The following is a 118383-nucleotide window of genomic DNA, read 5'->3' on the forward strand; positions in this document are numbered from 1 at the left end:
AACGTCGCCGGGTATCAGCTAGTCTTATATAAAAATTATTCGATGTACGAAAAAAAAAAGTTTTCGCTATTTTGCGACGAAGAGAAATGGTTGCCAAATAAGTTACTCTCTCGGTAGGAATTTTTTACAGTAACCCCACTTTCTCTCTCTCCTATAAGGAAAAACAAAAATTCCTCTTCTACGCTTTTGTGCATCAGGAAGAGCAACTTGTGACACCTTAAATAATGCAAGAGCGCTCTCCTGCTTGAATATCTGGCGTATTGAGTTTTCTTGGCGACAATTTGATGTTAAATTCTAATTTTATCGAATTACCTTATAGTTGTACTATGTGCGTTTTTTTAAGACTTTAAATGTGAATTTGATTAAATTTAATTGAATAAAGTTGAATATATCAATAATTCGTCGCTGAAATGCCCCCCCCCCCCCCCGAAACCGCGCCGTGGATGGCTCGAGGGATCTACAAATGTATTTCTAAAGTTCGTCGCTGAATTGACCCCTCGAAACCGTACCGCCGATCGCTCGGGGGATCTGTAAATGTATTTCTGAAGTTCCAGTGTAGTACCATCCCAATGGGTCATTAAATACCAAAACGGATATTTCAAAAAACAAGGAGAGTTTTGATTTTTCATAATTTTTTTGCGTGTTATTGAAGTATCGTTGTTAGGTAAAAATGTTGAAAAAATTATGACACAGATGTTAGTTCCCCCCCCCCCCCATTAATTTTTATATCCCCAAAAAAAATTGATTACTTAAAGATCTCTTAATCTATGATGTTGGTCTCACTCTCCGCTCGATGAATGAGTCGACCTGGGATTTCAAGGAATTCGCATTACTCTCTTAAGGAAGGTTGCGGGCTTTTTTTTTTTCATAGGACGCATTTTTCTGTATTACCGTTATGACGAGTATCGCGACTTGTTCGTTCGAAACGACGCGTTTTTACGGAATGCCGCAACCTATAGCCACTACAATAAGGGCACTACCCCGTATCCAGTCGCCTTACCGCAACCTAGGGCAGAATGCCTCCGCGCTATGACGTCATTGTGATGAGTCGTTCGCTGCCACTTCTATACGAGTGGGGGTTTCCATCGCGCGATGACGTTTACCAGACCAGACCTAAGACGCCTTCATATATGTATTAAAGAGTTCTAACCAGACCAGAATCGGAAGAAGTTTTTCCCCCATGCCCAGCTCAAAAGGAGGCTTAACGAAGATGACGTTTAACGAAAGCTAAAGTCAGGTTTTCCTAGAAGCAGGTTTCTACAGCGCGTGCAGCGTGAAAACTCTGATTGGTCAAAATAACCTGAATTTCCCGTTTTTAACCAATCAGCGTTTTTACGCTGCACACTGCGCAGATATTCTGCTCCTAGGAAAACCCGGCTTTAAATAGAAAATTTTGGATGGATAGTCCAGTGCAGTTATTTCTGTAATAGGCTGTATTTTATACAGTAAAATATAGACAATATGGTCTTTTGGTTTTTCTGATCAAGTTTTTGTTTCAATAAATGGCAACAAAAGATCATCTTCTGGCACCGACCGTCACAGTGGAGATTCCAGTTCTGCGCATGCGCCTTGAGCAATGTGTTGTTTCTTCATCAAGTAGCAAGTTCGCGCTAGAAAATCTCCGAGATCCTTGCGATTGGGGTCATCGCAAAAGTCAACTAGTGAACTGCTTTTGTGAAAAGTTGCCGTAAAGATGATTAAGTTTGTCGCAAAAGAACAGTCGTCAAAATGCTTTGATCTGAATTGGGAGGTTCGAAAGTTTAGCCAAATGAATACAAGCATTGGCGCCAAGGGTAGGAAAGAGGTATTCAGTTCTTATCATCCACCGGTGAAAATGTTGCTGTACTCTGGAGGTGATAAAAAAGCCCATGAGGATGTGACTGTTCTATTACTGGAAGTTGACGTTAAGCCGGGTTTTCCTAGGAGTAGAACTTTTGCGCCGTGTGCAGAGTGAAAATGCTGATTGATTGAAACCTAGAAATTCAGGTTTTTTGACCAATAAGCGTTTTCACGCTGCACGCACCATAGAGAACCTGCTCCTAGGAAAACCCGGCTTTAGCGAAGGAATGATGTTCAAGTGCAGTTCTGTTTTTGAAAATATCAATGGCGATGTTCTTATCGAGAGGCAAGAAAACTGGCGTTCCCTTCCATCATCGAAGTTGATTGCTGGTTGCATGTTAAGTCGCCAAGGGATTATACAGTATTATACACATAGCTTCAGGAGAATGAAAAAAATCTCATTTAATTTTTTTTCCACTCCTTCATTTTCTCACAACAGGACCGACCGTCACTTATACAGTTCACAGCCGACTCCGAACGGCTTTTTTATTTCTCACTGAGATGTTCGAACGCGTAACGTTTGTTGTACAGACTTTCTTAAATAGCAATTTGCTGTTTGATCATCATGGCGCTGTTTTTGCATGGCGCTGTTTTTCCCTTCTATTAGAAGAGGCACTGGCAAAGACAAAAGAGGGTATTGAACGCACAAAATCTCTGAGCATCTTGTGGCACAGTTTGCGAGTATCTTATCGACCAAGGCTACCATATTCCACTGCTATGTAATTGGTATTACACAAATATCCACGTTTGTTTAATCATGACAACTGATACACAGTATCACTGATCTCCTTTAATTATTCACATTAAAATTCATGAAATGCAAGCTCAATAGAACCAGAAAAGAGTAAAAACAAATGTTTGAAATCCGGGCCGGAACGGGGGGGAGGGGAGAGAAACTGCCCCGAGTGCCAAACTTTAGGGGGCGGCAAATATCAGGAAAGAACACCAGCACAAAATGATCAAAATTTGAAGTGGGGAAGGCAGTAAAATCTCTCATGTTTGCCTCTCCTCACAAAAAATCTTAGTTACGACCCTGGATGAAATGGTCATTTACAATAAACAGGGATGGGATTGCTGCGCCATTAGCAATTTTCGGATACGTACTGCGCCATAACATTGTGCCAATCTCGGGGTCTTCTCCCTCTTCAACTTTCGCTTTCGATGACGTCATTTGAATCATGCTGTGACATCAACCTCGGCGTTACTACTGTAACTCTATAGGAAACCTGAAATAGTGTCATGAAAAAATAATACAATCTAAAATTTTCTTAAATAAAAAAAAAATTTTTTTATACCCCCTATTCTCTATATAGTTGACTTTTCCCTATACCCCATAGGGTATGTAATGAAAATTGGAAGAAAGCCTACTTACTTCGTTGAAAAAGATATGGCATTTTGTGGGGGAGTATTAGCGATTTTTAATTGCCGTTTAAAGGGTTGATACTATGAAAAAAAAAAACACTAAACAGTAATATGAAGTTCATTATTATAATATAGGATTTTCACTAGGTTGTGACAAATCGAGCAAAATCTAGCTACCAACTAAATGTTTCACCACGGTGACCTGGTATTCATCGAGCTCTGACTTTTACTGAATCTAATTTGCCTAGTTATAATGGATAACAATACATTTCATCCTAAAAAAATCTAATTGTATGTCTTTAAAAATTTTCATTAATTTTTGAAACTGAAGTTTGAATAATTTTTTCCCCCTTTTTACAGGTTGACTGCATTCAAGTTCAATGCGGAACATTGGTCGGATTCGGAAGAATTTTCATACACTTTAAGAGACATTTTCATACACTTTGAAAGACATTTTCATACACTTTGAAAGACATTTTCATACACTTTGAAAGACATTTTCATACACTTTGAAAGACATTTTCATACACTTTGAAAGACATTTTTTACATGTAAACCATCAGTAATGTTATATTGAATAAATGTTGTATAATCTCTAAACTGTTCTGTATTTTTGTGAAGAGTGAAAATTTGTGTAAAAGATTTAAAATTTGCATATGTGCCCTCCCTCCCTTTTTTTTTTTTTTTTTTTTTTTGCTGTAAAACTTTTATAAGTTTGCCATAACTTCTCAAGACTTTAATTTCTATTTAGGAAATTTTGCATGAACCCTGAATTCTAACAATTTTTAGCCAAAACCTTTCAACAGTATGGCTGCAAGTTAACATTTAAACAATCAAATTAGCAGGTAGAATAGAGAATGTGTGTTTTATATATAAAGTAGGCAATACATCTTTCAAAAAAAAAATTTTTTTCCTTTTTTTGCCAAATCTTTCAATGCTAGTCAAAATTTAGAATTTATTAAACACCCTGCATATATTCTTGTTTCTTCAGAATTTTGAGTTTAGGTTAAAATTTTTTAACATTGAATTATAAAAAAGAAGGTAATGTAATCTATAAAAGAAATTTAAAGTGGTTTATGTTTCTTCAAAGGAAGCATACAAGTCAAACATCCCTCTTCATAGTATTTCATTTAATTGTGAATAAAATACTAAATATTTCGTGTCAATTGGTTAGTTTGTTCTTTCCATAATTAAAGAAAGAAAAAAAATACTGGAAAAAACACTTTGAACGTGATTTTCTCAGATCGCAGTTTTTAAGCTCATCCGTAAGATTTAAAGAAAACTACTGTCCCAAAAAAAAAATTCTGAATTTTTACAGGAAAGTTTAGTCAATATGTGTTAGTAGAATTTTATGAATTTTTAAAGTTTGAATGTGTGTGTGTGTGAATTTTTAAAAAATATATAAATTTCAAAAATCTAAATTCAAAATTTTTTAGAAAATACTTCCCATTAGTCAATTGCTAAATCCGAGGTCCATTCTATTAACACACATCGACTATTCTGAAAAATTCATAATTTTTTGGGCAGTAGTTTTCTTTAAATCTTACGGATGAGCTCAAAAACTGCAATCTGAGAAAATTGCATTCAAAGTGCTTTTTTCTAGTATACGTTTACACTATAATCCAGTATTTCTTTAATTATGAAAGAACAAACTAAATGATTGACACGTAACTTTTAGTATTTTATTTGCGATCAAATGAAATATTTTTTGAAATCATTTTTGAAAATTAGACTTTTTCAACTCGAAAGAGTAGTGAGACCTTTAGTGGCTCATGACACAATTCCAGAGCATTTAAGTAGCCAGTGACATTTTCAGATCACTCAAGTAGGCCTGTGGCACATTCATAGATTACTTAAGTGACCTATGGCAGTTCCAGAACACTTAAAGCAATCTGCGGCACATTTAGAGATCCCTTAAGCGACATGTGGCACAGTTTTAGAGAACTTAAGTGACACCCAGTTCAGTTCTACATCGCTCAAGTTACCTGCTGCCATTCCCAGATTACTTAAGTGATCCACGGTGTAATTAACAGATCACTTGAGTGATACGTGGCACAGTTCCAGAGCACTTAAGTGACCCAGACACATTTCCAGAGCACTTGAAGGATCAGTGAAACATTTAGAGATCACCAAAGCGGCTCTGCGGGAGACTTATCAGTAAGGAGAATGTTACTTCAGGTGCCCACAAACTATCAAAAGTTTTTTCTTGCTTTTGGCGCACCGAGTAAGATGCCATTAAGAATTTCGCATATTTTCATAAAGGGTGGTTGATGACGTAAGTAAGAATTATCCGAGACCCACCCACCCCCCCCCCCCCCTCGTAATCGAAAGTCAACAAATCAGAAACCCCCGTTGATGCTGACGTAATACTTGAATGACCCCAAAGCATTGGGACTTTTAAGGATATTTTTTTTTTTAAGTAGAAATATGCCTCCAAGATCAACGATTCGCCAGTAAAATGTGGCCTAAGGGGTTTCACTTACTACCTCGTTTATTTTAAGTATTGAAATCAATTTTTTTTTAAGGTAATTGTGATGCTTGGGACATATATATATACAGTATATATGACATCCATATTTTTAAGGGCATCTTTTTCTCAGCCACCTCGTTGGGCATTTTGCCTGTTGTGGATTTGTATTTGTAAATAGAAATGCACAATATATATTTTTTCCAATTTTTTTTTTTTCTAATTTATTCTTCTTTTTTTTTCTATTTTAAAAAAAAAAATTTACCTCGTATTCCTTTGGAGAGATCAAGATACTTAGGGTGACCATACGTCCCGTTTTTCCCGGGAGAGTCCCGGTATGTTCTGTTTTTTTGGTGGTCCCGATTTTTTGGCAAAAGTGTCCCGCATTTTCCCGTATTTTACACGAAGCCTACTTGAATTTTTATTCTTTACTGAAGTCAAAGAATGACATTATCCTTCAACTCATAAATTATTTTATGATAATTATAACTATATATGAGAATATTGAACGGGTTTTTTTCGTGGAATACGTTTTAATCCACTGCAATTTGCAGTAATGCGTCATTTCCCGCCATTGTGAGTTTTCCGCAATTGCAACAATATTTGGCAACTTTGGTTTTGTCGTCGTTTTTGGCGATAATTGGCAATGTCCCGTATTTTCCCGTATTTGGAATCCTAATATCCCGTATTTCCTCGAAGAAATATGGTCAGCCTAAAGATACATAACTTTAAAATTGAAATAATTCCTTATTTTTATATTGTTCATAAATTAATTTCACAGAGTTGTACTTATTTTATGTTTGTTTGTTTTTCGTTTTTGTTTTGTGTTTTTTTCGTAATACAATATAAACTAAATTTTATTTGTATTTGTATTTGTATTTGTAAATATTTATTGTAATACATGACTAAAATTATGAAATCTAAATAGTCCGCGATTCAAGAAAAAAAAATTGTTTTTGCAGTGTTTGTTGTATGTACTAGATGTCAGCACGTGTATCGATCTTGGATTTCAATTCGTTTATACATCTGTAGTAATATAATTACCTGATAGATGGCAGCAACTACCCGATGATGATGACGATAATCATTTTCTCTCCACGTTGAATTCAAGCAGGATGGAGATAAAAAGGCTCTGGTAAAAAAAAAATATTTTATCTCTTTCTCTTACTTTTTTTTTTCCTATTCCGTTAAATATGTCTTCGATCAGATTAAACACGAGCCGGATGAATATCTGATGGGAATGAGGCCATTATCCGGGATATTATTATTATTATTTCTTTCTCGGCGTTGTTATTGATCGCTTCGTCGTCGCCGTCGCCGCTGCGTTGGGGCTATCTGCTACAAAATCACGAGCGCAAAAGAAAAAAATGTAAATACAAAGGTGAAGATCTCGGAGAGTTGAAAATCCGCGGCGGCATTTCAAGCGAGCTCCCAATAGTAAGGGTCAAGCCGGTTCATTCCCACGCGTTTCTCTCTCTCTCTCTCTCTATCTGTTTTTTTTCGTTTGAAGAACTGTGCTGTCTTCCGAATTGTTCCTTAACCGAAAGAAAAACGAGTCTCCAACATGGTTTGCTTGGGCAGGCAGATCGAGTCTTCGGAACTGAGGTTCGACAAGTACCTCGAACTGACGGATGACAACTTCAAGGAGATCATCCTCGACTCGTTGCCGGCCGTGATGGGCGCCGAAGAGAGGAAGCGCTTCCTAGTCAAGAAAATACCCGTGCCAGCCGTCGGGGTGTTCGCCACCTTCGCCGCGAAGGTCTACGACGATGACATCTGTGATCCGGGTCTGGTCGGGAAACGAATGGACACGTCTCCGGTTGACGAGTGGTACTTGCTGACGGCGGCGCAGAACCGCGGTGGGTGGAACCAGTTCCTCGAGAAAGGGTTCGACGCCCTCACCAGCGGTTACTGCGGCGCGGCGTTCTGGAACCCCGCCACCCACCAAGTCATAGTCGCCCACAGGGGAACCAAGTCGATGTCGGACATCGTGGCGGACGTCAAGTGCGTGTACGCGAATCAGCGGTCTGTGCACATCGACTCCGCCGTCACATTCACCGACAGGATAGTGTCGGTGCTCAGGGAGGTCAACGACGAGAGGAAGACCAACATCCAGCTGTACTTCACGGGCCACTCCCTGGGCGGCTACGACGCCGCGATCACGACGTTCTCGGCGAAGTACTGCGAGCTTAAGAGCGACAAGGGCATATTCGTCGCTCTGAGCGACATCTCCAGGAGCTACGATTCCAGCGCGGTTTTATTCGATCCCCCCGGATCGAAGCAGATGATCGATCGCATCCAGGACAGCTTGATGGAACGGTCCAATAGAGCGTTGGTCGAATCGCTGGATGTCATCACGTACCTGTCGTCCCCGAACTGGATCAACATATGCCACAACCACGTCGGTGAGATGTACCGGCTCCCCATTGAGATCCCCGACAGTGACCGGAAGAAACTATACCAGAGCTTTCAGACCATGTGCTTGCAACATACTCTGCATTTCCACGACATCGTGAAAATCACGAAATGCGTCGATTCCATGGACGACCCCTGTCAATCCGACAGCAGTGTATCGAAAGGCCGCAGGATCCAAAGAATATTCGACTGGCCGAGACTGTGCAACGAGAAACCCCACTCGTCTCTGGTGGCGGCTTTCATCGCTTCGACGATGAGGGTGTTGCTGTACGGTTTCGGGAACTACATCAGGTATTTCTCTGGTGTTTTTCCGGAAGAACTCAGGGATTTTATGGACTGTCTCGAAGAGCACGAGGACTACCACGTCGAGGAAGACAAACTGCCCGAAAGGGCTGTGGAAGGGAGGAGCATTCGCTACAGGGCTGAAGATGTCGACGAAGACTACCAGAATAAACGCTTGCTCACGGCGTTCACCGATTCCGAGCTGCGATTCCTCAACAACTACGAATTCGTCAGGAATCAAGACAACAATCTCGCCGAATCTGTCTTCCAAGGGCTCGACCGCGACGTCAAGATCAAAGCCATGCAAATAATGAGTCGCTACAAGATCGTGGAGAAGACTGTCTATTCTTCTGATATGGCGACGTTCATTCCCTTCGTCAAAAACATCCTGCATTTCTTCCCGTCGGTCAAGAACAAATTGGATTCGCTGAATCTAACGAGAAACGCCGACTCGAACCACGAATTTAAGAGATCGAAAACGGATACCCCATCGGATGCGAACTCCCCAATGTTCGATACAGTTTGCTCGGTGGTGTCCAGAGCCCTAGTGATCATTTGCCTGATCACCTCCAGCTGTTCTTCGCTTTCCTACGGAATCCAGCAGTCGATGGGACTGGACCGAATCCAAAAGAATCTCACCAATAGGAATTGTTCTTTCCTAGATGTCGACCAGTCGTGGAACCTCACTTCGTTCATGGATTATTTCAAAGACATTGAATGTCTCGGCATGATGGACCTGCCGACTCTAATATCGATGAAATTCGACGAAATCCAAAAGATTATCTGCCAGGCCCTGATGACTGATGAGATGATCCAGATCAGTAGCTTGTCTTTCTTTTCCGAAAACGATCCACTCATGAAACAAGTGAGAGATTGTTTTCTACAAGGGATACTGAGTAATCTGGACATCAGCCTCGTCGAGAACGTGACTAGTGTTCTACAACAGCGATGTGTCAGCGCCTATGGTGAAAACACGGCTTTGGCGAAGCTTTTCGATGTTTCTGACTCATCAGATGTTTTGGCGCTTTGCAAAGCCGTCATGGAAATCCTAACTAACAAGTCGAAAGGAACTGAAAATACACGCCTCGGAGACGAAGTTCAAAATCCTTACGCTGATCAGAACTTGAACGAAACTGACGAAGACACACTGGATCCCATACCGAATCTACCACCTGAAACTGATTCAAATACGGAAGTTCTAGACGAAATGAGCGGTCGTTCTCTAATATGCTCAAGGAAGAATGAAGTGACTGCAGAATCCAGAGTGAGAAAACACGCGAAAAGAAACTGCAGGCATTCCGAATGTTATATAAGCGAGAAGAAGGGCGCAATCTCTTTGCCGATCTGTGAATTATCGTCATCCGTACTCAGTGAGAAATGCAAATTCAATTACTCCTGGAAAAACAGCAGCGGCTCTGTTAGGTTTGTGAAAATTCCCCTCATTACATACAATAACATCACCAACCGATTTAAAAGCAACTTCAATTATAAAATCAATTTCGTGCAAGACATTGATAACCTATTAGTCAAGCTGAGTCTCGGATCATCATTGCCCAAACTAAGCGATAATCCCTACTGCATTTCAGATTGTGATCCAAACCAATCTTCCATAAAATGTTTCATTATTCCAGTATGTGACTGTAAAGCTCGAATAGACCGTGCTTTCAAACTAGACCCCGAGAGTGAATTTTCGGAGTTTATTTGCTGGTTGCTATTATCTTCTGAATCACAACATGAACCAATCCTTGAATTTGATGAGTTCTTGCGAAAAGTAACGATTAATCATCCAGAATACGGATCAATCTGTAGCCTAGTCAATGTATTATTAGAGAAGGATCAGTCAATCAGCAAAATCAATCGACCTATAAACTATCAGAAACAAGTTTATTATCATACTTGGGCGCTGTGATAATTAACGTGGGAATTTTTCTTAAATAAGGAGATTTCACTTCTTTAATATTGGGAGAAAGTGTTATGTGTTCTCTCAGTGGGGGGGATGTATTTATAGTATTACTGTATCCACACATTGCGAAAAGAACAAGAGATTTCAAAGCATGGGAGAAATCTGGAAGATCTTTCCCATGCAGGGGAAGAGATCAGCTGAATTTTTTTTTTTTTTTTTTTTCATAAATATTGGCTGAACAAGCGAAAATTGTGTGTGTATGTGTCTATGTAGAGGGGTGTTGCGTCAGTGTTTCTCATTCTCCAAGTTTATGACTGGATATGATGAATCATGAAAACTGAATCATTCCTTGGAAGTTATAAACTTTTTGTTATTGAAGGGAAAAAAAGGGGGAAATATAAATCCAGTCACACACATCCTTCCTAAAGGATGTAGTATTTAAACTCCCTTTATTCCGTCGATATCTGAAGAATTCAAGCTCAAACTGATGTTGCGAAGAAATAACACGCAGTTAGACTCAAATACGCAGCTGTATTTACATATCTTAGCGATATTTCTTGCCGTGACTGACAAAATTATGAAGGAAATCTGTTATCACTGTGTATCCTTGATTACTTGTATTGCGCAGCTCAACTTATCATACATCCTACTTTTTTTGCCCGTCTTGTAAATAATATCTACAGTCGAACCCCGATATACCGCCACAACTTTTCTATCAGCAAATCTTCAACATATATATATATATATAGTGGCGCACGCCAGGACCTAACAACTCTGGAAAATATTTAGGCACCAGCAAAATTTCATAGGCGCCAAGCCTTTTTTTTTCCCCTCGACACTTAATTGATACAAAATAGTGTATTCTGTGACTTCTACGGGACTTAGGAACCCCTTTCCATTCTAACAGACAGGCTGACATAATTTCATAAAATTTTGTGGTCCCGAGAGACTTCAGTTATCAAAAGAAACTAGAAGCCAATCTCAATTTTTTATGCGACCTGATGCCTAGGATTTGTCCAGCCCTGGCATAAGCTGAATTAACCTTTGGAGGAGGCACAATGAATTTCTCCAGAGAATTCTCGGTTACCAACTTTTTTTTTTACACAAACTATAATAGAACAAATTATGATAGCATATTAATGTATTTCCATTTTATGATTTTCAAATGTTTTAATCATTTTACAAAGATATTCAGAATTATTTTTGATCGGGTTGAGGGGGGGGGGCATTCTCTGCGTACGCCTATACATATATATATATGTTTCAATTAATACCAGATATAACGCCAAACTAGTTATAGCGCCAGAATTCTGCGTAATGAATAGTGGCATTTACTTCGGGGTTCCACTGTATGAAGAAATATAATTTCTTCTTTTGCGAAAAACGAGAAATTTTCAATTCGAAATATTATTTATTTACTCTATTAAAGAAACATTTTGACCAATTTTAAAATGAAGAGTTGAGTCTTTTATTTGAAATATTACACGACTATTCATGGATGTGGCTAATACGGCTTTACCTGGAATTCCAGGTACTGATCTCTTTCTTCATTTTTAATCGAAATTCAGAAGAAAATCAAAGCCCGCAAAAACATTTCTGCTCTTCGCCTGAGATAATGACTCAATATTTCAAGCAGTTGCTCGTTTTTTTAATGGCCTTTAGTTCTTTTCCTTAAACTTAGTAACCTTTTTTTTAAATCTTGACAAGGCCGTCTCAGCGCGTGGGCCCACCCGGGAGCCTTTCGTGACAATGATATATGGCGACACTATTCACTATTTCAGAGATTATATATTCATATGAGGCTTTTTGAATAGACATTTTTTTTTTGGGGGGGGGGGGGGTTATTAGTTATACCGTGTATCAATGGCTAACTTGAATTGACTAAAAGTCACATTGCTACGGACATGGGCATCAGAAAAAAAAAGTGTTTCAGAAAGATCTATGGGTGCTCAGGTTGAGTTTTTTTTAGCTATAAATTCAATTCTGATTTAAAAAATTACCGTATTTTAACGTGTTGCAAGGTACAACCTTTTGCCAAAAATTTTGTCTCAAAAGCAGGGCTGTAACTAAGCTGGGGCAGCCGGGATACTGCCCCGTTCCCCGAGCAGAATGGGGGACCCCCCAAAAGTTTAAATTTGTTTTGCCTAATAATGAGCATTTCAAAAGGAGCCCCAAGGGAAAGTCTGCCCCGAGAAGGCACACTACGGCCCTGCAGAGGGTATTATAGACACTGTATTAACAAATTACTAAATTCCTTTCAATTTACGATGAGAGTGACTCAGATGATAATGACTGGTTGTTGTCTTGAAAGCATCATAGGCTCCAGGGCCAAATGATTTTTCTGAGGCCCTACCTGGTAAATTCCGGAAAATTTCAACCAGATTTCATTTTTGTGAGGCTCTTCTCTTGAGGGGGCCCCGGACCCATGAGTTAAGACGGCACTGGTTGATGTAGCTTATTGTTATGTGTATCAGATGAAAGTGGTGAGGAATTTGATGATTTCCATAATGAATAAAGAAATATATTTTTTAAAACTTAAATAAAAAATATATTTGATGAAAACTGTGTTTCTCTTCTAAATTTTAAGCCCAAAAAATCAGGGGGTTCCTTATGCACGTTAAAATGCGTTAATTCTCAGGGTGCTTTAGTTTTTTCTACAAAAACTGTAGTTGCTCATGTACCCCTAGCTCCGACGCCACTGGCTGTGAACGATTTTTAATTTCAAACCTACAAAAAAAATGCTATAATTATTGTTTCTCTGATTAAGGGCGTTGTTTAATTTATTTTTAGGATTTGAAACTTTTTTTCTCCCTCTTCTGATGTGTTTCGTTCTGAATCAAAAAAAAGTAGTAGACACAATCATTATCTCATTGTTCGGCCTTCGCTCAAGTGAGACAGAAAAAAAGGGCTGTTGCGTCATGTTTGGCCTTCGGAACACACCGCTTTGGATGTTTTTACCCTCGGTCTCTCTCTCTCTCTCTCCCTTTATATTCTTATTATAGTGGTGAAAGAGTGCGCCACTTGTATTTTGAACCCGAACGTCTCTTTTACCATTTCCTTTTTTTTTATTCACCAGAAAAAACAATTTAGTCCAAACTGTGAAAGTGTATAGGTGTTATCTTCAAATCTTGATCACGGGTTTAAAAATATTTAACCTAAATCAAAAAGGTCTCTCTCTCTCTCTGAATGGGAAGTTGAAAGTTTACGTATTACGTGCGATATAATGGTGATAATTTGATTCTAAGTCGTATCTGAGATTTGGATTCATTCACTTTATCGAGTCGTTGATGGTCAGAATCATAAAATGTGCTTTATATTCGTTAACTCTTCCAACCAAAAAATAGACATTAAAAATAATTTTGAATTCTGGACCAAAAAATAAACTGAAATTCGATTTTTCAAAAAAAGTTTCAATTTGTATTAATTAATGTTTTTCCTGCTGTCGTTAAAGTGGCTAGAGTAAGTGCCAGAATCTGGGGGTTCGAATAAATTTTGTGAAGGAGAGCTCCTAATATTTTATGAATATAATACGCACCTTTTTTTTTCCTGTGTACGCAGGAAAAAAAGGATACATTACAGAGGTAAAAAGGATTAGTTTTTTCATAGGGTTGCAACACAGTTTCGCGGTGATGGAGCGAGAGGAGTTTTCGCTGCAAATTATTATCAATCATCCATGTAATTTCCAATTAAATACAAACACAACGCCACAACAGGCAAAATGCCCGACGAGGTGGCTGAGAAAAAGGTGCCCATAAAAATATTCCATCAATATATAAAAATTAATATATATCAATATTAATATATCATCAATATATAAAATTATTACATTCATAGCTTGAATCTTTGAAAAAAAATGCCAAATTTTTTTCTGGTAATAATATATATTTTTTCCTTACCCATGATTTGGCGTTACCCCTGTACGATGCCCCATGTGGTCGCAAAACCCAAGAACCGCCCCTGCACGGAGGGTACAGAATGTGACGTAGCTTCGGCTGATCAAGTGACTATACAGTTGTGATCCTGTCCTCACCCTTAGCTAGTATAGGGCTTCAATAATAGCTTATTGAAGCTTAACAATATATATATAGTTTCCCAAGTATATAGTAACTAAAAAATATCAAGAGAAATAATTTTTTATGCAGTGTGAATGATCAAAAATGTGAGTATTGGGCAAGAATTTCGTTATTTTGAAATACCTCATCTAAGAACTGTACTGTTCTCTGACACTATCAATTATAGCCAGTAATTTTTATTGTAAATAAAAGGTTAATTTGAAAAACTCATTGAAGTAGACTGAAATGTATTTTCTTGTATTTATTACACAAATACACGCATATAATACAAACAAACACTTTGTGACCTGAAGGGACTGTAAAGTCCTTCCAGTAGGCCTAAAGGAATTAGTTATTAAATATTTTACATTGGAAGAGTGCAGGTGTAAGGTGGATATGATCGAAGTATTTAAAATTTTCAACGGGATGGATAGGATGGACCACATGAGTTATTAATACACCGTCAACCAACTGCTTCGACAAGGGGACACCAGTACGATTGGTAAGGGACAATTCTAGGTTGAGGTGTGTCGCAGGGATTTTTTTTTCCCTCTATATGGGGTTATGAATAAATGAAATAGCTTACCCCCGGGGGTCGTGAATTCTAACACAATTGGCACGTTTAAAAAGAAATATGGCAAACATATTGGGATAAATCGAGAAGCCATCTATATTTAGATAAGACAACCATAATTTTTTTATGAGCAGTATATTTATATTTTATCATAATTATTGGTTTTTTATTGCTCTTATTTGGTTGCTGTATTTTTGATATAATTTAAATATATAATCGAGACATGGCCCCCACGTCCTGGAACAGGGCCCTAGGCTGGAATCTTTTGTGGGCCCTCCGACCAGACTTTCACGGGCTTTCACTTTATGATGAATGTATAGCGTGAAAAGCAAAAAAATTGTCCCGGACTCCAGTGTTGGAGCCTTGTCAGCTCACCCCTTGTGGGGGGGGGGGCATGAATCGAGACGTTTATATTTTTTATGGGCATCTGTTTTCAACCACCTCGTTGGGCATTTGTATTCGAATTCCACACATAGAATCAAATAAAAAATCCCTTCAATATAGCCTAAAAATATTTTTTTCTTTCAAAAATTTTAGTAACTTAATTTTGTTGATCACAGAAAGCAATAATTTTCGTTCGTTTATCAATTCGAATGGTTATATCTTATATGATGTGAAAGTACGCAAATATATGAATACGTGCATTTTGGATATTTTGTGAACTTTAAATAAATAATACAGATTTCATTATTTAATGTCCATGAAGACTTTTTTTTTGCTTCAATTATATATAGTTTTGTATATAAATAAAATTCTAAAATGATGGTGATGATGAAATCGTGTTGAAACTGTCACAAAAAATCGTGTGAAGGCTCTTGAACGAAACTTTGAAAGTAGTGATAAGTAACCAATTGTGGTAATCCGTATTAGTAAATATTGCACCATGTTGTGCTTGACATAAGCATTTTATCGTAAGTAGTTGAACTTTACGATATTTTTCTCATATCATTTTTGATCTGAAGAGAATTGATATCGCAATCTTTTTCTTCGATTTCGAAAAGTAATAAAAAAATAATAATTTAAGCTTCATTAAAAAAATATGTATTGTTATCAGGAGGGCCAAAATTTTATTAAAATATAAAACTTCCACTGAAATACGGGTTATATGGTCAACAAACATTCAACAGATGGTTTTTGATTTTTATCGTAACTTTACGACTTTTTCATTTTATTTCCGTAGCTATCATATTTAGGGCAACCCTTCGGCTATTGCGCAATTCTCGCAATAATTCTTGCACAACTTGTGAAATAATAGGGAATGAATCAATATAAATACTAGCGCGCCGACGTATGAGATTAGAGTTGAAGTTTCGTTTCCACCCTCCGAATAACAACTCGCTTGGTGCATCTCGGAAGAGAACTTGTAAGTTCGTCTTTTTTACATAATTATATATTTTCAAAAAATTAAATTCATTCGGCTTTCTTTTAATCTGATGTTGTCAGTCCAACTTTACAAATTAATTTATACATATTGCTTTTCTTAAGAAAATTTTGTTAAACAAACAATTATACTATATGTCTCGATGTTCTTGGAGAAATTAAAATACTGGTAAAAAATGAAGAACCTGCAAAAAAATTTCCCCTTTTAGAAATTAAAATTGTTAAATTATGTTTTTATGTTCTTATTTTATTGCTAAAAGTTTTGAAAAAAAATTTGCAACCATTTTTTTTTTTCACGAGGTATTATTATCAACCCACGTTTGATCGTTCCTCCAATTCATGTTTCGTCATCTTCCCGAGGTTACATTTGCATGCATATATGGTGTTCTTTGTCTCCAGATAAATTTAAACAGGAATGTCATTTTAACGTTTGCGGAACGGCCGTTTGCGTTTCATGTTTGCGACCATCCGTTCTTTGATGACAATTGTTTGTATTGGTGTGTACTATCACCTGTTAAAGTTTTTTCCCATCTTTTCTGAATGACCCATATGCTACTGCCAAACACCGAAATCAGCCAATTTACGACAGGCCGGCCATTTTGCGAATTAACCAATTTTGTTAAATATTGACGGCCAATGTCTGGACATTAGCCGGCCAATTTGCGACGGGGCCGACCACTTCGCGAATTGACCAAGAGTTTTAGCCAAAGTCAGAATTGCAGAAATGGACTTTGGTCGGCCATTTCGCGAAGTAGTCGGAAATCCCCTAGCTTGATGTGCTGGTTGTAAGACGGACCGGTATATAGGAGCCAAATCCTTTTTTTTTTTTTAAATCTCCACCGTGTGATACATGTCTCTATATGTATATAGCAGTTGTATTGGATTAGCTTAGCTCCATGTGACAAGAGAAAAAAGTGAAATTTGAGAAAAAACTATAAAAATAATTATATAATCATATAGTTTTTCTGCCAAATATTTGAGGCGAATCATGTCTTTTGTTATCGGACTAGCCAGGGATTAACGGCCGCATCGCGAACTGGCCGGCCAACATCCAAATTTCGGACATCAACTACGTCAATATTTAATGAAACTAGCCAATTTCGGGCTTTAGCGGTAACATATATACATAGGCGTACGCAGAATTTCTCGAGGGGGGTTTTCAGATTTTTTTCCTTCTGAGGGTTTCATTTTTTTCCCCCTGCAAAATAACACTATAATCTTGGCTCGGGGGGGGGGGGGATTTAGACACCCCCCCCCCCCTTTTACGTACGCCAATGCACATGTATATGCGCCCTAGTCGGGCATGTGATCGATGTAAAAGGTACAAGCGAGATCAGGCAATACAGTAAATCAGTGTTTCTCAACTGGTACCCTATGAGCCCCCCTTGTGGGAATGCGATACTTTAAGGGGGGGGGGGGCACCAGTGAAAGTCAAATAGAAGGCGAGCCATGATGGGGGCTAAGGGTACCACAGAGAGCTGTGAAAAAAATATTCAAAAGTGAAAAATTTTAATATGGTGAGGGAAAAGGTGACTACTTTCAGAATTTAGCAGAAATGCTCATAGAACCAGGCTTATCTCAACGCATAACCTCACCCGACTCAGATGCATATCTGGCATCTTAAGATAATGAGATCTGATGCTATGATTTGTTAGTGAATTTAAATTGTGGAGCTGGTATTTCCAGTAGGGGAAGGAGGGAAGCTTGACTATCATTTTGCCTGTGTTGAGAGGAGCTCCCCCCCCCCCCATATTAAGGGTCCTCATGACCATAAAGGAGCTACATAATCTAGCTAATCTTATTAGCTGCTACTACCAGCTAAGTTAGAAAATTCTAGGGGGTGCCCCCCCTCAACATCACTTTGCCCGAGGTCATGATGTTGAGACTACATGACATAGAACACCCTCGAGACAACTCTAGCTTAGGGGGCCTGAGACTGACCTTATTTATGAAATGTTTGTAGTGAACCAAATACAGTAACTATAGAAATGAGGGGGGGGGGTCCCTGAATAAGATATCGATCTTTTCTTCTTTCAAACAGCACAACTCCGGTCTATCGCCATGGGCAATTTACTATCGAATGAGTTGTGCCGGAAGTGTGAGTGTGTGTAAATTAGTGCTGTCATCTATATTTCAAATTGTTAGTGAAATGTAGCAATTAGCGTTGTAGGGCTCTTGCTCTCTGCGCTTTGTGGTGAGATTCTTTTAACTGGGAGATCGGCTCGCATTCACGCTTCGAAGTTAGGAACCACAGAAAATCAACTTCGGCCGACGGCGACTGTGGGGTGCAAACCCGGGTCCTCGCGATGCGAGTCCTTCACTATGACCACTCGTCCACCACACTTGCCCCCACCCCCTCCTGTTAAGAAAACAAGGGAGCTACGAGATGAAAAAATGGTCTGAAGGGGGCCATGGGTGAAAAAGGGTTAAAAAAGAATGCGGTAGAGCCTCGATATGCAGAAGTGGTTGGGACAATATCAAGGCCTCAAGAGAAGAAGGGCCTCACGAAAATAAGATATAGTTGAAATTTTTGAGGAGCATACATGTAAATTTGCCTGATGGAGACAGAAAAATCATTTGGCCCATGGTGCGCTTAAGACGGTCCTGCTCTACGGAACTGGTCCCCCCCCCCCACACCCTTCACGTGCATAGCAAAGCCTGGGAGATATTTCAAAGTACAAAAAGTAAAATTTTCGCCATTTTGGTTTTTCATTTTTCTTCTGTGATGATCAGGGGCGTAGCCAGAAATTTCGTTCGGGGGGGGGGGGGGACCAAAGTGACAGAACAATGGATTTGGCCATCTTTTTCCCTTTTTTCGGTCATTTTCTCACATTTCGGGGGGGGGGCAGACCCCCAAGTCCCCCCCCCCTGGCTACGCCCTTGGTGATGATTCAATCATATTCTCACATAACCCTTGAACCAGGCACTCAGGCTGGAGTTTCTCCTCAGGGCCTTCTATGATAAACTTGTAAAAAAAAACTAAAAAAAACAATGGGGGCCCTCTTTCATGTGGTGACCATGACAATTATCTTATAAATTTAGTCTTTTTGAAAAAAAGTGATTCAATTGGTAGAATGTTCTCTTGCTCAGATAGCAAAAGGGTTGGAAGATTATCCCTGTTTGGTAATTGGACGAAAAGTAATAGTTTTGAAGGAGCGATTATTCTGATTATCCAATCATATAAACCAGGAGTCTTTGACCTTTCAGATATTGCGGGCCAAGTTAAAACTTTCCATAAAGCCTGCGCAAGTCGTAGCATAGTACTCCCTGTTGTTACCTTTAAATTTTAAACAGACAGACCATTAAATGACCTTTTTATTCGAAAAGAGAATTTAATCCCAAACCTTCCTTCCACAACATGCACTTACACCTCCTCACATACATTACTCACTTGTCCTTCCCTTCATCGGGGGTCCCCAAGGGGCCCCAGCCTGTTTGTTGGCTAATGGCCCGCTTTAAGGGCCAGTCACCATCGTATAATTTTGAGTCTGGCATGGTACTCCCTGTTGTTACCTAAACAGGGTTTCCCCAAATCATTGAACACATTTATTTAACACATTTTTATTTATTCTGAAATAATTTCTTTCATTGATTCCGATTTTTTTATGGTAATTATGAAATTTTTGCCAATAATTATCTGAGAAATTATTTTTTCATTATTTTAAATTGTCATTTTTAATTATGAAATTATTTCGCTTTCACAAATTCATTTTTTTTAATGAATTACTCTCATCGACTACTCCATTTATCGGGTCACTCCACTTGGGGGGGGGGAAGGGCCATATTATTGCTTTCCCTAGAGTGACCCCCGTAATGAGGTATATATATATACATGTATATCAGTGTTAAATGGTAGATCAGACTAAGTTTGCGACTTGCTACTGCTCTAGACCAATTGCTGTTTCTCAACTCTTTTCAGCCCATGGGCTCTTTTGGACAGTATTTTCTCGTGGCCCTCGTCTTATACATGGGCTCTCTTACCCGCATTCCGGAGCAAGTAACTTCGTTCTTATTGAATTGATTTTTTTTAAGTAAATGTATATATATATAATGAACAAAAAATAATGCGGACCTCTTATCCCATACAGTGTCGTCTCAACATCAGCCAAAGTAATGTTCTGGAGTCAAAAGTAAAAGCCGACATATTTGCGTATTTATTGTCGAAAACCTTACAAGTAGATCTATCTCAATATCGGATCTTGCGGAATATTTGCTTGCTTTCCTTCTTTCATCAGGGAATTCAGTTTTACATTCAAAATTTAACAAGATGAGGAAAGTGAACATGCAGAATCAACTCTTAAATTTTGGGGGGGGGGGGGGGGCTTAAAATTTGTAGGCCCTGGGCACATGCTTCTTTTGCCTATGCGAGAAACAAGCCCTGACTAGATGTTATGTTGAATGTAACTTATTAATCAGTCCATGCTTTATTTTTTATAGTGTGATTTTTGACATTTCCACTTTATATCAATTTTGCTTTCCCCCCTAATTAGTTTTCTTCTCCCTTTTTACTTAGGAATACAAAGAACATCTACAAACATGGCGAACGATTCAAATCTTGTGGAACCATGTAAAGGTTGGAGAGATGCATGTTCATTTTGTGACAAAAGATTCGGCAAATGGAAGGAAGTGGGTAATGACGACGATGATGAGGATAGAGGTGCAATTACCCTGACAAAACCATCTGCTTACATGTTTGCTTATCAAACTAAGCAAGGCAAAGAAGTTGTTTCAATTGGCATTCACAGTCCGGGAAAGAGACATAATGGTGTGGATGCAGTCTGGAAAGAATTGAGGAACAGAATTGCAAATAAATCGTACAAGGAAACAAAATCTACAATTCACTTTCGATCCTGTACTCTCAATCAACTTGACGGCAAGGATTCCTGTGTGTTATTTGCTCATTGGTTCAATTACAGTGTCCTTCCTCGACTAACCAGTCAATGGCCAGGAATAGACGTATTAGAGAAGTCTGAATTTCTGACACTTGCAACCACCGTTAACAAATGGATTTATCCATCAAAAAATCCAGTGTGGAAGGAACAAAAAACTAATCCATTGCCGAAAGCTGTCAAACAATGTAAAGGATGGAACAAGGTGTGTAATTTCTGTGATATGCATCTCTCGCCATGGATTACTGATGCTGAATGCATGGAAAAAAACATGGCACCTGATTCTCCCGGTTACCTGTTACTTTCTGGAAATGATGGCAGGAACAGAGAAACTGTCTATATTATCCACTGTTGTTCAATCAAGAGTTCAATGAAATATCGTGTATCGAATGTTAGGCAGCATCTTCATAGCGAATGCAGTTGCATTCCTGCTGACAAAAGTAAAACTGTTGAAGTTCGATGGATTCTTGAAGGGGACAAGAAAGTGGATACCTCTTATCTATTAGTTCTTGCGCATTGGCTGAATAATGGAACAGTACCGGTCATAATAAAGAAATGTTTACCATATGATAGGCCCTTCAGCGATGACTTACTTACAAAAGATAGTCGGTTCATATTCAGGGAAAAAGATAAGAAATGGTGTTATGTGCCCGAAGAAGAACAGCTTTCCAAATCCAAAAATTATGCTCCAAAACATAAGAACAGGAACAAACACCAGTTCAAGCTGGATGAGAGTGACATGTTCGAATGAAGTTTTCTTGTAAATTAAATATTAATAGACTCTATTCAGGATCTGTGATATTTTTTTTACTTTCTTCTGAAGTACAAATTCAATTCGCAACACATAAATGGTTTTGTTTTGTTTTTCATCTATCCATAAGAGACCGAATTAATTTATTTGTTGTTCTAATTTTTTTTCTCATTTCTTTGTGAAATTTCATGCAAGTTTATTCTGTACAGGATCACCAATCATAATCAGGGTTTTTTTTAAAATCAATTCCAACTATATGATGAGTCTCCTAGTCTTTCTTGGGTCCAATTTACTTATGTGATGTGATTGTAAGTAGAGTATACAACTTGTTTTATGTAACTTTGTAACTTGAAAGACTCCTTAGTGAAGGAGAGACGACTTATGTGCGTTTCATCTCAATTTTAAATGTTAAAGACAGAACAATCTGTATTCAATTTATGGGGAAATGTTATTTGATGTATCAAAGACGAGATAAATTTTTCTTGCACTCTTCAAGAATATTGCAGGGTTGGACAAATCGTTGCCATGAATAATTAATAATTTCATATTAAGTTTTTTTTGAGTCTGGGTACACAAAATTTTCTGAATTCATAGCAGTGTGTAGCTCTAAGTCACAGGAAAGTTTAAAAAGATGGCCAATGAAATAAATGTGTTTGGCTTCTAAGAAATTTGTCAATTCTTATATCTTGATATGAAAAATTTTTATGCTTATAAAATGCCACACATTTTTTTTTACACAGTACATGTGTTGAAGATTTTGAAATTATAATGCAGTTGTGTTTACATAAAAAAAAATAAATGACATTGATAGCTGTTTTTCATTTTCTTGTGTTTTCTGGTGAAGTAAGCAGTGTGTGTTTTTATATATTTTTATATTCATATATATATATTATTTTAAAAAAAAGGTAAAAAACAAACGAGTTTGCATGTCAAGTAGTTGACTCTACTCTGGTCGTGCATATCTCATCGACCGGTAGATTACAGGACTAGTTTTCTGACAGTTTATTACACAATAAAGAATTTATGAACATATAAATTATGACAGGGCTGGGCAAATTAGAAAAGTTCATTTACCAGCCTAATTTCTTAATAGCCAAACATAGTTTAGAAAAACAGTCCTATTTTTTTTTTTTCAAATTTTCTGGAACTTGGGCGACTCCTTTTCATGTTAGAAAGCACACCATTATAATTTCACAGTATTTTGTGCCATCCTTGGACACCAATTTAGTAAACACAGTGGAAACTTTCAATAACCACATCTCAGTCTATGGTGAACATTTTGAGGGAGAAAGCATACAAATTGTGCAGCGATTGATTAGCTCAAACTTTTTCTTAAAGGAACTATTCCACACTATAGAATAATAGAACCAGGTTGCTGTAGCACCTAAAATTTTCTTATTGGAGTCAGAACAACATAGCATTTTTGAATCATGTCCACATGCCTACTAATAGAAAATAGTCTTCTGAGAAATTTGGCTAGGGCTTTTTTTATTCTCCCTGGATAAAACTGTGTGTGTTTCAGAGATTTTTTAATTGAATCTCTGTGCAGATGTAATCTATAAATGTGTTTTACCTACAATTCTTGAGATGGTGAGAAATTTATAATTTTTGCTTGACTCATCGTTGAAGGTAACATCTAAAACGAATGTGCATTTTCTGCAATTGTCTATATCAGAAACATAACTGAAAGTATTACAGTAAAACCGCCATAACAGACTCTCTCCATTAGTAGGCAGCTCCCATTGACCCTTTAAGTAGCTTTTAAAATTTTCCTGATCCGCATAATAGCTGCCAAATTGGAAATTGTAAAACCTTCACAAATTGCCACCTATTTTCGAAAAGAATTTTTTCCAGATTGCAAGCCAATAACTGCTTCCCCCTCCCCAAACAAGAAAAATTATCTGCCCATCGCTTCTACTTCCCTCACTACAATACAAAAACACCTACTACGAGATGTGTGGCTTCCTCGGAAGAGAAATAACTTTTTTTTTAGAAAAAAAATCTTTTATTATTTATACTGGCCATATATTTCTATCCCTCTTCTTGTTCTCTTATCTAATCTTGAACAAAAGCTGATCCTGCTCACTGGCAGTCGATTGGTTGGAAGTGGTGAAAACATATTTTACAGTAAAAACAACTTCAATAAGTTTTTAGAAGATGAAATATTTCGGTGTGGCTGAAATAAAGCAGATCAAGTTTGGCAAGATATCTCAAGATAGCCACTGAAAGGGTTAACACTGCAAGTGCCGTTGGGGTCATTTCCACCCTTTTTCCAGTATCCCCTGTGTTATCTCAACACACAATGCAACGTTGAAACATATTTTCTGACTTTTATTAAAATACTTCAGGGAATACTGTGACAAATTTTCAAAATTCTATGTTAATTACTAAAATAATTATAGTAATACCTAGAACAGCCAACAGGGGTCATTTTGGTCCCCATGAGCAAAATGATTGATTTTGAAGTAAATATCTGTAGATGGTTCTAGAAACAAGTATTGGGGACCACCTGTGTTCAAAGAATGTCAACAATGTCACTCAATCAGTACCATGAAATCATGAGGTACCATAGACTTGACAGCTTAACGTCTGGCCACTAACAGATTTGCTCTTGCCTCAGACTTGGTACAAGCTGATGGGGACCATCCATTATCAGCACACAGTCCTCGACCAAAAATAACCTTGGATGAGCAATTGTTGCCATGTAAATAATGATGCAAATTTATCCAATACATGGCAAATAAGTTTGCCATCAAGTTCTGGTTAACAACTGTTGTGAAATCCACAAAATATGATCTGAATAGCTATCTGTATTTGGGCAAAGATAAAAAATGACCAATCAATGCACAACTTTGGGAGAGTGATATTACTGCAACCCATGGCCCCCAGATCCTTGAGCAGGGCCCTTAGGCTGCGATATTTTGCGGGTCCCACACCAGACATTCACGGGGCCCTTTATGATTACTTTATATCACGAAAAACAAAAATGATGAGTATTGTTCCGGGCCCCAGGGCTGGAGTCCTGTCAGCCCTACCCTTGTGGGGACCATGATGCAACCACATCTGAAGTCCAGACACACCGTCACAACTACTTTACTTCTGTGAAACTTGTAGATGAACCTTCTAGGAAGAAAAACAAAAATTGCATGTGATACTTAAATGCCACAATATTTTCCTGTTGCAATGAGAAATATAAGCACACTCACGATATGTACAAGAGCAAAAAGAATATCAAAATTCTTAGCACCTTGCACAGGAATGTGTCTGCAGATGACAGCGCAAAAAAAAGCCAAACAGTCACTTGTTACAATTGCATTAAATGTGGCATAGATGTAGCAGGTGAGATGCTGAGGAAATACACAAGATTCGGAACTCGCAGGTGACCTGTTCATGCATTTTACAATGTCCTTTCAGCATTGTCACATTCAATGCTTGCATAGTTTTCAAGGAATCCTCAGGCTCCAGTTTCACGCTGAGGATTTCTTCTTGTGCTGGTGCTTTGTGCAACAAGTGCCCTCCAATACTCCTACACACCAAAAAACGAAAAAAAATGTGCCTTTCATCTGTGCAAGAGACTGAATAAGGCCAACAGTGAGAAGGATGCTAGAAACCGTTATGTATCAAATGTGTGGCTGCCACTGTCAAGAGTGTGCATAGGCGTAAACTTCTATATGGCCCATGGGCCCGAGCCCCCCCAACATTTTTGAAGACGCGGCTCAGCCCCCCCCAAAAATTCGTATGAATATGGCTTATTCATTTTGCAATGATGAAAATTTTTTTTTAACCAAAAATTGTCCTAATTATGAATTAGTTAATGGAAACAATCTGCTCAAAATTTTAGTTCTTTTAAAAAATCTGGATGGTCTTTGGCTTTCTTGTTCCATGACAATACGTTTATCTCATTTCTTCCCTGCCGTTCAATCCCCAATTGCACCCTCCATCGGTTCCAATCCTTACTGCCAGAAGCCACGGCTGAGAGGAAGATTCTTTGAGGTGTTGAGGGGGCTCTTTCTTGTTTGCCTGTGGCAAAAACTGTGTGTCTCTTCTTTTGTTCACTGGGACCGGAGGACGGCCATGGCACCGACATGAAAATAAGCCCAAAGATGCATGGTGGGGGGGGGGGGGGGGGAGGTTGAAAATTGGGAAGCAATGATATTGAAACCGAAATAAATTGCACTCTATAAAGAATAGGTGCCAGAACCTAGAGGCTGAGGCCATTTGAGCCCCCCCGCAATAAATTTTGTAAGGGGACTGAGCCTCCCCAGTAATTACTGAAAAAAACCATTGTGCAATGCATTCTCCCTCTCCTTCGTACACGCTTGAGTCACGTATATGCGGGAGGACCAATAACTTTTAGGCCCCCCCCCCAATGTTTTTTTGAAAAATATTGGGGAAAAAAGCACATTCTAAATGCCCATTCATAACATATCTTGAGGACCGATGCCGAAACATTTTTCAAGCCCCTTTACAACAAAATTTGACTGGGGGTGGGGGTAGAACATAGAATCAAATAAACAACAAGTGAATTATAATATTGATTTCAAAAAAGGAAATGAAAACTAAATGATAATTTTTCAAAGGTCCAAGACCAAACCCTCGACCGGGCTTTATTGGCCCATTCGTTAAGTCACAACTACATTTTAACAATGAATACAAAATATTATCTTTATAACTAAGGGATTCCTGAACTATTTACGTTTGCAGCACTCATGGAAATTTTAAATGTTGCCCAACACCTCAGCCAACGTCTTCCTAAAGAGTGTAGTCAACACCATAACCCTTGTTTTGTGGAACAGATTTGCACCCTCCACTAATATAATTTGACTGGCTCTTCGTTTTCGTAAGAATGCTCATTTATGAAAGAAAATTAGAATTTTTTTTTTAATTTTTGAGTAGGAAAACTGAACATCCTAATCTAAATTGTGCATGTGTATCAATAAAAATTATACAAACTGTATAATTTTTATTGATGAGGTGACTGAAAAGGCAGTGACAGCAACGTCAATGAGGTATGTGATATCCCCGCCCCCTCAACGTTTTCTCCCCATCTGGTTGGGAATTTCGAAGATGAGAAACGAAACTAAAACTAATTCAATAAAAAGTTATCAATTAGGTCATTGCAAAGATGGCCTACTGCACATTATCGGTGGGGGGGGGGGGAGGGAGATAGCCTACAAGTTGGCTACAAGACTCATTCATTCATAAAAAAAATATCGCTCACAAATTGAAAATAATTTCTTCAATTTAAAAAGTAAAAATTAATCTTCAATTACCTAAGGAAGCAGGTTGGCCACCCCTTTATAAATAGTGAAATGCATGCACAATATCGGTATGTAAGTGCCGCAAAATGTATCTATTTAAAATTCAATAAATCATAAATAGTCAGTCATCGGTATAACGTCACTCGGGGACCAAATAAAAATGAACGGAAGCTGCGATAACTTGATAACGAGTAATCCCATTTCACTAATTTTGTTGGCAAGGACTATAAAAGAGATGTTATAGGCATCCCCTATCCTGCATCAGGGCCTTTGGTGGATATAGTGAATTTTTCGTGTGAAAAACAAAAAATGATAGAGGGGGGGGGATCGTCCCCCCGCACTGGAGCCCTGTTAGTCCAACACCTTCTAAAGCAGCTTGCTCTAGAAGGTGTTGGTTAGTCCCACCGTTGAGCGGGGGGGGGGGGGCATGTTTATAGTGCAATGTATGTCTGATGATGTTAATAGTTATGACTTTACAACGAGATCTTTGGACGAGAGATCTTTTCAAGACTCTCTCTCGGTCATCCGTTTATAAGATTTCAAATTGAAAATTAATTCAACAAAGAAAAAATTATACATTGATAGGTTTCCTTTCCATGTTTAGCGAGAAAATTCTTTTTCTATGAACACAGGACCATAGCGTGCCTTTTCGGGGCCCCCATGGCACACTTTTTCTGGGGGCCCTTGGAAAGGATTATTATTATGCAAAATAAATGTACATTATTTTGTGGCGCCCAATTAGGCATGTGGCCCTGGTGCAATGCCCCGGTTGCCCCAGCCTAGTTAGGGGGCCTGTATGACCATATAGTAGTTATTCCAGACAACCAGCTTTCGCGGGTAGATAGGACAAGGCAAATCGCTTTGGGACAAGATCAAAGAAAAGCGTTGGGTCGCAATAGGCAGGATTAACCATTGAGGACAACAAAGCACGTACTTCTGACACGGGCATCAGAAAAGAGCAATCACTAATTTATTTTTTCTTAGCTGACGATTGTTTACTGTCTCTGTAGATCGGCTGGCGACAGAAGTAGAAAATGCCATCAGTGAATCCTCTTGAATGCACTTCTGTACTATGCCTGTGACAAATACCCATTATGAGTTTAAATAAAAAAGGAGAAAACTGTTCAACAGAATACACCCCAACCCCCCCCCCACTTGTTAACTTGGGAACTGGTTGAAGGGTCTATATCGCTTCCTGTACGATCTCCTTCCTCATTGTTTGTACACCCCTCTGGAGGTAGCAATGTATATGATAGCAATAATGAGATGGATGTTGTAGTTTTCCTGTCAGCGGTGCTTTGACTATTTTTGTTCCACTGTAGAAATTTAGTAGCCTTTCTAGAATACAACTGCCCTGAAGCGAGGCGGAGCATACTCAAACACACACATATATATAGGCGAATTCCGAACAAAGACGCACACGAATGGGCAGCCAGATGTATTGGAAATTTTTCCCTGAGGAAGCGTGAGAACTTTCCCGAAATTTTCAGTCATGGATACCGCCATCTAACGGAATCATGTGTTTATAGGTGTTTAAGTAACACACATCTCTGTGTCCCTCCTTCAGGAAGCTAGCACAGTGTTACATTTTTATGTTGTCCAGATGTACTAACCATGAGAAAAAAACGAAGAATAAGACATCCGAAATGTTCACAATAGATGAATTCGGCTGGTCAATTGACCAGCCGAACTATAGTAGTTACAAAAGGTAATTGCCGACAAATGGTTGCGCACGAAGACTTGAGAAATTTTTCTGTACAGAGTTGACAATACCGAAAACAGGATTGTCATATTAACTATAGCATATAAGAAGAGGAAGAAATATCCAGTTGTTTTTGAATCCAAGTGTCATCGTTGAGTGTTCATGTTACAAATTTTCAAGTCAACGCTGATCGATCGTTGCATCCTTACTCATCCTTCATGATGAAGGAATCATCATCAAAGCCCGATTTGTAGCAGAGCAACAATAATCTTGGTAAGTACAACCTCATTAGCAGTTTCTCTAATTTTTTTGGAATTTTGCGATTGCATAAAATGTTTATACAGATATTCTTGAGGCCAAAAGCTTTTACGACAAACATTGTTTGGAACAAGATTGTTAAAGAAATCTAAAGTACAGTAGAACCTCGATTATCCGAGGGCGGATTATCCGGAGTTCAGAAATTACAAAACTGCGAAAGGTGAAAGAAAACCGACCATGAAATTATTGATCAGACAACACGAGATTTTGGTAATAATATTCGGTGATAGTGATTAGAAGAATGGGAACAGAGATTGTTATTGAAGTTATGATCAGTTAGATCAGAGTATCCTATAATGGGCAATATCGCCCCTTGGGGGCATGGAAAGGTCCGGGGGGGGGGGGGGAGGAATGAGAAAAAAACAAATTCTGAAGAGGAGGACGATGAAACAAAAAGTTTGGGAAACTGTGAGTTGGATTATTCAAATTTGTTGTGCTTAAACAGTGGTCTCTAATAACAAGGAACAAAATAAGTCGAAAATAATTTGTGTAAAAAAAACATCTTATGACACCCAAATTTTTTGGTTTTTCTGCAAGTCAGGACCTTTGACTTGAAGTGCCCCTAGAAAAAAGTGGACAATTATAACCCTGCATAAATAGGGTCAAAGATGTTTAGTTTATTAGCGAATAGAGTAAATACTGTGCTGTTTAAATTAAATGGGCCACTTCATGCAGAAATTAGGACCGGTTCAGAAACTATATAATTGTATAAATAGGTTCTTGTGTGTATTTTTTGCGTAAATTTAAATGTGAGTATTTGACATGAACAACATGAGGATACAAGAAATATTTATTTTAAATCAACGAAATGTATAAATATGCGTTTCATTCGAACTGTTTGCTATTGCTGCTATGTTTGGTTATTCCTGGTGATTTAAACCGTGGTTTTCGATAGGCCGTGGCAGCATTACATGATTGAAAATTTTTATATCGTTAGATTATTAAGTTATTTTTGTTAAAATTAATTAAGGAACCGAGTATAACATATCGATATAACATATGTACTGAAAAAGTTCTTGGGGCCAGGCTGGTCGTTGATCGCCTGCGGATGTGACCACGGAATGGAGGTGGCTTCAACAATATCTGTTGCAAGTTCCGAAATGAACTGACTGCTAACGGAGGTTGATTGTTGACCGTAGATGCACTGCAAAAACAGTTCTTTAAAGCAGAACTGATTTTTTTTCAAAAGAGCTGAACTCGATGCTTTATTGACTTTTTTTCTTGAATATAGAAATCGAACAACACAGACGAATTTTTTGTTTAAGTTTATAAATAACGCAATTTTGTATTTCAAATCTTGAAAGGAACATCATAAGAGTGCTTGAGGTTTATGAAACAGCAATGTTATGTCAATCTTAGTGCTGTATTTCGAGTCATGTTTTTTTGTAATATAATTTTTTCTTGATTTCAATTTCATGAAATATGGTTTTGAATTACAATAATTTTTAGTTTTCTTAGGGAAATTTTTGTGGAAGAGTAAGGTAGATAACGTTTCAGTTATACGATTTTTCATTTATACGACGCTTTGACCCGACTGTTCGGTGACGTGCTTAAAAACCTCGTTCATACGACGCGACGTATAAACGAGGTTCCATTGTATGGGGCTTGAGCCCCCCCAACATTTTCAATAACTTTACGCCCTTGAGAGTGTGTATTATTCAACTTGTGCTAAAGTTTAACGAACTTTAGAACATATTGTGGGTTCATTCATAGTTCATGCTCATAGGTATAATTTTGGTTTCAGACATACTAGTTTATAATTATGTGTTGTCATATCATCCTTTCTTGCTCTATTATAATTTATACTTTCGTAAAAGTCGTGAAACGAGTTAAATCACATAGAGCTAGACTTGACTTAGGTATAATGTAATCTCTAGACACCAAATAAAAATGACTTCATAAACAAGTTGATTTAATAACGAGTAAATCTATTTTTGCCAATTATGCTAGCAGAACTACATCACCAAACACAAACTCTGGCCATATCGCTATATTGCAATTTATTGCCATTACTGAGATGGGTTGGAAATGAACATGCTATCTATCTGTGGTCACCTCGAGCACGTTAGGGAAACTATATTATCTATATCCATCCTCAGGTTCGAATCCGGTACCGTGACAGCAACCTTCACAGTGGTAGACAAGCATCTTACCACCACGCCACTCGAGTGCCTGCCAGCAGAACTGACGTTATAGGTGGGGTGACATTGAAAAAGGTCAACATTATAATAAGGTCTTACTGTACATGATCATTTCAACATCATTCAAACAACGATTACTTTTAATAGGGCTTGAATTTCTTATGGGGGTCAACTTGACCCCTAACTGAGGTTTTAGGTTAGTCCGAAATCCGGCTGTTCTAGTGTTAAGACACTTCTGCAGTCTATAAAACAGGGCCTCATTGTGTTTTGTTATATATTTACAGACACTCCCTACTCCATATTAGTGAACAAAACTTGGGAGGGTTTCATGGTGTCCAAACCTCATAATCTCATCAAGAGATTCCACTGCATTCAGTGTTGTTTAGATGTCACGGGTATACAACAGATCTGGTGTTCCTGGGCCAGAGAGGGTGCCAAGTGTGAGATCATTGTGCCACACTATGATCATGCACTAGATATCTTGTCCAAATGCTAGTGGAAGAAATTTGTTCCAGTTCTCCCCTGATTTTTTTTTAATCTCTTTTTCCATCGTTGCAAAACTTCATATATAATGTATATATAAAGCTTTACAATACACATTAATGAATCTTTGCACCCACATATGTATATTAATGTATCTTTCTATGGAGAATTATTGAGGAACATTAAAAAACTAGAATACATATCCATATACTGTATATAAAATAGAGAAAAAGAACACATAGGGAAAGACAAAACAGCTTACTTATCTGTGCTATTTTTTCCTTTCTATATATTTCTATTTTTTCTTTATTTTTGTTTCTTTCCCTTCTTATTATTTTTTGTAACATTCATAAACAAGAATTTTTTTTTTTTTCAAAATGATTGCAGATACTGCAAATGGAGATTCTCCAAATTTGTTGCCAAAAGCATATACATGAAAGGATTGATGTATAGACAAACTTCAAGCAGCACTCACAAGCATCAGCACAGGATTAGCCCAAGCTATATGATACATTGCAATTTGAAACTCAAAGGGAATCCAGTGCAGTATCCCTCCCCTCAAGGGTAGTTACGATATTAAATATGCTTCCAATATGATCAGTCTTTATAAATGAGATTCAATCACAAAAAATGTAATCAAGAACTTCTATTTCAAATATTTGGTATTTGTTTATCACAGAGCATTAATTTTCAAATGTAATCCAGCATTCAAAAATAATGTATATACATAAATATTTTTTGATTATATCTATCCTTGAAAAAAATTGACGAAAATGCAAAAATATATATATTTACATATCACAGCAAAATAAAAAATATACTATGAATCCAAATATAATGATATATTTTCATCCCTTAGTGAAGGAAAATCTGACATCAAGTCACATTTCCAAAATTGTTCCAATCTGCCATTCTTGTTTGCACAAAAAGCACGGAAATCTCTCATTACTATTCGCATGAAATTTTCATCAACTGTGCCAGCTGTTTTCCACCGCTTGGTGATCATGTAATTCCACGAATACAAAAACCCAACCTGAAATTATAAAAACATCTTTGTCAACATTAAGGAGAAATATTTCTTGTATTAAATTATGAATATATATATATGCATGATATATGTATATATATATATGCATGATATATGTATATATATATATATTCTGCACTTTCCCACACATGCTTTTAACTTAAAAATGTAAGAGTTGGGAATGTTGATTTGAAATAAAATTTCACGAAAAAAGATATAGAAGCAGGATCCACACTATGCGTTTTACTCTAGTGATTTGCTGAGCTCTTGCGTTATGTAGATGGCACGAAAAGTTACAAGAAAAGCATATTGTGAGAGTTCATTTGGTTTCAGCATATCGAAGAGACTCATCACACTTTTCTAATCTAATATGGTGGGCAGCAGAGGCGCCACCATAAAGAAAACATTGGAGGGCATGAAAGTTGCTGGTCATCCCATATATACAGGACTTGAGCACGAATGCAGAAGGAAGAAGGTGCATTGCATTGTTTTTTCTGAAGTTATTTGGGAGCTCAACCCCTTTACAAAATTTATTAGGGGGGGGGGGCTCAAATGACCTCAGCCCCTAGGTTCTGGTGACTATGGTAGACATCTGTAATGATACAAACCTAACCTGTTTGTGTGTGGGTGGAAAAACAGCCAGAAACTAGAGCATGCGTAGTGAAGGCCAGTCTTGACAAATTCTGAATATAATATAATGTGTATAACACCTTCCTACTAAGGGTAATAAATTGAACAGGTTTGCATTAGAACATCATAACGTCCAGAAGAAAGAAAGAGATCAGCTGACATATTTTGAAATAAACGTTTCTCTGTATGCCCTCCAGATCGACAGGGTTTTCCCCATTCTATGTACAAAATTGATAAATAGAACTGTTTTCAACTCTGTTCTCGGCATCTGCAGTGTAAGTAAAAAATAGAGCATAAACATATAGCTTGCCTATACCCCAATCTAACTTGAAGGCTGTCCAGACACTTTTTCTGTATATTGATACCAAACTATCCTGGCGATATTAAAGGGGTAAGCAAGCACTAGTCCAAACCTTGAGAAGAATGAAGGCTGCCCCCCTCCCCCCACTATCTTAGAAATCTCTGATTCGGGTTTACCTTTCTGATATTACTCATTACAGTGAAACCTTGCTACAACGATAATTGATGTAACAATAAATCTCTCTACAATGATATTTTTTCTAATCTCATTCTGAACTTTAATGTTCAATTGTAATGTGCAATGTGATATTCTTTACTATGCATGATAAATTCCTCTAAAATGGTATTTTTCGTACCTCATTAAAAATTGCTTTCAATCAATTTTTAAACCCCTTAACTATTGGTCTACACCATAGTCTCCCAAACTTTTTGTTCAATCGCCCCCTTCATCAGAAATTTTTTCCTCTCATCGCCCCTAAACTCAAGTAAACCCATAGGATCCTATGTTAAATCAGTAGGTTCTATCGCCCACCAGGGGCAATATTGCCCACTTTGGGAAACACTGGTCTACACAATATCAAGGTTTCACTATACATCAAAAATATGAAAATATATTTTTTATAGGTATATATACAGTAAAATCTCCCAACGATGACCACAAACAGGACCATAAAAATGTGGCCGCTACTGGGAGTGGTAGTTTTCATTCTGCAAAAAAAACTAAAATTTGCAATCCATGTGAAATGAAAATCCACTCTGTAACTGATTACGAAAGTTATATAATTGATTGTATTAAAATATATTATTATTATAATTGATGTACTACACTATTATGACATTCTAAAATTCAGGCTTATAGTGCTCAGGTAGAACACAACAAGCGAGAAAAACTGATATGGACCAATACAGTGTACCAGCAACCCCAAATAGATATTTGTTCACACTGGACCTTCAACTATACCTTCATTCCAGGCCGTTACTAAGTCCAATTCGATAGCTGAAGACATAGGTGCTATTTAATTTAAATATAGGTGCAAAAATTTAATACCCTGGACATTTCTATTCCTATTTTGTGAGCATCATTTTTTTGGACAGAACCATCCCTTGGATTAGGGAGTGCCAAATAAATAAGGATTTCTAGTAATCAGATAACTTGCATATCCCTCTAGTAATTAGAGTGCTGACAACAGATCTGTTCTGCTGTCCTCTATATTATCCCTTCAAATTTTTTTCCTTTCCACTGCCTTCAATATACCCATCTAGCATTTGTATATAGGAAAAAAAGCATACATTATATTTCCTTCCCCCCCCCCCCATAAAGTTCGGGAGAGGGGAAACTCCCTTAAAAATCAGCTTCAAAAGTATTTTTCTCATTGCGGCATGCATATTTTTTTCCTCACCCCCATGTCCAAAGTGGCCGTTATTCGTAAATTGTTGTTCGGAAGTTTCTTGTAATATTAAGTCTATGGGATGCGTTCTGTTCCAAAAAAAATGTGGCCATTGTTCGGAGGTAGCCATTAGATAGGAGGTTTTACTGTATATACAAATACAAAAAGGCCACAACAGGCAAATTGCCCAATGAGGTGGCTGAAAAAACATAAAACAGCAACCCAATATAATAAAAGCATATATTACCAAAACAATTGTTTAATATATGATACACTGCTCACACACATAAAAAAAAGGTTATGGTTGTCTTATCTAAGTATGGATAGCTTCTCAATTTATCCCACTATGTCTATCATACTTATTTTTAAACTTACCAATTAAATTAGAATTCAAGACCCAGGAGGTAAGCTATTCCATTTATTAACAACCATACTAGAGAAAAACTCAGAGACACTACAACCTAGAATTGGCCCTTACTAAACGATACCGATGTCCCCTTTGCCGAAGCAGTTTATTGACGGCGCATTAATAACACATGGTCCATCCTATCCATCCTGTTGAAAATTTCAAATGCTTCGATGATATCCCTCCAACACCCGTGTTCCTCCAATGTAAACATATTTGGGAAATCAAGCTTTTAGCACAGAGAGAATTTATTTTACACATGTAATCCACTAAAATATTCTAAAATCATACGTTTTCAGATAAATCTGATTTTAAGAAATAAACTGTTCTTACTTTGGCATCCAATTCAGATTTCATTTCCACTGTACACTTATTTTGTGCTCCACTGAAGTGATGGGTGATATATTCATCATGTGGGCTACTAATTTGTTGCAAATCAAGAACCTAGGGAAAAGCCAGTTGAATTGAACTAGATTTTCACTGAATAATTGAATATTAATTCATAACTGAAGTGCAACAAATATGATATTTTCAACTCTTCATCAATTTGATGCCATGTAAATCAACTTCATATTAATACTAGCCATCAAAAAGCAACCACCAAGTTTGTAATTTGCATAATCATATGTTTGTGAAAGTACTAGTAAAAAATAGTTGGCAATGAAGAATATGTGAAAGCAGCTGTGCACTTATGTGGGCACCATGCTGAACTCTCACGAGGATCCAGGTTCAAACCCTGCTGGCAGCACAGTGGTACTTCGTTGAAGTTGGTTTTCTGGTTCCTCAACTTTGAGGAGGGAATATGAGCCAGTCTCCCATTTGAAAAAAATCTCTGCAGAGAGCATTAGTTAGAAATTCTCCAGACAAATATATATGAGGTGTGTAACATGAGGGACCCGCCAGTTGCCGATATTATGAATCTTGGATCGCCGGTGGGAGTTCCGCAGGGATAGTCATCGAACTCAGTGAAATTGTGATAAAAGAAATGTGCAATAATAATTTATAAATGTTTTGCAACATTACAACATGAACATTAGTGCAATATTTTACCTTCATGCCGTTAGTGGGCCACGGACTACCTTGCAGTTAATATCATCATGAGAATTTCAAAGTGCAATAGGCCTAGTGTTGTAGACCCTGGCCAGGTCTCCAATGTTTACATTCTGTATGTTGCCAATTTCTATATGTCAAAGTTTTGTAATAGTGTTTTATTTCATATAGATATGCAAATGAGATGTTATTTTTAAAAGACTTATGATAATTTCAGTACCATCCATTCTCATCCTGGACTCATTTGAGTAGTGTTCTGAACTTGTGCCTTCAGGAGAAGACCTGGACTGATCTTCCGTAGTTGAAATTGTGAGAACGAAGTATACACTGACAGGCAGACTCAGTGAGGACGTTTCAATAATATTCTGTGATAGTTTAATTTTTTTTAATGTCAATGTCTAGAAGAGAAATTTGTTGCACCATTTAATTCAAAAATATTTTAACAGATTTAATGTTAAATAATATTAGTGGAAAAAATCATGTCTTTCATTGTTGTCATTTGCAAATAGATTTCAATGCTGGGAAACTTAAAACAAACTGTGAATGTATTAAATAAATACGGTACAGGTGCATGTACAGTCAAGTAGAAGAAGAGTATGTGAAAATCACATGCCTTGATGCCTTCTATAATAAGCACCATATAAAAAAAATACAGAAGGTTGGAGAGAACTTTTTTTATACACTAGAATTGTGTTTTCCCTGTTGTTCTTATGCGCAAAAAGCAATTATGCTTCTTTGAAAGAAACATGGCAACAACTAAAGCTTTTTCTCAGTTTGACGACAAAAAAAATTGAGGCTTATTGCTATTGCAAATTATATTTACAAAAACGTATATGCTCATATATGCTAAGGTAAACCCACAGTGATTTGAATATAGAATCAGTATACGGGTGTGTGCACAAATACAAATGTTTTGCAATAAATTTTTTTTAATACCTGTTGTATTTCCAATGATCAAGAGTGCTAATTAGCCGTATCATTAAAGTATAATACTGAATAAATATAGTTACATACTGGTGCTAGCCTTGATTGCCTTTCATCCGGTTTTCTCATTTCTTTTGGTCGAACTGGTAACATTACAAACATGCTGCCACTAATGTGTACATAGCGATGAAGGGAAGGAGATATTGAACTACGATATGGTATAAAGCCAAATCTGCATAATATCTTTTCTTGTAGCATGAAGACACTTTCTTCTAAAAATTAAAAGTGAAGAAGTGAAAAGAAAAATCACTTTAAAGAACAGATCAAAGTATATCTCAACATGATGTTCACTTATTTTTAACATAAATCTATTCAAATCCCTTCCGTTATAAATTCCAAAGCTAAATTCAGATCATTCGAAAAACAAATTTGTTTCCTTACTTTAAGTTGGCATGAGCTTACCATTCATGATCTGTCCTGTTGCTTCCATGAGACAATTCATATCCAAAGGAATGAAAATTGGCCCCCTTAAAGGATCCGAATCATCTGAGAATGGCAAAGCAAATGGATCACAAGGTATAGGAACAAGCTGCAAGTTGAAATTGCTGGCTTTACGAGCCCAGCCTTGCACCTTCAGGGAAAAAACATTAATCACAATTATAATCTCAGTTTAAAAACTTTGAATTTACAGTCTTATTCTAATCAGTTTTTTTCAAGTAAAGAACAAAATTTCCATGAATTTTTTATGCATTACTCCACTCACAAGCTCAGCTGTGATATTCCCTGTTCCTACCATCCACTGCACAACTATTTCAAATGCTTCATATGGTTCATAGATGGTTTGGTATCTGGCTTGTCCCCACTCCATCCGACCGCTTGTTTGGCCATCATCAATAAGAATATTAGTGGTCTTTAGTTTCAATGCTGAAAAAAAAATATTTATTTAAAAGAAAAAGAAGTCGAGATTAGTGGCAATGAAAATCATGAAAAAAGTCATAACCTAGCTTAGTTCAAGCACCTACATTACTGGCTTCCTCAATTTCCCATATTTTTTTTTATCTTTAAGGTAAATGAATAATATATAAGCATAGATAGGTATTCAAAAAGCAATCTGAACAGCATATTCATTCATATACAATTCAGATTTTAAAATCAGATTACACACTAGCTTTGGTGTTTTCATCATGCCAAAGTTCTTCCTCTTCGACAGAGTAGTCATAATTCACAGATAATGGTAGCACAGTTCGAGCTGGACTCAGTTCAACTTCCATCCAGTCCCGTTGAAAAAGATAGAGATTTTCATCTCTTATCATTCCTGAGTGAAAGCCTAATTCAAAAAAGAAGTTGCCAGTTAAAAATTGTAAAGTTCTTACAAATAAAAAAAATGTTGTCTCTTGAAATATTGCTTCACATCTATATTTATAACAAACCTTTATATGCATCTTTACCACCAGCAGGAACAACATAATAAAGGTAAACTCCATGAATAAATGGAAAATCTCTTACTCCTGATGCATGGCAAATCAGCCCTTTTTCCAACAATGCCTATAAATGTATAAAAATGTTTTGGTGTATAAGCATTTCAATATTTTATAGTTTCTGTAAAACCAAATGGAAAATTTCATGTTTAGTTTCATCAAAGCAATGTTTCCCAAAGGGGGCAATGGAAAGTACCAGGAAAGCTATATGGTTATGCATAACAATGTACAGTGAGACCTCCCAACAATGGGCCCAAGCAGATGTGGCTGTTATTGGGAGGTTGGTGTTTTTACAAGATTCGATATTGCTGAAAAATAGATTAAATTTTGATTGCTTGTAAAATTATAGCACATGCTTTAGAAGAGGGTTTTGTACCATGCGACATTTATTTTACATTGAAGATGCATTGAACTTTTCATTCAAAAATTTCATAAAGAAAAAAATCTGTACAGCTGTGTCGTAATCCTTGCATCCTGGGGCATGCATTCTTCAGATCAGATTTATGCTTCAATGAAATCAGCTATTTTTTGTTCTTATCTGAGGCAGTATTTTCAGTTAGTGCTTACCCAGCAGCATGCTTACCCCTAACAGCATGGAAAACAATAACTCTCCAGTCTATGACATAGACACTTGCTAAATTCAAATCCTAATTTCTGTTCTGTTTTTTCTGAAATGTATCTAGTACACCCATTAGCATCTACTTGAGGAACCCTCAGGGTCTGCGGACTGCATTTTGGAAACCACTGACCTAGAAAAGAACCCATACTTATTTTTATGTTCAAAGGGCTCAAGGAAGGAAAAACTTTAAGCAAATCTTGAGGGTTATTATTATTATTGTGTGATAAAATGCATAATTTTTCTTTCATTTTAATTTTCACAAGTGGCCATTATTCGGCAATCTTTGTTCAGAGGTCAACCTAAACGTTAATTCAATGGGATGCATTCTTTGTGTTCCAAGAAAATGTGGCTGTTGTTCAGAAGTTATCATTGTTTGGAGGTGACCATTATGGAAGGTTTTACTGTAGTTTCCTATGGGATTGCTCATGAGGGGGTGATAAGAAAAAAAATTCTGAGCAGGGGGGACGAACAGAAAAGTTTGGGAAACTGCATTAAAATAACCTGGAAGAAATATTCTTTGAAATGTCTGAAATATGTTATGTTCAGTGGCTCACGGTAGTATTCCATTACAAAATTATTGACAGCAACTGTGATTCTTGTTTTTAGCAGGTTCATGGCCAAAGCAGGGGGGATCTGCGCCCCCCCCTCCCCCGCCCCGAAATGTGAGGAAATGACTGAAAAAAGGAAAAAGATGACCAAATCTATTGTTCTATCACTTTGGTCCCCCCTCCTGAATGAAATTTCTGGCTACGGGCCAGAGTAGGTTGATGTAACTACCAGGTATTTTTGTACTAACCAGGTATTTTGATCAATATGTCAGTTAATCTATTTATAGAATGTAACAGCACAATCAACTAGGCATTAATCAACTGATAAAAAAACAGAAATTTTCTTTCTTTTCTTTAAAGCAGGTATTTTTACTAGGCTTATGTCTGTAAGTTGGTTTTTTTAGTAAGTCTGGGATAAAAAATAAACTGTGCACCAAAACTGCAAAATATGAATGAGGAGGATCGGCTAAATCCCAATCCACACATTGCAGAGAATGTTTATTGAATTTTTCACTTTCCTAATTCAGAGGTTTCAATAAATAAAATGGTCAGTAGATTTCGAAGAAAGTTTGCTTTCATGTCATAAATCTATACTAATTATTTCGAGCTATGCACAATTTCTTACCCATTTCAATTGCTGATGAAATATCTTGCAGTAAAAATCTCAAACAAAAATTCAAAAAATTCTGGACACATTTACCTTGAAAAGTTTCACAGCTCTGAGCTCTGTATTTATTCCTTCAATATTATCTGCTGCCCATACCACAGCTTCTGCACTGATGAATGTATAATTTGGTAAGCCCCGCTTAACCAAAAAACTTATGCCATCCCTAAAAATATTAAAATATATTTTTGATTTTAAAAAAAGCCATACAAAAAAATTTTAGTTTTTACTAGTTTTTAGTTTTTAATGTTAATAGAAAAAATTCTGGGAAAGTAAAGAAACAAATTCTGCTTTCTCTTGAGGATTAATGAGAATTATTTTTGAAAAAAAGAAACTCTGTTAATAGATTTCAATCTTATAATGACAATATACACAGACTAATCTCAAAATATACTCACTGGGTATTTTTCATTGTTTCAATGATTTCTTGTGGTGTGGATGAGTCTTTAAGTTTTTTACCCTCTCTGATGAATTCGAAGAGAAGGGAAATTAGATTATAAACACAGATGTATTAATTGTTTAAAAAAATACTAGATATCTTGGCAAAGTATTAACAATCATTCATTATACAACAATTCATATTTTATGGTACACAGAAACTATCAATAACAAGAAATCTAAGAATTTCATTTAAAATCATAAAAGTGCATTGAAGAAGACAGAAATAACTAAAGCAAAGTAGACTTTGTTCAATAGTAAGGAAGGGGACACTGGATTTGATTAAAGAACTCAAAAAAATAATATATCTTATAAAAGCTCCTAAATTTTTGTTTCTTGCAATAAAATCAAGAGGCACAGACTAAACACCAAAAACGTGAACAAAGGTAAAATAATATAAACCTTCACCACAAGCACTCAATATTTTATGGAACTACATCGCATTTTAAACTAGTGAGTCCATATAAGAGTTTTCAACTTCTTTCAGAATGAAATCTTTTTTGAAAACAAAATTTCAACAAACATTTCATAAAAATTCATACAAGTTATTAAAATTCACTAAGATTAACTTACATTTAGATAACTATCAATGAATATAAAATTTTTCTATCTCACTAAATTTTTTGAATAAAAAACTAACTTTAAATAAATATAAAAAAACTCACATTTCTTCCATGGATCCATCAAGAGACATACCACTAGAGACACCGTGAACGGATACCTGCAAGGAAAATATTGGATCAACAACTTTTTAAAAATATTTTGAAAAAAAAGTATCCCCCGAAAACTACATAAAATTCTTCAAAAAAAAAACAAAGGTTTACCCTCCCCCCATCCAATTTATATTCAATCTATATAATCATTTGAACACTTTAAAATGAATTTAGGGAGGGAACATTCCATCATTTTTTGTATTTTTTTAACATCAAAATATTTGTTTTCAATGCATATTAAAGATTATAATACATGCTTGAGAAATCACTTAATCAAAATATAATATAATTTAGTATAACAAAATTAGGAAAAATTACTTTTCCATCATCAATAATGGGCGATATTCTTCCAGTCACTGAAGGATGAGGAGGTACTCGAGCTCCACTCTTTGCCGAAACACTTCTCATTCGAGGCCTGTCGTGGACTTGATTGCTAAAGACACGATCTCGAGATGAAGGAAGAACTCCACCAGCAATAGATTGGCCCAAACTTTGCCGTCGAGAATTATAAGAGTTCTTGAAGAGAAAAGAGCACAATTGATAAATAATGTGCCTTTTTTACACATTTTTGAGAAAAAAAAAGTATTGCTAGCATTATTGGAGTCCTACCAAACAGCTGTTTAACATAATTTCAAAATTATAAATATGGCTCAAAAATATGTAACCAAGATTTCATATGCAGTCAAACCCATTTATAACCAAGTAAACAAAAACAACAAAACTATTCATTGTGGGCAAACTTTGTTATATCCCCAAAATAGTGCATATACACAAAACGAAAACATAATTTTCGATAATCTAAGAATTCTAAATTAAATAGAGATTAAAATAAAATAACTTTAAAAAAATAAAAAATTTAATTTAAAAATCTTGCATAACTTCATCAGCAAACACCAGTGAAAATATGTGTTCATCATTGTTTTTTTTTCTTGATATGATCGTAGGCGTCAAACACTTTTCCACTTCATCTAATACTAGAACATCTGTACCTCGGAACGCCAAATAATTTCTACAATTTTTAAAAATTAGAATGTCTGCCCAGTTTAGAATATTTCTCATTTCAGCAACAGCTTCATCTTCTTCGTCACCTGAAATTGTATCATTTTCATTTTGGATTTCATCGACACTGCCCACGTCTATAATCTTGGTTTCCACCAGTATGTCCTCATCAACATTTACATAATTTTGAAAAAAAAATTCTTTTTTTTTAAGTGAATTCAAGTTTCATCATCATCTTCCTTTTTTTGAATGGCAGAACGATGTAATTTCCACCAATATTTTGTCCAAAACCTGCATGCCTCCAACAATTCTGAATGATCACTTCCAAAACATCATTCCAAGTATTAGCTAACATAAGACAGGCTTGTTGCACACATCAATTTTATGGCTTCTTTGTCTTTTTCTAAACTAATTAAAACTTTTCGGAGTACACTTTTTCTGTACATTACTTTAAGATTCTTTATTATACTTTGATCCAGAGGCTGTAACTTAGTTGTGAAATTCGGCAACAGATGATGAACGGTGATTGATTTAAAAATCACTTTGGTTTTTAAGACATACAGTTGTCTATTAGAAGCAAAATTTTTTGTTTCTTGAGGCTCATCTCATCGAATTCCTCTCAACCACTGAAAAAAAATCAAAAAATCTCAGAAGTCATAAAAGCCTTTTTGTTTTCTGTGTATGACACAAGAAGTTTTTCCTCTCTTTATAAAGCATTGTGGATTTTTCAATTTTCCTATGACGAGAATCAATCTTTTATCACTGCCATCCATGTTTGTGCATACCATAGCAGATAGACAAAGTTTGGAATTTTTACCACTGCTGCATTCTTCTCTCTTGAAAGTCAGTTTTCTGAGGAAACAACTGATAAAATATCCCAGTCTCATCTGCATTATATACATCCATGGGTTTGTAACAGGAAATAAGTCCTTTACTGGTGTTTAACCATTTTTCAACAGCTGCATTGTTGACAGAATCAAAAATTTATTTGCATGCAATTCCATGACAATTTTTAAATATTTGTAACCATCCATCATATGCATTAAAATCACTTGTCTAATACAGTAAAACTCATCTTTTGCAGACACTCGTGGGACAAAAAAAAATTGCCATAGAAAAGAAGTGACCGTATCATAGGGGGGGGGGGGGGGGGGGTTCCTGTTGAAACTATAAAATACAGTATTAACAACATATGAAATGGTTTTTGCTTGCAAATAAATAAAATTCTGACAATATAAAAGGCACTTAAAGTCATGAAAATACATAATTAAAAGACAAACAAGTAATTAAAATTACAAAAAAATACTGTACAAAGTTTACATAGAACTGAATTTACATCTTTTGAAAAAACTAATTAATCAATTTTTAGTGGGTTCACAAGTATTCTAACTTCCAAATGTATTTTAATACATTGATATTAGTCTGCGAGACTAAATCCAATGACTTTCCATCATTTGTGTCTACAGTATTTAATCAATGCATTGAATTCATTTGCAAAAGCTTGAACTCCAATTTTACACTTTTCACTGTATTCCCGATGGACCAGTCACTGGAACATTTTTCCGTCTCACTTCAAATCGTTTGAAAAGAGCTGCTTCCACATTAGTTTATGAGCTCCTTCTATGAATCTCTTCTTGGAGATGTTCAGTTCACCATCTGAAAACTTTCTTCTCGATTCCTCTTTTGTCTTCAAAATTGTGGACATAGCAAACTTGGAGTACAAATCTCTTTGAAACCTCACTTTTTTCCATTTTTAGCTCTCAACCAACTGTAAGGCTTCAATTTTTGAAGCAATGGATAGTGTTTTGAGCTTGGCATTTTCAAAAATTGACCTGCATGCAATAACACTACCACAATCAATGTCCAAATCTAGCTACCTAGTGGCACATGTGCATGAAAGGTGTTGTTTGTTACATTGTTGGAAATAAAAACCTTTATTTTTCTTTCTAAGATTTTCTGCATGCAAAATAGAACTTTACGAAGAAAAACAAGAAAGTGAAGAGGATTAAACAATATTAAAAACTCCCTAGAATAATAGAATTCCTTCCAAGAAAAAAAAATGGGGCATTTTATCAATTGTAGCTATGTATTGTAAAAAGAAAAATCTACTGATAAGATTTAGATAAGATTACAAAGAAATTTGGGAAAATTTGTGCTTGAAAATAAGTTGAAAATTTGTTATAGGCACATACTTTGCTGAAATAGGTGTTCGTTATAAGCAATCGAAATAACACAGATAAGCACTTTGAAATTCTTGGGCATTGGAAAACTTTGATATAAGTGAAAATTTGTAATATCTGTGTTAGTTATAAGTGAGTTTGACTACAATTACATATAAATCTTATTGCAATGGCATTATATTTAAAATAAAATTAAAATACTTGGATATGATCTTTATGGTTAAAATGAAAAATGAATAAAAAGGTATTTACCTTGCTTACTTTAGGTCCTAAACGTCTTATTTTATTCATAAATTCAACAAACTTCAAGAATCCTTCCCGTTGTTGCATTTTATCCTCAGATGAAAACTGTGTATACAGATCACAATAATCACTGCCATCAATGATTTTTCGAGTTGCATCTTGCACTTTAGGAACTAACAACATTCGAAGCCTCCAAAACTTCAAAGACTAAAAAACATTGTTTCATTTAAATAAAGAGTGAGGGCTAATAAAATTAATACAAGGAGAATAAAATGACAGTGCATTTCAAATAACAACGTACATCTTTCAGTTCAAATTCCCCTTCTCCTTTCATGCAGATGTAATGATCAAGGTAGTTCCAGCCATAATTTTCGAGTTTTTCCCCAGTGAAGTTGACCCATGACACACCATAAGTATCACTATCCGGAGCTTGAAATCTGTAACAATAATGAAGCTTGATGTCTCTATAGGGATGCCTAAAAAAGGGAAAAAAATTTAATGTTTGATGTGCCTTGGTAATACAAGAATTGCATGAATAAATATAAATATTACATTCATTTAAAACCATTCAAAGCACAAATGTTTCAATGATGAAGAAAAAAATTTTAATGTAAAATAAATAATTGAAATAACCTTGGTTTATACTGTGTGACAGTTATTTTTGGACCATCAAGAGAAAGTTTATGGAATATTCTTCCAATGCTCAGCAAACATTCCTCCTAAAAAAGTAAACACATAATATTTATTATATCCCTTATTATACAAATACAATATCTCTCTTCTACGGACACCAGCAGAACAATAAAATTTGTCCATAAGAGAAAGGTGCCTGCTAATCATGAGTTTGAAAAATACATACTTTAATTATACAAAGGGGAATTATTATTTGGCTGTAAAAGAGGGGTTTTACTATAATTTGAAAACAGATGTGGATTTTTGCTTGCAAAATAAACCAGCAAATAAACACTCACTGGCTGCTCAATTTTCTGGTTACGACTGACCAAAGGTGAAGCAAACTGCGGACTTGTGCTTGCCTGAGCATGGGGATAGAAGGCATGTTGTTTTGACAGCAATATTATTTGGAAACCCTAGAGGAACAAAGCATGATGGTTGACATGTTTTATAACATAGATGTAAAGTAAGTGCACTAATAGTTCAGGCATGATAAAGAAAAAAATTTAAAAATAGCATTATTATCTTATTCAGAACCTAAATTAAGAGGAAAAAATGCAGGATTATCAGCTTTCAGAGGATCACATCCTAAATTAAAGGAAGTATGCACATTCAGTGTTTCCCACACACACAATACACATCAAAATTTAATTTCACTCCTCCAAATTTAATTGAGGAATGAAAATACTTCTTCAAATTGTAGGTAAGTTTTTTTAATCAAGTTATTTCTCACAGATAAAAAAAAGGATGCCCCTTCTTTTTACAAAACTATTCCTTAAAAATTTGTAGAGGTGTGAAAAAAAAAAAAAAAAGTTAGTCTTTAAAATTATTTTTTCGGATAACACTGTAAATTAGTAGGTTTTTTATAGGATGTTTTTTTTTTCTAACACAGTTGCTAGAATGCTCTATACTGGCTGCAGGATGATATGAATCTGTAAGGAACTATGGAAAGGCAAAATTGCAGTAACCACTTCAAGGAAACTAATATGAATGACTTGATTCCTTCTCTCAACTTATACAAAAACTCTAGAAACTAGCATGAGAAGAATGTGAACTGTGGATGTTGAGAAAAAACATGCAAAATAAATATGGCGAAAGGAAGTGGGGAGCATACTTGCTGTAGTCTCTGACAAATCAACTCGATATACACTTCAGGGGTTGTCATTGTCCTGGTTCTAGCCTCATCATCTGCTGGGAAGCACCTGAAAGACATCCACAGTGCTTTAAAAAATTTTCATTAATAAGTATTATTAGTTGTAAATTAATTATAACAATTTAATTTAATTTACTAACTTTTTAGTTAATTTAATTTACAAACTTTTTGGTTAATTAATTTAATTAACTTTATTTATTAATATTCTTACTTATATTTAACTATAAATAGTTCATTCACGAAAAATACTAATGTAAACAGCAACCTTACGAATATGATTCTGAGGTTTTTGGAATATTGAAAAAAGGTTACAAAAAATGATATTATATCAAAAAAATTATTTCCAAATATATAAATTTTTTTAAACAAAAAATTGAATGTCACAAAAACTTGAAAATACATATTTTCTGAATGCCCATTTGCAAAATGAACTTGAAGAATGCATTACCTTGGGCGTGAGTTTTCAGCAATGATATCTTCTGGCAGAAGAAAGTAATCAGATATAACATAATCGTTATGTAAGCTGCTCTTATCTGGAAAATAGTCTGTAGTTATAGGCAAGCATGCAGGAATAACCAAGGATTTCCAGTCAACACCTGAAAATTAGTTAAGCATTATGAAATTTAATCGGACTGATGGCTAAAAGAGAAAACATTTATAACAACTATAGTGACTTACTATTTCTTTTAGATATACATGGAGCAATCATAAAATGTTTGGTATTTATTCTATTGAAACAAATTTACATATTGCATTAACATTGGCATAATATGGGAATGTAATATTATTATATAAATGGTGCAATATATAATGTAATATAAAAAATATCAAATATAAATACAGTATGTGAGTGTAATGAAATGTACTGATTCAATATCTAATGTTATATTGTCCCTCCCTTATGCCAGAAGCACACATGTGCAATGTCCTTGGAAAAAAAGAACATGGGAAATCACACTTGAATGTTTATTCTCTACCCATGTTAGTCTATGGAAGTTATTTTCCTAAAATGTTTTGTACACATGATTTTAATAGGGATAACATGCGTTTTTGAGGCAAAACTTAGATAGCAAAGTGAGATATCCAACCAGCTGATAGAAAAGAATAGCACATTTGTACTTCTAGCATGCAGGGAATGATATGTTAATGCAATAATACCTATAATATATAAAAACAACCTGTAGTTAGAGCTGGAGTCCATTCCTGTTCCCCTGTAGCTCCCCACAGCCAAGTCAAACTTCGGTTACTTGGAATTCCCCCTGATGACTGAGAAGCTAATGAAGCTCGTATATTCGAGCTCGGCAATTTGACTATAATAAAAAATTATATTTTTCGGACTGAAATCATAAATTGAAATATTCATGACAGAAATGCTTTGTAACTATTCGTGTGATGTACTAAGTACATGAATTTCAAAAGCATAAGAAAAAATATATGAATAAATAAGAATGAAATATTGGTAGGAAACATATATGAAATTTCACAGTAAAGAATATTTTTAGCCATGAATAAAATGCTCTATATCAGAGCATTTCTCAACCTGTGGTCTGCGACAATGGCATAAGTTGCCCACAGGCAAATGATATAATTCTGAATAAAAAATTATTCAATTGTTTTTATTGATATTAGTAAAATCCATTAGTGTTCCAATAAAAATTACACATTCATAATTGCACTCAGGTTCATCATATTACATCAAGGAAATTTTCAGCCTAAATACAGGATAATATTGATTGTAGAAAAAAAAATGCAATAAATGATGTTTTCTAATTACAGCCAAAATTGCTAAAGGACACGCTTATTGCAAATCACAGTAACCAAAATGTATTTCACAAAATAAAAAAACAACAAAAAACACACACATTCAAATTACTAGGTGACCATATCTCATTGGGAAAAAATACAGGAAACTTATCTAAAATATGGTAAAATACGGAGCATCGCCAAAAGACACCAAAAACTATACCATAAATCAGAAAAATCACCAATTGTGGTTAGAATTGCTGAAATGGAAGAAGAAATTAAGGGCTACTAGAAATCGTAGTTAGTTGAAAAGTAGCGCGCATGGAAAAATATCTCTGAGATAGATATTTACCTTTTTGACAACAATTTTCATACTATAATTTATAAGTTATGACGATATCTTTTTGTTTAGAATTTTAGTAGATATCACGAATTCAAATAAGGATCGTGGAAAAAAAGGGACAGATGCTAATGGAGGTAATCGGGAATCAAAGCGATAGGGAGTCGCTCCAGACCAACTTAAACAGGATTGCAGCATGGGCAAATGAATGGAGCATGACATTTAGCGTTGACAAGTGCATGGTCATTCATTTTGGTTCGAACACCCCACTGTTCTTTTACGAGTTGAATGGTGTCACTATCCCGGATGCAACTAGGGTCACCAATTTGGGAATTCTCATTGATGAGCGGCTTAGGTTTTCTGAACATTGTTCAGTGATGGTCAAAAAGCGAATAAAATGCTTGGTCTCATTTATTTTCAAAAAGATCTCTTTGCGTTCTCCTAAAGTCATTCTTCTGCTTTTCCTAGGCTTAGTTCGTCCTGGACTGGAGTATGCTGTAAGGTTTTGGACACCTTACCTACAGAGGGACATAGACTTGTTTGAAGGGGTGCAGATGAGATGTACACAGGGTTTGAGTTACGAAGAGAAACTTCATTCTTTGAATTGCATTTTTAATTGGGTTGCTGTATTTTTGTGAAATATATGACATTCATATTTATTATGGGCATCTTTTTCTCAGCCACCTCGTTGGGCATTTTGTCTTTTGTGGCATTGTATTTGTATAAAAAAATCTAAACAACCAAAATTACATAATGTGGGGCATAATTGGTCCGTCGAATCGTTTCAGACATTTTATTGGTCCTTGGGTTCAGAAAGGTTGAGAAACACTGATCTATATGAATAAATACAAATTAATTTTTTAAAAGAAATTTATGTTTAATATTCAGTGATTAAAAACCTTAATGAAAAAATAGTGCCTTGATGCTGTGTTCAAGAAATAAAATTTAAAAAAAAAACCATGAGAGTTTTCTGTGCAAAACCTTATGTATAGAACAAGTTTTGGAATCCATTGATTTTTTTAACACTTTCTCTTTAATAACAAACATTTTATTACCTCACTAGGAACTTAGCTAAATAGAATAACTGTTATAAGGCACCTTATTTGTATAGTTTATTATTGGTCATAGAACCAAAACATAATAAATATATTCATCGACCATTTCAAGGTATAATAAACAAAATGATAAATTTTGTAAGCATATATTTTGTACAAAATATTTTGTGAAAAAATAAATAACAAAAAGTTTAATTTTTTTTCATACAAAAAAACTATTCCGAAACAGTTCAAATCAAAGTCACTGTCATCAAAAAGCCGTTTATTGAATTTAAAAATTAAAACCAACTTTACATTGAAACATCTAAATTATTTCAACACTTATAAAAATTAGAATTTTAAAAAGGTTACTATATGCTTCTTAGAGGTCTGATATTTTTCTATATTTCTTTTTTTTCATTCAGTTTTCTTAATATTTTGAGAACTTGGAATAAATAACTGAGATTTACAATTATGTTATACATGAAATAGTTTGAATCAAGTGGAAATTTTTCAAAGTTTTTCAAAATGTAATTTTCAGGAATGAGTATTTTTTTCTAAGTTGAGATATGACTGAAGAATATTAATATGAATTTTGAAAACATGAAGGCATTTCTTTACTTGAAACAAGTTTAGCTCATGTAAAATGTTCAAATAATTATTTATACACAGAAGAATGAATTTAAAAATACCAAATCGGATTTAATGCATTAAGAAAAAAAATCCAAAATATTTAGAAAACTATGAACTTCAAATGAAAATTTTCATGATTTTTTTTAAAAATTAATACAGGTTAGAAATGACTTCAAGAGCTAAACTATTTCATTCAATTTCTGCTGATCGTGTTTCTTCCAGATAGTATGCACAGGGCCTGAAAAAAATCAAATTTTTTAGTACTGTATTACCAAAATTCATTTCAAAATTAGATTATTCCCTCAATCTAAATGATGGTACTGTTTTTTTTTTTTAAATATATTTTGAAGAGAGCCCAAGACTATATGGCCTTCTACTCACTAAATATGCAAATACCTGTAAAGCTCAGTAGCATGAGTATAAAGATAGCTGCCATCACCAAGCATAAAAATGTTGTCTAAATCTATTCTCAGAAGAGACAGAAAAATAATCATGCAAAGAAGAGACATAAACACCCCTTATTAAAGAAACAAATGTATAGAAAAGCTTATCAAACAAACAAAAAACTAGAAGACTCTACTTTTCAAAGTATAGAAAGCTAAAGAGGAGTCATGCTTAGTGGGAATTCAATTACCATCCAATCCAGTTAGGCTGGCAGAACTAGCAGAAGTGTGCATTTCCCTTCTCCCTAATATTCCAATTTTAGAATCATAGCTACCTGGAGAAAGTCATACAATGCCATGAAGATAAAAATATGTGACGTGTATTTTTCTGAACATAAATTCACATTAAAAATGATGAGTGTTTTGATTCCTGCAACTTTCACAAGGAGACAATATAATTAAAACATTAAAATAAGAAAAAGATGATTACATTTTAGATTAAAACAGATTTAAGTTATTTCAAACTGCTAACCTTAATTAAATTTATGTATGAAATATCTGATTTTAAAATCAAGTAAACAGTTTCGAAAATAATAGTAGGTTCATCAACAATTTCTTCTGGATCAATTTCAAATTATAGGTTTTGAGAATGAAAATTTTGATTTACCAATTTTTGCTCACTTTCAACTTATTTCAGCTGGCTGATAATGATAATTAAACCACTTTTACTGAAAACTAAACAAGAAATGCAAGCATTCCTTTAGATAAAATCTTTTTCATGCTTCTAATTTTACGAAATTGAGTCACACTTTTTTTTCTTAATTACTTAAGGATCAAGAAAATATTTTTAAAAAAGGGAAATGTTAAATTCATTTTCTCAAATAACTGTCTAAGCATCATTTCCATAAACAGGATACCAAAAATAAAGGAAAAGCCAATGAACGAATTAATAAAACTTTTCTTCATATATATTCTTGATTTACCTGCATACTTTTCATAGTAATCAGCAACATGCTGTGATATTGAAGTTAGTGAAAATTAAATGAATTTTTAGTTAAACTGACTTGAATTCTAATGAAACTAAAAATAAAAACTAAAATTTCTCAGGAGTGAAAAGTTATCTAAATGTTTTATCAGTATGTTATACAGTGAAAACAAAAACTGAAAATTAAGAAAAAAAGCAATGTTACTTTAAATCTCATCAGGTTCAATTTAAGGTGTGTATATGTGCATATTATATTATATTATATGTGCATATACCAAATAGAATTTCCATTGATGTATTGATCAGAAATAACTATTACTTTTAGTGTGTTAGGGAAACCAACATGATTAGAGGCTCACCATCTAGTTCCAAGCTAGAAACAGTATTTCGATACTGAGAAAGTGTGTCAGAATTCATTGCTGCTCTTTCTGTACCCAACGCAATGAGAGTAGATGCACTTATCTGAGGAATAGCTTGATAATGATGTTGCTGCATGAATATGCCAGTTGGGCCTACAAAATAAATGTTTTCATGATTTTTATTGACTTTTCTGGATCATGTTAAAGAAATAATACAGTTGATGCTCATTGTAACAAACCCTCATTACAGCAACCATTCCATTACAACAACTGGTAGGATAAGTCTTAAAAATGTTTTCATTTAATGTCTATCCCATATGGCAGGAGTTCTCAAACTCTTCTACCAGCTCCTTTCCCCAATCAACGCTTATATACGGCTTCCCAGATCAGTTTAACAAGCAGAAAACCTTTGTGAAGTCCACTGCCTTCTGAGGAAGGTTGGCAGTGCAAAGTTTGAGAACCCCTGCTCTCAATATACCATCTATTTTCGCTAGAACTGTGGTGGTCATTAAAACAAGCTTTGACTGCATTACCACTATCATACACGATCACAAAGACTTTTAATAATTTGAAGCCGAGTAATAATTACCTTTCAATCAAACTAATTAATTTTATGATAAAAGTAAAATTTATCATTAATAACTGACATAAGCACAAGATGCTTATACCTAGTGGAAAGACATGTGTCCATCGCCTTCTATTTGAAGTGAGCTTGATTGTTATATGAGAAGGATCAAATGGATTGACAAGAGCTTTTGATCTGCGAACAACTTGTTTGGTGAACTGGTTCTCATAAGATGTTCCAGCACTTCCAATGATGTTACGAAATGGTGGAGTAAATTCTGGATCTGTATCATCTTTGGAATATAACTTTTGGTTATTTGAACAATTTTCTGCCTCTGAAAGACATATTAATAACATTCATATAAGCTTATATATAAACATATATTTGATATTAATATTTTTCAACCAATTATCCAATTACTGTAGTACTAGTAGCTCTCCAAGACTGCACATCTCTTTAGGAAAGAGTGCAAACCATCCTGAGATGGTCTCTCTGGGCGGTCAGCGGTCATGTCTGTCTGTCAGTCTGTATTACTACTGTATTTTTATCATTATTAGATGTATAAAAATAGCCTGTATAAAACTCGAAAACATAAATCATTGATTTTTTGCAATAGAGTTATTTGGTTAATTTATTTGAATTTGCTAAAGTGTTTTCGCTTTTATGTTGTTTCTTCTTTCAACCCTCAAGCTGCAGGCAATGTGAATGTCACACTTCGCATTTTTCATAAAAATTTTGTGGGCCATGATATTATTGCATTCTATATACATAGCAGATAAAAATATCCTGTGATGTTGTACAGAAAAAAAATCAAAAACCACCTGTGGCTGGAGGATCAATTAGTAGTCATATCAGGCAAAATATTTCTATATTTTTCCATATTTTATTTCTAAGGTAAAAAATTTTTTGGCGACTTTCACAAATTTCATAAAATTGTAAAACAATTAGTAATGTGTATATAGCCTATACAAGACACCTAAGTTGAATAATTTTCATGTTTCAAAAGTGAAAGAAATAGTTTTAGTGATCATGTCAATGATCTTATCATATATAGTCATGTGTAGTTGACAAACAAATATTTAATTTTACACAGAATTGCATGGCTATCTTTTTATTGCTTACTTTAATTATTAATTGAAAGCCACATTGAATAAAAGTCAAAATTCTGTAGACACTGATAGCTCAAAGTTATCAATGAATTAAAAAATTTATCCCACAGTTGTCTCATGCCAATAACTATAGGTTCGTACCCCACTGTCGCCATAATGGTGGTCGGCTGAAGTTGGTTTTCTGTGGTTTCCAACTTCAAGGTGCGAATGCGAGCCGATCTTCCCATTTAAAAATCTCGCCACAGAGAGCAACAAACATAGAAACAGCACAAATTCAATCATAACACATCGTGCACTTCACTTCTGAAATATAGATGGCAGCACTGAAAAATCAAACACAACACTACATATACACTCAGACTGTTACATATACACACAGTTACACCTCTGGCACAACTCACTAGGTAGTAAATCGCCCATAGATGGTGATAAACCTGAGTTGTGCTCGGTTTGAAAGAAAGAAAGAAAAAGTCAATAACTATATTCTTCACACTCATTAACTTCATGAAAAGAACAAAGTTCATACGCAATCACATTTGATGTGCATAGACTTAACAGAACAATTAACATAAAACCCTTCCATTGTTTATATCATACCTGCAGAACTGTGAAGAGATAGTGCTGGTGTCGTTTTATGTAAATTTTTAAATGGAATAGCAATAGCAGCAGACGATGCATGAGAATTAACAGAAGGTGAATGTTCCACGGAAGGGGGTCTAACAAAAGGATCTTCAGTGCTTCGATGATAAACTGAAGCCCCTACACTTTGAGAATGATTTGCTGGAGCTGATTTTTTTCGACTTGGACGCTGTAGGCTGTTAGATGCCCTTTAGATAGAAATTTTCATGAAAAATATTGCTTGAAATAATACTCACACAAATGTGTATAAAGAAAACTTCATAACAATCAATATTTAACATACAGGCTTATATAAATCATACTTAGCCATTTGAGCATGGGCTGGTAGCTTGAACACTTCACTATCATACTCATCATAATCAAACAACACAGGAAATGATGGATCAGGTTGACTAGCATGTCGTGAACGCTTCTTAGACTGAGCTAGAATAAATCATGAAAAAAATATGATTCAACTTAACAGCATTTATTTCCCTTTCTTGAGCAATGGAAAATATATCAATGCTAATCTTTCTTTCTTACATTATACCTATCTTAGCGGTTGGCATCATATGTAGTGTTAGCTTTCAAGGAACAACCACAGCTTCAAGCAATATATTCTATGCTTTTTCAACGAACGATAACAAAACAAACTTTATTGAACTTTTAGTACATTTAAAATGCATTATCTCAATACAACTGCTTCTTACTCCATTCCTCAATCAATCAATACTGCTCCTCTCTTACTGTTCGATTTATGTTCCACAAAAAGTCACACGTTGCACAAGCACAAAGTTACCATACATTTCTTCCTTTTCAGCAGCTGCTCAATAGCTTCCAACAGTAGGCACTCATATTTTTGGAAATGGGACATTTTCATCTATGTATAATTCACACCATACTTATGAATTAACAATTTAAAAACATTAAACATTACTTTCTTAAAAACTTAACAAAATTAAAATTTTTATCAAAAGTGGAAATGGCCAAATATGAAAAAATAATTCTGTCCAGTACAATGGTCATCTCCTAATGAAAAAAATAATTCACTTTATAAAATGTTCCAATTATATGATGCAATAAATATACAGTCGACCCCCGTATTCGTGGGAGTTACGTTCTGGGGTGACCGCGAATACAAGAAATCTGCAAATAATCAAAACCATTATTAGAACAGCTATTACTTAGCTGTTCAACTTCTATATCCATACCATTGAACCCTTCTCCATCCGCCTGCTTCGCTAACGAGACAATGTCTTTCATAGTCTCTTCAGTTGGCTATGTAGAAATGTTTGTGTCCTTTAGCATACATTGTGGCTAAAGGTTAATCCAACCAGAAGTGACTTTCTCTCCTGGGAGCTGTCATGACTCTAGTGATGACAGTAATGCCATTAGCGAGCCATATTAAACATGTGCAACTCAAATTTTGTAAACAAAACACATGAATGATGGTTTCTGAGCATTGCAAAAAAAAAAAAAAATCCAATAAAGGAAAAAACCGCGAATACAGAAATCGTGAATATAGAAACCACAAATACGGGTGGCCGACTGTATTCTACTTTCCAAATGTGATACATATATACATATATATATATAGAGAGAGAGATATCTCTCTCTCTCTCTCTCTCTCTCTCAAAAACTTTCTAATTGTATCAGTTATTAAAACTTTGATAGACAAAAATAGCAAGCACAAATGGTTACTCACTAGTTTTTAACTTGATATTTTATAACTGAAAGCATGTGTCTTTTTTAACAATATTTCTTCTATATAATATTTAATTTCTTCTTAGTATTATTTTAGAACACACAGTACAATACACACACACATACATCATTTTTCATCAAAACTACATGAAGACTTAAAAATTAGGAAAGTTTACCATTGTTTATATTATTTTCTTTGGACTCCTCAGGCTAAAGAGAGAAAAAAAATATATAAAACTCATAAATATATTTCAAGGACCTAAAGCACAAGGGGTATACAGGGGGTAAAACACATTTACAGTGCGACCATGGAAAGATGGCCTCTGACCTCGTATGGCCTTCATAATGAAAATAGAGGGTTAATTTTTCAGTAGGGAGAAATGGGGTAAAAAGAAAACATCCTCCAGGATTGCTGCTGAAGTCCCCATTTCTCCTTATTGAAGAATGTACCCTCTCTTTTCGGGATGAAGGTCATACAAGGACAAGGTCAGAGGACATCTTTCTGTGGTCACACTATACTTCACATTGCACTTATACCACTTGTGTGCTTTAGACCCCCCATAATTTATTATACATAAATGCATTTCCTCTAATGACAAATTCTTTAATAAGTTTCAAGACAATTATATTCATTACAGAAATCTGTTCAAATTTAATAAAAGGAACAACATCACTGTGAACTTTGAATGGTTAAAATAATGTGTTTTAAAAAATATACTTTCTATAAAAAAAGTATATCAAGTCAAAGAAAAACACCTTGCATGTTACTCTCACATCTGAAGCTGAAACTACTCTCATAAAATAATCTGCATTCTAATTTTGCTAATCATGAAAAATCATTTAAAAATTTTTCCCAACAAACTATTATAACACATATTTAGGCACAATGATCATAACCAATGAAACAAAGACACCCAAACTGATTTATTTCAAAATAAATTTTAATCATTTAAAAAAATGAGAATTTTTTTTTAGAAACTTACCAAAGGGATTGGCAACTTCACACGTGGAGCAAAACTGTCATAACTGGTTTGCTTCACAGACGAGTAAAAGCTGAATAATAAGAAAAACAATATATTTTTGCTTCAGCATATCATTTTTAGATACCTAAAAAGCTGTCACATAGATTTAATACATATATATATACATATTAAATTAAAAATATATATATATAAACACTAGCTATAATACCCGGCACTGTGTGGCTTTTCTTCAATGAGGCTTTTTGAATCACGTGATATCTCTCTTTCTTTGAGGGACATACAAACCGTGTCTAAGTTAACCAATATGGTGACTTCATGAAATAAACAAATCTAGATTTAAAGAAACGTAGAAATGAAATTTTTTTTTCTTTTTTCAAGGAGCACTAGCATCTCCCACCCCCCTGAAAATCAAGTTATCCATCTGCCTGTTTCAGCTCCCAAAAGTGCTTAATTAAAACTGTGTGGAATTTCTTTGATGTATTTTATGGGCCCATAATTAATTTTAAAACATCCTAAACTATATGAATTTATACAAATACAAATACAACGCCACAACAGACAAAATGCCCAACGAGGTGGCTGATAAAAAGATACCCATAAAAATACGGATGTCATATATTTCAAAAATACATCAACACACAAATTATAAACAATATATACACAAGTTGCAATGCAGTTGAATATTAAAAGACATTACGAAGACATTAATATTCATGCTTGACAGGATATAAATAAAAAGTTGAAATCAATGTTATTGCATGGATATCCAACTCAAACGTATAAGTCTGGCTAATTACTTCACATTTAATCTCCTGGGTTTTGTATATATCTCTAAGCGAACTCAATATTTCAAAAATTTAGAATTCCATGCAATTTTTAAAATTATTAATGTGGCGGAAAACCCCACTAAATTTCCACATTTCCACAGTTAAAATCTGCAATTTTAACACTGATTTCTACGGGAATTATCCTTTGCTTGTCCCTCAAAGTGATGCTGATTCTGACGTCTATTCAAAAAAATTGCATTACTGGGAAGCTTGAAAAAGTGGCAAATCATTATAAAGGCATAAACTATTATACATATACTGGCAGCATTAAAGAAGTGACATACCATTGTAAAGGCATATACACGCCTGAAACGCATTGCTAGGGAACCATGGTAACCAAAGTAAACGTTCCGAAAGTGATTGTTGAGGCCCAAAAACCATTTCTGCCTGACAGTTTTTGCTTATCTGGGGCATTTACCCCCACTCTGATGAAATTTTAAATAGCCTATCGTTCAAGTCAGGTCCCATTTGGTATATATGCAAAATTTGGCATGGATCGATCTAAATTTGTAGATTTGTATAGAGAACATACACACACAGACAGGCAGAAAATCAATTTTATATATATAGATATAAGTTAATACAAGTAATCTCCAAATAAATAACCTAATAACTATACTACTGTTACTGTTCGATTTTCCAAACTTCCAATTTACGAACCACCAGGTTTTTGCAATCATGTCCTCTGTTCCTGAACATTTTGTCATTTCTTTGAATATTTTTACATTCTTCACGAACTTGTTCAATTTCATAAAAACTAATGCTGACTGTACATATGAATGAAAAATGGCATTTTAAATAGCTCATCTTTTATCATTTGTAAATATTTAACTCACTTCCCTTTACTTAAATTTACTCAACACTTGAACAAATGAAAAAAAAAGCATGAGTATACAGTTGTACCCAGCTATAGCAAACCCAACTTATAATTAGTTATGTATCAACTTGCTAGAGTGAACCTAATTTCCAGATATCACAAAGTTTTTAGTGTCATTCCGCAAGACATTTTCTTATTAGATCAGATATAGCAAATCAACTTTTGTCAAGTTATTGAAATTTGTTATGACAGGGTTTTACTAGGGCTACTGCATTAACTAAGATAACAGAGTTTATTTCCTCCCTCTAAAAAAAACTCATTTTACTTTCATTCATCTTGAATATAAAAATTATTTTAATATGATTTTTTCATCATTAGAATTCATTTAATGTCTTTTTTTTCCCAACCTCAAATTGATCCAATGGGGCATATTATAATCATCTGCAACTTGCTTCAAATCTCCAGTCCTTTGCTTGTTATGAAACTAAAAATATTAAAGAAAAAAAAGAATAAGGGAAAGAAAATAGATAATTGAAACAGTTTTATGAGAAGTATAATTATATAATGCTCATGCTAATTTTGAAGCTGAATTTCTTGTTCTTTTCCCTTATTTTCAATTCTTTTTCTCATGTACATTGCTGAGCCACTATGATGCAACAGTTATTAATGAGGGGAAAATGCTATTTGAATCATTTCTTCCATCTGGGATGATATCAACTATTATTTCTTTAAATAATTTTTATACTAAAAATGAAGTAAATAAGTAAAAACTTAGCTCACTTTAAAAAGAGGAACTGCATGGAGAGGCTGCTCTCCTAAACATACTAAATCACTTCCAATTCCTGTAATACCATAAATCCTCATAAGGAAATATGTTGAAACAACCCTCAGAAAATTAAATACAGACTACTGTTATACAGTTGAATCCCGTTATAATGAACTCCAAGAGACCGGAGAAATCACTTCGTAATAACAAATTTCGTTATAAAGAAATTTCAAGTTGTTTGCATTGTTCCTATATAAACTTATTTGAGGGATTAGAAAAGTGTTCGTTAGAATGAGATTTTCGTTATAACGGTATTCGTTAGAATGAGATTTCCGTTATAACGGTATTCGTTAGAATGAGATTTCCGTTATAACGGTATTCGTTAGAATGAGATTTTCGTTATAACGGTATTCGTTAGAATGAGATTCGACTGTATAAACTGTTATAGGAAAAAACTAGAAGTACAATTTCAGTTATAGTTACCACATAATCTACTTTAGCAGAAAATATAAAACATGATGAAAGTGTAACTAAATACCATTGTCAATAATTCTTTGCTTTGTAATAACAGTTAGTTCCCTGTCCACTTCAAATACACCAACTCCAGGAGATATAACCACAGAGAGCTGGCCTGTGCGATCAAAGCTACGGTCCATATAATGTTTCTCAAAAACTAAAAAGAGTTAATTCATGATTTTTTTTATAATCTCAAATTTTGAATTCTTGTGAATTTTAAAAGAATAATATATAAAACATGATTTTTTTCAAATTGTGTATGTTATATTTGAATATATATAAATAAGTATGTTTATTACCATTAAGGGACATGTTCAACACTTCCAAAAAATTGCCTTGAGATGATGTAGAGTTCACACCTTTGGGAATTTTTACACCAAAACGCTCATGATAATGCAATACGGCATCCTGATACTGGTTGAAGAGTTTCTTCAAATATATTATAGTTGATGACCAGTCATCATATCGCTCATTTTGCACAGCCACTCTGAAACATGAAGAGATTTTAGTAGTTATATAATGCATGATATAAACTTTAATTAGTGTTCCAACACATTTAAGGAGGGTGTCATGATTATATTATATCATCCAATGTCAAAATATATGACATCCATACTTGCTATGGGCATCTTTTTCTCAGCCACCTCGTTAAGCATTTTGCCTGTTGTGGCCTTGTATTTGTATATGAGATATGATACTATAATTTTTCAAAAGTTAGAATGTGAACTAAAAGGCTGTTAATTCTGGCCCGATAGGGAACCTTAAACATCACTTGCTTGGGGCATGATGCTCTTGAGACGATCCTTGCTAAGAATTTATTATTTAGAAATATTAAACCTCAATAAAAATTTTCTGCTAAAACTCTCCAGATTTTGTCTTTTGTGCAACACCCTTAAAGAAATTTCCAATAAAACAAGTAAATATTAGCTAACTATGCTTGAAAGAAACTGTGTGAATTCTCTCTCTTTATTTTGTTTTTATAATCATACATCTATATTGCATTATTATATATTGAAATTGTTGTATCATAGAAAGTCATGTTGGGTCTATGATAATAAATTACAAAACCAATGTCAGGAAAAGCAAATGCAGTACTCCCACTTACATATCTGAATTACAATAACAGGAATGTGTGTTATTTGTATATGTATTATAAAATTCAAAGCAAAAAAATTTGTCTCAGCTTATGCATAGTATTTTACCTGTAAAAATCTTCAAAAAATCTGCCTTTATAATCTTCTCGAAGACAGTCTCTCATATTCAAAGGAAATTCATTAATGCTCGATGCCTCATAGAATGTCCTCGAAAATAAAACTATAGTGACATCATGGTTGCAACTGAGTTTCTACAGTATGAAAATACAAAATAAATAAAAGGTAAAGAAAAAATTTTTGAAGAATCTGAAATAGAAGGAAACAAGGCAAGAGCATAAATTTCAAAAATTCTCCCATCTATGAGGGAAACTTTTGTGAATGAAAGCTCATCCATTTTGCATTTAATGATTTGCTTGAGTGAAAATAGACTTGTGCTTTATATTTTGGGGGTTAGATTTAACAAAATAAGTTTGTTTCAGTGTAAAACGTATTAGCTTATGAAGAATCCAAAATCAATGGGATCAAGTAAAAAAGATTATCATTGATTATAACATCATTTGATTAAAAATATTGAAAAATGTTCTATTTCATGTTATTAAATAGCGACAATTATTTTTTACGATAATCATTACAAAATAACTGCAGTATAATATAATTTGACATATATACAGTGCTTTGTAATATAAATGGTGTAAAGTATTTCATGTTCAAATCAATTGCAAAAAAGCGCCACATCATCACTTTCTAATATATTTAGCATTTCATACATCAATCACTTAATGCCTATGCAAATAAAAATGATTTAATACTGTGCTACTAACTTTCCATTTTGAAAAAAGATCAGGAAGAAACCCATTTATTGCTTTTTCAAAATATAGATCTCCATTTATATCAAAATGCCACATTTCACAACTCATTTGGATGAACAAGTAGACCATACTGCTTGCTGAACGATACACAATTTTAGTATCTTCAGTTACAATACCAGATGCAACTTTTTCTCCTTGCATATACATCTCAAATACTTGACATCTATGGAAAACATAAAACTCAATATTTTTGAAATAACCAATGCAATGGCATCACATGGAAAGCATATGCTATTCAAAATATTTTCATAAATTCTAAGTCAATATCTCACCTTATCCTGGAGAATTCAATTTTCTTGTTCACATACACACATGTGTTTATCTAAAAACAGAAATTTTGGAGTAATAGCATTAATTAACAAAATCATCAATGATAAAATATCTCATATAAAAGATCTTCATAAAAATTCCATCCATTCAAGAAATCACTTCAAGAAAAATTAAATCATCAAAGCCCCTATATTGAAGTTGATTCTGATTACAAACCAAATGTTTCTTTAACCTCCACATATCACTTCTTGCCAGATATTGATCTTTAAATGTTAACTCCAAGGAATCAAGTGCAACATTCTGAAAATAAAAACCAATTTGAAAATATATTTTTCAAAAGATAAAAGTTATTAGATAAATAAAATTAAAAAATTAGTTTCAAAATTTGAATATTTTAATGTAGAAAATGTGTAAACAATTCTTGCATGTATGTACAATATGTATACCTTGACATCAGTAACAACACTAATTATGACCTCTGCATGTGCTTTTAACTGGAATGTGTTGGCTATCGACTGCTCGATACTGACAGTGTCAGATGGTAAACCTGAAGAATAAAAATGAAAGACAAAAAAACATCTACACTTTTTCCAGAATTATCAGAAGTAAAATTTACACCACGGGTCACTGTGCTGCAAGATAACTGCAATTTACAGTAAGAAACTGATTTGATGAAGATAAAAAATGCATAAGAATAAGTTGCATACTTTTATGAGAGTCTCCTAAAAGGTCGCTAACTTTCAACAACAATGAACTGTAATGTAAAATGTTCAAAGATTCAATTAACATCAAAGTTTAAGGATTTTAAATTTTATACTAAATGAAGAGTCATGAAAAATTTGAAGGAAAAAATTAACAAAAATGTTATGAATGGCTATGTTTTCTATACATGCTGCATGGGAAAGATCAATATTAAAACTGACTCACCTATATTCACTATCAGGTGATGAAATTTCAATTATATCACCTATACCAAGATTGTTGAAATCCTTCAAATTTATAAGTAAGTCTTCCTCTGTGAAGAAAATGAGTTTTAGTACAAAACTTTTTATCTTACATATTCCTTAAAACTTGCTTTATTTGTGAGCAGTCCCATTAGAATTAAATTAATTAAAGCAGCAAGGATTTCAACTAAGAGGCATTTTCTTTTCTTCCTTCATTGGTTTAAAAAAAAAATTGGTTAACAATTTTTGTTTTTAAACATATGAACACAAAAATATCAATATTATTTTTTAAAAAATATACTGCCTTTAAATAGACAATAAAATTAATGGTTTTGCTAAATTTCATTCTAAACTAACATAATCACTAAAAGTAAAAAAAAAAATTGAAGGAATATGGTGGGATGACCATATAACTAAAATTTATTATATTACCATATTTTTTTTTCCTTGCAGTACAATAGTGCAATGTAGACATGTTAACTGAAAATTCTTGATTTAGAGCAGTGGTTCTCAGCCGGTGCTCCGCGGAGCCCTTGGGGCTCCTTGTGCACTCTCCAGGGGCTCCGCGGCCGCTCGAGGAAAATAAAAATGAACAGTAAAATTTAAAAAAATAATTATAAGTATTTTTAAATAGTAAAAAATAAATCAGTAACTTTGCTGAGTAATTAAGAAATTGGCCTAGGGGCTCCGCCATAAAAGTTTTTTACTTAAAAGGGCTCCTCGAGTCAAAAAAGGTTGAGAACCGCTGATTGAGAGGATCAGACTGCCATTGTCTACCCTAAACTTTGTCATACTTGTGTTGTGAATTCACCTTCAATATGATTTAATACGGTGTGAAAGAAAGAACAACAAAAACAGTACTAATGAATTGAACTATCAAATGCAGTGCCGTCTTAACACATGGGCCTACCTGGGCATGGCCCGGGGGCCTCAGGAGAAAAAGGACCTCACAAAAATGAGACCAGGTTGACATTTTTTAGACAATACTAAGTAGGGCCTCAGAAAAGACACTTGGCCTGAAGGCCTATGTTGCTCTTAAGACGGCCCTGATCAAATGTGGGCCAAATAGAACTTAGGAAGACAACTAAACTACTCAACCATACATGCACCTCATAAATATCCTTCTGGGGAAATTTCTACCAAATTGCTACACGCTGGATATATATATAGTATACTGTATATAATGCATTTAATTTTTTTTCCAGCCAGCTACATCTTCATTGCTGCATTGTAACAAAATGAAAAAAAAATTAAATTCTATAATACAATATACATAATATTTACTGGGGTAACTTTATAATTTTTTTCAAAACATTCAATAAGACAACCTCCCAATATAATATCAGTTTTCGGTGGAACAAGGGGGGGGGGGGTCATTACAACGAGAGTCGACTGTTTCATATTCACAAATATATATATATATCAATGAATCAAGGAAATAGATTTTTTCTGGATATTATGTCAAGGCAAACATGGAAAGAAATGTCATCTGGTATTCACCAGGAATCGAGCCTAGCTCCTCTGGCAAACTGAGCAAGTGAGCTATCATAGGCCTATACAAATACAAATACAACGCCACAACAGGCAAATTGCCCAACGAGGTAGCTGACTTAAGAACATCACGGATCCCTGAGCCATTTTTTGGAGGCCCTACCTACTACTGCTACACCACACATGCACCCCGCCCACCCCCCACCCCCCGCGGAACCCCCAACGAATCGGTACATGCGGGAATGTGCGTGTACCTGTAGTGAAACCTGACGACGTTTTTTTTGTTTCTCTGTAATGCTTGTTATGTGTAGTGCTGCCATCTGCCACCAGTTTTTCTAACTATGAGTGAAGTGTTATGATTGAATGATTTATCGTTGTAGGACTGTTGCTCTCTGTGGCGAGACTTTTTAACGGGGAGATCGGCTCGCATTTGTGCCTTGAAGTTGGGAACCACAGAAAACCAACTTCAGCCGACCACCACTGTGGGGTTCGAACCCGGATCCTCGCATCGCGAGTCCGTCACTATAACCACTCGACCACCACAGCGGCAATGTATAGTATACACCACTATAGACAAAGGAACAAATAAAGACAGGGTTGCATCTCCGGTTCTCAACTTTGAGGTGCAAATGTGAGCCTATCTCCCCTTTCAAAAGTCTCGGCACAGAGAGCAACAGGCCAAAAGTACAATTATTCAATCATTACACTTAATGCATAGTTAGAAAAGTTGATGGAAGATGGCAGCACTACACATCACAAGCATATGTAATATATTTTTACACAGAAATAAACTTCACAAAAGATTCACTAAACACATTTCAACATGTACCACATTAAAGTTTTGCAAAGGAATATGGACGAAGCGCATGTGAGGTTTAGTAAGGTTGCATCTCCAATGGTGTATGTGGTAGCACATTTGCTTGGTTTGCGAGAGAAACTGTTCGATTTTCAACAGTGACACATTTTTTTTTTCCAAGTTCACCTTGTAATAATATCTAAAAAAGTTCTATTTCCTTTATGTATTGGGCTGAGAAAAAGCCGTCTCCATCTTAATATTACTGTATGTTTATAAAGTCAAATCCTGTTATAATAAATTCCAAGAGACCAGAGAAATCACTTTGTCATAAAGAAATTTTGTTAAGATAGAATTACAAGTTTAAGCATTGTTCCTATGTAAACTTTTCTGGGAGATTAGAAAAGTGTTTATTAATACAAGATGCACACTACAACGGTGTTTGTGAAAACAGGATTAGACTGTATTTTTGTTGAGGGGACAGTTCAAAATGGTCCTTCTGAAATTTGACACCAACTGGATAATTACTTTTCATGCTTTCTTTGCGCATGTTTTCATTTCTAAATTTGATTAATTTATATACGAGAACCTTATTATTAATATAGCGATAAAAATGACTCTTCTATTAAATGCCTATAATAAACAACTGGTTCCCAACCCAGTTACCGTGGGCACCATTCACTGGTGGCCAGATAAACTTAATTTATTCTATCAATCATGCAGGCTCATAACTAGGCTCCGTCAAGTCAGACAAGACCCAGGATCTGTCCTTTCTGGGATGTAAGTCCTTTACCTGTGTGGGTTGGATTGTGCTGGGAAGGGCCAGGGCCTCCTTTCCAACACCTCGTAATTAGACTGGACAAGCGGGGTCTTGAGCCATATGGGGACCTCACAAAAAAAAACTTACACATTTTACATAACCTTTTCAAGGCAGTGCTGTCTTAACGCATGGGCCTACCTGGACCTCGAGAGAAGAGGGTACCTCACAAAACTGAAAACCCTTTGAAATTTTCGAGAGTTTGCCACGTAGGGCCTGAGAAAAAAACGCTTGGCACGGAGACCATGATGCTCTTTAGATGGCCCTGTTTCAAGGGCGCCCCCCCCCCAAGAAGGCATGCAACAGCCCTGATATATATCACGGCTTTTCTTTCTTTCAAACTGAGCAATCCGGTTCTATCGCCATGGGCAATTCACTACCGAATGAGCTGTATCGCCTAACAGTCTGAGTGCATACATCCTATTGTGTCTGATTTTTAGTGCTGCCATCTATATGTGATATTACGGCTATAAAATACCCATTTATGACAATAATTTAGCAATCGCATCAGCTATCTTAAAAAAAAACGCACATAAAGGCCACCAAGATAAAGCATTACATTTCATCACTGAAGTTAAAGGGACTTCAGTTTGTTTACAAAACATACTACACTCAGATAAGCACTATGACAAACGATTATTAACGAATGTTATATACATTAAATACAATAAAATTTAAATACAAATCAATAAAAACTTTCAAGTCACCGCTGAATGTTTTGACGTGATGCCATAATTTAAAGCGCTTCATCTTGACATTATTTTCAAACTCTCTTCATCCAGCTGATTAGTAGTGCGGCGGAATTTGTAATAAGTTACAAACAACAACTGCACAGTAGGGCTCCATTCCTTTGTTTATAACGACGGGAAGCCGCACGTGACCACATAAAAGAAATTATTATTGATTTCAAAACATTTTTTTTTCTTCAATTTTTTTTAATAAATTCGATCTTATTTTTAAATTAATCGTAGATAAAATTCTCGAATCTTGTCCAGCAGCGGTAGCGCTACTTTCGGTTCAACGGTTTTGTTCGAACCAAGTTGAAGTGCGAATATGTTTTCAAATAAAATAATCTAATTATCTAAATTATTGAAATTAGATCTTTTAATGAACAGAAATTGTTTTTTTTAACTTGTCATTCAAATAGCTGAATTCAAAAAGAAAAATAAACATGATTGTTCAAGTAAAAAAAAACCAACAATATATTTAAATAAAAATGAATCAATACGGCTTTTTAATTGGTAATTAACTTGTTTTGATTCCAGAGATGATCAATGCAGTTAAAAAAAATGTATATATTTCATTATTTTCTTCTCGAAAACTATCAATGACTTCTATGGGCGTGGTAGATGCCGCGAACCACTCTTTGGGAAACGTATGATATTTCTCGCAGGATCATAATAAAAAGTGGCAACCAAATAAATTCGCGGGCTCCGGTCTGTGTGTAGTTATTTAGTAATTTTCATAAATTATGTGCAACGTTGGGAGTGTTACTTGAAATATTTGTGATGTTACATTTACTCCATGGAAATTCTTCCAGTTATTTGTTTGTATGTTGCTTTAGTTAAGTTTTTTAAAATTAATGAATGTTATTAATGTGTTTCGCATGTGGTCAAGTTTACGCGAGTATCAAATTTCCTTGGTTTATGTTTGTTTATTATTCAGCTTTTCCGTGATCAACAGAAATGACAGAAATTCCCATGTTTGTGTTTTTTTCCAGTTAATGAATGTGTAGATCGAACTAAATATATTTATAATGGATCTCTAGGAATGTTCAGATCCAATACAGCTATTATGGTGCGCAAGTTTTGGTAATACAAATGTAAATCAATTTTACATTGGCGACTTCAAGTGGCGATAATATTCTATAATCCCTTTTAGTGTTTTCCTGTTTTTTATGCTGCCAATTCCATTTCCTCACAATATTTCTAATATGAACATCTATAGCATGGTCCCATTTCCCTTAGAAACTGAAAGCAGTCCAAAAATAGCAAATGAACATGCATTGGTGTACTTAAAATGGGGGGGGGGGAAGGTCAATACCAATTATAGTGTTTACCATAAACCGATCCGGGCACAAGTCACTCTGGGTTTCAGACTCTTTAAAATAGTAAATTAAAATAATATTTCTTTACGACCCTGAAAACGTAAGAGCAGAAGTTACAAAAAATAAGGAAAAATATATCGGAAAAATACAACCTGATGGAAACAATCCTAGTGAGACAAGACACGTTTAGACAACGGAAAATGAAATGACGCTATTTCAAATACTATTACACTAAGGGAGACGCCATTTGAATAGCCCACATTACTATAGCCACCTGGAATGAAAAATCTTTAAAAAAATTACGTTAAGTTGGCATTATTATGACTGCTGTGGCAACTTACTGCGCCCTTGGTGATTTGGAATATACTGCTTTGGCAGTCTGGATTGTACTGCATCTGTACCGATGGGAAAAAAAAGTGATAATTTTTTGTCAAAAATGGGCACTGTGTTTTTATGTCAAATGATTAAGCCTATAGCCTTTTCTATCTAAAAGTGTTGATGTTTGCATTCTGCATATAATCTGCAGATTGTACTCAGAGAAATACTGTGCTTAACCCTATAATATTAACTCTACGTCTCATAGACATAAAGGGTTATCATCCAGCTTATCATTTCCTATTTGTTCTCTCGTTTTGTCCCTATGTAAATTGAAGATGTTAATAATTAAGATTCTGGCTTATTGATTAGCTACTGCTACTAAACCAAACATGCGCCTTGTGCACATTCCTCTGCGGAATTTCTAATGAATCACTACTTGTCAGAACGGGTTGTGTGAGTGCATGTATATGCATAGTCCTAACATATTGTTACGAAGGGTAGAATTAGAAAAGGCTTGGTTAATGCATGCAAGGTTTGCGTGGCACGTGATTGTGATAATAGAAGAACGAGGTTCAAGACGGACTCGGCAAGTAGAACGCGAAGGGAGAAGACGTTCGGAAGGCTGCTGTAGTTTAGCAGTAGTTTTAGCAGCTCATGTAAAGCGAGTATTTGTTCTTGAATCCTCGTTCGTGTGATTGTCTACCCATGTTCAAGTCCTCTGCGAAGAACCCTGGAGAGATCCGTGCGACGGGACGGGTCTGGTGAGAAGAGGTTTGACGAGTGACCCGGCGGCACGACGTAACAAAATGTATGTTGTCAGACTTGTTTTGTGTACTTGCCAATGCTGCAACTAGATGATCGGTCACCTGGGGCAAGTGCACATTTTGGCGCCCCCTTGTAATGTTGGAGAGGTTTGAAAATAAAATTTGCGCCCCTTCTGGTCCAGAGCCTGGGGCACGAGACCCGTCTGCCCCCCCAGTTGCGGTCCTGGACCTTGTTAGATATTGAGCTTATTGCCATTGATTGAGCTAAAACCGTATAAAATTTCTATACTTTCACAATATTTTAATTTTAACATTGATTTCTATGGTAATCATTTTCTCTACTTGTCTTTCAGCATGGGCTTGACAAATCCTATTCGCCAGGTTGCTATGACAACTGAAAAATTTGTACTGGTGTCTAAAATTGAGTTTTGATAACAACATTTTTTTAGCGTGCATAACGTGAAAAGAAATCCCGAAATAGCAGAATCCCCCCCCCCCCCCCGTTTTGCAGACAATTTTTTTTTGTCCTACTTGTGTCCACGAAAGAGAGGTTTTATTGTATGTATTCAAAATTCTTTATTTGTACAAATAATATTTGCAAGATGCATCTTGTGGCTAAAAAAAATATGTTTATTAATCTAGGTGCACTAGTGATTTAAAACAACTGCTTATGTGTGTCTTTTTTTCTTCCACTAGGCATAAGATATGACTGAAAATACTATTAGCGTGAAACCTGATCTTTTTAAAGAAGTTAAATTTTGCATTTTGGAAGATGGAGAAGATTTGGACAAAGTATGTAGTTTTTTTCACTTTTTTAAATACAGGGTGGGCAAAAAGTCTGCAGAAACTTAGAAAATTCATAAAAACCAGAAAAATGACCAAAATAAAAAATGGTTTGCAGGACTAGCATCACTAGGTCACTTGAATTTTTTTAAGATGGGAGGAAAAAAAAATTAATTCAAAAAGCAGCCAATGGGTGGCGCTGATGCATACAAGTCAAAGAAAATATACGCAAATAACAAACAGAATGCCTCAAAATCTTTTATTACAGTAGTATGTGTTCCACATGACCATCACTACAGGGGATAACTCATTGCAGGTGAGTCACAAATCCAGCAACGGCAGAGTGCAGTAGGTCCACATACATGGTTTGCAACAGTGAACTGGTTGTGGATTAGGAGCACAAGTTCTTATAACCATCTCATTTGCATATTTCCACCGAAGTCGCTCGTACCAACGTTTTCTATTGGCTGTTTTTGGCATTTTATTTCCTTAAAAAAATTCTCATGACCTAGCGATGCTAATCCTGAAAACCATTTTTTACTTCAGTTATTTTTCTGATTTTTATTCATTTTTAAAGTTTCTACAGACTTTTTGCCCACCCTGTATAATAATACACCCCAAAGCAGAATATGCCGAAATCTGCGAAGCAATCAGTGCCACTGCAGAACAGTCTTTAAGAATTTTGAGAAAAAGTATAGAAAACCCACAATTATGGGTTGGGGGGGGGGGGGGTTTATCGCAGAACATTTCCACTCAGCCGAGAGCTCGCAACAGAACAATGCAAAACCCTCTGCTTTGGGAGTAATACATAATATTCTAATAAATTTCTGAGAATTTGTTAATATTCTATCTAATGCCTGTCTACAAAATGAAGAGTAGCTTAACAAATTGACCTATAATAAATTTCTATCCTGAAAATATTAGTTCAGAATTTTTTTTTCTAAAAATACATTTTGTCATGTCTCTCAAAATTTATATTTTCATCTCTAATAAAGAACAATAATGAAATCAGTGTGATAAATAAGATTTAAGAAATTTGAAATTTCTAATTTATACTTGCATGCTTTGAAGTAAATTATTTAAACAAAATTATGGAACCCAAAATAATGTTCGGGAAAATATTTCTAAAATGAAAATTTATTTTTTTAAATTTAATTTTCTTGTGTTTACGTTTATTTGGAATTGCATTTCAGATTGTCTGAAAATTCTTTTCCTTCTTACAGGCGAAGCAGATTCTCTTGGATGGAGGAGCAAACCATCAAAGCTACTTGTCAGACATGGTTACGCATGTCATTGCTGATAATCCTGATAATTCAGACATCAGTGAAGCACAGGAGTTGTTTGAAAAGCCTGTCATTACTGTAAGTATATAGCAGTTTTGAAAGGCACTTTTCTGTTATAACCATCCACTTGGCGACCCCTTCTCTGACAAATTGTTGCCTTTTTTTTTTTTTTTGGAAAATTTGCACTGCCAATTTGGCTCAGCTTATTTCTTGGTGAGTTTTCTCAGAGGCAGTTTGGCTGTCTCATGCAAAAACACTTTTGTTACTTTCAGTTAAAACCATATTGTTTTTCCCCTCGCAATGTAATTTATTTCTGTTGCTTGATTCAACGGAGCTGTGTTTATGTGAAGATGAAGTGTTGACCAAAGATGTATTATCTTTAATACAGCTTTCATTTCAGCAGTACTGGTTTACATTCTGTTATATTCCAATAAATTTCGATAAATGTTTTAATATCAATGTTCTTGTTAAATATCATGCCAAAAAGTCTAAATATTGCGTTAACAAGCCTAGTATCACACCAAAGGCATGCGGAAAGAATCAAGCCAAAATGTGCTGATTTGGTGTCAAAAACGTGTGGATGGTTTATAAGAGAGAAGTGTACCTTTTGAAACTCCTGTCAAAAAAAGAATGAGTAATACAAATAGTACATTTTGTTGAAGCAGCTATCATGTACAACTGACTGCGTTTATGCCAGGTTTGAAATAAATGCATATTATGATCTTTTCTGTCACATCTTTCAGTGCACCCATCATAGCTCGACGTGCGCTTCATAACTTGCAAAGTTGTTCCATAGGCAAATTCTTCATTTAAATAAAAGGGAAAAAGTCACATGAATGAAAGATCCGGACAATGAGCTAGTTGTAAAAAAGTATGGGAATATGATATTTTTGACAAGCAGTGCAACTTACGTCCTGAAATGGCATTACAAGCAGCAACATTTGCATTTGTGGATGTTGCAGAATTAGGCTTTCAATCTGCATTTATATATTTTTATAAACCCTAGAAAAGTAGTGCCACTGGAAAGAAATAATAATTGAGTATTAACTGCACCTATTCTTTTTAATAGAGAAAATCCAGCTGATCCAAATGATTAACTTTTTAAACTCAGCAGGGGCAGCTGATAAAGTTGCACACAATAATCTTAAATTCATTCAAAATGTTGAAAAAAACAGTAAACCTATTAAGGATCAGATCATTTTGCATATTCAATTAAACAAATTCAAATCATTATTTGCTAGATTATTATCACATTTTACACATAATCACAATATCACTATGCAGATGAAATGCATAACCTAATTATCAAGGGAAATTTTTCACACTCATGCATGATCAACAATAGTTTTCTTATGAAAATTTTAGCACATTAGTTGAATTTTTCAGAACTTTAGTTGAAAATTCAAAATGTTCTTATATAATCATTTTCGAAATATATGCAATGATGTTTTTTTTTTCCTTCCAGAGCCGCTGGGTGATTCTTTCAGCAAAATGTCAAAAACTCCTTCCGTATCCTATTTGTCATTTTTTTTTATATTCACAGTTCGTTACTTTGATATTCCTTTGTTTTTGTATATTTTGTTTCTAGCTATTTCATTCATTCTATTAATATATTTATATTGACATATTATATTATACATTTACACATTTAAAACATTCGGCTGAACCCTTTATTTACGGATGATACTTTAAAGGAGAGTTGGACAAAACCTTTTCAGTCTTTAGTCCAAATATAAGGTATGGCTACAACTCAGACGCCACAAACTGATGTAATCAACATGTTATATGAATTAATAATATTTTAAGGTAACTTTCATTGCCAGATGGAACCTCTTGGCAGGCTGGATTTTGGCCGGCTGGCTAGAAGTTGTGAACCCCCTGCAATGAATGAAGCACAGTGAAACCCCTCTTAAAAGGTCCTCTCTCCCCCCCCCCCCTGTAGATGTGATTGTCACTCTTTTACAGCCAAATAATAATTATAAAATATTTTTAGTTCTTCAATAACAACCTTTTTTTAGTCGTCCCTCTTTTATAAACAAATTTTTTTTTTTGTCCTTCCAATGTCTACAAAAGAAGTGTTTTACTGTATTAGTTTTCATAAATTCTTGTATTTTCCTGGAATGGGAGCTTCCTGGAAGTGCATGCAGAGCTGGAATGTTTCTGCAGTGCACAGGCAGGGTACCATTGTTTGAACGGATCCTCTCAAACCACCAACTCATTGCTCATTTTATAATTTATCTCTTGTACATAGGGTTGGGTAAAAAACTGTTTTTTTTAAAAAAACATTGAAAACATTAGTATTAGTTTAAATAGTATTAACATTAAAAACAATAAAATTTCTGAAAAATCAAACTTCTAATAATTAATTAAAATAAAATGTTTATTAATATAATTAACACTATTCCCATATTTAAATAATGCGATAAATATTTCTTATATTTTAACAAATACCAACTTTTGCAATTTAATTATTTTTTGCTTAACTCAATGGATTACTTCGTGTTTGAAAATTCTTTTAATGTTCTTATTAATCATAATATAAAGTTGTTTTCTCCAGTTACTTTCAGTATGCTTAATTAGGAAGCTAAAAACTATAATAAAAATTATGTGAATATAATGTATTTAATGAAGCATAAATAATGCAGATTAATTAACGATGATTTACGATATACAGGGTGGTTATAACTAAGGTTCTGATTTTAAAACACTGTAAAAAAAAGAACGATTGTCAGAATAACTTGAAAATTGACATGAATATTCTTGAAGAAATATAATTTTATTAAGTAAAGGGAGAAAAAAAGACTTTAAAATGTAAAATTAATGACATCATCCAACACATGGGAAATTTGCTTGCAGAATGGAAACAATAGCCAGTCACGGCAAAATGATAATTATAGCATTGCACGATTTCATAATTCATGGAAACATTAAAAAAAAATGAAGTAATTGAACAAATAACTACAATTTACTCAAGAAATGTTAAATATGTTGTCCACCGTGTTCTGGCTATGAGGTGAAAGCACAAAAATTCTTGTTTAACAACAGATCAGAGCATGCCATGGGCATGATGTGGATGCGCTTGCAATTCACCTTCATTAAACCAAACGCGCCCCACGTTAATATTCCTGAGGAACTTCTAACATGTAGGGGATGCGCTGAAGCTTGCAATTCACCAAAGTTTGCAATTTGACCACTGTTCATAACATTTTGAGGTACCCCCACAGCCAGAAGTTGAAAGAGTTAAGGTCAAATGAACTGATGGCCGGAGATAATACACCACTACATTTAGATGTGTGATGCAATCCTTATTCATGAATTTGTTAAAGATATAGAGCATCAGAATGTAACCAAAGGTTAGCAAATGTGGTAAGAATGAGAAATTTTGGCTTCTGTATATAACTTTAAATAACTAAGATACTTCATATGAAAAATATATACAGTAGACTCGGTAACTCGACACCCTAAAAGTATCGACAAACATGTCGACTTAAGCGGATGTCGAGTTAGCGGGGTTTCGCTCTAAATTTTTGTCCGATCATTTTTGTGTACATAATTATACGCATTCAAACAATTCGATTAAATAAAATGCTAATTCTGTCATTAATTTTAATTTGGGGTTGTTTCATAATAGAATCAAAACATATAAAAAAATTAACCTCATGAAAAATAATCAAGTATATTTGTTTGTTTTTCTTTCTGCAGAGAAAACAAAAATTCTACAGTGTTCAGTTTATCCCGTGATTGTTCGGCTTTTTCCTGAGTGTGTAGGAATCGACGTATCACATCTACAGCTTTCAATGCATCATGGCGAGATGATGTAGATACTTCATCTGAACTGCGGGTTTTTTGATTTTCCGATAAAACTAACGGTTTCAATTTTTCTATAGTTTGCAGCCAAAAGAACTGTCAAACGTGTGTTTTCACCTCCTTTACTTTTTTTGCCTTTGAAGGCAAGCGTTTGGTTAGGCGAAAAAATGAACCTGTCTCATCACAATTAAACACATCTGCATCTTTATACCCTTCTATCATTGGCTTCAGAATATCATTCTTCCAATTTTCAACAGTTTCTTGAGATGCAGATGTGCTCTCTCTGCAAACTTTCGTAAAAACAATGCCGTGGCACTCTTTGAATCAGGTCAACCATCCACTGCTCGCTGTAAAATACCTTGATTGAGATTTTTTGCGAAATCCTTTACTTTCTCTTGAATTAATGGTCCGGGTAATGGGATTGAGTGAGACTGAGTGGATTTAAACCACAAAAGAGTTGCTTCTACGTCACTGAAGTCTGATTTTCTTATGCGTTTTCTGCTTGGTTCATAAGATTCAAATACTGACAAAAAAAATTTCTTATTTTTGGCAAATGTTGAAATAGTGTTCCATGCAACTCCATATTCTTTGGCGAGTTCACTCTGAGTTTTACCCGATTCTAGTTTTTTAATTTAAACTTTTGATTGTAAACTTAAAGTGTGGTGTTTGCGTACAGCCATTGTATTCACGGCCGTCGATAATCAAGATGACAACCAAATGACATATTTAGCGTCTAACTAGGCTTTAGCTCTTTTTCTTTTACTCTTTTTCCAAGAAATCGTGAAACTGAGTACCACCGAAAACATTCTTTACAACAGACGATATCAAAACTCCCAATAGATAAGATTTTAATCTAATTTTGGATGCGGACAATATCCACACGTTTTTTTGACCATGAAAAGAATGAAAGACCTTTTTTGGAAACTCCACTAAAATGATAAGCAAGCCAACAGATTTCAAACATTCATTCTTCACATACACGCCCCCAATGCAAAAAAGGGACCCATCATAGAGAACAAAGGATTCTTAAAGTACCCATGAACAATGTCAAAAAATTCTTATACAAATACAACGCCACAACAGACAAAATGCCTAACGAGGTGGCTGATAAAAAGATGCCCATAAAAATATGGTTGTCATATATTTCAAAAATACAGCAACCCAACTAAAAATGCAATTAACACAAATTATAAACAATATATACACATGATAAAATATTATACAATGCCCATAAAGAATACTTATGGTTGTCTTATTCTAAGAGTGGATAGCTTCTCGATTTACCCCAACATGTTTATCGTACTTCTTTTTAAACGTGTCAATTTATTCCGTTTATTAACAACCCTATTCGAGAAAAATTCCCTGCGACACTATAACCTTGCATTGTCCCTCACCAATCGATACTGGTGTCCCCTTGTAAAAGCAGTCGATTGGCGGTGTACTAAAAGTTCATGGTCCATCCTATCCATCCCATTGAAAATTTTAAACACTTCGATCATATCTCCTTGACACCTGCATTCATCCAATGCAAACATATTTAAAAAATGAAGTCTCTCTTCATAACTCAAGCCCTGTGTGCCAATAAGGACACGCGTAGCTCTTCTCTGCACCCTTTCAACCAAGTCTATGTCCCTCTGTAGGTATGGTCTCCAAAACCTTACAGCATACTCCAGTCCAGGACGAACTAAGCCTCGAAAAAGCGGAAGAATGACTTTAGGAGAACGCGAAGAGACCTTTTTGAAAATGGGACCAAGCATTCTATTCGCTTTTTTGACCACCGCTGAACAATGTTCAGAAAACCTAAGTCGCTCATCAACGAGAATTCCCAATTCGGTGACCCTAGTTGAATCTGGGATAGTGACACCATTCAACTCGTAAGAGAACCGTGGGTTGTTCAAACCAAAATGAGTGACCATGCACTTATCTACGCTAAACGTCATGCTCCATTCATTTGCCCATGCTGCAATCCTGTTTAAGTTGGTCTGGAGCAACTCCCTATCGCTTTCATTCCCAATTACCCCCATTAGCTTCACATCATCTGCGAATTTGCTAGTAATCCCATTGATACCCTGATCAAGTTTGTCGTTAAAAAGTGAAAAAAGTATGGGGCCAAGGATACTTTCCTGAGGAACTCCACTTGTGACGTCTGTCCAACCAGAGAATTCCCCATTCACCATAACTCGTTGCGACCTATCTCTTAACCATGATTCTATCCAATTCAGCAAGTTGCCCCCAATTCCAATCTCGTGTAAACGCTTCAATAGTTTGCCATGTTGGACCCGATCGAATGCCTTCTGGAAATCAAGGTAAACAACGTCGACATTTTTGCTCTTACCCAAAGCCTTAGTCACGTGATCATAGAAGCAAAGGAGGTTAGTTACACATGACTTCCCCTTCCTCAACCCATGCTGATTATCCGACTATACATTATTCTCGTCTATCCACTTCACAAACTGCCTTTTGATGATAATTTCCAAAATTTTCGAGAGGGAGCTCGTCAAACTCACTGGACGATAATTTTACACCGCTTCTCTACTACCCTTCTTAAATATCGGAACAACGTTAGCAAGTTTCCAATCTCTTGGGACGATACCCTCAGCAACACTACTCCAGTATATCTGTGCCACTGGCCCCAACAATTCATTAGCACATTCCCTGAGGACCCTGGGATAGATATCATCTGGTCCTGGTGCTTTGCTTGCACATACATTTCTTAGAAGATTTAGGACCTCCACGTCTTCTACTTGAATATCGTTGAGGGTTTTATTACCCCCATGCAACACCCGTATATCGAATATCATTATCTCCATTAAAAACCGACGCGAAAAAGTCATTGAAAGCACTACACATGCCTACATTGCTCTCTACCCTAGAGCCTCTTATCGAGAGGGGGGCCAACTGTCCCCTTACATCCATTATTGACGTATCGAAAAAATGATTTTGGGTCAGAGCCAATGTTATCTGCCAACCTAGATTCAACTTCCTTTTTACTAGCCCTTATCGCTTTCTTGAACAGTCTTCTTTTATCAGTAAACAATGATAGGTCACCTTGTCCACTTTTATACTCTCTGAATGCTCTTTTCTTTTCAAGATAAATGTTCCGCACGGTATCCGTGAACCATAGAGGGTGCGATGTACAAACACGCTTTTTTCGAACAAAGGGTATGACGTCATGCAAAACAGAGGACAGCTTCATACTGATAATAGAAGGCCAATTATAAAAACCAGTCGTGGTGAAGGGACAAAAATCGTAGTCGACTTAAGCGGAGTTAAGCCAAACATGTGTCGAGTTAGAGAGGTTTTCCTACATTGAAATTAGTATTGTGCCAACCAAGGGAATAAGAGATGTTGAGTTATCCACGTGTCGAGTTACCGAGAGTCTACTGTATATATTCAGGCCACTTTTATGAGACTTTTGAGAAAAAAAACCACTTACACCATCTTATGCCATTTAAAGATATACCATCAAAATGCACCCCAAGAATATAAAATGTGATAAAAATGAAAAATTTTGACTAATAATGAACCAATCTGATATTTTTCAAGGAAAATATAATATTTAGGCCACTTTTATTTGACTTTTTGAAAAAAACCACTTGGTTAAAACCATGGTATAAACCAAACAACCCTGCTTGCACATTACTTAAGAGTCCAGCAAATCAATGGAAAGCGAGGAAGCATGTGTAGTGTGAATTCATTTACTTTATGGGGGCATTTTGGTAGTCTCTTCTGTAAATAAATCCTGTTATATAAAGTAAGTCTGCATAGCCAAAACAACCCAATATGATGTATTATATGTGTAATTAAAAAATAATTTGTTATTCTAGTAAAGCTTTGATTCCTCATTGTGCAGTTTTATTCAAGTATTAATTATTGTTTCATTTATTTATTTATTTATTTTTTTAGTCTAATTTAATAAAATTTAAGGATAGTGTTTACAGTTCCTTGACATTTGCTTAGATTGAATGCTTTTTTTCCCACAAGATCAAAATTGTTTTCTGGCACTGTCATGTGTCCTTCATTGGTGAGTCTTATTTTTTTTTCCTTTCTAATATTATATTGATTCATGTTATCAGCTAAAAAATCTTGTTTTTTATATCAGCTCAATACAATTTACTCATTTTCATTCCTAAGTAAAGGGGTTGTAGTGCTTTAGTTAAGAAAAACTTCCACTAAATCTCTCTTAAAAGTTGGGACTTGTTTTTCATGACTTTTTAAAAAGCTATTGTATTTTATACAAAATAATATTTTATATTTATGCATAAATGGTAATTTTCTACTGATGTAGGTCAAAATTAAAATTTTTGGCCAAACAGTTGTGAAATGTCGTTTTTAACTGTTAGTATTAAAAACATTACTATTAATTTCATGAAAATAATTATTTTTGACCGCACATTATACCCACATTTTTCTAAATTGATTTAAATTAATGAACTTTCATAGAACTACGGTTAGAACTCCCAATTTCAAGCCATCCACCAGCTCACACTCCCGAAGTAACTGGGTTACACGAACACACCACAATTCGCAGCCTTTAATGGCCTTTCAGAAACACTTGAATTTTTGTCAATCAGTAGAAACTATTCTTGCAATAAAAAAACACAGATAATGCAATCTAAAATAAATATTGTCATTGCTTATCAGCTTAGAAAAATATTTTAAGAACTGCAGTGTTGCTGCCAAACTTATGTCATTGCTAGCTTTGAAGTGTTCGAGTGATCATTGGATTGTAGTTGGAGATAAATCTAATTCTTGGAATTGACAATATACATTGCTAAAAATAATTAATCCCGATTTTGTGTTCTTGAAATCAGACTAAGTAATTCAGATTTCTATATCCAAAACTCAATGTAGAGAAAAAAAATTGCAGTTGGAAAAAAATCTGGTCATATGAAGTGTACCTTAAGTAATAATTTATATTTATTCTCATGTTTATGTATGGTTTTTAAATTCTGTTATTCAAAGGATAAAAAGTAAAAGGTTTTACATAAAATTTCTTTTTTCACTGCAGGTTTCCAAGAAAGACAAGACACATCTATGGGCAATGATAACATTCTTTGGAGGCGAGTTCCAACAACATCTGAGTAAAAAATGCACTCACCTTATAGTTGCCAAACCAGAAGGGGTAATTGTATTTCTTTTTACTGCAGAATTGTCTTATGTTTGTTATATTGTCTTTATGTATGTTGGAATTGCAGCAAGGATGTAATAAATCACAAGCACTTTTTTTTTGCTTTTCATACTGCAATTTTCAGGCATCATACAAAGTTTATCTTACAGATGAGAATGAATCGCCATCCATAATACAGTCGCTATCCATTATAACACCCTCCCCCCCTGTTCCACAGAAAACGGGCATTGTATTGGGTGATCACTATCTCAAAAAATTGTTTTAAAAAGTGAGTTGGATTTAATATGAGGAAGTAGGGATGGGGTTTCTGTCATGAGATGAAAGAATGAAATCTGTACACTAGTAAACAAAAAATATTTGTAAATGGATTATTAAACAGTTATGAGCGATACATGCTAAATTGGACTGGATTATAATGAGCATCTTGCAACTTTCTGCTTTTAATGTATCATAGACAACACAACGTATTGAATCAGCATTTTGCTCCGGTCTGTCGAGTCACAAACATCCTCTCGCGCCATCTCCGCACTTGGCGACTGCTGGCCACAGTCTTTGGTGAGCCGCCGCAATCTAAAATCATGTACTGATTTTAACCTTTCTTCGGCAGATTCAACAGCATGGTTATAACATGCTGATCTTCAACCTTTTTGAAGAAATGGGTAAGACCCAGCCGACGGGCAGCATTCTTTCTTTCTTTGTAGCAAGCCAGAGAAAGTTCTCGATTTCTCTCCGTAACTTTAGCACTTCTAGCCTCATTAGGATCATTCTCTTCAATCATTCTGATGGCAATGCTGGTATGTTCAAAAATGTTAGACATTTGTTTTGTTGAAAGTCGTTTAGCTCATCAGCAAGTCTCCTGATTTTTGTCATTTGCACTGTTTTCCATCTCCTGTAGGTCTTAATTGGTGAGATCCCCAATGCGTGAGACTCTCGAAGTTCATCAACATTCCTCTCATCCACATCCTAAAATCCAATAAATTTTGCCATTTTGGTGATTTTGCACCTTGATTTTGTAAGCTCGCTCTCCAGATTGAAATGATAGGAATTAGAAAGTCTGTGCCGAATTTTTTTCCAAGCTCCCTTGATGCATGATTGTTTCACTTCAGCCTAAGCCTCTCCAATGTTGTCATTTGACATTTTTATGTTGTAGCTTTTCCAAAATTCTTTCACTGAAATTTTATTTTCGTCAGTGGTAGTATCAACTAACTATGTTTTCCTGAAATAATAACTCTTGAAAATTGCAATTACGCTCTGATCTATGGGTTGGGTGAGGGATGTTGTGTTTGGTGGTAAGAAAACCCCCTTTCATGTTCTCGTTAATTTCACTGATGCTGGAGGTATGTCCTGGAGCTTTATCCAGAAGCAGAAAAATTTTGAAAGCCACATTTGTTGTGTCACAATAAGCTCTCAATTCACAACGCAGTTCATTTACTTCTTTTTTTTTTCATAGTTTATTGTGAAAGTTTGACTCAAAAACCGCTCCAGTAATCCAGGTTTTTTTTTTTTCCTTTGAGTACCCCCTTTAGTGCTCGTGGGTTTTGGGAATAGTAAACCATGAGTGGTTGAATTTTATAATCTCCCGAAGCTTTTCCTCGTAACAGCAAAGTGAGACTGTCCTTACCTGGGACTCTTTTTTTTCTCTTGCACCGATAGAAATGTTCTACTAGGCATACGCTTCCAGAAGACCTGTTTCGTCGAGATTGAAAACTTGCTGAGGCAAATATTCATGTTCCTGAATCACACGTAAAAACTTTGCTGGGTAGCTCTCAGCTGCAGCAACTCCTGCAGTCTCTCTGGTCAACTTGAGATTATGGAAACCATGTTACACTTTGGAATGTTCAAACCAACCAGCACTTGCAACAAAAGATTGCACTTATTTAAGATCAGGATCTTTAACATTCCAATCATCAAATAAACTTTTCGCTTTAGCTTGGATAATCAACATGGACAATGGAACTGCACATTGCATATCATATTCAATCCATAGGTCTGACATCTTTTTTAATTTCTCCATGATTGGTATCTGCATCTGTGTTACCTTGGTTGTTGACAAACTCGTAGTACTTTTAGAACTTCTTTTTATTTTCTCTGCTTTTTTCTAATGGTTCTTAAGGTTGATTCAGAAATTCCTGTTTCTTTGACTATGTCCATTGTGCAATCATTGCATTCTACCTTTTCAGAACATCCAATTTCACCTCGAGTGTGATAGCTTTTTGCAGTTTTTTTAGGCTTGGAATCCTCATCACATTTACTACCTCTTTTCTCCATGATATTTGCATTTCAATAATCCTAACAATGTAGCAGAGCTTCTCATTTCTACAACTTTTGTTTAGCTTGACCCTACGCCGGGACAAAGCAATGCACACTTGAAGTCACGTGATCACGTTCAGGGTGACATTTTGTTTCTTCTTGATCATACCATATGTAAACCCCTATTGTATCACCTAAGGGCAATATGCTAATTTGGGTGGGGCCAAAATACCATCCTTAAAATTACATAACGAGGCAGTTTGCAGATACCATGTGAAAGCACCATCTATATTCTCCTACAGCAGCAGTTCTCAACCTTTTTTGACTTGTGGAGTCCTTTCTGGTATATAATTTCTATGGCGGAGCCGGATAGGCCTATTTTTTATTTATTCATCAAAGTTGCTGATTTATTTTTACTATATAAAAATATCTATAATTTTCAAATTTACTGTTTTTTTATATTTTGCTCGAGCAGCCACGGAACTCCTGGGGAGTACACATGGATCCCCATAGGCTCAGCAGAGCACTGCTGTTCTAGAGGAATTGCAAAAATAGGTTAATTTAAATTTTTGTGACAAATTTTCAAAATCATGTAAAGCAAGGGATACCTGTACTTTTTGGGATAAAAATTACATTACTCATCTTGTTCTAATGTGCCCAGTTGCAGTGAAAATTCATCAGGTTAGATTAGGTAATAATTACATGAACATACATAATGTAGTTAATTCCCTTAACATAAAAGGTCAAGGTCGAACACAATTTTGATAAGCAACACGGATTTTGTACATTTCTTTGCCAGAAAGAGTCAGGGTAGAGCTGAGTTCGAATGTTGTAATGGATTGAATGGTCTTTGTGGTCATTATATTAGATGAAAATAACATGGCATGGGATGGGTAGGAAAGTATTTTAGACCATACCAGTCATTACAATGAAACTGTCACAATGCATCATTTGTTGTACTATTATGATGTTAATTTTAACAGACAACATTAATTATTGTACTTGAAAGTAGCTGCAGATCATTTGTACATCCGAAATATCATTGTATGTGTTTAACATACTATTTTTTTTTAAATATGCATCATGTCAATTATAATGTAAAAATATGTTGTATAGGGGAAAAAATATGTGCTTGGGGTCATTCAAGTATTACATCAGTATCAATGGGGGGTTCCAATTTCCTGACTTTTGATGACAAGGGGGGAGGGGGGTTTGGATAATGTTTACATCATTAACCACCCTTTATGGAGATATGAAATATTCTTAATGGCATCTTATTCGGTGCGCCAAAAATGGAAAAAAACCTTTGAATAGTTATTGGGCACCTGAACTAACATTTTCCCTATTGATAAATCCCCTAAAGAGCCACTTTAGTGATCTCTAAATGTTTCACGCATCCTTCAAGTGCTCAGGAAATGTGTCCAGGCTTCTTAAGTGCTATGGAAATGTTTCCAGGCTGCTTAACCAGTCAAGTGGTTATGACGGCTTTTGCCGTCGCTGATATGCGTAATGGTGTTGCCTACGACGGCATTTGCAGACAGAAAGACTTTGCGGTCTTTTTCACAGATATGACAAAATAATTTGTCATATATGTGCTGCTATCTCTGTACAGCCATCCTTCTACTTTATTATCTCATCACTAGATGGAGTTGAGAATTATATTTCAAGGTCTGAGATTATTATTACTATTATCTTTGTCATGTTTTGCAAAGCTGCATCCCCATCGCTTTTTTTTTTGATTTCCGATTCCCTTGCGAAGATGCATCTGTTTTATTACTCATATATCTTTTAGCTAAGGTTCAACTACTATGGTTCCACACAAATCCATCAACAGCATTTCTTTTAGTCACAGGACATTATGACCGCCCCTCCCCACTTTTGGGGTGTCATATTATGTCTTGACACATTCGAGCTATAAAAAAACATGCTATAAAAAATATTTTAATATTTCAAAATTCCAAAAAAAGGGAAAAAGCGCGCGCATCTTTAAAAAAAAGTGGGCACCGCGGGTAACGCTCGGAGAAATTAATTGGACAGTTGACTGGTTAAGTGCTCTGGAAATGTGTCCGGACTACTTAAGGGCTCTGGAACTGTGCCACGCATCAATCAAGTGATCCGTAATTATGCCATGGATCACTTAAGTAATCTGGGAATGCTCCATGGGTAACTTGACTGATGTAGACCCGCACTGGGGGCCGCTTAAGTGCTCTAAAACTGTGCCACATGTCACTCAAGGGATCTCTAAATGTGCCACTGATCATTTAAGTGTTATGGAACTGTTTCGCTGGTTACTTAAGTGATCTTTGAATGTAAAAGCGATCTTTGAATCCTACTTCAGTGATCTGAAAATGTGCCATGGGCCACTTAAATGTTCTGGAATTGTGCCACGGGTCATTTAAGTGATTTGTAAATGTGCCGCTTAGTTAATTTTTAAAAATTAGGTTTCAGGGCACAAGCCACATCAGATAAACCTTCAGGGCCACATTTGGTCTGCTGGTCAAGGGTTTACCGTATATGGCTGAAAGGGTGGGTCGCAATGAATCTCTTAAAGAGAAATTTGAGTTCTTACCCTTCGAATAGCATTGAAATTAACAGAAATTGATTATAATAACAAATAAAGGTATTATCTTTCAAAATTTTAATTTTTTTTTTAAATATATTTTTGCATTACATTTGTTTTTCTTTTCATCTGGGGTGGGAAGGTGCAAAAGCCCCCTATGCTCCCTATGCATTAGGAGATGGGGGACAGTGTTGACGAAATTTTGCTGACAAGGGGGGAGAGGGTCAGAGTTTTGCTGACAAGGGAGGGGATCAAAAATGGCTAAAAATTTGCTGATGTAATACTTGAACGTCGCCCTTCTAGAAATATTACTGTTTTTTAGATCTTGTGCTTTATCTAGAAATGCATGGGAAGCTACATATATGTGTCTAAATTTGTAATGCACATGAAAGTTCCACTTCTACTTTTAATTAACAATGATAAAATATTTTGGTTTACTCTTTTGGTTTCTTTTTAGGTAAAATATGAAAGAGCATTACAACATCCAGAAATGAAAATTGTTACACCAGATTGGATTATTGATTCAGTGAAGAATAAAAAATTGTGTGAGGAGGATTTGTATCATCCAAAGTTGCTAATTTTGCCTAAGCCTGCAAAAGTCGAAGTAACCGAAGAGCTGCGATTGCCACCTCCCGTAGCATTCACAGCTGCAACTATATCGCTGAACAGGATGACTTTATCAGATTCTCTGACTCATCTAACATCAGGACAAACAAACAATGTTAATATCAATTCTTCCATCCCAATATCTTCCAGTGTTGCCGTTGTTACGACTGCTCTTGTGACCCAAGATAACCATATCCCTCCAAGCATTAGAGACATTGCAAACATAATAGTGAAGACTGAACCAGGCATTGAACAACCTCCTTCAGTCTCGGAGCAAGTAGTAGCTGCAAGAGCACCAGGTTTCCCCTTGTCTTCACAGCAGTTGCAGTTGCTTGCTCAACAGCGAGCTAGTCAGCTACAACTGCAGAAAAGTCAGCAACACCAACAGATGTTGCAGCTGGGGGAACAGCAATTGGATCAAGCTCTACAGCAATTGCATTCACAAAAACAGCAGTTGCAGCAACAACAATCTCAACAGCAGTCTGTATCTGCTCATCCTGTACCCCAGCAAAAGTTACAGTGGCAACAACAACGAATGACACTCACACCTCAGCAATTACAGCTGCTGCAAGTGCAGCGTTTGAGACACTTGCAGCAGCAACAACAATTGAGAGGTCGACAGCCTTTGACAGCAGCTCAGCTTGCTCAACTGCAGCAGCAGCAGCAACAACAAATTTCTTCTGGTCAGTTGCAACAACATCCTCAGCAACCACAACAGAAACAGTATCTAATCCAACAACTAGAGTTAACTCATCAAAGCATTCCCTCACAGCAGTCTGTCCAACAAGTTCAGGTAAGTTCCCAACAGCAGGTTCAGATAAATCCCCAACAGCAGGTCCAGATAAGTCCCCAACAGCAGGTCCAGATAAGTCCCCAACAGCAGGTCCAGATAAGCCCTCAACAACAGGTCCAGATAAGCCCTCAACAACAGGTCCAGATAAGCCCTCAACAACAGGTCCAGATTAGTCCACAGCAGCAGGTTCAACTAAGCCCTCAACAGCAAGTCCAGATTAGTCCACAACAGCAGGTTCAGATAAGCTCCCAACAGCAGGTTCAAATTACCTCACAACAGCTCCAGCAGCAAACACTTCAAAAGCAACTTCAACTTCAACAGCTTTTATTGAAACAACAAAGAATTCAACAGTTGCGACAGCAGCAACAACAACAGCAAGCAGCACTTATACAACAGCAGCCACAGCAACAAGTGTCTCTACAGCCCCAACAGCAACAAACGGGGCAAGCAACTCAACAAGTTCGTATTCAACAGGGTCAGCTTATTCAGACTCAAATGATGCAACCTACCCCAACAGAGGGTACGTTCACCCAACAATCAGCACAACCAGAACAAGTCCAGCAACTATTAAGTCAAAATATCATACAGCAGGTCAGACAGTTGCCTCAAGTTCAGCAAAGTAACTCGCAGCAGATTCGTATGCAAATGCACCTGCAGCAAATACGGTTGCAGAAAAATTCATTAGAGCAAGTTCAAATTCAAAATGCCATTCGTCAAGCTCGCTTACAGCAGCAACAGTCTTCACTAGAGCAACTCATTCCTCAGCAACAGCCAAAATTGGAAAAGCCTGAACAGCAACAACAATGTGTTCAGCAAGTTCAAATTCATTCAGCTGCTGCAGTGCAGCAACCATTCAGTCAACCTGCTGTATCTCGTCAACCACAGCAACTACAATTACATGCACCAGGTCAACAAGTTCAATTGCAACAGCCTGTCTATGAGCAACGTTTACAACAACAAACTTTATCACAGCCTCCATCAGAGCAAGTTCAACTTCAACAGATAAATATAGATCAATTGCGGATTCAAGCTAATTCGAACCAAGTACAACTTCAACAGCCTTCTCAACAAACATCTCTTGATCAACTGAATGTTCAGGAGTTGCCTATGGGACAACAGCGCTTACAACAAATATCTCTAGATACCCTTCTGCAACAACCAGTTGTGAGTCAAGCTCGCCAGGCACAGCAACATTCTCAACAGCCACAGCCCTCCTTGGATCAAGCAAGTATCCAGCAAATACAACAGCAGATTCAACTGAAACAACAAAAACTTCAAGCAATGCGCATGCAGCAGGCATCTGCTTCACAGGCTCAAAGACCATTTCCTGAACATGCACAGCACCAGCAAATTCAAATCCAACCCCAGCATATTCAACATCAGCAAGTGCAGCTTCAACAGCAACAGATCCATCAGCAGCCACAGCAACTTCATCCACAACACATTCAGCAGCAGCAGCAACAACAAATTCAACAGCAGCAACAGCAACAGATTCAACAACAGCAACAGATTCAACAGCAGCAGCAACAGCAGATTCAACAGCAGCAGCAACAACAACAAATTCAACAGCAGCAACAACAACTGCAACAGCAACAACAGCTGCAAAAACAACAATTTCAACAGCAACAACTCCAGCACCGTCAAATTCAGCAGCAGCAGCAACCACCAGTTAATCAGCTTCGGCTTCTCCAGATGGAACAGATTCGCCAGCAACATTCTGATCAAACTCGCCACCAGCAGTCATTATTGGAGCAAATAAGACAGCAACAGTCTGCACCTTTAGACCAACTGCGCCAACAGCAATCCTCCCAACAACAGTCATCACTAAACCAAATACGTCAACAACAATCTCCATTGAGCCAAATACGTCAGCAGCAATCGCCTTTAGATTCTGTCCGTCAGCAGCAGTCACCATTAGACCAGATGCGGCAACAGCAATCACCACTAGACCAGATACGGCAACAGCCATCACCATTGGATCAAGTTCGTCATCAACAGTCTCCATTGGATCAAATCCGACAACAGCAATCTCCATTGGATCAAATCCGACAACAGCAATCTCCATTAGATCAGATGAGACAACAGCAGTCCCCACTAGATCCAATGCGCCAACAACCATCATCATTAGATCCCATTCAACAACAACTTTCTTCTGACCAAGTGAGACAACAATCTCCATTAGATCAAATGAGAAAACAGCAATCGCCTATGGATCAGGTGAGACAACAGTCACCACTAAACCAGATTCATCAACAGTCTCCTGCAAACCAGATGCTGCAAACGTCTCTAGACCATGTGCAGCAGCAATCTCCTTTCAATCAGCTGCATTCACAGTCATTAGAGCAAATTAAACAGCAGTCTCCTTCTAGCCAGACATGTCAACAACAGATGCAATCTCCAGTAGATCAGAGGGCCCAACAGCAGTCACCATTGAATCAGATAAGACAACAACCATCTCCATTAGATCAGTTGAAGCAGCAGCAATCTCCAATGGGTCAACTTAAACAGCAATCATCTCCCTTGGACCAGCAAAGACAACAGCCATCACCATTGGATCAACTCAAGCAGCAGCAATCACCACTTGATCAATTGAGACAACAGCAATCTCCTCTTGACCAACTTCGCCAACAGCAATCACCATTAAGTCAACTGCGTCAGCAGCAATCCCCATTAAACCAGATACGGCAACAACAGTCTCCTCTGAGTCAGTGTAAACAACAATCACCTGTAGGTAAACAGCAGCCGGGTTCGGAACAATTGCAGTCACCTTTGAGTCAAGCTCAACACCAAACTTCAACTATAGACCAAGTCAGATTACAACAATCTGTTTTGAGTCAGGCTTTGTCCCAGTCATCATTCGATCAGTCTAACCTATCGCAAAAGTCTCCTTTAGACCAGGTGACTATGCAACAGTCCCCTTTAGATCCAAATTGTCATCAACCTCCTTTAGACCGATTATCACAGCCATCCCCCGTAAATCAAGGCATTCAGCAACAGATATTGGCAGACCAAAATCAGTCACAACAGCCATTGCTAGACCACCAGACTTCTCAGAAGCAGCTTCCAACTGATCACAATCAGCAGCAACCTCCCCCTCAACAAGCGTCATCACTGGATCAAATCTTATCACAGGCTACAACCTTAGATCGCGTTCTTTCACAACAGTCTCCTCTTGATCAGCTTAGGGTGCAGCAGTCACCTTTGGAACAAGTGAGACTCCCTCAGTCACCATTGGACCAAGTCAGGTTACCACAGTCACCTCTAGACCAAAGTAGACTTCCACAATCACCACTAGACCAAGGTAGACTTCCTCAATCACCATTAGACCAAGTGAGACCATTATCTGCTTCTGAGCAAATTCGTCAGCAACAGTCACCTCTTGGTCAAACTCGTCAGCAGCCATCTCCATTAGACCAACTATATTTACAGTCATCTCCCATGAGCCAGCTTAGGATGCAACAATCTCCAGTTGATCCAAATAGACCTCAGCAGGCACAGGATCAAGTGAGATTAAGGTCTCCTGCAGATCAAGCCCGGTTACCCCAAACTGCTGGACAGTCTCATTTGCAGCAATCCCCAATTCAGGCTCAAAGAGTTGTTCAATCACCTTTGGATAAAATTCAAAGACCATCTTCATCAGATCAAACAGTTTTGCAAGCATTGCAGCCTCAACAAGTGCTGGTTCACCAAAATGTTGTTACCTCTCAATCTGTAGAGGTTTCACAACTTCAACAGCCTTCATTACAACAATTGCAAGTTCAGAAATCTCCTCAAGCTTATTTTCAACAGCAACCTGTTCCACACGTACAATTGCAGCAGGCTGTAATACAAGCTCAGCTACAACAATCTGGAGCACTGAAGCAAGCATCACAAAAACCTCTTTTACAACAAAGCAGTATTCCACAGACAGTATTTCAACAGCAGCCAAATCAATTACAGACCCAGCTGCAACAGAATCAGATACAACAGGTACCTCATCAGCAGATTCAAGCATTGCAAAAGCAGCAAATTAGTGGACAATTAATTATACAGCAACCACAATCGCAACAGCCTGTTCAAACACCTCAGTCACCACAACGGTTGCAACAGCTCCAACAACAGTCTGTGCGCCCAGTGCAAAAGCCATTTCAGAATATTACTTTTGCTACTAGCCAACAGCCCATGCATGGACAGCCCGCTGTACAGGGACTTCAACCTCAGGTTACTATTTTGCAACAGAAGCAACATTTAATCTTGCAGCAGGCTCGCCAAAGACAATTACAGCAACAACAACAGCAACAAGCTTTACAGCAATCACCTACAAAACCAGGGCAGCCAGTGATGATTAAACCTCCACCTCAGTATCCTTATGACAGACAGTTGACTGGTCAACCTAGATTACAGTATCCTGCTCATCCTCGTCAACTACATCCAGGCCAGCAGCCTAGACCACCATGGCAACAGCTTGCTGTTCAACAAGGACAGATTGTTAGGCAAGCTGCACCTTCACACCCACAAAGTAAACCTGGTCAGTGGGTACCTCAAAGCCCGTCTAAAGAAGGGTTACCATCGCCACAGCAAAATTGGCAGCAAGTTGTACCTGAGCGTCGAGAAGCTCCTACTACCCCTGTCCCACAATCCCCAGGTGCTCAGCAAATCGTATGGCAACAGTCCTCTCATCGAGACCCTTCTCAAGCTGTGCCTCAATCTCCTCAAGCGATTCAATGGCAACAGCTAAAGCAACTGGAGCTTAGACGCCAGCAGTTGCTGCAGCAACACCAAGCCAGGCAAGCCCCAATCGCCCAGTTTGTCCAACAAGGTGATGGTCAACAATCTGCACAGAGACCCGTAACTCCCGGGACTCAACAGCAGGCCTTAGCAGTACCAGCGCAGTATCAGCCTCAGACAACTACCGTGCCATTATCTCATCCCCCTCAAGCTCCTAGTGTGTCTCAGGTTGTGCAGCCTGCAGCGCAAGTTACACCAAAAACTAAAACTGCTCTGGCTAATCTGTTGAATACACGCCTTCAAACGACTGGAAGATCTTTGGAGGATGCTACTACTCATTCTGTTACACGTGTCACTCAGATAGTTGGGGTGAGTATCCTTTACTTCTTTCTCCTTCCTCTTTTTTGTAATGCATTATTTCAGTTTATTTTTCAAAAGCTGTACAATTGACCCTTGCTGTTTACAGATTTTATGTCCACAGTCTCCCAGTTTTTTAGAAAACTGTTGAGGTAATAATTCTTGTATCGTAACAAAATGTAAGTTGTATGTGTTAAATAAATGTTTTTTAGAAAAACCCTCTTAAAGGTTTTCCTACTGTTTCTGAAAATATTTATACAAGACTGTTCGAAATATTGATATATTTAAAATTCGATCAGCCGTTGCTGTAGCTACCTACACCTGATACTATATAGCCCTTGATCCACGTGCCTCTCATGTAGAGAAAGTGCTGTTTTTCTGTGGGTGCGATAAAAAAGGTATGCAAAGGTAGGCATGCAAAAAAGTATGCATAACTCGCACACAATAGCTGTTATTACTTAATCATTATTATGAGGTATGATGAAAAGAATAGGTCACATCTCCCAGTATTTTGTATGGACAATGGAAAAGATTGGACTACAAAAACACTTTTTCTGGATTGTTAATGGATAAGGATTCACTGAGGTAGAGATAAAAGAAATTATATAGAATTAATTAAAAGCAATTCAGAAATCAGCAGAGGTGGGTTAATCAAGCTGACTACTTCTAAAACCGAAGCGATGCCATATGAAGATGATCAAGATTGAGAATTAGCAAACAAGTTCATTATGAGCAACACAGCAAAGGCTTCATAAGTTTAAATTGGCAATGGATTGTTTCCATGGACTAGACCCTTCTGTGTTACTTTTTCACATGTATAAAAACTAGTAAAGGAAGCCTTATAACAATACTCTAACAAATTAACTGGAATTCAGAAGAAACAATTAACAGACATTATGATGTTCTCTACAGAAAGCATTGCCTTGAATCACTTAACCTCCCCCCCCCCCCACTTCTTCCACACAAAGCAGAGATACTGTACAAATGAGAAAATGAGATGCCTATAAAACAAAATTTTAGGGTTTGGGCTATTAGTGGATTTTTCGTTTTCACAATCACCCCTGGGATGCAACGCCTGTGAATACAGAGGGACGACTGTATTTATTATATAGTCAACACTCGTTATAATGACCCTAAGTTATGACAACCATTATAGTGATCTGTATAATAAGTTTCAAATGTTAATAAGTTACAAATATCCTATACATCCTATGTTTTCCTTTCGATATATAATGTCAGTTTCGGATGGAACAATGGGGGATCCTTATAATGAACATCAACTGTGTTTATTTAATAATATAAAACTATATATTTTTACATTTTAACAGGCATCTAAATGTGAACGACTAAATTTTAATTTTCCTTGATTGATGTATCAGTCAGTCAGGTTCCAAAAGGTGCAATGTAATAGTCTTATTTTTCTGTTCATCATCATCTTTCAAGTCTATCTGATTCAGTTTTTGTAATCCTGTTCATCAAGAATGACTTTTTCTTTCTACTTATGTATTCAAAGTGTGTAAAAATCAAATAACCTGTGGTAAAAGCAGAAAGCAATGTATTCATCAAAATTTATTTTTTCTACTTTTATGTTCTGCCATCCTTCAGATGTGTTATCACCACAGTTTGTTGATTGTCAGAGAAATTACCTTTGTAAGGAAATTACATACTGATATATGTTTCTTGATATTTCCAGCAACCTGCTACAGCAGTTGCTATTGCACAAAGACAAGTTGAAGGAGGCCAGGTTACACAGGCAAGTGCTGTGACTCATCATGTAGCTGTAGAACGACCCCATGTTACCCATGTGAATTTCTATGGTCACGATCCCAGATTACAAAGTAAGGTTTATGGAATATATTCTCAGAGTTATAGTCTTTGTAATTTTTGAAGATTTAAAATAATTGTGGTTGTTTAAATACTCAGGGCTCCCACTCTCCTACTTTTTGGTAAAATGCCTTACTTTTGCCCTACTTTGTAGTTTTGTCCTACTTTTTTACCATATCCTATTTACAGAATTTGTGTAATTGGTTTTAATTAAGCAGAGAATCATATATATATATATTGCCAAATAGTACAAATGTTGTAGATTACAATTAATGATTCTGTCAAAGCAGAAATATTATTGTTTTCAAGGTCATTTGGGGGTTGTATATGGACCATTTGGTTTATTGATTTTTCTTTTGCTTAATTTGAGAGTTCAACAAGTAAAATAGTCATTAAAAACTGTCTGGATGGAAAAAATAATTTAGTATTTATTTTTCATGGTCTTGGATAGTAACTAGCGGTCATCATTCAAAATTATGGTGCACATTTTGTGTATAGGTGAATCAACAGTTGCATAACAAATCAGTTGGATACGTAGGCCTATTCTAGGTTTAGTGATTCTGATGCTACCCAATAGCATTCTCTCGCCTTCTGTATTTTTATGGCATGCAGAAGCATAAACAATGTATACAATGCTCAGCAAAGAGCTAGAAATGAAAGTGCTTCATTTTTCAAAAGTGATTACACTGGTATTAAACAGTAAAATGTAAACAAATCCCTGTAAGAAAGGGGATTTCAACGTAATAAAACCATCTGGTTGCTTGAAGCTTGAAGCTTGAACATTGAAGCTTGTAATTTACCCATTTTGCACTGTGCTTTTAAAAGTGATCTCAAAGGAGTGTCATTCTTAAAAATCTTACCTTCATAATTTGCTGTGTGCATTGTCGAAGAGAGTTGACAGATTGAACTGTGGAAGACTCCAAAAAAAATGAAATTTATATTGTGAGGAGAACACAGAAAATAATTATCTGTGGTTGCTAGTGCCCTGTTTTGGCCTAAAAAAAATTTGTATCTGTCATTTTGCTTTGGCTCGAGTCAATCTTATAGGATACTGAAATAGTTCTATGAAAAAAAAAATTTATGGGAATTTTTTTTTTGTTGCCATGATTATATTGTCTAAGGGAGGTACACTCCCCCATCCTACTTTATAGTCCTGCTTTTTCCTACTTTTTCTAATTTTTGCCCTGACTATAGGAATGGGAAGATGTATTTTTCCTTCTGCCTGTGTTTTTTTTTTTTTTTAAATTTTAAGACAAATATAGATGCATACATTTCCAGTTAGTACCAATAACACCAAACTGAAGATGCCTTTGATGATGTAAATTTTAGTGATGCATGATCAGTGCATTGAAACCCGGGGGGTGCTCTGGGTGCTTGAGCACCCATAGTAATTTGTAGCAGAAGTCCAAGCACCCCTAGAATTGATTCAAAAATTTAAATCTTGTATGTAAAGCTCAAGATGAGCACCCACAAGTTTGGAATACTTCCCAGAGGTGGCACTATAGGGCATCAAATATTTAGAATTTTGGAAAAGGATGCGTAGAAATTTGGTTCACACGTCCTAGTTCTTTCCTATTTACAAGAAGAAGAAATGGAGAAGAAAACACCTATCATATGATCACGTGATCTTGAAAAGTAGTTTTACTACTTTGAAGTACAAATAAAGCATTTTACTGTACTGATGTAACCTGCAGGTTTTTGAAGAATAAGATGACAATATATCTAGTTGTGTCCTTGAATGAGAGGCAGTACATCCAATTGGGAAGAGTTCTTTTTTCCCCCTTCATACCGGAAATTACAGTACTTTCACTGTTATCAGTCGGCATTCAATGACATCTTCTATACGGTATAAATTTGCTTCGTTTCTACATGATTGTGATTGTGCATTTTTCAAACAATTGTAAAGGACTTAAACGCCTACTCAAATTGTAAAAAACTTTCTGAGTTCGTTTGGGGAGAACTCTACCTCAAATATCCACCCACAATTTTTTCATCTAGTCCCAATGCAGTTGTCACGTCATCGTTTCATATTACGAAAAACAGCGGGTGTGTACGCTGAATCAGTCTTGGGAGGGGCACAGAGGTTTCTTAAACAAAGTTTGGGTCACTAACATTCAAAAAGAATTTTAAATTAACAGATAATATTTAAAAAAAATTCCCAATATTTTAATTTTCTACAAAAATATTTACAAATATTTTTAACTTTTGGCCTTCCTCAGATTTCACCTTTGGCGCAGTGGTAATCGGCTAAGTACGATTTTCTAAATTTTTTCCTAACACAAATCTGACCTACATCCCATATTCAGGTGTGAAAATATTCAGCAGTTAAATGGTGGTAGATCAAAGTCGTGGACCATCAGGGGGGAGAATAGAAAATCATTCTACCAGGAAATCGCTGCACAAGGATAGGGAATCAGATCATAAGTGACAGAATCTCATTTGCTTTAAATTTAATCAGAAGATATTATTGAAAGAGCTAAAGTTTTTCTGAATGGGAAATCAATCAGAAGAGAATTTAGATTGATTTATTATTAAATATATAAATGTATGCCTAACTTAATTATATTTGTTTTAGATTTATTACATGTGTTAAATTCCATTTGTAAATTCTCAGTGTTAATGGGTGATTTTCTTTGCAAGTTTTCTCTGCTAGTAGACAATGAAAGTAAAAGAACCTAGTAACCCCTGATAAATTGACTTTATTATTATTATTTTCACATCGTGTTTCATAATAATTTTATGAATTATTTTCACAATGACCTTTGGAGTGAACATGTTTTTAGAAATTAATTATTTATCTGATTCACATGGATACTAGTGAATGATGGGGTGGGGGTATATTTCAATATTTTTCAGAGGGACCCACTTTCACTTAAAGAGGACCCAGATTTTGTGAATAAACTTTGACGCAGGTAAATCAGAGTACAGCATCTCTGACTTCTGACACGCCTGTGCATTATGATACTATTTGTGCACTGTTTCTTCTGGGTTGCTATCTTATGTTTCAGAGTTTTGTATATAATTAGACATTATGCTTGCTACTGCAGCAGACAAAAATTATTGCTATTTTATTCTTGATCATTGTTGTGACACTGGTCAGAAATGTAAGAAAGAAAACTTTCAAATAAAATAGACCTAGTGCGTTTATTGTAATTACTCAGACATTTTACTGATCAAAAATAATTAATTAACAAACACACACGATCCAAATAGCTTATTCCTATTTAATGAATATGAAATATGTTTCACATCATTATTGTTACCAAAAATGTAAAATGAAAATAAAATTATTATGAAACATGATGTGAAAGTACTCGCGATGCTTTTAGCATGCATAAACCGCTATGTATTTTTTATATTTCCCCCCCCCCCTTTTTTAATCACAAAAAATAGCTCATACAACTCTTAAAAGCAAGACCTCCTAATGTTCACACCACAAAACGAACATTTTCTATGAAAACTCTTTCTACTCTTGTCCAAAAGAGGTCATATGATTTCAGAAGAATTTCACAAAATTATTTAGAACAATGTAATAATTTTATTTGAACCCATATGGGTAATGGGTACTACTATTATCAATTACAACTGGAGAATAATTTTATCAATTCTGCCTGCGGGCCACCTCAGGTCCACGGACCATTGGTTTAGAAACGCTGCCCTAGACAAATGTTCTCATGATATTGGTATTGTTTTTTGATTACATATGAAACTTCTAATGATAATCCAGCTTTTAAACCAATATATAACTGCCTAGGAGAAACCACACAATGATTGTGACAGGCCATAAAGGCCTACTTTGTATACTTCTGTGATACTTAAATTTATGCAAGACTTTCAAAATGGGAAATATTTCTGTGGATATATGACTAATAACTAAGCTTTATATTAGTAGTACCCTTTTTTCATGATCTTATAAGAGATAATAAGTATATGAGGTCAATCTGTCTCCCAGTTGTGCCCTAGCAAAACATTAAATTTATAAAAAAAAAATTTCATTGCTCAAATTTGAAGGTACTTCCTGTCTGTCATGTTAGCAGTATTTTGTTTATGGTTTGTAAATATTCAATTGATTCTTTTCAGTACCACCAGACCAAATACTTGTTGGTTGTGTTTTCACAATTCAAGACTATGACAAGAGCTTAGAGAATCGGGAGATTGAAAGTTGGAAAAAGGTGAGTTTTATAAATGTAATATAATTGAAATTACATACGAAGATCATATGTTTATATCAGCTGTTGGCCAATCAACTGTTATATGATTCATGTTTCATCAATGGGCACTGCATGTTCCAGAAGAATGTTTGTTGCCCACAGGGTCATAAATTTATTCTGCTGCAATCGGTACACACAGCAGGCTGCTTTGGTTTCATTCGTGTGAATCCATTCTACATTTTTCTCGTACATGTGCAGTTTCTAGTCTAAAATATTATGACACTTAAAAATCCTTTAAATGTAAATATCAAGGCTTCTTTGGGTTTCTTGTGTAACTCATTATTTTTCAGGGATAAAATCTACAAAGCAAACTTTTCAAAGCTCTTTGTAGCATTTTTATTTTGTATAATCTGGATTGATGACCTGTGTCCTTACATTAGACTAACAACAAAACAGAATGTCGTGATCTAGTTTATTGGATGCTTTTATGTATTTGTATATTAATTATTATTTTCCATTTATACACAGGTTATTCAGCGCTATGGGGGAGAAGTAGAAGCTTCTTACAGTAGCAAATGCACTCATGTTTTGTGTGAAACGCAAAAGAACTCAGTTGTTCAGCAGGTGAGAGCTTACATATATTTTTCTTTGTATCCAGTGAGCTCATTTCATGATTTGCCCTTTTCAGTTTTGCATTAAAATATATCATTCCAATTGGAGTAGTACATTCTATGCTGAATAAATGTAGTTTTGTTTTTCAAGACAAATACAGTGCATTACCAAAATCACTGCTGCCTTTGATGTTTTCAAAGCGGCTAAGTTTGTGCGTGTGTGAAATGAGTTTTATTTCCATACATTTCAAGCTTGTATATCTAACATTTGCTCATAATTTGTAACATTTTTAGCTAACACTTTTTATTTTAATCCCAAGTTGACTCATAATTAGAGTACCTTAACCGTATCATAATTAGAGTATATTTGCTAATGAACTGAATCTGCAAAACAACTTGCACTAATTATTAAATGTAATGCTGCCTAACATGACAAGAAAAACTGATGACCTACTAACCAGAAACCCAACAAGGTGACCGCTTAAAAAATTTACTATTCTTACTCTTATACAAAGGTGTCTGTGTTCTGTTTTCTAATAGTTATCCGAAGCTGAACACTGTCTAAGGTAACTTATTTCATGGATCACAGTAACTTGGAGAAGTTCATATTCCTTTGATTTTTATCATCAAGAATTATCACTACATTTAATTGTTATATAAATTTATAATTGAAAGTTCCATGAAAAGTCAAAGGGTTTAGTTTTTTTTTTAAATGTATGTTGAATTGGGATACATTTTTATTATGAAATATTGTAAATTAATGTGGAATACATATCAATATTCAGTACTTTAAACAATCGCCACATTCTTAAAAAGTGCTTAATTTGGTTTAAAATTCTTCAGGCTATGAAAGAAGGCAAAAGATGCATCACTGCAAAATGGTTGAATGATGTGCTGCATGTAAAGAAATTGAAGCCACCTTGGCTTGGCTTACATTTGCCGTTGTCATTTGGAGATGACAAGCCCTGTAAAGAACAGGTATACATTGAATTTCAGAGAATTTTATGTAATCAGCTCTGCAATTAAAAACTCTTGTAGTTTCTTTGATTTTTAATCTAATGAACAATGTTCATGTGTGAAATTTATAGAATTTAAGTAGTATGTGCAATCAAAATGCTGTCAAGATATCCTAGGGATCACAAAAGTTGTGATTCTAATAACTGAGGTTGCAGCTTTAAAACATTACTTAGAAATTGTAATAAAAGTTCTTAACATAGTTCCCATTCATGAAAAGAGCTACCCATCCAATGTAACTAACTACAAACCAGTTTTGGTTCTAAGTTTGTTCGTCAAAATTATAGAATCATTGATTTATGAAAAACTGTATAGTCACTTTGCGCCTTCATTGAGTTCGTTTCAGCACGGTTTTGTTCGCAAAAGCTGAACTGTAACCAACCTTGCGAACTTCACCCATGATTTGTCGGTTGCTCTTGACAATGAGGAACAGATAGACACCATATACACAGATTTTGAAAAGGCTTTTGATCGAGTAGATATGTACTCTTAACGAAATTATGCTCACAACTTTTTTTGTCAAATGAATTTGTAGCTTGGTTCGCTTCCTATTTGAGTGACAGAACAAACATTGTTAGGCTGCCATCAGGAAATCTTTCTAAACCATATGCAAGCACGTCTGGTGTTCCTCAGGGGTCCAATCTTACAAGTCACTTGGCTTTCTTGTTAGGTTGTCTGGGCCATTCACCTCAGTTGCAGCGATGGTACGACTGTAACATGTCTTACCCTCACTTGAGTATGTCTCAGTGATATGGGGCCATATTCCTGCAGTGATGAGCATACGTATTGAACATGTACAGAAAAAGTTTTTGAGGCCATTATTCCGGAAGACTTTTGGTGTGTAAATCCCAGATGCGCCTACTTCGAGTCTTCTCTCTTTTTTTCAAGATGACATCTCTCAATAGCAGATGTACAAAGTGAGATCTATCATTCCTTCGCAAAGTTGTTCATGACAGAATCAATGACTATTATCTGACGAGCCTAATTAATATCTCCGTGCCATCGGTTCATAGATCCCGGAATGTTTTTTATTTACCTCGTGCACGCACGTATATTTTAAATGCTTCACGAATTTTGCAAGCATGCAAAAATTATAATATGGTTGAATTCTCAGATATCTGTCAAAGATTCCATGTTCTACTAGGTGCTATATGAATTTGTATATATTTACTTGTTTTCTCATCTATTTTCGGTTTTTCATTCTTTATTTTAAACATTTTGTCTTCCTTATACTGAATTCTGAATGTATGCTTCCGTTGCGTACATATATTTTTGTATTATATGTTTGTTGATGATTTTATTTTTAACGTGAAATTCGATGAATTATTATTTTGCTTTTCTATTAATTTTCATTACTTGTATTTTTCGTATTATTTATGTCCGTGTGTTTCCCATCTCTGTAATTGGACTCAGCCTGTTGAGATTTGTAAATAAATAAATTGTACCATGAATATATGATATGGTAATTTCACACTAGTGAATGAAATATGTATACAGTATGCGTGGTTGTGGGTGGCGCGTCGGTTGGGGCCATTGTCGTGAGGCGTTCCGTGTTTTTCTTGATGGGGGTGGTGTGCCCGTCCTGTGGCAGGTTCTCTCGTGTCCGCGGTGGAGGTTCGGTGGGGTCGCGCCCACAGTGCTGTCCTGGCTTTGTCGAGCGGTGATGTGTCCTGGGATTCGGGGGTTGGGTGTGGTTGTGCTGCTTGGAGGGTTGGCGGGATGTTGGTCCGAACCGGGTATGCTTTCCCGGCCGTCTTGCCGGTTTGAGTTTTTTTCCGGCACGCTCACGATCAATGAGCTTATATCGCAAATGCGACAGAGCCTGGGCGTGCTCGGTTCTATACTTTGTATACAGTGAAACTTCGCTACAACCAATGATAAATCCCTCTGCAATGATATTTCTTCTTGGTCCACAGAGTATCACTATATCAAGGTTTCACTATACAATATTTAAAATAATCCAGGTTTGGTTCAGGAAAATAGATTAACACATATTCGTTTGATTTTAAATTGAGAAGGAATATTTATAAAAGTGACTCTATACATAATCTTGGTGTTATGAAAATACATAGGCTTTGATTTGGCCTAAGGATGTTTCCTTCCTTCCTTGCTTCCTTCAGTTTTGCATTATTAAGGTTTGATCAAATATATGCAGAAATATATTTTCAATTTTTTTTTTCTTTATTTTTCTTCTTGTATGGTATTTTTAGAATATATGTGAATTGCCTTTTTTTGTGGTTGTTGCTCCTCTGACAATATAATTTTTGCATTTTAAAATTTTTTTTTTTTCCTTTAGAACTGAAAAATGCAAATTTTTAGATACCATAAAAACCTTCATAATGATACTCTGTAACAATAACCTCTGTAATGACAATGATATTCTCTAGTCAAAAAAAATTTCTCATAATCTATTATGATAACTTTTCTATAACAATATTTCTCTGGTCCCTTGAGTGTTGTTATAGTCTTTTCTCTGATTTCTATGTTCCAGCAATTTGAAACAAAATAATTCTAAAATGTCGTCCTGTCTTTCAAATAAGCTTTTCCATCCATCTTATAGGAACATGAATTTTTAATTTTTTAGATTGTGTCGTTAACAAATTTTGATCAAGATGAAAGGCGTTTAGTCCAAGAAATGATTAAAGCTGTTGGAGCTAAATATACAGGATATATGTCATCTCAAAACACCTTATTGATTTGCAAAAAGTAAGTAATGTTTTCTAATTTAGTTTCATAAATTAAGGGAATGAGTTTTTTTTCCTTTTGCAAGACTTCTCATATTCACATTGTTCAGATTTATGATAATATAATTGACACAAATTCTCTTCAGTTGCATTGAACATTCTAAAAAGAATGGATTTTTATATCAGTTCATATAATATTCAGTAAGAAATCAGTTGATCATGTAAGGTGGGGTGAGAAATGAAGCATGTGGAAATAAAAATTTACAAAATATTTGCATTGAATTTTTTCAGTAAACTTTGTATATAGTAAAACCCCTCTTTTGCGGACACCGGTTGGGACAAAAAAAAATCACCTGTAAAAGAGGGGTGACTGTTAAGGGAGGTTTTAAATATCTTAATTAAAACCTCTTTTAAACCTCTAAAATTTAAAGGTTATTTAAGAGATTGTTTATAATTTTTGATTGTATTTTTAATTGGGTTGCTGTGTTTTTGAAATATATGACATCCATATTTGTTATGGACATCTTTTTCTCAGCCACCTCGTTGGGCATTTTGCCTATTGTGCCGCTGTATTTGTATTGTACTGTACTTAGTTTGTAGTTGACTATGTAATTGATACTTGGTTCAGCTTTCAAAATAAAGTTTCGAAGGTGCATGTATATATCATAAATGCATGAGAAACAATCCCTCTCAAAATTTTATGTGTTATTGTTGCATTTTCAGGCGAGAAGGAAGGAAAGTAATTAAAGCACGAGACTGGAAGGTGCCTGTTGTGAATGTACAATGGCTGCATGATGTTATGTTTGGCCATTTTGATGTGAATTTCCCATCACTCCCCATGTCTCACAAATACCAACAGTTTGACATGGAAAATCATTTCAAATTAGATTATGGATTAGTCCCACATCTAATGGGTAATTAAACATTTTTCTCACTCAAAATGTCATGTAAAAATGTTTGTCCTTTTTAATTTTCAGAATTTTGTTTAATTTTCATTCATAATACTTAATTATATTCACACACATTCTTAATGAAATGGTGTTTAGATGAAGAAAATAATATTTTTTTTACATTCTTACTTTTTCACCCACTTTTGTCACATTTTCTGGTTTTCCCAACATCCTAATTGCTAGAAATATTCAGGTTTAGAAAAAAAATTCCTCCCAATTTGTTGCCTAAATTAATCTGGATAAAGCATATATGAAATTGCTGAGTTATTAATTATTTCTGGTTGGGAATTTGTTTGTGCAAATTTTCAGTTCTAAATTTCTACAAAATATGAAATGAATGTATGAATAAAAATTGATTTTTTTAAGTGAAATTTAAGCATGCATTTTGAAAAAAAGTGAACAGAAGAACTTACATTTAAGGTTCAACAAATTATATCCCTTGTTCATACCTAGCAGTGTGGTTCATAATTTAGTTTGTTGTAGCATAGTGACATCCTTAAAATAAATACACTGCTGGCCACCGTAAATGCAACACCCTGAAGGAAGCATGCAAATAATATGAAATTTACAACATGCATTAGCAGAGGTGAGATATGCAAATGATTAGAATTTCAGTGCAGACGCACATCACGCGCGCCTGTGGTGCCACTTCAAAGCGCTATTTAAGGCTTGGAGATTTCGACGATTTGAAGTACGGCAATTGTGTTTTTCTTGTGGTTTTTTTAAAAAAAACGATCAATTATGCCTCGTAGAAAACAGCGATCATCTTTTGACCAAGTATTCGAGTTCGACAGAGGAAGGATAGTGGCCTACCGAGATTGTGGATTATCTTTCAGGGAAATCGGTAGTCGTGTTGGACGAAACCAAACAACTGTAATGCGGATATGTGATCGTTGGATGCAGGAGGGTACGACGTGTTCGATCGCATCCACCTCAGTGCACCACTTCACGTGATGACAAGCTGTAACATGACGACCTGGGATCTCTTACAATCCTGTTGTTCAATTAATCTTGTTTAGGCCCCAGGGTTCGTTGGTTACCGGAAACCACCCGAGGCTTCCGCTGACAATCCGGTTCGGGTCAGTTAGTTCGCTTAGTCTGACGGTCGGGAGGTGGGGTCTCCTAGCCGTCGGGCGAGAACGGGGCCAGAGGTCGGGCTACCAACGTCCCATATAAATTCCGCTTTACATCTATGTCAGAGATCCCAATAGCTCGTCTGGTTACCGTCTCTTTCCCTCTGGGGGTTCCCGTGGTTCGTCGGTGGAGGCCACGTCGAGTCGTCATCGTCAAACTCTATTTTAATTGTGTAATATATTAGTGCAATATAATATAAATGTTCAGCAAAGTGTTATATAAATATGTAATATATTTTACCTCCATGCCGTCGGTGGTTCCTAGGACCATCACACGGTTTATAATGTCATGAGTTTTTACAATGTGCAATAGGCCTAAAAGTTGTGGATCCTGGCCAGATCTCCAATTTGTTATGTTTGGATGCCAGATTTAATATTATAATGCTTACAGTATTTCCTTTTCTCATGAAGTTATGTAAATCAGATACAAGCTAATGTTGTGATTGGTTTTCCTTTTCTCATGAAGTTATGTAAATCAGATACAAGCTAATACCGCACCTTCTATGTTGTGATTGGTTCTTCAGTAAGGCATTGTGGGAATGCTACTATATAAAAGCCAGCTAGAGATGTGCTGACTCCCTCTCTACCTACCTACTTCCTCACCTACGACTAACGACCGACTTAATCAGTAAGGCGTCACGCCCTGTCATGGTGTGAGCCAGATCGTCTCATAAGTAACGATGAAGTTACAATAATAGAAGTGTGCCTTGACACTTATCCCGTCTCATCGCACGTAAGGTTTCAATGTCGTCGTGATCCAGTGATCGTTTAGTGGCCAGACCGGCCACCGTGGACTTTCATCTCCAGTTCCATGTGCAGTGGCTGAGCTTTCATCTCAACGTGTGTTTACACCAAAGTCGTCTGAAGCTGGTGACGACGAATCTTTGGCTGTGTGGCAGACACCTGGGAGTATCTACCGGACGATGTGATAAGACGTGAAAACCTGGACAACGGCGGTGAGATCGATTCATATTTTTGTTTCATTGTGACAGTGAGAGAAAAGACTAATTGTGATAAAACATTAATTAATAGTTTAACATATAAAAGGGCCTGTGATAATTGTGATTACGCTGATTAATGGTTTAACAATATAATTGAATAAATGTTATAATTCTATCTAAACTTTGTCTATTCCATTGTTGTCATCCACTCAATGTTTACTGGGGGAAAAAATATTAAAGAACCGGGAGGTAACGATCAAGAACGTTACAAAGCGTATTGTGCGTATGGCAGTGACGGATCGCTCAGCCACATCACGAACCATAGCACAGCGCATTCAGTCTGTACCGCATCATCCAGTGTCTGCGCGTACCATTCGATGCCGTTTACAGCAGAGTGGTCTGTCAGCAAGACGTCCATTGTTTCGTCTACCCTTGACGCAGAACCACAGACGTCTCCGCCGCCAATGGTGCGATGAAAGAAGGATGTGGACGGCACAATGGAATGAAATTGTCTTTACTGACGAGTCACGCTTCTGTCTGCAACACCACGATGGTCGGACTCGAGTCTGGAGACACCGTGGAGAGAGGATGCTGAACAGCTGCGTTATGCACCGCCACACTGGTCCTGCACCGGGTATTATGGTATGGGGCGGTATTGGATATCACTCTCGCACTCCTCTAGTACGCATTGCCGGTACTTTAAAAAGCCAGTACATCTCCGAGGTGTTGGAGCCAGTTGTCCTTCCTTACCTTCAGGGCTTGCCCACAGCCATATTTCAACAGGATAATGCGCGACCACACGTGGCACGCATTGTCCAAAGATTCTTCGTCAATCGCCAGATTGTATTGCTTCCCTGGCCAGCTCGCTCTCCGGATCTTTCGCCGATAGAAAACATGTGGTCCATGGTTGCCCAACGATTGACCCAGATTACATCCCCAGCTGCCACACCAGATCAACTTTGGCAACGCGTGGAAGCTGCTTGGTCTGCTGTACCCCAAGAACACATCCAAAGTCTCTTTGAATCAATGCCGAGGCGTGTGGCAGCGGTGATCTCCAACAATGGCGGCTACTCTGGCTACTGATTTTGGCAGGAACCACAGTTCACAGAAGTCTATAAATTTAATCATTTGATGCTTGGTCAACATGTTATCTACAAAGTAAATATTGTTGTGATATCTCTTGTCTTTCTTGGTGTTGCAATTTGAGTGGCCAGCAGTGTATTACAATATATTTTTCTCGCTTTAAGACAATGGGATAGGGGATTTTTGACAAAAGAATTAACAGACCTGCCAACTCTCCAGATTTTTTGCTCTTCCTCTGGCTTTCTAGATTTGTTAAAAATTTCTTTGATTTTAGCAGAAAATTAAATTTGGACGAAAAAGTTTTTAGATTTCTTTCAGATCTAAATTCTTTAGATTTTCTCTGAGATTTCACAATGTCTTGACATCAAGGACTACTGTCACCGCTGGGGAAAAAACCTGTAGAGGGCAGCCGTAGTTAGCGGAACCTACCTACTCGGTTGAAGACATCACTTCCATCGAGTAGCCATCAAAAAAATGTCTTGGTGACTGCATTTAAGCAAACTGGCAAAAACGTGACTTTGTTTAACTTAGCATTTATCTCCAACTATTTATCAGGGGGTGGTCTTTGCTTCCAACATCCCTATATAATTATTATTTTATTCTATTGCAACCACACAGCAAACACAATAACAGAGATTGATTGTAAACCACATGATATATGATACCACCAGAGCTTTTTTCATCAACAGCCTTATATTTGAAGTTTTTCTTAAATTGCTTTCTCTGATCAAATGTCTTCAAAAAAAATATACAACTGCTTTTGAGAGTTCGTATACCCAAGACTATCTATCCATCATTAATAGCATCCTCGATGATTATATTCTGCTCAGGGGCACTTTTTCTGCTACCTGGGGGCACTTTTTCTCGACTTGTGATTTAAAAAAAAAAATTGATTGGGTCTGTGGGAGGGGGATTTAGTGTGTAGGTTCTGGTCATGGCAATAAAATGACAAATATATGACATGCAAAAGTATGTTCGCCAGATTTTTGTGAGAAAATTGCAGGATTTTTACCTTTTGAAGGTTGGCGGGTCTGAATTAATCTATTTCATGTTAACTACTGTTTGTGTTAGAGGTTTGGACACTCAACGAAGAGGCCAGCCACTTAGTTCATGGCAGACACTTCAGTAATTGGCCTCTTTATGGTGCATCTACATTCCGGACATGGAGCATAACATATTCAATATGATCAGCAGCTCTCAGTGTATGAGAAATTCATATATATTCGGAAGTGCAAAGCCTAATTTCCATAAAATATGTGTTTTTAATATTTATTCCTTCACACATAACTGATAATAAATGTTACACACATTTATTTATTTATTAAATTATAATTGTAGCTTCTTGGAAGACACCGGTGAAATTGGGTGAAGAGCTATGGAAGGTGATTATTTTTTATACATGCTATTTTAGTTATTTTCTTAGGAAATTAATACCCAATTTTGATTTTTTTGGAGTCAGCCATATGGTATTTTCTTTCCCTGTAAAAGGTTGAAAATTATATATATGATGCAAGCTGAATATAGCTGAAACTGGGGAGTGGTTTGCTGTATATAATCACTGATTATTTCTAGAAATAGTAAATTAAATGTATGTGTTGTTGGGACATGGTAATTGAATGTGAAAACTGCAAATTTTTTCATCTTTTCTTTCCAGAAATTCTTGCCTTCAAATAACAGTGCAGTTAACAAGGTGAGTTTATGTTTAATGTGCCGTGTGTGGTTTTCTTTCTTATAGTGAACTAGCTATAATACCCAGCGCTGCCCGTGTTTACTTCAATTACTGGGAGGATTGAAAAAATTGGCAAACCATTATAACGGAATTAACTGTTATACATAATACTGGCAGCATTTAAGAAGTAACAAACCATTGTAAAGGCATATACATGTCTGAAATGCATTGCTAGAGAACCATGGTAACAAAAGTAAACATTCCGAAAGTGATTGTTGGCTCCCAGGAATCATTGTTGCCCGACAGTTTTTTGCCCTACTCTGAGAAACTTTTAAAGTTTATTAGCCTATCGTTCAAGTCTGGTCCTGTTTGGTATATATGCAAAATTTGTCGACGATCGATCTAAAATTGTAGATTTGCATAGAGAAGGTTCAAGAGAAAATTAATTTTATATATATAGATCTCCATAAAGCATGTGGTTTTCTCTATATGCTTTTTTTTTGCGAATAAAAAATGATACCAAACAAGTATTATGTAGAAATTATGCTGAGAGTAGCATAATAAGATAGTAGAATTATATATATATAATTAGTCTATTTAACAGTTAAAATCGTTCAGAAATTTTGTTTAAATAACATTCTAATTATTGCTTAATGTGAAGTACTAAAACAAAATATCCTTTACTCAATTTATTTTGATCATTTATATTTCAAGGAAGAAAAAGACAGAAAAAGGAAGTCAGATGAAGAACATCCTGAAGCTCAAAAGAAACAGAGGTATTTCCAATTTTTGTACTTGTGATATTTTTCATTGTTCTCTGATTAAATATTAATTTGTCTAAAATAAAGATATCGTGTATTCAATAGCATCCCAAACTTTTGTGATAGATGAGGCTGACATTAAATTCATAGCTCTGGGTATACGATTTTGTGTACAAACACATATAACTGTTAGATATTGTGGACAAAATGTTTACATCTGCTTTCAAATAAAAAATTGCAAATCATGCTGTTTATTGTATTTAAGAGATAAGAAAATCCACATAAGGCCAGAATTACACTATAAAAGTTTGATAAAATCTCTATTATAAAACTTGAAAAATCCAACCAATAAAGCTCATAGGTTACATTCTAGCAAATGCAGCCCATGATCTTGGTTGAATTTTTCAAATTTTATAAAAGAACTTTTAGAAAACTTTTATAGTGATGGCCTAAGTCTCCTTAGATATCACAATGCGCCTTTTGTTTTTCATTCAATCAAAATTTCTTCACTGCAAGATATGAATTTATTTGCTTCGTGCCATCATACATGTAGATGGTACAAAACAAGAGACACTTCAAATTTTAGATGCCAACACCTCAATTAATACCAGTGGTCAACATAGTTTTTGTTTTGTTGCTCTTGCTTGACTCTGTACATTTGTTCTACTTCTACTGTAATGTTTAAAGTTTTATTTGTATCTTAACAGAATTTCATGTGAAATTATACAATTTATATTTCCTTAGATCTGAATCACCTGCCTTGGAGGAAAATATTCCTCTTACTACTCAAAACCCACCTGACAATCATTCAAAACCTCATGTCATGTTTACATCTGTGGACAATGTGAAAAATCTTTCAAGGGTAAATAATATAACTTAGTTTGTGTGAAGGAAATATTGTATTACTGAAACCATATTAATTTTCATTATGAATTCAGTTTTCTTTTCTGGATATGCTAAATTCATATTTATTAAGTACCAATTTATAGTTTGGTTTCCTCTTCACATTCAAAATTAAAAAGCAAGCTATATTCATACATGTGGGAAATCCATCTTGCTAATCTTTATAGATTATTTCTCACGTGTACTTTTGAAGATATGTGAGGGCTGAGAGCAGTGATGATGATGTAACATATGTAGGCCTGACTAGTGTGACCTCCAGTGTATTAAAAATGTACTTGGATGTCATGTGAGATATTTTCTTTTCTGAATGGTTTCACCACACATTTGTCTTAATAGTGGAAATTGTTTCGAAATTTAAAAAAAAAAGCAAGATAATGTATTGATGTACCCTACATGACTGGAAGACAGTGACATAAATGTGAGGTTTTTGCTCCTCAGTGTTACCAGCTTGATGCCATTACTGGATCAAGACCTGCATTAGCTCTTATTTCTGCCCTTTTCAAGAACTCTATGGAGATAGTTACTGATTTTAAAGTTTTCATATCTAAAATGGGTTCAGCCCACTTTATTTTGGATATGAGAGGTTTTACTGTATATATATGTTGCTGCCAAAGCCCAAAATTGGCCTGGACAATGTCTGAGTTTTGGGCTTTTGCTAGCCAGTTCGCAAAGTGGTTGGAGATGCCTAGGCCAATGTCTAATAACAAAAGACATGATTCAGGGTCATTGTCAAGTTAGCATATTTTTTCCATGCTAATTATGTCCACGTTAGCTGTTGCAACCCATCAAACCACAATCGTGATGCAGTGATCTTTTTTTTTCTTCAAAATTTGGCAGAAAAAACAGTTTTATAGTTTTTCTCCCAAAGTTCACTTTTTTCCTATACTCACATGGAGCTAATCCAATAAAGTTAATAGTCATGTATTGCACGGTGAGGTGGAAAAAAATTAATTTGGCACCTATTAGAACCGTCTTACATCAACACATTGAACTTTGGCCAGGGATTTCCGGGCAATTCGTGAAGTGGCCGGCCAAAGTCTGAATCATTTCTAAAAATCAGACTTTGGCAGTAACATATACATATATTCATCTTATGTGTATGCCATGTGTTTTATTATATCTTGTTTATTATTATTTTACAATATTCTGAACTGTCAGTCAATTCATTGTCATTATAGAGTGTCTTTGTTGAGTTCATGTTCTTTATTTTTTTTTAAACTTTACTGAAGTGACTAAACACTTCTATAACAAATATTACATTCTTTATCAGGTTGTTTGTCAACTGGGAGGCTGTTTGACTAAAATTCCACAAGAGTGCACACATTTAGTGACTAAGAAATTTGCCAGAACAGTGAAGTTCTTGTGTACAATACATGTTGTAAAGTATGTTGTTACTCCTGAGTGGCTTGAAGAGTCTGAAAAAAGAAATGAGTTTGTTGGTGAGTTGGGAGAGAATCAAAAAATTAAGCTGGTGTATGAATTTTCACTTTCTGAGTTGCCTTATTTTATTTTGTTACATTCGCTTTTTGTGACAGTATTAGTAACATTAGATACACTGCAGTTGTCTCATGGTAATGCTTCATTTATAAACAAATGAATTATTATCAGAGATTGATTGTGTAGAAATTTCATTTGTTTTTAGGTGAAAACTTCCTTTGCTTTTCCTCATCAGTATTATCTTGTGGTTAATATCATAATTAACTTTTAGATAACTATTTAATCATCACTAACTTCAGTAACTTTTTTGAGCAAATTAGGCTATCAATTTTTTCTTTCTTTTCTTACCATAAACTGTAATACTGAGTAAAACTGATGTGCATTAAAATACTTAATTCCTTGTAGATGAATACCCATACATACTGAGTGATCCAGAGAATGAAAAGATTTTCGGTTTCAATTTGAAACAAACTCTTGAAAGACTGGATTGGGCACCTGTCTTCCAGGTGAGGCATTATTTTAAGAAAAATTACAATAGTTGTTTTTTGATTATAAATGAACCATTTCTATTTTTATTATTTTCAAGTACTTTGCTGGCTTAGGCTGGGCTTACTCACACTGATTAGGCAAGGCAAAGTCTTATGCAAGCTTAGCCATGTTCACATTAGTTTGTATCAGGGTTGGCAGGTTTTCGACACATGCAGTTTTTGATGGTTTAAACTGTCACGTCAAAAACTGTCAAAAACCTCAAATATTGCTTTTCAATATAAAAATTCCCATTTTTTAAATGCACACGTTAATTGCATGTAATGTATAAAGTGACTATGTTATAGAAAGAATAAATATTTAATATTATTTTAAAATAATTTTCTACTCTCTACAGAATTATTTTGGACAAAATATATATGGTTTTTTTTTTATAAAATATACAATTTTAATAAAGCATAGCATAAACACTGAAGGAAAAACTATGGAATGACTTGACATTCTCTAATTCAAGATGATTCTCGACCTTCCAAAATTTCTTCAACTGCTTATATATGTGTGCATTGATATAAACCATCTGCTGTACTCTTTCTACAACAGATATGTGTTTAAAAAAAGTTTATTACATCATATATGTAATGTTGATTTCTCTTATTAAATTATCTAGATAATCACCGAGATAATCTTATTGTGCATTATACTCTTAGTGTTAGTTATAGGCCTACTCGTATTGTGCATTCTCCATCTTCAAATATATCTAGCGATCAAAATACTAAATCGTAGAACTAAAATATCATTTAATTTGGCAATGCTAGCTTGTACATGAAGCTTAAGAAACTCCTGTAACTTATCCTTAATCAAACTTAGTTATTCTTACTTTTGCACTATGATATGGTATATTTATTAGCATTTATAATGCAATGGTTTTCCAATTCAAACCGTATTTAATTTTAGATGTGCAAAACAAATGCTTTGGGTATCAAGTCTTGTCTGCTCTGCTTTGGTTGAAAATACTCTTTAAAACTCTGTGAACACCCTTAGCTCTAAGAAATTTTTAGATGAAAATAAATGTGTTTAATTAGTGTATTAACAGATTCTGTGTGAAAATTTTTACATGGAATAAAATTTTGGGCAGATCAGAAAATTTAAAATATCAAAATAGATTCTCAGTAATTATAATTTCGAGAGTAAAACCCTTTAATCTACATAAAAGTGTTTTTTTATTTAGCATATCTATCTTGTTAAAAAACTATTTGACAACATTGACAATAAGTTTTTTACTGTTTTAATACTGATTTATAGTTTCTGAAGTCTAAAACCTGACTCTGTGATGCCCTATCATACATATTTTGATAATTCTTATATAATTCTTTCGTACATGTATAGTATATACAAATCGAATTAATAACTTGTTTTTAATTACTCTGAAATAACATGGTTAATTATTTTTTTTGTTCTGATTCATCATATAGACACATCCTCTTACTTCATTCTTTGTTAGCACTTGAGATTCAGATCATTGTGATCTCTTGAATATCAGTTGTATTTATTGCTATTGCAACATTTTCTTTACTTCTGTCGAGATAAAACAGATAATATATAAAATTTTTAATTTTATACTCAGTGTCAGGACAAAAACTAATTGCATTTCATTAAAAAAATGTTTTAAATTATTTTCTCTCCGGTGGTTTATATTGAGGGAATTTTTTTTTTCATGTAGCCTACATGTTTCTAAAAAAGGCTATTTTTTGCAGGGGATTTGTTTTTTCATTACTCCTGGTGTTGTCCCAAAAGCTGAAACTGTTAAAGATATCATTGAATGTGGAGGTGGAATAGCTGTTTTGAAAAAGAAGCCCACTATGAAGCAGATAGCGTCATTAGAAATGGTAAAAAAAAAAGATGCAAAATGTTTCACATTGTATATTTTCTTCATTGATCTGTTTTTCAAGTTGATGTACAAATAATTGAGCCTTTTTCAATCCTGAGTAGAATCAAAAATTCACTTGAACCAAAATATGTCTAAAATCCTGGTGTTATAGATCAAAAATTAAATATTTGATTACAAGCACTTCTTTTTGTTGTGATTTGAGAAGTCCAGTGAAATATATATTGCATTCATGAGATGAGTATATAAACATAAAGTGTTATCATTCGCAGCTGAGAATTTTTATTTTTCTTCCAGACTGGAACCAAATTCATAATAATAACATGCACCAATGATCTTCATTTGTGCAAAGAATATCTCGAGAAAGGAGTTTGTAAGTTACAAATTTTCAAATTCATTTCATTGTCTTCTATTCTGTAAAAAATAATTCAGGTTTTTCTTTTCAAATTTAATTATTTATTACAAATTATTTGCTACTAATTTGTGTTTTAATTCTCTGTTGCTTTTGAGTATGGCAGGATTTTCTTCGTGTGAGAGTCAATTTTTTCTAAGTGGATAATTTTCAGAAAATTTTTTTTAGGCTTGTGTTGCAGAAAATGAGCAATTTCACCATTTTGTGGGGGGAGGCAATGAAATGGGTGAGCGATAATAGAAGCTACAGATACAACTTGGGTCTTGTTGTCTTAGCAAAACGGGTTCTCAAGACAATTTTGCTTACCGGGAGGGGGGGAAATGAGGCAAATGAGTTTGGAAAACTGTTTTTGGGCACTTTTGAGGAAGCATATAGCTCAATGGTAATTGTCATTGTTTTTACTCCAATCTTCTCTTTAAAATTAATAAAATCAAAACAATTATTAAAATTTTAAAATTAAGAAATGAGAAATCATTGAGATGTTTTTTGGGTGGTTTTCATTCATTAATATTTCCCAAAGTAGGCTATATTCCGCCCTGGGAAGTGCTGAAATAGATCGGCTGACAGTAGTAGATACAGTTACATTATATGATCCCATGAATTTGCTCGTGAAGGTGGTTTGCTTGAGGGAAGGAACTTTCCGTGAAAGTTCAAAAAATATTTATTATATTGTTGTCTATATTTATTTGTAATGTAAATAAATTATCTATTTTTAATTTTGTATTTATATTATGACCAATGTTTGGCAATATGAATCTAGATGTGGTTCATGAATCCAAATTTTATTTGACTCTTTCAAATTTCGTTGAGAAGTGAAAATACTCCTAATTTTAGATTTTTTTTAATTAGAGTTATTTCTCACTGATGGGGAAAAAAAAAAAAATTCTCTTTTTATAAAAATACCCCGTAAAATTTTAGAGAGGAATGAAATTACTCTTCAAATTTATATTCTCGGATAATACCGATTATGACCTCTTTTCATTGTATAAAGAAACTGTAAAAATATATCACGCCACTTGTGACTTTTTTTTTTTCAGGTGTGCAGAATGTGGAATTTATATTGACGGGAAGCCTGCGGCAGGAGTTAGACTTCAAATCATTTTCTTTCACCACATGAAACTTTTTTTTCATACTTTTGTAAATTTATTTATATTCAAGACTATATCTATTTATATGTATAAAGTACAAAGATAGAAATTACCTTTAAGAAAGAGAGAAATGTTGATTATTTTTAAATATAAATAAAATATATTAGTCTATTTCATCCTGTTTGGTTGTTTTTGGTTCAGTATCTGAGAACTATTTTTCTGAGTCCTTATGCAATACCCAGTGGTAAAACCTATTTATATAGGCTTTTATTTCTGCATCTTTTGATTGAATTTTCTGAGTTACATACAAAAATAAAGGTCTGATATACACATAAATTAACAGGATGGGACTAGTTCACAGAATTTTCAATAATACAATGAATTTTTTTATTATATTTACACAAATTGGCTGGTAAAAAAAGCAATCTCAAGATTTTGTTCTATCAGGATATTTATTCTGTTGTCTAGTTCAGTGTTTTATAGTTAAGACTTGAAGACCCCTTTATTGAACACAAGGAAACCAAAGATCTAATCTGGGCTCACTTACTATAATTATTATTCACATGGACCAGACCTACCTATTATAACCACACTCAAATAATATGTAATACAGACCTTAGTAGATTTTAAGGTTTAATAAAGATGAGTTTGTATAATACTGCTTTCAATTACTAAACTATGCAATAAAAATTCCAAAGTACACCTATCTAAGACGGATGAATAAGAAAGTGAAATGACAGAATTGTATGTTGAGACAGAATCTTACCTTGAATGAAATCAAAAGATAGTCCCGTAGAGGTGATTAGTGCTTCGATATGTATGTGATAATTAAATTACCTATATGATGATAGATCAGGGTTGTTGGGTTACCAGATGTCCTTATCTATGAAGATATGTCCTTGTTTCATTTTAAGCATCCTCATACGATTTCAAAATTACACTGCAAAACACATCGCTTGAGTACCTGATTTTTGCATGGGCATTTGCCCAGCGCCCCATGTTTTAAGGAGACCCCAATTAATGAAATAATAGAATATATGTCATAATTTGAAACATTTCTGCCAATTAGAGCTCTCAGGATTAAAAAAACCCAACACCTGTGCCAAACACAGAAAAATGATAAAGTCCAATACAGGGTATAAAAATTGGTACAAACTGGTTGAAAGCAGAATGGAGACAATCCAAGGGATGTGTGTGTGAGAGACAAAAGCGAATGCAAAACAAAATACATGTTCTGGATAAATAAGGAATAAAAATCTAGCCGTCTATATAAAAAATAATGATTACATGATGTAGGGTCACACAGTCGCACCAAGCAAGTGATTTAGGGGAATTGCAACCACAAGAGACATAAATGACTGGGATTAGGTCAGTGAGTGATCAAAACAGTGTACAAGTATGCAAATGAACCACGAGAGGATAACCCCTCCAAGAGGATGAGAAACCAGGTGAGTGAGCAACCGAAAGAGTGACTCAGAGAGTTTTTCGAGCATGAGAATGGCCAAAATAGTGTCCTAAAGAGCAAGGGGCCAGATTGGTGAGTGATCAGAAGAGTGGCTTAGGACTTGTGCAAGCACGTTAGTAACCAAAGAAGCATAAAAGTATGAGTAAAAGAGAACCTATAGGGTGTGGGAGTGCGCAGGGAGCTGACCTGACCGAAAGAGAAAGACAAGAAACTAGGTCAGTGAGTGGCCTAGAGAGTGATAGCATGGGAGCAAAACTGCAACTAGGAGGGGCACAAATTTCACCCTACAAAACAGGGTGCCAAAATGTGTGCTTGCTCCCGGCTGACCAAGTAACTAGTTGCGGCCCTGCATGGGAATGACCAAAAGAGTGGCTTGGAAACAGTTGGATTAACGTGGAGGGGGGGGGGGGTGGCTCTGCAAAGATATATATAAAACAAGCTCTGCCTAGGCCAGCAAATTTGAGGAGTAATTATACGAGAAAATTAGAATACAACGGGGGAAGGGTTGCTCACAGGCGCAACCATGCCCCTGGGTGAGTCTGCCAAAAGGGGGGGGGGAGAGAGAGAGAGAGATAGACTTTCAGTTTTCAAGGCTGGTGAAATAAAGTAATATAGTGCACACAGATTGTAGTGAGTTACGTTGTGGCGAGGTTTCACACCTCGCTACAACGACAGTGATTTAACAATGAATCTTACAACGATATTTTTCGTTTGTTATTGGGAAATGTTCCCCCAGATTAAACTGCTGCCTGTCGATATGACGATAATTCCTCTACAACGACATTTTCTTGGTCCGCAGAGTATCGTTGAGATTCGAAGTTTCACTGTAAAAAGTTCTTAACTATGGAACTACTCCCGCCATCTAAAAAATATGTAATTAACTACACATCGCGATATGTAGTTAATTTTTAATTTCCTAGGTAACGGCAGGGGGTTCTAGTGCAGTGCATGGGATCAACTGACTACTTGTCCTGCACTTTTTGCGCAAGACATAGTCAAGGGATTTAAATAATCGCAATCTGTTATGTTATATCGATTTCCGCTGTAAGTAATAAAACAAGCATCTCCACACTTGTCCGACTCTTTTCTAGTGTCGGATTTGATTGGATAGTTAGTATCACGTGATCAATGACGTCTGATTAAGGATTTCCTCTCTACTTTTGGCTGTTCTTCGTAGTTATGACGATTTTATTTATATTTTTGACATTATCAGCCAATCAGAATAAGGCTACTGTGACGTTATAGAAACATCACCGTATGTGTAAAGTGTACCTCCTGCTGTTACGTTTGGCAACTTATCGCCAAACACCAGCGTCTATTAACGATTTCGCTTTTATTTTGTCATTACGTCTCGTTTGCTCACACGATAATAAATTACAATGATATAATTTAACTATAATACTATAACGATCATAATAATAATGATATATATTATATAATAATAATTATATTGACATGCAATAAATACAGTGGCTTGACGAAACACAATTTCTATGTTTGGTTTTCTAATGAATCTATCAGCATTATGAATCAATAAATGATAGCAGGGCCCAGCTTCGCTGGGCGCTC

General features: G+C 35.5%; 3 protein-coding genes across 6 annotated transcripts; 2 read left to right on the forward strand and 1 right to left on the reverse strand.

The window, feature by feature from the left end:
* Nucleotides 1–6734: 6734 nt before the first annotated feature.
* Nucleotides 6735–22730, forward strand: LOC149076309 (uncharacterized). 2 transcript variants are annotated; one of them, XM_089243869.1, is made up of 2 exons: nt 6735–6803; nt 20788–22730. In XM_089243869.1, exon 2 carries the CDS (start codon nt 20811–20813, stop codon nt 21912–21914), a length of 1104 nt encoding a protein of 367 aa, XP_089099995.1. In that variant the 5' UTR covers nt 6735–6803; nt 20788–20810; the 3' UTR covers nt 21915–22730. The 2 variants fall into 2 exon arrangements, with proteins under 2 accessions (XP_089099995.1, XP_089099994.1); XM_089243868.1 differs by lacking the exon at nt 6735–6803 and adding an exon at nt 16176–16257.
* A 9645-nt stretch (nt 22731–32375) lies between these two features.
* On the reverse strand, nt 32376–67756 carry Iml1 (GATOR complex protein Iml1). 3 transcript variants are annotated; one of them, XM_089243865.1, is made up of 37 exons: nt 67619–67756; nt 63794–63881; nt 63574–63620; nt 63313–63413; nt 63083–63166; nt 62869–62918; nt 62549–62759; nt 61836–61978; nt 60933–61120; nt 60656–60790; nt 60132–60193; nt 59759–59835; nt 57708–57777; nt 56901–56934; nt 55344–55464; nt 55000–55229; nt 53397–53627; nt 52729–52881; nt 51636–51719; nt 48430–48561; nt 47700–47847; nt 47213–47300; nt 46398–46514; nt 46060–46145; nt 45728–45902; nt 45436–45633; nt 42323–42520; nt 41957–42012; nt 41252–41317; nt 40890–41019; nt 38975–39089; nt 38710–38871; nt 38308–38468; nt 38007–38175; nt 37635–37816; nt 35904–36014; nt 32376–32852 (listed from the first exon to the last, which is right to left on the reverse strand). In XM_089243865.1, the coding sequence occupies exons 1-37, from the start codon at nt 67659–67661 to the stop codon at nt 32640–32642; spliced, it is 4659 nt and encodes a 1552-aa protein (XP_089099991.1). In that variant the 5' UTR covers nt 67662–67756; the 3' UTR covers nt 32376–32639. The 3 variants fall into 3 exon arrangements, with proteins under 3 accessions (XP_089099991.1, XP_089099993.1, XP_089099992.1); XM_089243867.1 differs by lacking the exon at nt 67619–67756 and adding an exon at nt 64243–64359; XM_089243866.1 differs by lacking the exon at nt 51636–51719.
* A 570-nt stretch (nt 67757–68326) lies between these two features.
* Nucleotides 68327–115525, forward strand: LOC149076311 (uncharacterized). The gene is made up of 22 exons (XM_089243864.1): nt 68327–68461; nt 70737–70832; nt 72047–72184; nt 73572–73615; nt 79874–79937; nt 80925–81038; nt 86312–92329; nt 94011–94155; nt 98222–98313; nt 98821–98916; nt 99747–99881; nt 102502–102623; nt 103325–103515; nt 108047–108090; nt 108363–108398; nt 109092–109153; nt 109883–110000; nt 111312–111480; nt 111884–111984; nt 113719–113850; nt 114147–114222; nt 115299–115525. The coding sequence occupies exons 2-22, from the start codon at nt 70746–70748 to the stop codon at nt 115376–115378; spliced, it is 8064 nt and encodes a 2687-aa protein (XP_089099990.1). The 5' UTR covers nt 68327–68461; nt 70737–70745; the 3' UTR covers nt 115379–115525.
* The last annotated feature ends 2858 nt before the right edge of the window (nt 115526–118383 follow it).

This window comes from Pholcus phalangioides, unplaced genomic scaffold (assembly GCF_987345545.1).
Source record: "Pholcus phalangioides strain wild (caught in Gottingen) unplaced genomic scaffold, Ppha-v1.0 ptg000015l_1, whole genome shotgun sequence".
NCBI lineage: Eukaryota > Metazoa > Arthropoda > Arachnida > Araneae > Pholcidae > Pholcus > Pholcus phalangioides.

What these genes read in the sequence shown, in the direction of transcription:
- LOC149076309 (XM_089243869.1), top strand. Translation starts at nt 20,811, where the DNA reads ATGGCGAACGATTCAAATCTTGTGGAACCATGTAAAGGTTGGAGAGAT.
- Iml1 (XM_089243865.1), bottom strand. Translation starts at nt 67,661, where the DNA reads ATGAAGCGCTTTAAATTATGGCATCACGTCAAAACATTCAGCG. An exon ending in ATCTCTTCACAGTTCTGCAG is followed by an intron (nt 53,628 to 54,999) that starts GTATGATATAAA and finishes TATGTCTTTCAG; the next exon opens with AGGCAGAAAATTGTTCAAAT. An exon ending in GGGAATTTGAACTGAAAGAT is followed by an intron (nt 45,634 to 45,727) that starts GTACGTTGTTAT and finishes AATGTTTTTTAG; the next exon opens with TCTTTGAAGTTTTGGAGGCT.
- LOC149076311 (XM_089243864.1), top strand. Translation starts at nt 70,746, where the DNA reads ATGACTGAAAATACTATTAGCGTGAAACCTGATCTTTTTAAAGAAGTT. An exon ending in TTGAAAAGCCTGTCATTACT is followed by an intron (nt 72,185 to 73,571) that starts GTAAGTATATAG and finishes TTTTCCTTCCAG; the next exon opens with AGCCGCTGGGTGATTCTTTC. An exon ending in ATATCTCGAGAAAGGAGTTT is followed by an intron (nt 114,223 to 115,298) that starts GTAAGTTACAAA and finishes TTTTTTTTTCAG; the next exon opens with GTGTGCAGAATGTGGAATTT.